We start from the raw sequence: 121,896 nt of genomic DNA on the forward strand, positions 1-121,896 counted from the left end.
ATTGTGTTTTGCGGTTGCGTACTCTTTTCCAGCCCTGGAGCCTCTAAAAGAGGGGGACCCGATGTGAAATGTGCTCTGCGTAGCTTCGTTAACATCCTGAAGAGAAATGTGTTAAATGATGGCATTATGTTGAATCCTCGGTGACGCAAGAAGTCGAGACATGCTTGCGCGCGTCTTCATATTTGAATACACGTATTTTGCTGGTATGGGCGAGTAAAAGTGAAATAAGCTTTTGCTGGAAAAGTAGCTACCCCTCTAAAATCTTCTGTATCATCCCTTATCAGAAGAAGCGTTGTTGTAGCAGTATTAGATGGATTTTATTAAGATCAGTTTAATTACATGGCCGTATTTTATTATTTCGAATGCGATCAATGACAGGATTGCCTGGAGGATTCGGCAAGTCGAGATTTTTTTGGAAAATTTTTCACCGAATTTTTTCTGAGAACTAATTGAAGCTACTGTTGGGAAAAATTCTCTGAAAACTGCGTTATGAATCTTATTAATTAGTGAAAATTCGCTCCTCTAGTTAGGAGGATTCATGAGACAGTTTGCAACTATCACAGTAAAGATGCGAAACACCTCTTTTAATCCGAAATCAATAGACTCAGATCGGTTTACTCGTCACGATTTCCACTCGTAGTGAAATGAAAACACGCAGAATGAAATAAGGACGAAATTATTTAACAGAATTACGCTTCACAACGGCACGTATCAATCAAGGTAGTTATGGTAGACTCGCCCCGAGATTTCGGAGCTGGACATAAGTAATTCGATTCCGAATGGTTTCGCCGAATTTTCTTTCTTCTCGTTCTGGCGAAAGATTTACATCTAAACATCAACTACCATCTTCGTTGCTATCGTTACTCTTGGTGAAATCTGCCAGCGAAGGTAGGAGTGGCGCTGAGCCCGGATCAGGTTGTCTGTTGAGGATTGTAGTATCTAGTATTCGCACGTCATTATGAATGCAGCTGACCGCTAATGTAGAAATATTTTGGCATGCTTCTGCTGAGATCTGAACTCACAGCCAAAATTCAAAAAATAATGTTGTGGATTGAATTCCTCGAGTAGATAGCTATTTTGCATGTATTCGCACCTACAAGTGGAGAGATTCTAATGTTGGAAGTTTCGGCGAACGCGACCTTTTGTGCCTGCGAGTCTTGCGTATTTTGTGCTACCATTTCGCAGTCTTGTGGAATTAGCGCCGAGGCGCGTCATGTGAGGAGAACACCGGTTCTGGTGTCACGTGCACTGTTGTAACCAACGAGCTTCACTCAGGCAGAATCCCAGAAAATGGAATTTTTTCAAAAAAAAAAAGTGGTACTAGGAGAACACTGTCATCCGTAGACGGAGCGCTGAGATTAGAAGAAAAGCTTCGATAATAATCCATGCAACAGTAAGACTGTGGTTAAGACACATCCACAGTTCCAAGGAACTAGACTCTCTCGACTCCCGTTCGTCTTCACATGCTCAACGTTCCGCTACGAATATTTGCTTGTATACGCCGCGATCACAGCGGCAAGCGCAACACTTCAACATCGCCCGAGCGGCAGTGGTTCATTTTTCATTTTCCGCGCTCGCTACAAGCTGTATCCTTGGTTTTTTCGTGACCTTGTCGATAGACGCACCGTCAAGCTTTACAACGCATGCGAATACGTTTGTCATGCGTACATCTAACGCATGACACCAGCTGATCTGATTGACACGGCGACTACTTGTCGATTACGAAAACCAGCTGGACGAGTAGCGCTGAGAGGGCGTGAAACGAAGAGACGCAGCGCACGAACAAAGACGGAGGAGAACAAGGGCAGCAGCCACAACAAGAAAATGCGCGCCATCTGCCGAAACTTCCGCCGGCCGGTTCGTCGTGCAGTAAGGTTTGTTGTAAAGCCTTTTGGGCGATTTCAGGCAGACGCATTCAGCCGTTAGCCGAAAACTGCGGCTCACGATGATTTACAGTTATCTCTGAACTGTTGCTCTACGAGGAAGGCGTCAAATAAGCACGCTGCGTGCATGCTTTGCCCCTGGAAGGTTTCTGGTATGGGGAAATAAAAAAGGAGGCTAAACACCAAATTTTTGCTAGTACATTAGTCTTGTTTATTTTGCTGATCTTTTGTTGTTGCTGTGAAGGGTAGACGATTCCCAATAAAGGATTAAGTTTTCTCTTCGAAGTCCTGAAACCAGTAGGACCCTCCACCTTGAAATTTCCTCTCATATTTCATTCCAGAATTTTTTTAAATCTAAATAATTCATTTTGTTCTCGTCTACAGACTGGTTGGAATTTGCCCCTGGTACATACTTATTCAGGATCGGGTGAAGACATCCGAGGGAGTATTTAGGAGAAATTGCTTCACATTCATATAAAGCAAAGAAAGAAAGAGCTAGAACTGGAACCTTTTCATAATCGGCGATTGCTACTCTGCTCAACTTTTTTAGATGCGCTTTACAGTATACTAATGTAAGGCAAATATCTTGTAAGGCTAAATCGGAGCTAAATGTTAAAAGGAACAATTTTACACAGGCGTTTCTTCAGGTGAACCGGAATTCCGTTTGACTTTCAAGGAGTTTGATTTGTGAAACACTGTAGGTAATTGTTGTTTATCGTCTTACGATAGTCGATTTTTGTTTCATATGAAGAATTTTCGTCAAAAAAATCAGCCGATTTGCTTGTTCTAATGTAAGAATGTGTTGCTTAGCATTTCCAAATAGTTTTTTACATTACCATACGTACATTACATTACCATTATCCTTCACTTACGTTCTGAAATTTGCTCGGATTTGTGGATTTTGTAAATGTAATTGGCTAGTGCTATTTTTCACTTTACTTCTTTTCATTCCCATTTCTTAGATTGAAGGATGAGGAATAAAGTGTTTGATCACTTCCTTCTCGGATATGCGAGAATGCTCGAATTCATTTCAAAATCGTGAATTCTCGGATAATTTTCTGAAGTTCCTGACTTTGCTCCTGTACATAGACCTACTTAAGTAGTGACTCCGTGAGGTCCTTTGTCCACTGTTGTAGCATGCGTTAGATTTTTGGGAGAAAGGCGAGTTAATCCGTTATTTGAAGAGATTCACGTCGACGATGTTATGACTTTCCATAATTTCTTATCTGGGCACACGTCATCCGTCATCAGCTGGCGGAATCATTGTTGTGTCGACGCCAAACGTCCCGTCCCCAAAGTGTGAAACCCATTTCTGGCCAGCAGCAAGTATTAAGCTGTTTCGGCAACTTTGTAACCTTGAACGAACAAAGGGCAAACGTTGAAAACCTCTCCATAGCGCCATATTGTCATATGACTAGAAAGAAATGCGATAAAATCAAGGTTAACATTTAAAAAATAAAATTTGCGCAAGTAGAATAAAAATAAGAAAACCGTGGAACCGTTTTCGAACCGCTTCTTCCTAGTAGATCAAATTATGTTGAAAAAAGGAGGAAGGATTTAGTCAACATGCTAACTTAGTTTCGCATTTGCTAAGATTTGTTCAAGTACATATTTCCTGCGAGAATACCATAGGTGTGCGTACTAATATTTACCAGTATTTGTATTTGACTTGAATATTTAATAAAAATTCTTTGAGTATTCTGCAAGATAGTTTTTCATTGCTTACGTTTTCACGCTCACGTTTTTCTGTTCGTCTTCGACTTTTTTTTTGAACGGTAATTTTACGACTAATGTCGATTTATGGCATTTACATCTGTATTTGTATTTACATTTGTACCGAAATCTTAGTGGTATTTCCGTTTTTTGCTGATTATGTATTACATTTATATATTCCTACCATTATATTGTTAGTTTATAAGGCATCCCAGAATAACCGGAACTTCCACTTATCTTGTTGGTTGCGACATAGGAAGTAGTTATTAATTGTTGCAGCATGTGACTTACATGTGACTTACACAAAATAACGCGTCCTTTCAAAAGGATGTAAATGGTCGCATGGAATTTCTGCGTGGAAGGTTCCATCCAGAATAACTGAATGTCCCTATCGTTTATCTCGATCAGTCGCCTAAGTATTGGGTCGCTTTCCTTCCGGGTTTCCACTCCAAGCTTTGCTCTCGCAGCGGATTCGTAATGATCTCCCGTTCGCCTTCAGTCTCTCATATGGAGTCGCTGGCGCTGTCAAGCGAAGCGCACTCTTTTGACTGGACGCACACGGAGTAATTTTTCACTCGTTCATAATGGTGCGTAGTGATGACGGCTTTTTGAGGACTATCTGTCCATAAACGGCGCTTTTTCGGATTAATTCCAGCTGGATATATTACGAGCGAGCCCAGCTCCTTTTTCTCCCGTCATTTGCTTTCTGGAGACTAAAATCTGGAAGGGCTGGCGCTAAGATTCGAATCAGGGGTAATTTGTCGTCATGTATGTATAGATGGTGCACTGTTCCACCTGTAAGTACAGTGATTCTTAATATTTTCTTCACACATACTCATATTCCTATATTCATTTGTTTACATTCGATTCATATATTCACATGCATCAGTGGGGAAGTCGTTCAAATGTGTTCGCTTGCTTCCAAACGCATCAATTGCCATTTCTTGAGACAACTTTTCTTTTTTTTTTGTTTTAGTCATTTTTTTTTGCTTTACTTGATTTTTTTTACGTAACATATGAATAGCAGTATTATTATTCATCACTTTTATTATTTTCATCATTCATTGCAAAGATATAATCTTCTACGAAATGAAGAAAACAACACCAAAAGCTTATGGATGACCGAGGGAGTGGGGAGATAAGGCGTGATTTTAATGACACTATAGGTGTTCTCACGAGTCCTCTTCACTCTCGTTCCTGATCTCGTAAGGACTAGAAGCCCTTAGGTTCTGTAGTAAAGCCGGTGGATACATTATTTCTCGATTACACTTCTTAGCAAGGACTTCCTATGTTGTCACCTAAATTTTTCTCTAAAACGTTCCAAAACACTCCATTGAAATATCCGTGATAATCGTATTTTTTAGTTCGCGTTCCCAGAGTTTTGCCATTAACTTTTTGGCTTTCACTGACTTGTCCAACAACAAAGGAACACACGTCTGCACTAGCTACAAATTTCCTTTTCTTACTCCCTCTTTTGTCTTTGTTTCGTAGGTTGTGTTTCTGTCATGTCGTACAATTCCCTGGTTGCAAACGTGCGGCCAAGTGCACGGAGGTTCCGGAACTCGTCTATCACCGAACAAGTTTTCATTCTCATTCCATTACATTTTCAGACATTCAGTTCGATGTCGTTTTCCTTTTTCTGCTTTTTCCACTTGGCTTGTTTCAGCATTCTTTCCGAAGTTCGTTTGATGAACGGAATAAGTTCAGTTGCTCAAGAACAAGTTATTGCACTCGATACTGCATTCGGGCTACATTTTCTACGATAAAATTTACCGATTGAATGTATAACGTCATCATCGAAACATAGTTATTTCTACGATTTATTCTGTAAGATTCTGAAATACGGCGATGTGGTCGCCTCCATGAGAGCTTGGAAAGTTAGGACATTTGCAAAGTATTCTTTCAACCTAATCGGGAACAGTTAATTATCTTGTAAATGACAATATCCATAATTAAGATCCTACAGAGTCTAATTAGCTGTGTTTGGATGAAATTACTTGTGTTTGGATAAATTTTTGGTAGAATTACACCCTTAATTACCCCCAATTAGGGTTATAATTATTTTATTTGCAGATAACAATTTATTCTTTACTATTCTCGTCGTTGTTGCTCACTTCGTGAATTTTTCTCTGCCATCCTGCCACTAATTATTTACCATTTAAATTTCGCGCGCTACATAATTCATTTTTCATTCATTTTTCATTTTCTTCCATTTTTTTTAAATGATGAAATTTCAATCTGATCTTGCAGAGAGGCTTAAAACGCTTTTTTGTAGAATGACGAGAAGAACAGAGAGGAGTTAAAATTCCGCTTTTTTCCATGCTACGACGAATTTTAGAGGATTCGCATTCGCGACCATCAGAAAATTTCTTTTTACATTCCCTATCATAGTATTTGATTGCCAATGAACATAGCTCTGGGAAAGCAATCATGGAAGCAATGAGGTGTACGGAAGTCTGCTTGAATTTTTTCTCTTCAGGACTACTGGTGAAAGCTCTTTTTTTTTGTTGGTCTCCTCATGTCTTGTCGTAACGTTCAAAAATTTTTTCAAATACGAATATACGAAATAAGCATTTTCCTACATCCAGTCTTCTTCTTTTTTGGAATAGAATGAAAAATTGTCTCCAGTTCTTCATAGGTTATAGATTATGGAGCGGTAGGTTAAGCCTTTTTAGAACGTTTGATACTAGTACAGGGTTCCTATAGATAAAGAATGGCCAGAAATTCCGCGCCAAGCCCGACAATTTGGCAAGAGCTTCCCATCTATCCTATCGTCCTTTGCAGCACTTTTAGTACTTGCTTGTTTGTAGCCAATCGAATCCATAGCTTCTTGCGGGGGCTGGTTTGGATAATGTTCATCTGTACGTAATCACGTCAAACGTCGAACGACACTGCGCAGAATTTCCGACTGATCCGAGAAGTTTTTCTTCAACATTTCAGTAATTTCAGCATTTTTACGATACAGGAAGTTTCTCGTTCTCTTTCCTTGTCTGCATGACCAGAATTGACTTTCCGGGCAGACAACAGGCATGCTGCTTTCTGCCCGTAGTGTCGATACCGAAGCGCACCTGTTCTCCTTTTCAAGGCACCTGCCGCAGGTTTTTGTCGTCTTTGGAACGCACTTTTGAGGCTCGCGCCTATGAGTTCAGCGGCGCTTTCTTGCACTTGCGTTTTTTGCGCGTACGACACTCAGCCTTTTCCAGCTACGCTCCGTCGTTGATCGTCGATCGGTTCTACCCAAGGAGGAACCGTTCGTACGCTGCCGCGCACCACCATCACGTGGTGTGCTCGTCCGGTTCCAGGCGGCGTTTCAGTGCAGTGTTTGCCCCTCCTTGGAACTTTCTCCGCTTTCCGACGTAACAAGCTCAGTCTTACGCATCATTGCCCTGATTCCCGTAATACTGTTGCTGTTGCTCGTTACTGTCGCCACACCAACGCCACTAATTTCGAGAGAATTCGCCAGAGCACGGGCTGTGAACTTTCCTCTTCTTTCAGCGCTCGAAAACCTTCTCGACCTTCGCTTCCTTTCCTTTTTTTGTTGCACTCTACCATTTTCTCTGATTTTTTTTGCTACATCGACCTTGCAAGGAAAAATTCTACGATAACTGCGTTGGCAGATCTAGGACGAGGAAACTCCAACCTATCACGATTTCTTCAAAAAAGTCTTTTGGCTGCGTGATGCGTTTTTAGAACGACGGTGAACAAATTCTTTGTGGGATTTTCTTCCCTATGCTTCGATTCTGGTCATTGTTTTGCGAAAAACAACAGTGTTTCGAATTAAAACATCGGGAATTGACACATGTGGCGATGTTGATTGCGTCATTGGCTCCCGTTTGAAGAATATCGCTTGAAATCGTTGAGATCAGCGTCTTAGTGCTTATTCTAAGCCTCACAGAGAGGATTATAGCACACGGGCGCCACTGATTGCAGCCCTTGAACAGAAATCAAAAAGTAAGCTTTTCAACAGGTCTATGGTACCTTATGAAGTAAGACTAAACGAAGCGGAGGACTTGCATTCGAAGAATGTTTTCCTTTATCTTTCCCTTCCCCTTATTTGTTTATTCTTTTTCCTTTTTTTAGGCCCTCTTCCTCTTGTCTGGATTCACATTTCTTTATAAAAATAATACATCTTCATGGCAGTTTGCATCTCCGTTGTTTGTCGATTCGAACGCGAATTGGAGAAGAATAAAACATCGATCTCACCATCTCTGAGATCCTGAAAAGTGTTGCTTGAAATTCATTCTCACACGGGTTTAGCGCAGTGGTAGAACGACATCGCTGCGACTGCAGGTAGGTGGTTCGAATTTGTGCTAAGCCAACAAGACTTCCCTTGCCCCATTGTCGACAAATTGGTGCCAGTTGTCTGCTGTGAGAATGAAAACACTGACTTCACCTGAAACGGCCAAGAGTTGACGTCGAACACGGCGTATCCTAGAGAGATTGATCATGTCAGGAAATTTACCGGTAATCCTTTCCTGTTCCCGTTTCCGGCGGGGGGGGGGGGGGGCGGAGGGGATGGATTAGATTCTGATTGCAAAGCGGGTGGTGATATTCTCAGACTGATTACCATTCAATTAATCAGCTATTTTTTCTTCTAATGTCGATTATTGCTTTACCGCTTCTGTTACTATTCCTCTACTGCCATTTGTAAGAGCTGTTTTAAGTCTGATCTCCCATCTATGCTTTCTGAAGCGGATTGGAGAGAACTCGAATCACATTCTTACTGACCAAGTGACAGCAACTAATCTGCCAGAAATCCACATTTGCATTTGAAAGGTGTTTAGGTTCGTCATTAACTCATTTCCTTCTAAATGTCAGGATTAAGTGGGTGCGTATGCACATCTATCCATGAGTAAAAGTGCTGAATTTTAGGGAGACATGATTGCATCGATGAAAACACAAATTTCACCACGCATTGTGCAATAATAACGTTGTTCTCGAAACCTACACGTGGTTTTGTTGGATGGTTTTATGTGGATGGTAATGGGATTGATATTGTGGATATTTTCGCTCCGATGATTTATGAGCTCTCGCACGTATGTATGTATAGTACTGTCAGAACGACAGAGACGATACACGGTGCAGTTGCGCAAGCGGCTGCGCTTGAAGCGGCGCGGTTGAGCAGGCGGCTGGGATCGAAGTGGGATCGCGGACTGCAGCGAAGAATGGTGCTAGCAGGGGTCTCCCTCGCTTCTAACCGCCAAACCCCGACGCATCGCTTCGAGCGCATCCGTTTACACAACTACAGCATGCTTCATTTCTTTTTGACCCTACTGCATGTAATCTACTAAGATATTTAAAATACCGAAAATGAAAAGAAAAATTCATCGATGAGAGCAGAAGTCATCAGTACTCATTGCCCTACAGCATTAGCTAACGTTTCTGGTAAATTGTGTCGACAATTTAGAACAACTATACTTAGTAATACTTAATTGTATACTTAGTAAAACAGAAGTAAAGTAGGTACGTGGTAGACTTCAGTACCCATCATGCATCGCCGTACTGGCACAACTGTTAGCCATTTATTCCCACACTTCTTCGTGGTTGAGCATGTGCAAGAGATGCTGCTATCCCTGTCGGAGGCCTTGTGCTGCGCATAGCGAATCCTTTAAACCTGCTGGTTTCCGAAAAACACTTCACTGATGCTTTGCTTCTGTTAAGGTGATGATTCTTTGAAAGCAAGAGAAATTGTGCGACGTACATTAAAAGGGCGTAGCCTTCCCTCCTGAATTTCTTTTTCTTCTGCTTTCATTATGATAGGATAGCGTTTTTGTCCTGCAGGAGTTCTGCTCTGCCACTCTCGCACCTCACAACTCTACAGCATCCGCTACTCAGCCGCAAAGCCGTACATTTGCGGAATTATCCGTGACAATCTTGGAATTTATTATCGAAGAAGAACGTGAATGAGCAGACCTTCAAAATTTGAAGAATTGCCGATTGCACTGATTATCTCGAATTGATACATTTCGTGTATTTGATTGCGCACAGTCGGTCTCGCTAATCGTGTTCAACCGAGTGAGCGCGACGCGACTGCCGCGACTCACGTCCTTTCTCTGCTTGACACGAGGTACATTTTCATTCTGCCCTGACCCAATCTAAGAAACGTTGCGCTCACTCGGCTAAACACTCGTAGCCCTTACTACACTCGATTTGACAGTAGATTGTTTGGAAAAGTCTCATTCAATGGAGCAGTTTCTCGCTTACTCCTTTCCCTCTTTCAAATCCTGTTTTTTTTTCTCGTCCTCTTCCGTCGTGAGGACACGATTTGCCGAAGACTTCTCTTGGCTGTTACAGGTATGCGACCTCGGCGGCATTCAGTGGATAGTGAGACATCAAGTGATTCGTGGTCTGTAATACAGGTACAGTGCTGTTGTTTTTCACGTTCTTTTATTGTTCGATTTTTTTTTGTATTGAGAACCTTCTAAGCGTCTTGGCACTTGGTGGTTCGAGACGAAAGAAAACAACAGAGCTCGTAGTAGCTGTACCTTCTCAAATGATCTCTAACAAGAAGTTGCTTGGACAGTCTCGCTTGGGATGGAAAGGAACGATTTTCTCTGGAGCATCTGTTCCACCACAAACTTGAAGAAAATCCATCACCTTAATTTTTAGGATGGATCTATTCTTGGATCTATTTTTAGGATCTATCTATTCTGTGGATCTATTCTTGGTTATGTGAACTACACATCGAAATATTCCCAGAGAATTTGTGATTAAAAGAAGTTGTACTTGGCTGTGGCTATCTAGTCATCCTATAAATCTTTAAAAATTGAATATGTCCGGGGAATAGAGGACAACCGCTGTTTATCATGTTTTGATCTACTTTAAATAATTCTTTGAAGTGCGCTCAAAACATTATTTTTGTTACTGACGATTCATCTCTTACCATTATTGTGCTTGTGGTCACACTTTTGTCTTGCGCCTTCATTCTGATCAGGAACGCCTCGTCTCGTCTTCGTGACCGTTCAGCGAATTGTCGCAACTGTCGCAACTTTTTGCTAATTCATCATTGCTAACACCACTCAATTTCGCCTCTATTTATTAAACGGATTCTTTTGCAGAAGAACGTGGAGCATCGTGAGCACTCGGGTGACGAAATCGAGTTTGAGCCGTCGGATTCCGAAGAGTGGGACAGCGACAAGGTATTATTTGCAAATGTTGCTGTGAAAAGCCTCCTCATTGTTGGGACCGACATGAACTGGTTCATAGGGCATGGAACGGATGTTTTCAACTCTTTCTCTTGATGTTGCTCCAGAAGCGATACGGCGGTAGAAATTGCTCGCAACAGATCTTTATGGAGACATTTCGTATTTTTTCAGTATCACAGATCTCTGACCTTACAATTGGGTCAAATCAACCTGAAAATAGGTGCATTACCGTGCAAAATCGTATCCGGCATTTACAGTCAGCTGCTGAGGAAAAACCACCAAACAACTGAACAAATATTGATGCATTGTATTGGGAGTAGCGTGATAGAAGCAGTGAAGGTAATGAAATGGAGAACAGATCACTCAAAACACACCTAAAAGTTTTGATCCTATCGAAAGAAAATGATCACGAATACTAAAAAGGATAAAAGGATAAAGTGTCTGGCGTTAATCAATCCGCCTGGGACGCCACCACGTTCACTTCAATTCAGAATCGTTTGAGGTTCACGAACGTGTAACTGGCCTATACAATGACTTGCGGTGGCTAACCGATGTGCCAAGTCAGTGTTTTTATCCTCCCAGACAAGTCTGGTGCCAATTTATCTACCCCTGAGGGATTAAAGGCTTGGTGAGCACTAGGGCGGATTCGAACCTCCGATCGATCTTGCAGGAAACGGAACCTCTAATCGCTACACTACAGCCGTCATCTCATCACTACGTCCATCACAAATATTGTTACAGCAAAGTTTAAAGTTTGTTTTTTAGTTTGTTACAGCGTTTTCGACTCGACTGAAATAGGAATAGCATTAGTGTAAAATATGCTGCGCGAAATATGTGGCTGAATAATGACGTTCGCAGTGAATTACAGCAAAGTGTTTTTCAGTACAATTTTGCAGTGTTCTAGAGACAAATTTCACCTAAATATCTTCCTACGAAATGTGTTATTCCTATTTTCCGTAGTTTTTTGGGAATCAAGCGTGAAAAGTGGTAAATTCTTCTTCTTATTTTTGCATTTTTTCACGCGACTTTAGAGAGGAGCACCACACTTACTACAGTACTTTATTATTGCTTCATACTACAGTATTATATTTACTGACAGCGGCAAAAAAAAAATTGCACTCTAGGGTTTCCCTTGATGTTCTAAAAAGGCAGCGGCAGTTTGTTAATTGCACTACCGTCGTGGAACGAGGAAAAGTGTGAAAATTCGAGATTTTTGGTCGCGCAACGAAATGTCTGTGACTTCGAACAAAGTCCAGTAACTCAGCTAATACATCTCCCTTTTTTTACTTTTTCCACATTTCCTTTCGTTCTCTCAAGAATTAGTTGAGAAATAGCTAGGAAATTTGGTAAAAATTCCTAACGGTTGCCGAAGTAACTCCAAAAATTACCAAATGGCCTCAAAGAACGACAATTTAGTTATTTCTCGGCCCGAACCTTTCTCTAAAATATGCAGCTCTTATTTGGTTACCCTGAGAGGTTTTTTTTTTAAATGTCAAGTTAGAAATGTTTATTTCAACTTGCAAAAATCAGCATGTACGGCACTTATTTCAAAGCAGGGCCAGTGTTTGTCGCTAAAACGATTTCCAAGTCGTGATCAGCGCTATAAATTAAATTTAATTAATCTGTTCATTTCAGTTGTTGTTTTTTTAATCTTGTTTTACTAAGGGGTCATTTTGGGAGGATCGTGTCCCGCTTGACCCTGGTCCCACTGCTTCACTTCGAACGCAGCAGCTTTCGTAATAGCACCGCGCTTCAGGTCTTTTTGACCTGACTGTACTAAATTTCCCCATCCTGACTACGATCATGGATACCGTTCTCGTTTTAGTCGAGAATAACTCGATACCCATCTTTGTTTGTGTTTGTGGATTTCTTTTTTTTGCAGGAGACAGATGACAGCGAAAAGAGTGACGATGAGCATGGTGACTCACTAGAGGAGTTCGATGAGTCCTGTGCCACAGATGACGATGGTGGTGATTGTGAAGTCAGTTCCTCATTGCCTTACAGTTCTTGATTTGTCGAACCCGAAGAGTGAGGAAACGCTATAGTTTCAGAATCTGAAGCACCGATTGTTTGGTTTCAGATTGTTAATGAAGACGAAGCCATGGAGGGGAGCGGCTGTCGCTACTACATACCGTCGGAGAAGATTTGCAGGTCGCTGGATTTACTTGGTTAGTTGGCTCCTGCTATTTTTTCGTCATAATAATCTTTGTCAGGATCGAAGGGTCAGAATCTCATATGTTAGAAGACTATGAAAATGCATAGGTTGTGAATCATTTTTTGTCTTTCGTTTTTCGTGTGCTCGATCGGTTATCACCTTACGCGATAGCCGGTGCGTAGTCTAGTCGTAGAGATCATCTTATTTGATTTTCATCGAAAGTTCGCATATAATTTATCCGTTCGTCGCTGTCTAATAGTTCTCGAGTCAGGAGTCTCATCAGAACAACCTATCCGAATGTGCCCAGATTCATCGTCCTACAGACTCAAGTCTGCGTACTCAAGGAACAACATAGCTGGTTCTCACCCTATGTGATATCGGACGCTAATGCAGCAGGCCACTTCCCGGTCGTGTCTTCTATAGTAGAGCGAATGAGCAGGGACATCCTTCTGTAGCTACATTAGAAGCGTAGACAAAGTGTTCATGTTTTCAACATCTTTCATCCAGTTCCTAGTAAAGTCCTCATTGCGGCATATTCAAGGTCGTAAGCACATAAACAACCACCCATACAGCCTTTTTTGAGTGGACCTCCATGGCGAGCGGCCATGATAGATTCCCCATGGAGCTCTCGAGGAGTCCTTTTCTTTACATGTCAGTTCGGTGACTTTGAACAACGTGCATCACATGCTACCACAATGTTTTGCTCAATTCCCCAATTCAATCAGTGAAATACATTTCCGGCTCATTCGCAAATCGCTACACACGGATGCAGGACGCGTTGAGAAGAGGTGCCTTTTTGATACAGTTTGATGATCCACTCAAACGAAATCATTTCTGGGAAATGGTTGTGTCGCTGGTTCGACACTTGTCCCCCAAGAAGTCGCAAATCCCGTTCTACGTTACAAAGCCTCTTTCTTCGACTCTGCTCCTGGTTGGGACATTTTCAGGCCTGGTAGCGGCAGCTAAAGAGTTATACATTTGCTCTGCCTCTGCATTTGCAAAACAAGTCATGCTGTTGCTTCAAGGTTTTTTGCTGTATACCTGAAACAGTTAACGAACAAATCAAACTCTTTCCTAGTCCGACCTCCTGTCTGCGTAAGTATGCGTTGACAGAATTACCATTTTTTTTACCTCTCCGACCTGCTATATCTATTTCCGCTTGACAGGAAGGGTCTAACGTGGTGATGGAACACGATCCTCTCGAATACGACCCCTCTTCTTCTACTTCTTCTTCTCCTCCTCCTCCTTCTCCAACGTTCTTGCGACAGCTCTCGGTTGCTGCCAATTCAATATATTGGAAATTCCGTGTGTTTCGAGAAAGTAAAATCGAAAATTAGCTGAGGAAAAAATGGTAAATGTGAAATTCGGTAGTTGGCACAAGCGAATGAACTTAAAGTAGTAGGAGAAGCAAACTTGCTGAAATGTTGTTGAAATACTCGTATTAAAATATTCCCATTTTTATTCTATTATAATTATAGAAGAAGGACAAAAAAACAAAGAAAAAATCAACATTTTGTTCCTATCTCGCTATCGCGATCTCCCGGACCTAAAAATGTGCCCAGAATCAGAGCTTTTTGGTCAATAACCCCATTAAACCCGCTTTTACACTGCCGGTCACTCCGTACAATTGAATTTTTCACCTTTTAGAAGTGGTTTCAAGTTTCTAAGTGTTTTGCAAAAATTTTGGGTGTCGAACCTGCATCGTCCCATTGTCAACACATTGTGCATTGTCAAAGGGAAATGTTGATGCAAGTACTTTTTGCTTCTTCATTGATTTGAGTGCTATCTGGCTACATCCGGCTTACAACTTTCTATTATAGCTCAAATTTTTAGTTCAGAGTGCAATAACGTGGACTACGGGGCTTCTCTTCCTAGAAACCTTGTTAAGGAAGCAAATAATTTCTGTTCAAGGTGAGAATGACTGCTTCCAGATGCGGAATGCTGTTCGAACTTCGACGAAGTGATACGATTTGTATTTCCATCGAAGAGAGATGCAACTCGGGCTGTCGCGCTCATCTTCTTCGTTGCATCCACAGCACTTCTTTTGGCGAGGAGCCCGCGTCTAGCCGAGATCGACGAAGATCACTCGACTGAGGTGTGTATCATTCTGAATTTCCTTTTTCTTCTTTCTTTTTTCCGGCTTTTTCAAACCTACGTTTCTCTTCTGCAGGTTTTTGCTTCCGGTCTGCAGAGCCGGGAGGACCTCGGGCGAGATTTTGCTCCGTTGCTTCGCCGTCGACGTCGCTCTAATTTCTCTGAAACGGTATTTTGAGGGTCAATGAAGACAACCACGTGATATGATTGTGTTTCTGAATGTTTCAGTGTAACCGCTGGCAGGTGTCTGTTTGGTCAGCAACTCCGTCATGGAGCACGGCGGAACCAGCAACAGTCCCTGCCACGTTACTTCCTGCTATTTTCAATTCTTCGCCAACAGTAGAGGTGAATTCATTCGGTGAACATGGGGTAGGCGATAGAAACCTGCAGAGTTGCCCCGACCCCCAACCAACGTCCTCTCTTGAAATACTGAAATTCACTTTGTAGAATTAAATCTTTGTAATCTCTGTTTCCATCTTCCTCCACCGTTTTTCAACTATTAGTTACTTTTTTTATTTCAAGATTGCAGTTGATGTGATCTTAGAAATACTGCACAGTCGTGTCCACGTATTTTTTCTTCAAAAAAGTGCAAAAGTGTTAAAAAGCTGGGAAAGGGATCTCTGAAGAAACCCGTCGACCCCATCTGGCTATCGATCGGTCGTCATATCGACTGAGGGGCGGGCTATGGCCCATCTCCGTAATGCGTCACACCGGTACAACATACGTACGACGCGTGTCCGTCTAAGCATTGTTGCACCATAAATCACAGTTTTTGGTCCGAGATATACATCATTTTTTAAATTCTGCTATTCAGTTCTGCTTGTTGCCAACAGTAAAAAAAGTCAATTAACAATAACTTCTGATCTTTGAACACTGATTTTATTCTCCAACGATTTTGCCCAACACTTTCCTTTGCTAGCTTTTTCTTCGCATTCCGTGTTCTGCCCATATTCTCTATTTCCTTATCATTCGAAACAGATATTTCGCTCTCAAATACATCACGGGGCGGAAATTTAGTCCCCAAGACCATAACTCCAGCACATATAAAAGTCCTACAAAATTTAACGTACAGTGTTTCACAGATTAGTGTGACGGTCCGTGACATGCTGATCATTCCTCTGATTGCAGATCAATGAAGACGGATTCTTTTCACGTCCTACAATGAGGGTTTCCGCGATCTCCATTTCTCACTATGCTAAGGTAAGATAACCAAACTCCTTTGGATTTGTTGGGAATGGGATGCACATGCTCTCAATTCTACATCTAAAACAGTCTGCAAAGAAGAGCTCGTGGCTATCAAGATTATTTGAATGTTAAAGGCAGCATGCCACGAATCTGGGCTGGTACGGATTTCAGGTGGAGCATCCGTCGTAGATTATGGAGACCGAGGTGGTCCCGCTCATTTCTCCGTGCATCACTGCCAACAGCCGCCTCCAGAATGCTGTTTTTTACGACACCTTCTATGGCAGCGCGCCACCCTTGCACGCGTAGCGTCCCTTGTTGCCTATCGGGGGAGTCCGAATTGATTTTCGACGAATCGCAGGGCGGAGGCGGCGCAAGGGGTGGAGCGTTGTAATAGATGGCGTCGTCGGAGTGGAACTACCCCCGTCTCTATAATCTACGACCCCGTATACGAATACTCCACCTGAAATCCGCACCACCTCGGATTCGTGGTACGCTGTCTTTGAACGGCAAACTGTCTTTGAGTCTTGCGGGAAAGCTTTCGACGTCAGTTCAAGATTGTGGAGGGTTTAGTGAACGATAATGTTCTATATGAAAGGAAACCGCTGCACGTCAGTGTGCTGATATTCCTACATAAATCTGATAGCAATTTATCTGCTCTCGAGTAAGGAAAGGCTTTGTGGATCTTTACAGTTGCCGAACTACCAGGCGTTGTAGTGACGACGTTTGCCACTACGCTACATTCTCACGTTTCAAGTTCCGGAAAGGGCTGCCTCCTTCAAATATATGTTGGAAAAGATAGTTTTTGTCGTTTTTCACTCTGCGAAGATTCAAGGTTCCGAAGCGAAGACGACTGTACGCCCACCATCTCTTCTCATCTCTCCGGCCGCACAGCAACACCAAGACAGCAGAACCCATCTATTTGGATTGGACTTTCTCGGATTTTGGGACTAGCTCATGCCTGAGTGCTTGTAGCATCGAGCGGTAGAGATGGAGATTTCACCTCGGGCATCTGAGTGAAGGCAGTGTGGGTGGTAGAACACCCGTCTGTAATCGTTGCGTCTAGAAATAGAAGTGTAAACTCGTCAGAATCACCCACCTGCTAATGGAAAAGATGGAATAATTGTGGAGGAAGAAACTCGTTTTCGGTATTCGTAACCGTTTGCACTTTTCACGATTCAGAGAAACACGATTCACGTATGTGTCAACTTACCTACGGTATGATTCATGATTTACGACGTTTCCTAATGTTTGACGCATGCCAGACCGGTGTGTTTGAGATTGCCGTGATTGGCTTCCAGTCTTATCTTCACGCTAAGACTTCAATGTGTTCCGAATTTTATCCCATAGGCGTTCAGGATAATCCTTAAGAAGTTTCTTCAAAAAAAAATCTTCTAGGCATTTCATAAGTGTAGTATTTTCCTCACGTGCGCCTATGTTATCTTATCTTTTTTCTGGAACATATCGAACAGAATGAAGGAAGATGTATTCCAAAAAATCCTAGCAACCTATCCATATAATCTTCCCACTTCTATCTCGTGCTGAGCGCCTACCTCAGAGAATTCGCCTTTCAAATCGGTTTTCCTGGAAGAAAATTGAGAACTCCGCCGTTGGGTAGGAGTTCTGCTGTTTCCAGGGATCGATGAGACCGTGAAAAACTTCTTCATTGCCTCGTCGACTCACGAGTGTTTGTAATAGAGAATGCACGTAGCACGTACGCATGCACGCCCTTATCGTTTCTATTCTCGTGGAAATATCACCACTATATCTCTGATTTCATGAGTTGTAGGATCTCTGTGAAAAGTTGTGGATTTCATTGGAAAGTAGGATCATTGTTATTGACTCGTTTAAAGTAACTTAATTCATAACTCATTATATTTTGCTGTTAATAGCCTTCGTTGCTTGGATTTCTCCCACTATTCCTTCATAGAGCAATGATTCGTGGGGTTATTAAAGCCTAAAACTGCATAGTAATAAACCGATTTGTGATGATCACTGGGTGAACAACGGTGCCCTTGATGGAGATTAGTCTCATCCTTCTTGGTGAGCCTCGAGCGTGTTAGATAAATGTTAGACACTTGATAAACTTATGAATAAGAAACGTTAGGAATCTGCAGCTCATACGGCGCTCTCCCGGCTGACCTTCCGTGTTTGATGTAATTCCTAATACGAGAGAGACCCAAATCCCAAAGAAAAAAAGCTGAATCATAAGATGGCTAGGAGTGCAACACAAGGAATTGTGCGAAGTTAGAGAACTTCTTCTTTCGACTATTCTTGTCACAGAATCAGGAATTTATTGAAGTGTGTTTTCCTAGAGCTGAATGAACGAATGTCACTTTCCGTTCGACCATAAGCGAAAATGCTCCGCCCGTCCTCAAAAACGTTATGTTTCAGCCTCGAAACGTGTGTCGGCAGGAGGACGTTCGTCGTCGACGACCAACGGCTGCGTTCGCTTCGATTTCCGACGAGGTAACGTTTTCTGCTCCTTCTCTGCTGCTGGGCGAGGCGATTGCAAGAGGCTGCAAGTTCGTGCTGCGTCTAGGATAAATCGATAACGGTTTTTTGCATTGCGGCTTCGCATCCCCTCCACTGATGATTCAAACAAAAAGATGTACTCTATGCAATCGCGATGAGCGCCGCTATTCCTTCTGTTCTGTCCTCATTTTAACTTCCATGTCAGATCAACGCTAACTCATGGATCGCCGCGCCGTATCTGCTCGCCGCTCCGATATCGATCTCTCGGATGGCTAAGGTAAGTCAGCGTTTTGGATTCGATGCGTCGGGCTGTTCCCTCCTTTTCCGCTCAGCAAACCTTTCCAGCAGCGGCGCGACGTCTGCAACCAGCAAGTGAGGCGTGAAAAAGCGTCGCCTTCGCCAAGGACTGGTCGCGCGCAGAAGGTAGGACACTTTTCTCCTTCGGTAACCCTACTACAATTAGATCAACTGTGCACGCAGTTACTGTAATATCGACTTCATCAACTTTCGAGCAATATTAACTCTAAGAATGAGGATCTAAGAATTTTCTGCAAAGACCATTCCACGCTTTTTCACTCGATAAATTCGGGATTATAAACCACCCGCTTAGCCAGTTAATTTCATTGAAATCTGCTGAAGGAAATCGTTTTCCTAAGACCCCGGAAATCTCGGAAAAGTCATTAATCAACTGTTTTTAGTGGTTCTCTCTTCTGGCCATGCATTTCGAATGCGCTACCCACTTCATGTGTGCTGACGCTTAATGTCCTCCCACTGGCAGCCCCCGCTTGCTTCCGGTTTTCTGTCATAAGCTATTTCCGGTGCTCGTCTCGGAGGCCAATGGGAAGTGTTCAGAGCTTGACTCTTTCACCGAGTTCTGTTGCTGCTGTAATGGAAGAAGAAAACGAACAAGGGGCTCCACTCGTGCAAATGCACGCCGCACCGACACATAAAATCACGAAAAGTGACAAGTGACAGACATATCACACACATCGTCCACATCACCGGCGTGTGTGCTCGCCTGCGTGTCTGCTCCTCTTGCATGAGTTTGGTCAGAATGACTAAGCGTCGTAACAAGTCACTGTTTTTGCAGGAGAAAACGATTGTGCGGAGTGGTCCGGGTGTCACGGTGAAGCGATCCTGTGGAAATAAAAGCGGCATGCTGCGCCAGCCAACCATCTCACACAAGGAGGCTGGCCAAGTTACGTTCTCGTGCGCTACTACTCGGATGTTTTCTTTTTTGCCGCCAGCAGCGCGTCATCGCTAACGGAGTTTCATCATTTTCGTCCGAACTAATAAAGAAACAGCAGAGCTATACATGCGCACTGATCGATTCAGCCTAGGCGGTGCAAATGCGGTATGGCCACGAGGTTTTTCGTCAAAACTCTGACTATGAGCTCAATTGAGCGATCATCTCACTTGAAAACTACAGCAGGATCAGCTGATTTTCTGCGTTATTGCTGGATTGTTATTGTAAACTCCGTTGTCCTCGATGAAAGAACGCAGGAGCGACGAAACAAATGGAAGAACAACAGATGTGCTGCGCGCAGCTACAAGAAATGTCTCGACGCAGAAACATCTGCGTCGAGACGGTTGCGCAGCATAACAGACAACATTTCATGCTGTTCTGTTCGACATTAACTTGGTTGAATGATTTGATGACTTCAGCCTATCCACCGTGTGGCTGAAACAACCAGGAATCAGTTGAGAGGGATCGTTCTCAGCGGTACTATTGACTGCAAGAGTTACGTCATGAGTTACGAATAACCATATCTCTTAATTTTCATTTTCTGAAATCCTTGCGTAGTTTGTCCTTACTCCTATTCCTAATTAAAGGCATCACCCCACGAATCTGGGGTGGTGCGGGTTTCAGGTGGGTTGTGCCTCTACGGAGTTGTAGATTATGGGGAGGAAGGTGACTTCGTCCATTTCTTCTTAATCGCCGCAAAAAAAAAACGGCTCGGAAGATACGGCGCGTGTTTTAAGCTGGCGCGCTCCAATCGAACTCGTTGTGAAAAATAGTGCGCCAGAACGCCCGAAGCCGTATCTTCCGGGCTGTTTTTTTACGGAAATTAGGGAGAAATGGGCGGAATCGCCCGCTTTCCATAACCCACTTGAGATGCGCACCACCCCAGATTCGTGTGGTGATGCCTTAAATCCATGAATGGAGTAAATAAGTAGTACAGCAATAGAAATATAAAGTAAAAAAAGACAAAGTCACTGGCGTATCAATTGACTTGGGATACACCAACGTCTTTTACTGCAATCCGAAATCGTTGAGGTTTTGGATCGCGTGTTGGCCTGTACAATGACTTGCGGGGGCCAGCAGATGATCAATTCGGTGTTTTTATCCTCCCAGACAAGTCTAGTACCAATTGAACACCGGATGGATGAAAGGCTTGGTTTGCACTAGGGCGGTTTCGAACCCTCGGCTACAACGGACCTCTAACCGACTGTGCAACACCCGCCCCGCAATAAAAGTATACCGTTGTCAAATCTGAGAAATTTCCCCAATTATCTCTATTCTCATGAAATATCTAGGATGCATTTTCTTGTTTCACTATTCAGCTAAGAAAAACCACATTCTCGTGGCAGCATCTATAGAGTGTGTACAAAAGTAGATTTATAATTCTTACTACAGATAAGTGACTTTATTGCGTGAAAACAAGAATAACATAAAGTAAGAAGTGTCCGGCGTTAATCAATTCGCTTGGGATGCGCCTACACGTCCGACTTCAATTCGAAATCGTTTGAGGTATTCGAACACGTGGGCGGCTTATATAATGATTTGCGAAGGCCGAATACTGCCACGCCTATCCTTCCCAAACAAGTCTGGTGCTAGCTTATCGACCTTTGAGGGCTGAACGACTTCGTTCGCCTACCACGGTTTCGAACCATCGTCGGTGCAGTCGCAGCCGAACCTCTTACCACTGCACTATACTCGTCGAAGAATGACATACGTATCACAATTATGTGCTTCTGCCCCTTAAATGCTCAAATTGCCGAATTATACTTTCTTTTTCTTTTTGCTTTGCATATCTATCTTGCGCACGTTTTGAAAACAAATCAAATCGCGAGTTTTAAACAAGTTTATTTTTTTTAAAGTAGCTTTAAGTAAATTGCTAAAAAATGTAGTGTTGGCGTTGTTGAAATAAAGAGGTATCCGTTGCCATTTCAGCCAGTCTTTTCTTTTCAAGCACAGCAGCAATTTGAACACAAAGAGCGGTCATTCAAATGGCTTTGTTCTCGAAGTCACTCTTCTCGTTTCAAATTTTTTAGATCCATAAGCATCCAACGAATGCGAGGGGATTGCTATGAACTTGATTTTATTGCCTCGCTACTTTGTTAAAAGCCGTTGTGCTCTCACAAACAGCCAGTGAATGCAGTTTTAGAACAGTCCTATGATTTTCTTCCCTGTTCTTTGACTCAAAAATATTAGCATCGGCTTATCTTTCACATCACTGGTGCTACTAAACCTCATTCAACCTCCAATCGTTAACAAATTCTAGGAAATTCATTCTTTGAAACTCCAAGATCCACTGAAAATGCTTACCGGACGACGTCTACCTAGAATCGCATACAAGAAGGCGCCATGCGTCGCTTACAAAGGTAATCCTCGAATTTTGTTGGTGAACTTCACAAATCATGCATGTGATTCGTCATATCCATAAATCGAGTGTAGGAGAGAATTTCTCTTGTGGACAGAGGCACCGACGACCTCTATGGATCTAGCTTGACATGGAATGAAGGGATTATGGCGTAATTGAATGAATCCACGTCAATGTCTGGTTGTAGTACGGTGCTCAACGATTTCAATAAGCCTCTGGGTGCAAACTTTGCGTCTTACTTTTACCAGCTGAGATTATCCATTGTTTTCAGCCTTTCTTCGAACTGTAAACACAAATTTAGAGTTCTTTTCAAGCGCGAGACGCATTACTTCATCTGGTAGCCAGCTTAGTAAGGAAATATGCGAGATTGACCCGATGGCAATTCAAATTCCTTGCAAATCATTGTAAAGCATAAATCATTGCTTGAAAAACTCGTAGTTATGCGTCATTACCCAGATGATTCACCGGAATGTTCGCGAAACTTGTCTTATTATAGAAATCACAATACGAGTAAATTTTGGGAATCCCGCGGATCTATAGTCCATCCTTCTCCGGATCCCGGCACGTATTTCTTGGATCTTCCGTGTCTCCTTGTACAATGAGGTAATGAGAAGAATGTTTGGATCTCCGACACATTTCTCCTCTCTCTCTTTCGCTTCCTCTGGTTGGAAGTTCCACCTCGATGCCCGAAATGTTTTTTTTTATTCCCGAATTGGCTGCTTGGAAATTAAGTCATTGGTCAAGTGAAGGCTACATTACCAGATCCTGCCCAAATCTACCAGATATATTTTAGAGCAGAAAATTTTCTTCTCGTGTCCTTCCACGCATGATTTACTATTTCAGATCTTGGAACTCACAAAACTCTCTCCGGAAAGCTCAAGAAATTAAATCTATTGAATACGTAGCTTTCTCGATTGGCTTGAGCTGTAACCAAGATTGGTACGGATCTTTATCCATTGAAATCTAGTAGATTCGGGATTTGAAATGTATTGAATATCTCAAAAAAACCACTGTACTAGTAACTTCTCTTTATACAAGAAGCACCCCGATTGGCTCACAGCGCAACCGACCTGGTCAACTCAGAGCCGATACCCTGAGAAGTGGAGCAAAATTGTCCAGATTTGTGTTTTTCGCTGCTTAACGTTGATTTGTTCTGCGATACGATAGTAACATTTCCTTGAGCTTCCTCTGCTTTTGTACTGTCAGTTGCTCGAAATCGTGCTGGATCCACCAAGACTTTCATTCTTCCGAGTCAATAAAGTGGTAACAGACGTGTTGGAGAGGACAAGAACCACTGCATCGATTTACCGGATAGTTCCCATAAATCATTATATAGGTCGGGCGCTCGTACATAAACCACAAAGGATTGGGGATTTGCGTTGGCGCGGTCCCGAAAGGATTGGTCAACGCCGGGACTTTATCCTTTATAATTTATCACCTTTGTGATCACCTCTGAATGTTCTTACATTTACGTTTTTCTTGCACCTTCCGCACACAACGCTAGTGACCCTATGCAGAAGTGGTGGATTCGAAACACAAGGAAGTTGCTAATGTAGAACGAGAGAAGGGACCGGACATAGATACATAAGACATAGATAAGGGACCGGATTGGTCGTTAAACGTTTCGCACTTTCAAGACTACAGGAGTAGGATTGCAGAGGCAGAGGCTGTGATACCACGAAGTATTCATATCTTATAATCTCCTAAGCATTCAGCTGTGATCGCAGGATGAGTTCCAGATATAATTATTTTAGCACAAGATCAAGACTTAATTTCTCCCGGCATGTTTTTTCTTTATTCAGATCTTAAGTCCGTCCCCAATCGTCGTCCACCCAAACGCCCATTTTCTTCCAAGAAACTGATGCATGGTCCATGTTATTCTGTCTCTCCACCATGTATCGATAAAAATGCAACCACGAAGCGCTACAAAGGTTGGTTCAATAAGAATTGCAGATGATTGACAAAAGATAGATCAGCGACAAAAGTCCTCTTCAGCTAACATAAATCTTTCTGTCAGCTTGTCAGCGGTTTCCGTATTTGCACAAATGTCAGCCTTTAATCGAGCACTAGAACGAGCGAGCTGCTCGAGTGTTAGCTAGCGTATACATGACAGATGTCCTGAGAAATGGAATAGTCGAGCGAGTTTTTGAGCGCTTTACCTTCGCGAGCATGGTTGTGATAAATGAGCTGCAGCCTGCCATAAGAACCAGCTAGAACTTTCTCAAGTGCTCAGACTCCTTTATGGGCTTTGTATTTTTGGTCCAACTCCAACTGCTCCAATCCTCGGAAGTAGAGCAACGTACACCCTGACGTGGATTTTTTAAACAATGTTTGGAATTGATGGCAAATCTAGGAGATTTCCAAAAGGTTCTTCCAAAAACCACTTAGGATCTCCTATCAGTTAGATTTAAATAGCATTAATTCAAAAGATTTTGCTTCCCAGTCATTACTGCATTATACAAGGAATGAAGAAAAAGGTTTTTCTAATGTAACCCGAAAAAAATGTTTAGGTTGGATCTTCAAATTTTTCCCATCTCTGATATATTGGCGATAATCGTTATACATTGTAAAAGTGGTCAAAATTATGCCAAGTAATGGTTTCTTCTTCTTTTCCGTTCAAGATCACATAGTTGTCTTTTTGATCCATCTGAGTTCCTAAGGGAATTAACTAAAACTACTTGACATCTCCTTGCGTGCTCTTTTTTTCCTTTTTTTAAACTAGGACTAACTGTAGTCGCACCAGTCGCATTCAATAGTCATTCATCCAAGAGAATTTGCCTTTATTGACATCGTCAAAGCTATCACACTTATATATTTTTGATTTAAACTGCACGCTTCACTGTGTATGAAACAAAAAGTAAATAAAAGAGCATCAGTCTCAAACGGTCCTCACACGGGAAAATGGGATTGTCATCAGTCGGTGGTTACTGTCAATCGAAGTTATGGTAGCAGGCCACAAAGTTGAATTGTAGAACGATTTTCCAACTTCTATTTTTCAGGCGTTAAAGCAGTTCTGACTCGTTCAACGAACAGACAACTGGCCACATACAAAAAACGCCCACCAATGCCATCCTTGCCTCGTTTACACCGACCCTGTGTGGACAATAAAGACGTGGTGAAGTGCTGGAAAACACTCGACCAACGGCTCGAACTCCAACCGAACTACCGCAGCACAAAGAAGCACCTCGATTGGTTCACACGACGTGGTCAAATCAGAGCCGATAATCGGCGACTTTAAGCAAAACTGTCCATATTTACAATTTTTTAGCGCTTAAATTTAATTTTATCCTGCGGAATCACCATATACCCTCAAAGGAAGATTTTAAACCGTGGGACAATCGTAGATTCCACCGCTAGATTCGTAGCTATGCCTCCGTTTATTTGACTATTGTTGCCTTTCCGGTGATAACAAGCCAGGCACGATCTGGTTCGGGACGCTCCTTCTAGTGCACGGCATAAATCTGCTACCTTTACTGACTCATATCCCTTTTTCTTACTACTAAAGGCTGTAGTTCTTATTCGGTGAAAAGCGAAATTTACGCGGAAAAGCTGCTCGCGTTTCTGTGCAGCGAGTGCCGAACCAGACTGTGCGGCTGTATGATTTGTGTGTTGCCCTTGGTCCTAGACTACTTTGTGTACATACATCAGTAGATTCCCGCTAGAGACCCTAGTTCAATTGTGGCGTTCAGCATTTCGGTGAGCCGAGTGCCGTGCTCCGCTCGCTACGATAAAGAAAAACTGTACTCTTGCTTAGCATAATATCCAGTTCCTTGTGAGCTTCGCAGCTGAACGTGCGTGACTTTGTGACCTACTTCTGCTTTCTGTGAGGCCTAAGCCCAGCGGCAAGCGCTCTCCCATCTCTCTCACCTCCAAACCCTAAAGCCTCTGCGCCCCTCGGAGGGGAATAGAACCGCCAATGCCTCCTTGTCACCTACCTTCACATCATAGCATCACTCCTCGGTTCATCCATGCTTACCTACTGTACATTTCCTGCCTTCTACCAGCATAAGTACTCCGTTCTCGCGCGATGACTTATACCTTGTTACTCGTTGCTTTCAAATACCTCCAGTTCCACGCCCCGCATTGACCAGCGAGAGCAAAGTATAATCAATGTCAGAAATCCGTCATTCTTGTCATTACACAACAATAAATGCTTACCACGACAGCAGCTCCACATTTTAACGCAGAAAACTGACCGAATACATTGCTCGACAGATTGCGGCCTTGCTCTTCACGTGCGCACGTGCTGTCGCTTTAAACACACACAAAATGCATTATTGGTCGAAGTCGAAGCAGAGGTCCAGATTCTGCCAACACCGCTGACAGAGTTTCGCTTTCTAACAAAAGTGACTTCAGTGGGAAAGTGATGAATAACTGCTTGAAAGTAGAATCCGAGGAGATCTTCGACGTTGAGTTCTTTTCGATAGTAGGAAGGTTTTAGCAAATAATTAGCAAGCAAGTGTTCCAACGAAACCAGAAAACGCTCTACAAATTCACGAATCCGAGGCGTCAGATGAAATGGCCAGGGATTTTTTTTCAAGCATCGATACTCTTTACACTCGTAGAATCGACAAGATGGATCCTCGAAGGATGGATTCCATTAGTCGTACGAGTGTAAAGAGTTTACTGAGTAATTTTAACGCATCTCCAACTTAAAAGGTTTCAGTCAATCCTCAGTGAAAATAGTTGTCTCGTCGGGCAAACAGGCTTCCAGTGCTTCTAAAGCATCCGATTCCTGTATTTTTGGTTGGCGTTTTGCGTTTCTGCCGTGATGCTTGCGAATTCAATTCCGATCCTTACGTACTTATGGGAAGAACCCAAGATAGGAATCACTCCCGAATGATGCGTTTGGTTTGTGGTCGAACCTGTTTCAGACTTTGATGATATCTTTAACTGTACGCTAAGGCTTCAGCACAACCATTGCTTTGGAATGACATTTCAAGAAAGAAAGAAGCTAACTGCGAGCTATGTTAACGCTAGCGGTAATCGTCCTTGTGGGAAAAATAACACAGTTGCATTGCAGAGTTTTGTAATGGTTTATATCTTAGATGATGGCCAGAGATCATCGAAAACTGGTAAGGATGTAGAAAGCGTGGATTGTTCAGTCGGGTGGAAGCAATGCGTTTGCCACAACGTATGCTCCTTCTTCTTACTCTGAAGTAACTCTGTTTTACGCAAGCTGTGCCCATGCGAACGTTGCGAGAGCTCCAGGATACGGTATCACGTGGGTGAAAGGGAGACGTCAGCTGAACTTACGAACATTATGGTACACACTCGAGCGAACGATATCTGGGAACTCGGTCCAAGAATAGAAGTTGTGCATCGTGACAAATTTCACCCTTTGTTTTTTTAAGACAAACAAAAGCAAATCAGGGCAGTCCGGTCAAAACGTTCTGATTTAAATTTTAGCATCTTGAGCTATGAAGCGACGAGCTGCATCTCAACAGCTTGTTGATAACAAGCGTGTTTATATCATGGCACAGTTAATGTCAGGCTTTCAGCCCCACAGTGAGTTGGGCGAGTGTCTCATCGCTCAGACATTTGTGGATCGGTCGGATCCCTAGTGGAATACAGCACAGAGAAAGAGAATTTATGTCCTAAATGGATGCCCCTTAGAATAAATCTCCCCTGTTTCTGAGTCAATGCTTTGTTCCAAGCTCAGAAGTTGCGACCTGAAGATCCTGTACATTTGTTCTGAAGAAAAGTAAATAAATTTATTAAACCGCTGTTTTAACAATGCAAGTTTTGAAAGCAATGGTACACCCCGTAGAAGTAAACAATTAGATCAATATCGGTAGCACCAGATATTCAAAATTGAAAGTTGTGGCTTGGAAATGCGTTAACTGTACAGATTACCAGTCAAACTATGGTGAGGAGAAATGAGATGAAAAGAAAAGGCAAAAATACAAAAAAGCATAGCCATGACAAATAGATATAATTATTTTGTCCATCGACGTCAAATTTAAGAACATCGTTACAACGAAACCTGCTAAAGCTACTAATATTAGTGGATTATGTGTTAAAGTAATGTTTTTTCTTCACGGTAAACAGACGTCGACTGCCAGTCTGGGCTCGAATAATGCTCACACGACGCTCCTTTGCACTCTCGCAGGTGCCGAAGTCGTTCGCTCAACTTCTCCAGAGTACTCATATCCAAGGAGTAGACGATATTGTGCAGCTTAAGAATCACAAATCCGAAGTAGTTTCTCGAAATGACTCACGTAAAGATGAGCATAAAATAAGCTGTGGGAGCAAAAAAAAAAGATCCACATTTTCGGGGTGATGGCTTTCAGAGATATAGTCGGATCATAAGGACCCTCAAGCACCATGCAATGTCATAAGTGGTTGAACTCGAAGTGACACAGTGGAACTAGTGGTTAGAATTTTAGAGGAATTCACGCTCACCTCAACTCATCGCTACTCGCCGAGTGAAGCTACCAATGGCCCCACCTCGATCCCGCTATCCCCACGCAGCTGATTAAGCCACTGCACCTTCAAGTCGCATTCTTTACGCATTCTTATCTAAAATCCAAAGGGTCGAAGAATGCCTCATTGCCGACACTTCTGTTTCAGAGGGTAGCTTTTCACAGCACATTTTTTTGTATTTCGTACCCATGGATTCTTAGTGGTGTTGTTATCGACCACACAATAATTATGCCGGAGTGCAGAGATTAAAAAGATTCCACCTCGATCCCAGTTTCTAGCTCCGCCGCACTACTTGAAGTGCCGCCGCCCACGCAACTGTTGCACCTATCTTGAGGTAGTTTTGACCCCACTGTACTATACCACTTCTCGCTAGTTCTGTCTCACGTACGTTTGAACCCCTCTCATTTTGTGGAAGGAAGGAGATCGAAGTGAAAAAAGTGTTGTTCTTGTCAAAAAAGTCTTTTTTTAATATTGCCAATTAGTGCCCCTACCAGGAATGTGAGAGCTTTATTCTCTGTTCTATAACATGATAACAGCACAAAGACGGAATGGATATGAGATACACAAAGACTGTGCGATGAAAGCCTCTGAAACAAAAGTATCGGCAAAGAGGGAATTTTTGAACGCTTTGGATTCTGGTGAGAAATACGTAAGAAAGGTGAAGTTGCGTAATTGGATGCGCTCGAAGCGGTGCAGTGGAGTCAGCGAGTAGGATCGAAGTGGGACCATCGCCATCTTCACTCATCTCCGCAATCTGAATGAAACTAGCGGAAGTACCGCCACTCGACCTCACGATCACGACTGCCGCATCCACCGCGCCGCTTCAACCACAGCCGGTCACGCAAATCTACTGAGCTTCAGGCGTTTTTGACCCGACTACAGCACTTAGACCTGTGCACGTGGCCTCACCGCAATGTTTCATTTATGGTTCAATAGCTATCGTCGATGATCGAACACAACAATGCGTATTCCTTCGTATAATTGACATCGACAAAGACTTGCTATGAGCGGGAGCACATCCGATGTCAGTACCTTGAAAGATTATCGAAACACTATCCTGTGGCATTTGACAGTCCGGTCGCGAGATCATATGAATCAAACCTATCTATAATTGAGCCTCTGAGAACAACAAAAGCAGCAGAACGCCGGGCACACAAGTTTGATTCCACCCACAGAGGCGCGCTAGTAGAAGAGTAGGCCGAGGCTCCAAAACAGTAGGATCTTCTCGCTATTAGCAGTGTCTTCTCAGGACACCCTCTCTTCACAATAATCGTCATATAATAGCCGCCGGCTGTGCTCGCTCGGGCGAGCGCGCTGCGTCTACTACAACGGACACACACTCGTTCTACCCTCCGCACTACCTCAATCGCAAACACATCCTGTTCGCTTAGTGGACACTCTCGACTCTTCCTACTTTTGCATCCCGCGAGAATTGTGGGGCTCTGTGCCTAGCAAACGAGAAATCCTCCAGAAGGATAAAGGAGCAACTCGAATAAAAACGTTTCCTATGAATCTGAAATCGGGAGATGCTGTTACGCTCACGAACCTGATAAGGATCATCGTTTAGGTCGTAGAAGCTGACAAACTCTGTCACGAACTCACAGTACAGGAAGTTCTCGAACTCGTTGATTGTACGAAGACACCAATAGGTGTTACTGAAAAAAGAGTCTTTGAGAGGATAATGCACGTCGCGGCGAGGTATTAGCTATAGTCAGCGGTGAATGTGTTAAAATGGATGGACGCGACGCCTCCGGTGCATCGAGCGCTCTCCCTCTCCTTGATCTAGGTCCCTCTTTCTCCGTCGTGCTCCAATTTAAAGCGTATCGCGCTCACCCGGGAGAACACATTCAAGTCCTACTGCAAAGTTTGCAGCTTTTTTAAAAGGAAACCAACTTGTTCGAGTTCTGACAGAAGCAAAACTGTCCATATTGATCCGGCCACAACGGAGGTGTTTTCCAATGGTCGATACTATGCAGGAAACAATTCATTTGTTGAACAGAACACGCTGCTCGTTCAGGGTTTGTGGAATTGCTGAGAAACCCACTAGAAAATAAGAGAACTGCGCAGGATCGAACTGCCTAAATCTTACCCTTTGTCCTTCTTCTTGCGATGTGCATCGGGTAAGTCGCTAGCGCGGACACTGAATTCCTCGAGCTTCCTCAAAAAAAAAAGAACTGAGTATTTTGTTCCCAAATAATGAAGAAAAAGCAGAATTGAAGGATTGGCTCACAAAGGATGTAAGCTGTTACCACGACATGAGCACACATTACGACGTTGACGCGACATCTAAAAACATCTGTATCAAGGATGTTAGTTCCAGGAATTCTCTTGAATAGTTCCAGGATTTTAAGTGATATTCGCTGGGTTGAAATGCGCCAACTCAGGGGCAGAATACCACGAAATTTACGTAGTTGAGATCTTTCCACGAAAGCACAGAGCTAAGGGTGTGGATGCAGGGGCCCTTCTGATCGTCCAGAAAAATGGGAAATGACCTTCTTGTTCAAGTTTTGCTACGAGTCACCTTATAACACCCCTGTCCTCGCGCCGGTCCCGTCGGCAATCTCATTACGTACGCGGTCAGTACGTTACACGGTGCCTAGCGGGGAAATTCGAGCACGAAGTCCGTTTTCGTCTTTCGTGACGGCTAAGGTTAATTGAGCGTGATCTCTCTCATACTCCTGGTCAGGACCTCTATCTTTTTGTGGGGAGATCCCAACACCGTCAATTTCGTGGTGTGTTGCTTGCAAAGGAGATGCCGGAGTCGTACCGGGGCAGCAAAGTATCCTTGATACCAATCTTTGCTTCGTACTACGTTGTATTCATGAACGGTCCGCAAAAACTCGTCAATCGCATCCGAATCGCTTTCCTCCACACCTGGAAAAAAACCGATGGTTCTGAATTCCCAGCCATCATTTTCTAGAACACATAATCTCCTTACTAGGATTTGGTGCATGTCTTTTCTGTCTTTTCTCATTACCACAAGGACAGTGTCGACTTCTTTTGTCGCGACATTTCAGAATCCTCCAGCGATCGTCAGTCGATCGATAACATGTCCACTGCTGCAGTAGAATTACTTGATTATAGGATAATGAGAAATAAAATGCCTAGTAATGACCCCAGAGGGATGGAAAGCTTAGTTGGTATGAGTGCAAAATAGAACTGTCGACAGAGCAGCGGCAGTGGGGATCAGTTACCATTAGGCTACGCCTACCATTAAAATTATTTCGACAATAAAGTAATATTGGGGCTCTGGAGACTTCTCCACATATTTCCTAACTAATCTGAGTGCGTAATTATATTCTATTCTACGGGAAACATGTTCGAAAGATACAGTGAGGTAAATTCAATAGTTGACTACAAGATCCTTAATTTTTTACCTCGGAAAAGAAGGAATCTCCTGTACCGCAGCAATCAATCCTTCAGTTCCATTACCTGTGTTCCGCTGCAAGGACGTTGCCATTCTGGTTTGCTGCAAGCCTCGTTCAAACGCATCTCCTTCCCGTATCGCTCTTTCTGGTTCAACCATCGATCGCGGATTTTTCGTAGTTTCGGCATTTTGCTGGAACCAACAAAGTAAGCTCAAACATATCCCTTCTACCTATTATCTTGTTTCGTCAAAACAACCAACTTGGACTTACCCTCTTTCTATCAGAACAGTATCCCTCCACGGAGCGTGCTGTTTCGCTTTTTCTGCTTCTAAACATTAACAAAAAAAAAATAGTGTGCACACTTTTCATCCCTAAACGGGGTCAGTGGTGCTAAAAACAGTCACTTCGCAAGATTAATGTGTCAGCAGTCACAAGTCTTCTCTAAAGGTATCACACCACAAAATTGACGATGTTAGGATTTCTCCACGAAATGATAATGTTACGGATGTAGATACGAGTATGAGCTGTTCGCGCTCAATTCCTCCTATTTCTTTTCCTCAATTCCTCCTATTCCTCCAAGATTCTGTACGAATCTTCCTACGAGCCACATTATAACACCCGTTCTGTACGCGCGTCGATTTCCTCAGCAGCCTGTTCATTGGTTTCACTCGAATAGTTCGCTGGAGAAACCTAATCGATAATCGACCGCTGGCTCGCAGACGCGGTTCGCGCACAGGGTTGGCGCGTTGCAGGTTGTTTCTGGGAAAACTCGTACAGGAAGGCCGGTACAGGAAGCCCGTTTTCCATGGTTTTACAGGTTGATAGGAGGGAATTGAACGTCAACACTTCCATACTCATTCTCTACACCTCTAACTGTACATTTTCCTGGGGAGATTCCAATATCACCAATTTTGTGGTGTGAAACCTTCGCTAGAACAGAACCTCCGCACGGTTGTGATGGAGTAGATCAAAAACACTCTCTCAAAAGCAAGATCCCTCCATGAATACGAAAAAGTAGTTTTTTTTACGGCAGTTCCTTCACTTATGATATAGTTACCACGTAAATCCATAGATCACCCAGAGGAAAATGGGGCAAGTATAACTGAATAAGTAAAGGGAGAGGAAAGTGGGTAAATCCTGCTAGAATTCCACTCGTACCACATACTTCCTTGCGAAACGGCTTTCTTCATAGCGATAAGATCCAGCAGGTTGCGCCCATCCATGTGAGCGGGGACGGCAGCACCTGCGATAGCAAGGAATGTCGGCGCTAGGTCCACATTCAGAACTGGCTCCCGGATACTGAAAGTTCACTACTCAGAAAATGTGTTGACGAATCTTAGGTTTCTGAAATACCTAAAATTTTTCATCACGCCAGGTCCTCGAACAAAAAATGGTACACGGATGTCGAATTCATACGGCATATTTTTGCCTTTGATAAGACCAAATTGGCCTAGATGATATCCGTGGTCGGACGTGTAGAACGCATATGTGGAGGAAAGACAGTTGTGGTCTCGAAGAGTGGAAAAAACCTGGAAACCCAAATGAAGGATAAAAGGATAAAGTTTCTAGCGTTAATCAACTCGCTTGGGATGTCCCCCTACAAAATCCAAATAAATATGTGTGAAATATGCACAGCTATACGATGAGAACATAGAATATACTAGGAAAAAAACAAGATAACCATTTTGGTATAAATTCTAAATTTGAATGAGTATTCTGAACCATCAAAATTCTTCATTGTATGTGGACGCACGGTGAATATGTATACGTAGGGGCAATGAATTGTGGAACACCAGAGAGAATACTACCCTTCCCTACATTATTTATCCCAAGAAAGAGTGGATATGGATTGAAATTGGAGTAGTGTATTTCATATTTTAAATTGCGGATGAATTTAACGATGAATTTTACAAACATTTAGTAAAGGGAAAAAGAAGAGAGAGACTATTTTTAATCATGTAGCAGTGCATGACCACATCGTTGAAAACCTTTCTGAAATGTGTTTTAAATTTAGTGAACTTTTATTATTTACTGTTTGTATTTTTGATAAATTGTGACTTTTAATACTTGACACTTTTAAATTACTTTAGGATTTCGTCTCATGAAAATGGATATACTTCATTTGGTAGTCCTATCAATAAAAAACGAAAGATGTTCAGCGTTTATCAATCTCTTTATTTGGGTTGCGTGAGCGTTTTTGACTTCAATTCAGAACCGAGTAGAAGTTTATGACCGCGTACGCTACGAATCTTATGAGACACGGAGCCTGAACGACATTTCAAATAAGTGTTCTTATTTTTGCAGGTAGATGTGATTCCAATTTATTGTCTAAAAATGGAAAAACGGTTTGATTTCTCGTGGGCAGTGTCGAGCCGTAGACCATCAAGACATAGTGGTGATCTTCGAGGGTCGATTTTATCTGACTACTAAACAGGATCCTAAAGTAATTTAAAGTAAACAGGAGTATTTCGTCAAAGTTGTTATTACCATACTCAAGCTAACCACTATATACTATAAGTTTCCTCTGAATTGGCTTCGTTGGGAGCAGCTCATGGTATCGGAGCATCGATCTCGATGGCGAATATTAAGCTTCAAACTTTCAAGCTAAATGTAGGGGTCGATGTTTGTGCTCCTTCAGCGCAACTCCAGCCTCAAATATCCAAAAATCAGACTGTGCTAGACACGTCTATCAATATTTTCACGACTTTTCTATTTTAAAAATATGATTCAGTAATATCAGAACCATAATTATTACACTTAAGTTTGGTCCTGAATTTATGAGCAAAACATTGAAATATTCTTGACAATTTTTTTTCACATCAAGAATTTTGGAAAGCTTCTCATGGGAATTACATTGGTATCTTGAGTATATAAATAAATAAATAAATAAATAAATAAATAAACAGATTAACTACTACGAAGCGTTCTGGAGGAACAGATCTCATAAGACCTTCACTTTTAGATGAACTGTTTACCAGCTATGAGAAGTCCTGCGTCAGCTCCCTTTGGCAAAAAAATACGAGCAGAATTTTTTGTTTTTTATTGACTTATTGTTTTTTTTTTTGACTCAGTCAAAATATGCACTCCTTTTTGAAGTGTACCATTGGTGTATGCGAATAAATAAATAAACAGAGAGGTTTTCACACACCTACTGAACACCACGTATCACTTTCGAACAAGGTGACGTGCGTACCTGGTGTACTCCTTCGTCCACACTTTGCAGCGTCTGCAAGCGACGTCGATGCAGTAAATCAGTGAACGCCACATGTACAGGCTCCATCTTTCCCGTTCGCTGAAGAAGCCATTGTTTGTCTGGATTCGGAGCGTAGTTCCACGATTCTGTTCTGAAAGCATTCACCTTGCAGAAATATTGGAGTAGATTACGTCGCATCCATATCACCTGTGTGAATCAATGTCCTCAAACAAATCGGCATACTGCGGTGCAGGATCCTCGGGCCCGTGTGGTGCTGGATAACTTATTACAACGAGAAACGGCGTTTCGCTATGATTCAGGATATGATCCTCAATGAATTTCACTGAATAATTCGTCACAAGATCTGTGAAATAGTCCTGAAATATTACGGAACTTCATCACAGAGCTGGCAAAAGACAAAAATCTACTGTAACCTTCTGGTAGTCTGCTCCATATTTGACACGGTTTCCATTGAAATTAATTGTGTAATTATAAAATTTGCTGTTCTTCACTAATCCCATCCAGTAATCCCATCCTGGAGGAACGTAGTCGCTGTAAACACTTTTGATCAAAATCTCAGGGAGATTACCCTTGCAAAGCCAAATTGACGTGATCTACTAAGAGAATCGCTAATCCTAGTGAATTCTGCGTCCTGTACAAGATCAATATCACTCCTAAATATATTGGTTTAAAAAATAACACAAATTTTCACTACACAAAAATCAGATAGATAATCAGAAAAGTCTGGCATGTGCAAGGATTCTGTGAATACTAGAAGGACCTCGCGCTTAATCAAGAGCCATTTCGAATTCATTTTCCTCTTGCGTCGCTTTTGACAGACTAGTAACGCTGCCATTTACTCCGTCGATACAGTAGGGTCAAAACGACAAGAAACCCGTACGCAATTGCGTACGCGGCTTCTCTCGAGGCGTTTTGGTGGAGCATAGCGGCTGGGAGCGTGGTGAAACCCCTGCTGGCGCCACCCAGCAATTTGCGATGATCCCATGTCGGTTCCAACTGCTGCCTCCACCTCACCTTTTCGAGCGCGTACGCGAATGTACCGTGCTTCATGTCGTTTTGACTATATGAGATAGTTGGGGAATCCCGATCAAGTTGTAACCCAAGAAGAATCAGTATAACGCTTAGGACTATCACGAAACGAGTGAATTTGAAGTCAGTTATTGCCATGAACTGGCTTGAATTTGTGGTCTCTATTACTTTTACTTTTCGCGCATACGAAGAGACCTCACTCTTACAGTCGGATCAAAACGACCTGAAGACCGGGGCAGTAGCGTGAGCGGCTCCGGCGCGATGGACCTAGCGGTTGGGATCGAAGTGGGACCTCTCTAGCTTCGATCGGATCGCAGCTATGACTGGTGCTAACGAAGGACCGCACCGATTCCAATTATACCGCTTCGAGCTCAGCCGCCTACGGAACTGCGCCAAGCTTCAAGTCGTTTTGATCCGAGCATATACCTCAACTGACACTGCTGTCATCCGAAGGCTGCAAAATGTCATTGTAACGGAACAACAGTTTTACCAGAAGTAATTTAACAAAAAAGTGTGATTAATTAGTGTCAGGAGTGATATGCAAGCAATTTTGATATGAGCAATCAATATGATCACCATCCTCTTCTCAAAGAATTCTCCTCCTTCTAGAACGGAGCACTCTTCTATTTCATTGTTTTCGTAATGAGAGTTTCCAGATAAATATTGCGAGAGTTTCACTAAATCAACCGTCATAGGCAACCCTAAGATGTTTTCCTCAAAATAAATCAGATCTGTTATCGATTTTTAGATTACTTCGACACAGAAGCTCTATACTGATCACAAAATGTGAGTGAGACCACATCACAAAAACGGACAATTTCCAGTTTTGTAGGCTGAATGCAAGATTAGTTTTGATAAATCTTTAAAGACAGCATACCACGAATCTGGGGTGGTACGGATTTCAGGTGAAGTATCTGTATACGGGGTCGTAGATTATGGAGACCGGGGTGGCTCCGCTCATCTCTCCCTGAACCACTGCAAGCAGCCTGCTGTTTTGTACGATGTCTTCTATTGCAGCGCGCCACCCTTGCACGCGTAGCGTCCCTTTCTGCCTATCGGGGCAATCCGAATTAATTTTCGACGAATCGCAGGGCGGAGGTGACGCAAGGGGTGGAGCGTTGCAATAGATGGCGTCGTACAAAAGAGCAAAAGGCGGCTCTTTGCAGTGATTCAGGGAGAGATGAGCGGAACTACCCCCGTCTCCATAATCTACGACCCCGTACACAGATACTTCACCTGAAATCCCCACCACCTCAAATTTGTGGTACGCTGCCTTTAAGCTGCAACTGGTATTAAAGTCTTCTGTATTTAAATAGAAGATTATTCAGGTTTGTCATCGTATGGAAAGTAGGAACTGAGACTGTTTATAAATACTGACCCTTCGTACTCGTTCAAATATTTTCCCAAATAAGCGGTTCGGTATCCAGCTTCCTTCATGTAAACTCCGATGCTGCGATATTCGTGGATTTTCCTGAAATGATCATACTCAAAAAAAGAACCCAGCTCCTATGAAAGATCTGGAGCTACTCGTTGAGAAATCGTTTTAGAAAATTTTTACGGTGACCTCTGAACCGCTACGTTTATGATGAAGCAATATGTGTCTCATGTTTTGAAGCTTGAATTAGATTTTAATAGATTCTTCTCGCTTCCCAATAAATTATGCCATATTTTTACTAGTGAGTTGAATTTGGTGATCTGCTGCTGGAGAAAATCCAAGAGAATCCAAAAAAAAACATTTAGCCTAACGCTGTCTTTGATATGCCAGTAAAAAAGAAAGCGTTAAAACCACTCTCACCGCCAGTCTTCGCCGGAGCAGTTGTGGTTGTTGGTATGAACGTTGTGATTGTGTACGTACATGCCAGTGAGAATACTTGATCTGCTCGGGCAGCAAATCGGCGTTGAAACAAAGCTGAAACATAGTACTTGACAGTTAGAAGAAGAAAAGTAAACGTGGACATCTCCTTCAGAGTTAGGCATTCAGCTCTTTAATGTATATTTACTGTAGTCTAGTTAAAGCGACCTGAAACTCAGCTGCAGTTGCGTGCGCTCGGAGCGAAGCGATAAGCAAGCGGCTTGGGACCATCATTAGCTTCATTCGGACAGCTGTGATGAGTGGAACTGGCGAAGGTCCCATCTAAATTCCAACCGCTAGTCCCAACGCGTTGCTTCAAGCGCAGCTGTTTACGGAACTGCACAAAGCTTCAGGTCGTTTTCGCCCGACAATCCGATACCTCAATCTGCCACCACTTTTCCCTAGCATAGATAGATTATTTTGATTTCTTAATTATTCTAGAGTTTTACGTCGCTGTAGAAAAACGTCATCTGTTCTAACGTCATAGTCAGAACAGAGCATTAAACACATTTAAAAAAAAACTTTGTGATCTCCAGCCAATCCCATGTACGCTCCTTACGAACATTTCAAGTGCAGCTATCAACAGCTATCAGCTACAGTACCTGCTTCTCAGGGATTTTGTCCTGTCAAATATACATAAACGATTATTTCATTTTACTTAGTGTCTGAGGACACCATATATTCGATGAATTCACAGGAAAACCTACCCGCTTTTGAACTCGGTACCCTTTTCCTTCATCAGCTTCAACACTTTCGGCATGAAATTCATTGAGCCTAGCTCGATGTCTTGATCGTCGGTGATTATCAGAATGACATTCCTTCGCCTACAATACAAAAATTATACTGTTTGAGGGTAGCTTCTGGATGGGTATTGATTTCTTTTTTGCCAGTAGGCTGCCTTGAAGCTGGAGAAGAAGTCAATTTTGCTAATATTTACTTTTGTACGAGTTGGAAGCCCAACCTTCTCTTCATTTTAGGATGAATCTTCAAAGTAATTCTCAAATATTGCATGAACCCATTATCTCTATAAGCAAAGCCGGCGAAAAATGTTCAACCGCAAGAACGCTACGCTTCTGCCGCAACCCACACTCTTTCTCCGTTTTGATTCATACTTTCCCTTTTCCCTATTTTGCCCCAATCAATGCCGTGTTGCGCTCACCCGGATGAACGTATTTGGCATCGAGTAAATGCGATTCAAGGTTTCCGCAATTGTTGTTGTGACTGTATAGCAGGACAAAAGCGACTTGAAGCACGGTGCAGTTGCGTAAGCGTCTGCGCTCGGAGCGTAGCGGTTCGGATCGAGGGAGAACCCTTGCTAGCACCATTTTTTGCTGCAGTTCGTGTTGGTCCGACATCGGTTTCAACCGCTGTCTCCACTGCACTGCTTCGAGTGCAGCCGCATACGCAACTGTCCGGGCTTCATGTCGTTATGACCTGATGATAACTAGACCTATATATGCTGTTTCATGTTGATTGAAGTATAGATGGGAAAGAACATCAGGCGGTAGTAAACTCACGTCTCTGCAAAACTGCAAGTGAGTATGGCGAAGATCACTGCGTACGCCAAGCACATTCTCTGTTTTGGCATGGTTCAGTGCTGCGACGTAGGCTGAAAACAGTCGTTCAGTGTGCAGCAGCAGGTCTTCTACCTGGAAACTTTTTTTTTGCAAAAAGAAAAAAAATTGAAACATAGGTTAGAAAAAGCGAGGCAACATAACCTTAAGCCGTGAGGACTGTATACCGAAAAGCTGCACTCGATAATTCTGTTTCTCTATTGCACTCTCCTGTTTTGTTTTGTTTTTAATTTTCTCACCCATTAATCATGCACTTCCTGTGGATGATCAATGAATCTTTTTTTCAATTTCCGTGGACACACAGGCTCTTTTTCGCTACGTGCCACGACTTGGATTGGGGTGGGCACTGGTCCGCTATCTGCATATCAAAAGAATGACCTGATGATTCCTCAGAACCCCTTTAAAAAATTGAATGTAATGTGCATGACTAAGACCACTTCGCAGTCATAGTCGTATCAAAAATCTTTTTCGTCAACATCGACCCATCCTCTTATCAGTCCTCGGTCTACTGATTTGAGGAAGGTGGCAGTGCCCGCCTCCGTCTAGAGTGCAGAGCGTCTTGCTGACTTGACTCGTTTGAGAGGGACCGTTGTTGCACTGATTGGCTGGCTGTGCTGGGTTCTTTAAAAAAGACAGAAGATGATTACTGCGACACGAGGCGCGCGATAAACAAGATATGGTAAAGTCAAAACGACATGAAGCACGGTGCAGTTGCGTAAGCGGTTGCACACGAAGCGATGCGGTGAAGCGCAGCGGTTAGGATCGAGAGAGGACCCCTGCTACCACTGCCTCATTGCTGCAGTTTGCGATGGTCCCAGCGGCGGTTACGTGCAAAGCAGTACTCTTCCAATCGCTTCTAGTCCTCTATAAATGGTCGAAAAGGCGTATCCCTCCAAAGCTATTAGTGTTTCACTTCGAATCCCCGCGCGGATGCTGCCGCGCAGATGCTGTACTGTACATTGGTCGATAACACTATGAAACGCAGCACAAAAGTCGAGAATTTTTGACCGAACTGGACCAAAGGTGACTTCACGCTTTCCGGGACTTAAGGAATGCAGTGGAAACATCCTTGGAGTTCATCCTTACTTTATGATTAGGTCTGCGTTCAACGAAGTATAATTTCAAAATTGGCATCACATAGCACTAGGAGGAGGACAAAGGGTTAGTGCCCAAACGGTTCTTGACACCTCAACTAAGGATTGGTTTTTCCATACATTTGAGAAGTAGATGCCCACTAATGCGCCCCGTTGAAGAAAAGTCATTTTAAAAGAACGGAAAATTTGAGGGCACCTCTATGTCAGCGCATCTTTTTTTTTGCCCAAAGTTCGATGTTTGCGCCAATTCCCTCGAGATTGCGCCAATTCCCTCGAGACATCAAATTTTGAAAGTTTAAATTTCTAGCGAACAATCACCAATATTCTGCTCCAATTTTGCGAGTGTCTAAATGGATTTCATGTCTTTCTATAGCCTACGCGTTAAGATCACGCGTCTGCCAGAGTTATTCCTGAAAAATTAATTGCTCCAATGTGAACAGCGACGCAAACGCACCGCAATCACATCTCTAACATTTTTCTTTTCTACAATGTGCTTGTTTCTACAATGTGCTACAAAAAATATCACGAGAAGGATTGTTTGCTTCGGCTTGGGCTTTTGTTAGTCGATTTATTGGTCATAGGTTATGCGAATCATTTCCCATGCTGTAGCTATGCGTATTGTTTGTAGTTAGCGTTTCAAGACTCGCGTTCTGTCGTGCACTTAGTTGGTCTTGAATCCGAGGAGAATTCATCTTATCTGATCCTGCCAATGAACTTTTTCATGCGTACGTTGTAAAGTTCATTGCAATTGGGGGTTTGATGCGGATCCAACGGAAGGCTATGAACTGCTCTGTTACTAGAGATTTTCATCAGTTATCGTTAGTATTCGTAGTCGATTAAGTCTCTTGAGAAAAGCCACTAATTGTCGCTTTAAAGATTGTATGATCATCGCTGTGTCGTATTTGCGGTGAGAAAGAAAAAGAAATCACTTAGCAGCAAGAAGCATTGGAACAGATCATTCCACCACCTTCATCGGCAATTCCTCTTCGCTTTACCTTGGAATGACCTTAAGTACTGTTAAAGCCTATTATTACTACTCGCCCTTATGTTCACGCGAAAGATGACAGTATATTTTACGGAGTAGTGGACTTCCTCCTGCTGCAGCTATCGAGGCCCAAAATGCTCCAAAGAAATTTAGAAAGAAATATTGCAACAAGTCTGAGAGCATGAAGGTATGATATAATCCAATCAGAATTCCCGAATATCCGATCATGATTGCAATTGTTTTCGCGTAAACTTGAGAATTTGCATATTCAGGAGAAAAATGAAGTGAATAGGAAGACTATCAACAGTTGAATGACAGGAAATTTTCTCGAGGAAAGCAGGGAACGGGAAACGACTGATTTCAGTCTCACTCAGTTTAATGCGGACGTGTGCACTCACTGAGAACTTGTGGTGCTCGAACCTCCTCTGTCGCACGCGACGTCGCGTTGTCGCATTCGGTTTTTAGACAGGTAGCTTCTTAGTTCAAATCGTATGCGTTTCTTCTTTCATTATGGCACATGCTGTGTTTTGACGTATTTATTTATTTATTTGTTTGATTATTCGAATACAGTAATGGTACAATCAGAAAGAAAGAACGTTATATTATGTTCAAGTCAAAACAAAATCTAATTAATACTAATACATATTATACTAATTCAGTGCTGTCGATACATATCCTATTGGAAAGTATCAGGAATATAAATTTATGTAGATAAGCGTTTATGCGTTGCGTTTTTGTTCAGCGTTTTTCATTGTTCTATAGGGTGCAAATTATGTGTATTTCCTAGATATGTATAGGTTTCGAGTCAAATAAGTAATTACTCCCCGTTTCCGAAATTTCTGGAAACAGCAAACTTTAACGAAAGGATAGTTGATGAGGAATTAAAATAGTTAAGAAATGGAATGCCCGCAAAAGTTTCTCTTCTAAATTACTGTTTTGAATTTGCTACCTTATGTCATTTTTATGGAGTAGAAGAACACAGTGGAAGGCTATTCAGCAGGGGACGTTTTTAAATTTCGTGATACTAATGTCATAGCTATCGTATTTTTCTTGGGTGGCGTTTTTGCCTATTTTTGCCTCTCTTCTTGCCTTAGTTGTCTTTGTTTAGATGTGTTATTTGCAGTTCAGCAAAGAAAAATGCACTGTAGCAGATCCACGAGGCGAAACCTCGTACCTCTATCTTGTTTCCCATTAAATGAGCTTTTAAAGCTCTCAATTCTGGTTGCTTCTTATGCCATGGTGTTTGTGGTTTTAAATTCAAAACTATGGGAATCTGCCACCGCTTTCTACTCTTTCCCGCTCCTCGTGGAGTAGTACAGTTCTCTCCAAATCTGCTCCACTATACCTTTTCTGTCGTTACTAGAGTAGTCGTTGTTCATGATACAGCCGGCAGTGAATATGTTCAATAAGGTTGGCGCGACGCGTCCGCCCCAGCGCACTTTTTTGAGCTTGGAGCGCGCTCGCTCTGGGCTGTTCCATTCGAGTGGGCATCGTGTTCTCCAGCTTGAACACATCTGGTTATCCGACTACATTCGGGAAGCTCGTGACGGTATAAAAAGGTGCGTGTCGATCTTCGTATGACTACGGTGTATCTAAGCCTGATGTGAACTTTTCTAATTCTTTAAATATTTTTCTTTAAATCTTTTCTTTAAAGATATTTTTTTAAATCATGACCATTAAATCTCATGAATTGTTTCAAACAAATCTGTTACTTCTCCATAAATCCCCATGGACTGACTCTAACTTTACAGAAGGTTGCAACGTTACATTATACATAGAGTTTTGGTGGTGTTATAACATACTATAGCTAGTTTCCAGAGAAATGGTTTTCATACTTTTATGCGCATGAATTTCCTTTTTGTTCTCACTCCATGTTGGGGCCCTATTGAAAGGAGCGAAACCAACTTACGCAAAAGTGTTTCGCGTGTTTTCCATGCTTTCAGTGAAATTACTCACTAGATATTACTTCGTTTGAATGTTCTTGAACGTGTTGATTTGAACTATCAAAGGTGCTTATTTCATAGAATCAACGGGACTAAGTGTAATCGACTGTTTTGCGATTGTAGCAGGAACTATTGGTTTGATTGCTGGAGAAATGTGAACTTTTATTTCAGCAGGATCTTGTATGCTATCTCTTTTTTTTCATTTTAAAGCGGCTCTTCCAATTCTCTCCTGCGAGAACATACCTGTTGAAGGTTACTGCAAGACTGTCTGGATCATCTTTTTATTGTCGATTTTGCCACCTTTTATTATGCCTCCCTTTACAAAGATGAAGGCCAGTTGATCCAAACATTGCAGTAGATCATTTTGAATAGGAGGTATTGCCTCCTCCTGTAGTCAGGTCAGAATGGCTTGAACACTGATGCAGTTGCATAAGCGGCTGCGCTCGAAGTAGCCCTGCGTAACTGGCGCTTCGCGATCGAAGCAAGACCCTGCCCTGCTGTATCGGATTCCAGAGACGAATGAGGGCCCTTTTCACTGATAGCCGCTGGGTCTATCGTGAAATTTCGAGCGCTGCCGCGCACGCAATTGTCCAATGGTTCAGGTCGGTCTGAACTGGGTGCATTCCTTGTCCTTATTTTTGTTACACTGGCGATCATCTCACGTTTTTTTTTGTATTGTATTCGTTTAATATAAAATGTAGTCCTTTTTTCAGAAGGGTAAGATGCGTACCAAAATAGACAATAGGATAAGAACACTTATAGAGAATGGTGTTGCCAAGGGTCACCGAAGCATGTTTGCCGTCGTCGGAGACAAAGGACGAGACCAAGTATGTATGTTTTATTAGACGGGTTCCGCTTTTGATTCTGAATTTTGATATTAAAATATTGTCGTAAGAAATCATTAGGTATCTGCTACTTCTTACCTTTTTTGCAGAAAATGTAGTTGGGCGGTACTCAACCGCGCTCCTATTTCTCTAGGCTCTATCTTCTTTCTTTTCTCTTAGCTTTACCCTACATGTCATAGATCATTTAAGATTAATGCTTAATAATGTTTAGGTTTTAGGGCCCCGACTAACTTGGTTATTTACTTCCAGAAGTTAGCGCGCGTTTGAGTCCCACCTCCACCATTTGTTTATGTCAGGGATGTGTCGTGCACACATGTTCAACATCTCTCTTTGCTTTTTACATAGTCTTTTTTCATACTTCAACTTTTATTCTTCAGATTGCAGTACTCCACCACATTTTATCAAAAGCTGCAGTAGCCGCTAGACCTACTGTGTTGTGGTGCTATAAAAAGGAATTGGGGTACAGTTCGAATAAAAAGAAAAGAATCCGTCAAATACATATGAAGTCATCAGTTAGCACCATATCGGTTCGTCCTTATTCTTGTAAATTACACTTTGGTCTGAGTTTCTGTATTTTTCCGTGACACGGTAAAATATCATGCTTTCTTCTCAGTTGAGAATGTTTTATGTGGACGTTGTTGACCTGGTCAGTTTAGGAAGGTGATCCATTCGAAGTTTTCGTATCAACTACAAAAATTCGCTATTGTTACTACAATGAAACGCATAACATCCTTGGAAACACATATGGAATGCTTGTACTTCAGGTATTTCAAGTGATCTTGCTAGCATAGCTTCGAGTTTAAGTACCGTGTCTAAGGATTTCGAAGCACTGACTCCAAACTTATTGGCTCGAACTATTGAAACTATAGAGGGCGGAGGCATCGTCGTGCTGTTATTGAAGACCGTCAATTCTCTGCGACAACTCTACACAATAGCTATGGTATACAAGCTAACTTTTACGATACCATCTTCGTGTTGAACCTTTTTTTGATACTTGTATCCGCCTTCAGGATGTGCACAACCGTTACCGTACGGAGTCCCATACCCAAATTGTGGCTCGATTCAACGAACGTTTCATTCTTTCACTTGCCAGTTGTAAAGGCATAGCTGTAGTTGATGATCACCTGCATGTACTACCTATATCCAGTCACATCTCTTCCTTGGAACCAGTTCAGCCGTCGACCAAGGTGTTTCATGTTTCTCTTAGCGTTTTTTATTTCATATATGTGGGCTATTTGTAGGGCTCTCTGTCGCCGTCAGAAACGGTGCTGAAAGCGCTCAAGGAAAGTATGAAGGACACGAAACCTATCGGACCACTTCTTAACAAGTGTCGAACTGCATGTCAGGGAAAAGCACTTCTCAGGTTCGAGACGTGCTAATTTGGAGTTTATAAAAAGAAATGTACAGGATTACCATTACTCTTTTCGGTTATTGAGTACTTGCTTAGACTGCTTGACGTTATTACTGACAAAGACTTGAACGTCACTTGCTCAATAACCGCTGCAAGAGGACGAGGAAAGTCTGCTTCCCTGGGTGAGGTTTTTCTTGTTGCATGTGAATGGAAATTAGCATAGATCTGGAACTGGAATTTTCTTTTCTATTTTTTGCAAATCTGCCATTATGGTCATGTTCTCATTCACGCCCCACTTTTAGCACAAGCACTTTTAGCACAAGCCACCGGCGGCGGCCATATATTTATAAAATAAAATTCGGGTTTTCCACTTGTAGTGAGAAGTAAAAGTGCTCTGAAGATATGTGTCCATTCAATGCTTTCACGACTCAAATTTGACTGACCCGAACACCCACTCTTCAACTTTTCCACCCGCTCTCTATGTGAATCTTCTTTCTCGAAATTTTGATAAATTAATCTGGGTAACTGATTCTCTTTGCATTCTACAAACCACATCTTTGATCTGTTCTAGGTCTTGCCTTAGCTGGAGCTGTTGCTTTTGGATATTCCAACATTTTCGTCACATCTCCTTCACCTGAGAATTTGAAAACTTTGTTTGAATTTGTTGTTAAAGGATTCGATACTCTAGGTTACCAGGTAAGTGTTCTTCTAACTTTTTGTGTTTTTTCTTGGCTATAGATTTGAAAAATTATTGTTAGGAACACATCGATTATGAGCTAATTCAATCAACTAACCCTGAATTTCAAAAAGCCCTTGTCCGTGTCAATGTTTTCAGAGAACATCGGCAAACTATCCAAGTAAGTGCTTTTCAGAATGTATGAGTATAACAAGTCTACTATTTCTAGTTTTTCTTAGTACATCCATCCTTCGGATGCTGGGAAATTGGGCCAAGCAGAGCTAGTCGTTGTGGATGAGGCGGCTGCAATTCCTCTTCCCTTAGTAAAAGAGCTGATTTTTGGTATGTACAAAGAAATAAGTTGAATTCAGCTCAAAGTTCAAAGTCCAGCTTTTACATTGAAGGAACGTACATCGTATTTCTTTCTTCAACTATCAATGGTTATGAAGGGACGGGGAGAAGTTTATCGTTAAAGTTGCTACAACAGCTTCGTCAGCAATCTGCCGGTAGCGCCAAAGGAGAAAAGCTAGCTTCAAGCAAAGGTAGAACTTTCTATTTTTTCTGAGCCATCGTTACTAACATCTTCTACAGGCAGAAAATTGCATGAACTTACTATGGAGGAAAGTATACGGTACAAGCCTGGCGACGAGGTTGGTGGACCTGCAATCTAGTCGTTTGTGTTGCTGAATAGCTTCAGGAGCTCACAGTCTTTTTTTAGATTGAACAATGGCTTAATCGTCTTCTATGTCTGAATGCGGCCAACATAAATACAAAGCTTACCTGTGGCACACCACCTCCAAGCGAATGCGAACTGTGGGTTTTTCATCCTGTTTTTAGAAAATTGTCAGTTATTTATTTGATGCGCATAGAAACCTAAAGCTTATTTCCACATTATTAGCCATCTTTTCTGCGGATGAAAATGTATCGGAAGTTTTTGAAGATGAAATTTCGTACAATTGCATAGGTAACTTGCTATGAATGCTTTCTTTACCAAATACATATCCTCACAATCATTAGCGCTTTAAAAAATCACTGGTTTTATTTATTTTTCCATCCTTCATAGCACTCCCCAGTCTCCGTTTTAAATTTGAGTTGGGTTGAAACCTGGACAGAATCACATTTTCATTACTGAGTTTGTTCGTAAAATATACTCGGGAATTCTACAAGTAAATACATTCTCTTTTTTGTACTTCTCCACTAAGTGAATCCACTCTTCTTGGTAACGCTTCTTATCAGTAGTTCATCGTACTTTTTTTGATCTTGTCTATTCAGCTTGTCTGTTCTCTTTAAGAACTTTCAAGTGTGTTTTTGTTTCGAAAATATGACTAATATCTTGCATATACATAGCGTTTTTTTTTCATGAGAGGGACTTTGCCGTGACATATAGAGTCTTCCCAACTCGTTCAGATCTTGTTATTCAGGTATTTTGTGAATCGAGACACCTTATTCTCGTTCCATAAGGCATCGGAATCCTTCTTGCAACAAATCATGGCGATCTATGTAGCGGCGCATTACAAGAACTCACCCAATGATCTGCAGGTAATATCCCTCACTTTTCGTTATTTTTTAAAACCCTTAAGAACTGCCAGTTTCTTCTTTAGATGCTTAGCGATGCTCCTGCTCATCATCTTTTTGCCTTGATGTCACCGGTCAAAGAAGATCAGTCGTCAGTACCAGAGGTTTGTCCTATTCGTCAGCTTCTCAGGATTTTTGACGCTCAAATGCGTGTTCAGGTGTTGGCTTTGGCACAGGTTTGCTTGGAAGGTAACCTCTCGGAGGAGACTGTCAGCGGTGCTGTGGGTACTGGAAAACGTGCTGCGGGAGACTTGCTACCGTGGACTATATCACAACAATTCATGGTCACTTTACTCAACGGCTTCATTTTTTTTCTCGCGTCATTTACTTTGAAGCTTTAGGACCGAGATTTCCCGACGTTGTGCGGTGGTAGAGTTGTTCGAATTGCAGTTCATCCCGATTTTCAATCAATGGGGTACGGCACTAGAACGATTGAATTACTGGAGGAGTATTATCTAGGCCATGTGCCTTCCATTGAAGAAAATGTGAAGGAAACAGTCAAGACAATAAAAGTGAGTTCCAAGAACATCACCTCAAGAACATAAAAGTCATTACAAGTGCCTTGTAATGACTTTTATGTTCTTGAGGCGATCGCATTGTGAACGTATCATTCATTTCATCATTGACATTTTATTCGTTAAGAGTTCAAGACATCTCAGTACAGGTGACTGTTCTTTTTCTTTTTTTTCTTCTCCTCCTTTGAAACAGTGATACCTTTCACTTCAAGAGCATTTCAAGAAGGAAACTTGCTTTGGAATTCCGTTGAGAGCATCACTGTAATGCAGCTGACGTCAAAATTTAGGATGGAAATACGGTTGCGCTGCTTGAAGAACAAGTGGCTCCTCGAGCCGATTTGCCACCATTACTTATGCGGCTCAGTGAAAGGAAAGCTGAACGACTCGACTACTTAGGTGAATTTTTGGAAAGGATTTATTTTGTAGTGGTAAACCGCCATTCTTCAACTTTTTAGGAGTGTCTTTTGGTCTTACACTTGATTTGCTGAAGTTTTGGAAGAAGAGTGGATTCGTCCCGGTGTATTTACGCCAAACACCTAGTCCCCTCACCGGCGAATACACCTGCGCCATGCTAAAACGACTTCACGGTAAGCTTCAGATGCCAGAAATGTGTTATTTTGGCTTTTGTAAAATCTGAGACTTTCATAGCAAACATTGATAATACTGCCTTCAATGTTATCTTACCCATTGTAAAAACTGCTTGTTTCGGATTTTCTATGGCGACTGATCTTTTTTTGGGGTATTGGAAACACTTAATTTTTGGCCATAGAACGTTATTCAGGTGATGAAGCAGATCCATCGCCGTCCTGGTTAGCAGCCTACTTCCGGGAATTTCGTAAGCGCCTGATCTCTCTGTTGTCGTTCGAGTTCAAGAAGCTCCCCATTAACCTTGGTTTGTCTTTGCTACAAACTCGAAACAAAGAAGTTATTACGGTGCTCCAAACCGATCGCAAAGGTGAATATGTTGGTCTCACACCTGCACGTGTTTTTGATCCTACGAAGGTTTTGTTTTAGTTATAAATCGCGAGCAGTTGTCGATGTTCCTTTCGAATGTTGATCTCAAGAGATTATCGGAATTCGCACGTAATCTGGTTGATCATCATATGATAACGGATCTGTTGCCTACTATTTCAAAACTCTATTTCGAAGAACGCTTGAAGCAGGAGGCGAGTTGGTTCTTTCTTCACTACAACCCTTGGGAAGCGGCTTAGATGCTCGTAATTTGCCATTATTCAATATGTCCTTCAGTCGCAAAAATTAACGTGGTAGAGACTGTACTTATTTTCGCATCGAAAGTGATTCACATTCTAGAGCCATACTTCTGTTCAGGGATCTGTTTGTGCATACTCCTTAACTTAACACTCTCCAGAATGCGATTAAAAACAGAAAATCACATAAGTGGATCATCTGAGAGATAGTGTTTCTGTGAGAGATAGTGTTTCTGAATCATTTAAATATATTATTTGTCGAATAATTGCGTATGCTATTGGGCGGACGAACAAGTTCTTTTTGGATATTCAACGTTTTATTCAATTTTTTTTTTGTTAGGTAGCCGTAAATACTTGTAAACAGTAAGTAATAGAAATAGTGCTAAGTGGTGTTAATTGCAAGGTTCATTTATGCAAAATATTATTTTTATTTTTAGAACGTTGTCTACGTTTTTCTCCTATTAATTTGCTTTTTTTTTCGTCGTTTTTTACCATGTGTTTTATACAGGCGACGGCAAGATTCGGTTATTTTTAAGCTTACACAGAAGGTATTTGGTATTTGAAGTATTTGGAGAAATTTTGAAATTTAAGTATTTGAAAGTAAATACTAGCATCTGAACTGTCCGCTGACCAGTTGTCATCCTCCTCGAGAAAAAAGAACGTTTGCAGCTAAAATTGAACAATACCAGTCTCCCACATATATCTAAGAAAAGAAACTGTTAGAAGTTCCTCTTGTGAGAATCTTCTTGTGAGAAATCCGGTTTTTATGGATTTGTCTAATTCATGAGCCGAATAGATATATACCTCCATCTTCGGAAATGGTTTGGATTCTTTTCGAAATCTTTTTTTTTTCGTTGATTAGAAACAAATGTGAGGCCCTTCGTGCATGCGTTATATGTGTATATTCAAAGTTTGTTTGAAGGTGAAATTGCCAACAGCTCAAGCTGCTGTGCTACTAGGTTTGGGATTACAACACAAAAGTGCCGAAACAGTTCAAGAAGAGCTGGATCTTCCTCAAAGTCAAGTGAGCTCAACACTTTCACTCATTAAAAAATTGTACGCAAAAATTATTGCCGGGTACAGGTGCTCGCTTTTCATTCGAAGACGATCCGGAAACTATCAGACGAATTTGATGCAATGTGCATGGATTCGCTTCGTGAGCTTATTCCTGACAAATCTCGTGACATTGATAAGGACGAACAGTCGGCCGTTCTTTCTCGTTTAAAACCTCTTGCCGAAAGCCTAGAGGTATTTTCAAGCGCATCCATTCTCTCGTTTTTTTCCCAGTCTTTAGAGTTTAAGATCAATCTTTTCTTGAAGGATGAGCTAAATAAAGCTGCAGACGAAATCAGGGAGAGGCAGCTACGGGACAAGAAAGCCCTTCTGGAAGAAATAGACAGTGATTTGCCGCAGTATGCCATTAATGTGGACACGAAAACCTTGGCCAGAGTGAATAAAGTTTTCCGATTTTCTAAAAATATGGAGAATTCCAATACTTCCATACTGCTTTCATTTCATTTAGGCCAGTGATGTTAAGATGGTTTACAGCCGGCCCCTGGGAAAAGGGAAGAGGTAGTGGAATATGTCATCGCCTTTAGATTTTCCTAAAGTTCATAATTTAGGGATGCAAAAGAAAACAATGGAACTGGAGGAAAGAAAAAATCATTCAAGAAAAAAAAGTTAGTTTGACAAGAGGCTAAAATACATTGGAATAATTCACTCATTTTTGTAAAATTGTACCTACGATAGGATACTTTCGTATTTCACATTCGTGTCCTTTGTTGATATTTTGTTATGCTGTTGTTGTTGCTGTTGAGCTTGTTAAAATAAATTTATAAATATTTATGTCAATATGTTGAGCTGCGGAAAGAGAATCACGGACACGTATTCATCACATTTGATCCAGTCGTGCGGGTCAAGCCGTTGTTCTTGACGCCTTAGTCCCAGCGGCTGGTGATTACATCACTCCTGTACATAGTTAGCAGGGAAGAGCGCAATCTTGTCTCCTAGTTTTCCTTGCCACCAACCGGAATCATCTGAAACAAACATGAACAGATATGGTATGGTATTCTGATCCAGAGAATTTAGCATGGTAATGGGTACGCACGTTTCTGCATTAGTTCAATCTCGTCACCGGCTGAGAAAGATAGTTCATCCGTATCCTGCGCATCGTAATCGTATAAAGCTTTGACAATGGGGTACAGCCGTGGTTTAGCCGGTGGTTTAGGCTTATTAGGTCGAGGAGCGGGTCGAACGTCAGCCTGAAAATTAACGTTAGGCGTCCAGTACACGGTCATTCTATAAGAAGTGATCTTAGAACCCTTTTTTTGTGGAACCCGAAGAAGAAGCCAACACAGTTGCAACAAAACATAAAAATTGCGAAGTTTTATGGAAACTAAGGTGAATTAAGGAAATACTTCCGATCAGTAAGAATTCTTGTTCCTGAAACTCCAGATGCACACAATAGTAAACATAAAGCGAAAAAATAAAAGAAAGCTATAACAGCGATTAAGTTCGCTAGAAAATACTTATTCATACTCGGACTTAATTTGTCGAACATCCGTGTGTTCAGTGAACGTCATACCCTCATAGGTTCGATTTCTCGAATAACGTGAATGTGAAAGATATTAGTAGGCCATTCTAACGCTTCGAAGAATTCAAGCATGCAAAAGGTCGAAAATATTCTATCATTTTTTCGAATACCAATGTATACTACGAACGCACGTAAGTCATCATATGGTGTTTAGTAGCAGGAGATGAAATAAATGGACGAGATGTCACTAAAACACGTATAATAATATTTTCCTTTACTTTATGAATCACTTACTGCTCGTGGTTCAGCACGACCTTGAACTAAAGCTGTTGGTACTCCGCCATACCGGGTGGGATTATCTAAAAATATCCCGAGTGATACCAGCTTATGGAGAATTGGCTTCACTATTCTTACTTGCTGAACTGACGCTTGTTGTCGTGGACTGATTCCAGGACGAATTCGACGACGATTTCTCACCGGTTGAGATCTGACTGACACCGCTTTGACCTGAAGGTCGTCTGTCCACGATCGATGTGGGAAGCTGAAATTATAAGAAGTTGCAGAAAGTTGGTTTTAAGCTTGTACGGATTTCATTGAGGATAAGTGGATCTAGTGATCATTGGAAGGGACGATAACTTTGGTTCACCTCGTTTGTCATTCCGTGGTTGTTGCTCAACTCCTGTCCACCATGCAGAGGAGGGGCAGGTCGATGAGGCGTTTTCCGCGTTGAAGTCCTCAGTTTATCCACTCTTCGCTGATAGCCCGTTGTAGGACGGGCCATTGCTGGTCCTAAATGGTACACCATCACATCACAAGTTAAACCAACATTCACCAAGTAGGATACGCCTGAAATGCGATCTAAAATCTCACTCTCGTGACCTCTCTGTTGTCCTTGGAGTCACCCGACAAAACTCATCATTTTCATTGACCAAGGGAGAATTACATAAATCTACTGGACTCTTTGGACTCCAGTAGCGGAAGCTTTATTTGATGAGCAAAAGAGGTGCAATACAGTGAGCAGAACTACGTAATCACTCAATTTCCACAACACTTATATTCGGTGTCTTCATTTGTTCAACCAGGCAATGCGCCACCGATTGGAACAGATCAAGGAGAAAAAAAAGCATGCGTGAAGCGGAAAAGAAGATTCCGCTGCGGCAAAAGTGTCGTGGACACCCGAATGAACGCATCTAACTACGAATGTAATTTGCGATTTAATTCCTACTCAGATGTTACTCACGTGTAGTGTTTGGAAGACCTTGTCCAATAGTGACATGAAGCACTTTTCCGTTCGGTTTAAGCTCAGCTCGTTGGCCGACGCCGGCTAGGTGGAAGGTGATTTGTCGTGTACCGCCTCCAAACCTTGTTTTCTTCAGTGTTATCGTGTGCGTTTGGAGGAACTCCAGCTGTAGGATCCCACCACGGGTTCGTTCTTTGAAGTGTTTGCTGCAATACAGGAGCAGAACTAGGCCCTCTGATCGATAGAATTCGTCCCAACTTCTAACCTACCTTAGTGCTGTGATCAGTTCGGTTTTGAAAGGAGTCTCCAGCAGGGAGCTATAGTTCTCGCGAACGTTTATCACAAGGAAGTCATCTTGATAGGGAGATAGCCCCACGGAAAGAATATGGGCGATGTCAATTTGCCTGGAATTTCACAGTCATTTCAGGACAGGATGGAACATCAGGGACACGACCTTAGGAGCTAAGCAGCCACTTTGCGGTTTTCACCAACGGTAAATGATTCCGCTTGTATCGGGCGCAAAAAAAAAAACCCATAACCACTCCAATGATTTAGCAGTTTCCACTACGACAAAAATGAAGCATTCGATGACACTCACACATACGGCTTTGTTAATCCACAAAAAATATGGAAGAATTTTTTCTAACCCTCAGAAAAGGGGAAAGTCGCTCCTATTACCCTCATTTACGGAACCACTGTCGCACGTACCTTTTGATCACTTCGACCAATTGGCCCTTGTTGACCTTCTCTTTGGATTTTTCTCGGCCAATCAGAGTGAGGTGTTTGGCTGTTAGAAGGAGATCGAGTTTAGACGGCTAGAACAGAAAATGTACAAGATTTGCTTTAGAAGCACATAGCATTCATTGCTGTCCCATCACCTTAAATCGCCGGTCGTATTTGGTTACCGTATGAGCAAAATCCACGCGCTCCCGTTTCCCAACAAGACTCTGAATATACATGCGGTTAGGAGGACATGCCTCGCTGAATTACGAATTCGATACATCGACCATATGAAAAAATCGCCATACTTGTAAAACTGGATGGTATTCTAGACCGATATAGTCGCCAACAAAGTTCCGGTTCAACGAATATCGTCGTCGTTCTTTTTTGCCGAAGAATAAATCTGAAGCTTGTTCCTGAAAATATAACGTGAACATATTAAGAAGTGGATAAGGATCAGGGAGTATATCATCCGTATCAATTGCAAAAGATTTCTAATGCACAACCAGTAATCATTATCTTCGCAGTTGTAAGTGGCGACGATAAGACAGGCACTCCGGTATGTTTTTCTGAGGATGACTAAAGGGTGATTAAATTAGTTCACATATATTCGTGATATTTCCCCGCTTTTCCAAATGCACAAGAACTGAGAGATCATATTTTGAACAACCGTGTGAAAATTGTTGGCGCTGCTTGTGTCCAACCGAGTGGGTGCAACGTCGCAGCGCACCCTCTTCATCGACTTGACACACACTCCCTCTTCTCTCTGCTCCCCCCTAATCGAAGTTGCATCGCAGTAATTCTGTCGATTAAACACATTCGGTGCCGACTATAAGACTAATTTTTTTTGTCTCTACCGCCTTTAACATGTTCTCAGAGCTAAAATACCACATTTAGTATTTATAAGTTAATAGTTCCGGCATCGGTCAACTACTAACTAATGAATTGCCGTCTACTCAAAAATGATCTATCTAAACAAAAAAAAGATGTTTGAAAAGAAAAAGGAAAGAGATGAAGAAGACACTAACTTTCTGCTTAGTATGATGCTTCCTAGCGTTAAATTGTCGCCAGGCCTTCTGGATCTTTCGCGCAAATCCATCGTACTTCTTCTCGCGGACCTCTTCCAATAAGAACAACTAAAATGGAAACTACAGTAGGGTTATCCAGAAAAAGAAATGAAACAAATAAAAATATAAATGCGCTGCAATGTAGCAGCGCTATGGAATTGACTTTTGTAAAAAAAAAGACATTGTTTTGCACTGTTCCATTCAAGGAGAAAATTTGACCTCTTAAGCTCTACATGACTATAGTTAGTGTTTTTGTATGTAGACGGTTCAATGCATTGATTGACAGGTTGATCGCTTAAAGGCAGCATACCACGAATCTGACGTGGTGAAGAAATCCGTGGAAAAGCGAGAAAATCTAAAGTTAGGGTTGTAGATTGCGGTATTAGAGCCGGTCCCGCTCATCTTTCCCTGCTCATCGTGGCGTGGAAGGCTAAGTCTTTTAAAACGGTCAATTCTCAACTGCAATGCACCACCCTTGTGCACGCGCCACAGCCAAGTACGATCGGTCGAAGATTAATCATGTTTTCGCGCCAACCTATTCAAGTAAAATCAATGAATAGGTTGCTGAAGGGACTAAAAAACATACATAGAGGAGCGTTCTAACGTGCCTCGTAATAATCAAAGTGGTTCCCACGCCGCTTCTTACGACGATCAGTGAGAAATGAGCAGAACCACCACTGATCCCGCAATCTACAAACCCATCTGCAGCTTTTCCCGCGGAATCCCTGACCACGTCAGATTCGTGGTATGTTGCCTATAAAGACAACTACGCAAGAATTAACGCAATGAGCCATCTCAGTAAGAGAGACGAAGCATGAAAAATGTCTAATAGACTCAATACTAGGCTGGCCTTGCACCATTTTTGACTTCCTTCACGTCTATATGACGGAACGACAGAAAAAAAAGAAAGCCTGTTCCAAAAACCTCTCGCATAAAACTGTGTTAATGAAATTCAAGAAAAGGATGCACTTACCGACTCTGGATTTTTAATGAAAATCTTGCTTGTCCCCATCTGAAATTGGTCCGGATCCATGTTCACGCTTCGACAAATGATCTAAAAAGCTCTATTCAGCATGAGTGGTGCTTCCCGTAAAATTCCATTTGATTCGTCGATAAAGGAAACCCGTAGAAGGTGAGCCACAATTATCGGAATGATTCAATCTACCTATGTAGTGTTATTTAACTACAATTCGAAGTAGCATGAACACGAAATAAGAGGAGGACCAATCAACATCTATTTCAGCTTTGGATTAGCAAGAAGCCTTCTGAGTACAGTGTCAGCTACAGAAACGGAGATAGCGAAATAATTACGATGAAAGTGTTCGAGTTAGATCTTGCACTTATCGGAAATGAAGGGTTTATCTTCCATAAAATGTTTGGTACCGTATTTTGCAATATCGAAGAAAATGTGGGGGGAAGGGGTGGGAGCACTAGGTCTTAAGGCCCCAATTTATTTAGTTATTCACATCCAGAAATAAAGACACCTCTGAGTGCACAAAATCTACCCACAAATTCTACAGAATTTATTAATGTATTTGAACAAACCTGACAACCCTGCCGTGGGTCTCCTCTGTAGCTAGGCCAGGTCTCCTGTGTGAGTATCGCGTACCTCCACAGAAATTTCTCAAACGATCGACGGTATGCGAACCCTGCACGTCTGACACGTATGTTCTCCCGTAATCCAAGATATTCCACTTGATGTCGAACCCTGAAGGTTCGTACAAATGTTCGCACAATGGCGAAGAAAAGAAACGCAATTCGGCTATTTAGCAACGGTTGTGAATTTCAACAAATACCTCTGGTCGTCCCAATCTCCGGGTTTTTTCGTCTCATTTGGTTTGATACATCGAACGTAGTGCGGTGTACATTTCATAAGAGACTCAACAAGAGCATTCGCTTGATTCTTAACGGAAAGGCGTTAGAAAACTAGAAGCACTTAAAAGCATGGATGTTTTGGCTACGTCAAAAAAGTTGGCAAACTATGAGAAAAGAGAAGGTTCTGACCATGACAGTACTTACTCGAATTTTCGTGGATGCTGTCGTCGGCCGTTTTCCAGTTGTGGCATTTGCGTTCTCCGGAAAAAGTGAGCGGAGAAATGCGCTGAAATGAGGCACCTACTTGTCGGGAACTTCATTGGAAGTCAAGTTAGACATACTAATATGGTGCTACTCAATCCTACTTCGAAATCTTCAATTTCTCTAAAACTAGGAACAGAACTAAGATGTACCCTAATACTGAAGAGAAAACTAACTTAGAGCTTTGCTGCATTAGAAGGATGAGATCTGGATAAAGCACATCACGATTACGGTCGCAAAAACCATCAACATCATAGACCACCTGAAGAAGGGGGTAAAAACAAACTTCCGCAAGGTAAACCAAACTTTCCAAGTGAATACGACAACATATTAGCTTACGTTGGAGTGAAATTCCACTTTTAGTCGAAGAAAAACTGGCGAAAGAAATTATAGAAAGCAAACTGTTAAGTTTCTCTCACAACGCTAGGGAATGAAAAGGTCCTAAGAGGAAAAACAACTTACATCGCCAGCATAGTGTTTCACAAGAAAACACTGAGCACCAGGCTGATAGTGCGGATGTTGCGAGAAGGTCTTGTTCAGATGGCTCAGCAACTGGGCATCTACTCCTTCGGACTGTCCATGATTCTGCGCGCAAACGTCGTCCAAAATGCACATTATTCCTGAAATTCTCCGCAAATAGGTGAAATGTGTTGATCAAACTTAAATTCATTTTGGAAACCGCCAGGCTACCTGGAGGCCGTTTCGCTTCGATTAAATCGCAGACGACTTTGTTGTTGAAGTAATCGATCTCTTGCCATCGAATCTGCTCACGGACGTATTCTTCCTGTTCCGCTTTTAGTGTCAACTCAATGAAAATCTGCTGTAGTTTCTCATTGACGAAGTTTATGCTGAACATCTGCATTTACGGTGCGTACTCAGCGCAAATACAGGAGTGGGAACATACCAGAACTGCTCAAACCCATTGTGATCGAATATCTCGAACCCGTAAATGTCAAGAATCCCGATCGAAAGACCCGTATCGACACCATCGGCGACTTGTATCGCTCTATTCACCGAATCCACTAGAATTCAGGAGATAATGGAAGCGATGAGGTGCCGTTTTTCTTATTGAGACTCTAACCTAGATAGTCGAACACTCGAGCGTGAATCGCTTTTGTCCACGCATCCCTTGTGTAGTTCGCCTGCTCAACATTCAATGTCACATCGATCGTCTCAGTTTTATTGCCCCACCTAAAGTAAAACATCAGGAAGTAAAATTCAAGGGTCATAAAAAAAAGTCTTGAAAGAAAGAAAGCTCAACAAAAACTACTGAAGAATAAATGGAGACGAATTGGTTGAGTTTACTAAGCAGAAATTCACTTCAAATAAAAGAAAATTGTAGAACTTGAACATTGAAATAATTCCCCTCGCAGCAGACGTCAAATGTGTTCAACCGTTGAGCAATGAGGATTTGAATGAGGTAAGGCAGAGGAAGAAGAGTGTATGGGTGTATGTGGGGCAGAGAAGAAATGCGGATTATGGCAGACGCGTCGCGCACGCCAGTTTGAACACATTTTGCGTTGACTATAGCCGACACACTCTCTGTTAATTGACCATACGGGAGAGGTCGGGTACAAAAACGCACCTGCTTTCCATCTTACGCGCTGTGAGCTTCTGTTGAATGGCCTCTGGCGGAAGTCCAAGCAAGAAAGCAGGGAATTGCAACACTAAAACAACACTGTGAGTCTTTGAATTCCAAAGTTTGTGTTTAGAATTTCAGCTATTTTTGAGACTTTCGGTGACGCATTCTCTAGTCTCAAAACATGCGAATGTGCACATGCATGAAATGCCGTACGAGATACGAAGAACAACGAGTGGTATAGTTTTTAATAAAGCGCCTGTCCGAACCGCATTTGTGGCTCTCTCTTCAAACAACTTTTTCCGAGGGAGTTAGTTTTTTTTGTTACAAATGCTTCATTAAACACAGATCTGGCTAATCTGTTGCAAAGAGAACTCCAGAACCGATTCTTCGCTGTAGCAAACAAATTCCTTACTGTCTACATTGTCGACGGCAGCAAAGTTGTTCTCTTCCATAAAAGAAATATTTCCGATATGGAGAACGGCAGAAACGAGTTTCAGGATTTCAAGCTGTGTTTCGTCGTTGATTCCCACCACGTTCATCGCATGCTGGAACGATCCATATTAAAATGTTCCAAGAGAAACTTTACCCTTAGATTCCAACGAAACTTCTACACCTTTTTTTGATGGAAAACTTGTATGTTGAAAGTTTAGAAACAGTTATTCTGAGAAGAGATACATCTTTTCCAGAATAAGTGAGACGTAATTCAGAAGGAATCTTTCCATCTACTGAGGAGGGAGTCCAAGTAAGCTCAACATCGTTCAAAGCTCGATCTGTGAGCATCAACGTAGGAGCTCTAGAGCTGCTACGAGTTAGTACTGGTAACTTAGGAAGTCCTAACCTGAAGTATCTTTCAGAGCACTTCGGGTTAGGACTGCGTCACATCCGTTTGGAGTTCTGGAATTGTCTTGAACTTTCAAAAAAATGTATGAGTTTCTGATCGATGTTGAGCTACAGACGCCTTGAAAGATCGCCTCGCATTTTGTCGCCTACATTTTCCATCCAATAAAGCAGAAATACACGTTCTTTCTTTGCAGCACTCTTTGGATTGACTATTATTATTCCGCAGGATTATTTGAACGAGTTGTGTCAAAAAATGGAAAAAGTAGACGACAATGGTTTCATTTCCATTGTATTTATCCACTTACGGACAAGTAAATTGAATACGGCTCAGGTGCAGCCTATAGAGTGGGTGGGGAAGCGCTGCGTGTACAGTAATGGATCGCGGGTATCCGCAACTGCAGCCGAATACAGTAATAAATGGCACCACATTGTACGCAGCTGTTTATGCGACGCTGCGATACAAATCAGAACGATTCGGGTGGACCATAGATCTGTGTTTTATTCCTTTAATGAATATTAGAACTCACAAGTGTACTCTGGAATTCCTTAGCGTCGTCCGTATCTGCAGCTTTGTAGACGCCGCTGTGGTTCAGGTAGTTATAGTAATCTAGTGCTCCAATTCCAAGAGTTGCTGCAAGAAAAAAACTTCTTGAACGGCTGAGCGCCTCTTCAGTGTGGATGCTTCATCAAAACAGCCATGTTATGTGAAACGCACAACTCACATCGTATATTCTTCCCAGCTCCTGCGCATAGTTGATAGAAAATGTGGAAATTACGATCACCGCGGTTCTGTTGTACGACTCTTGACTTCTCCAGGAGGAAATTAGTCACCTGTGAAAAAAGATTAGGACAGATGAACGCATACAATTAAACAATTTCGGCGTCTTCGGCCATTTTCAGATATTTCCCAGTGTAAACTCTCACTTTGCCTCCAATCGGCTCGCCTCCTCGGCCGAAACTGATCTGCACGTATTTCCCAAATCGAGACGAATTCCAGTTCCGCACAGTGGCACTATTCCCAAACGCCTCCAGAAGGGGATTCGATTGTAGAATGACGTCTTTGACGTGCTGAATTTTTATATTATGGTCAATTCATGCCTTCTTTTTTTTCGTTTTCGAATCAAATCTAGATGGTTATATTAACTGTAGTGAATGTACTTTTGTTGACCATTCCACTCAAACAGATCGTTCGGGGAACTTTCGATGTCTGATTTTCTTCTCCCTAGCAGCTCGTTTGCAAATACCACAGTGAAAACGCAAAACACAACCTACTAAAAAAATACGAAGTATACTGAGCATCTGAGGAATCAGTTTACACAGTGAAGCAACTCTTTACACCTAGACGTGTGAAAACATTTATGAGAATTTCGCCAATCCCATTAGTGTAAATAGTTCAGAAGATGCGTCAGATGCATTGATTTGTTGGGCATTTTTCATGTTTTCGATGTCGTAAGAATCACCACTTTGAGCACACTTTTTGGAATGAACCCAAACGTCGAAAATCTCTCTGTACGCTACGTTTATCAGCAGCTTCTTTCTGTGTTTTGAAAGAGAAGGTATAGTTCGAACCACCTGATGGATTTTTAGAGATTTTTTTAGAAATAAATTATGCGAACCGAACGAACCTGCACTTTTGGCCCCCCTCCTGAGATGCGCGAGATGTAGCTCATGATGTATTTAGCGGCTACAGTTTTACCGGCACCACTTTCACCACTAATGATTACACATTGTGATTCGTTGTCGATGAGCATGTTTCTGAATTTAAGGATGATCACATAGAACGGAGTAATCCACTCTGCAAAAACCAACAAAATGTATTTTTGAGCGCAGTTACCCACTTTATTGGATAAAAAAAAAACGGAGTGGAACAAAGAGGAAGATAAAAGGGATATATAGAAGAAATTATTGCAGAGTCAATTCTTTGAGCTGCAATGTCTTCTAAGGCTGAGCATATATAGTCAGAGCCAAGTGCGTTGCACCAGGTGAGCGCGACGCATGCCGCAACGCGCGCTGCCGTCATCCGGTTGGAAATATCTAGCGTTCGCAGTAGAAACGCTGTACCTGTACATGTTATCGGCCAGTGCATAGATATGTGGTGGGTTCTCGTACTGCGCAGCTCCCTGATACTGATCCATGTCCTTTTCGGTAAAGTACGGCATTTGTTTGAATGGATTCACAGAGATTAGCACTGGACCAATGTATGTCTGCAAATTACTAATTTTATTGAGGAAATCACAAGATGAGCCCCACTGATAGTAAAAAATTAGACATAGGCGGATTGGTAAAAAAAAAGAAATTGTAGTGTAGAAAAGATTGTCGTTTACCAGGATGACCTACGCTATGAACATAATGTGCTTGAGAGTGGGAGTTAACTGTCTGATGGTCTAAGAGGAGTTAGAATGAGCATAGTATTCCAGATGCAAACAACTATTCAAATGAATAGAATTCTAAGTAACACACCTCAAAAATGAAGCTAAAGGAGAGTTTTTACAGATAGAAATTTGAAAGCAGCAATAACTAACATTTTTCCGTTCGCTGTCGAACATTTGGCTTATGGAGAGATCAATTATGTAGCAAAGTAGATCTTTGCAGTGATTTCGAAAGCTAGCATTCCGAGCATTTTTGAAGTGTATGCAGACTGAATCGTGGTCACTTCTCTTTCGAAAACTTCCACGTTTTCCGCTGCCTTGGTTCGTAGCACAAACTTCGGGGTTCTAGCCTTTGAACAACACAAGCTATGGCCTGTGTTGTTCAAAGGCGATTTCTTTTTTGTCCACAGATTTATTCTGAATTATTGGGGAATTTGTGGAGAATCCACGGCTTATCCGAAGGATTTCACTTAGAATGGTAGAACCAATGAAAAAGACTAATCTCCTGTTAGGCAACTGCCAATCTTGACTGCTGCTCAAACAATCAGTCGGAAAAGTTCCAGTTAGTTCTTTGTAGCGAAAAGCTCAGTAAAAGTGGTCAGAGACCGTAAAAATGAGGAACGAACTCACAAAGATACTATTGCCGTGCAGTCGCTTCTTGAGATTGTCAGCGATGGCCTGCTCGGTGAGTTTGCTGAGCAGCACCATGTCTTCGACGCCAACATGCTGTACGTTCACGTTCGACTGCCAGTGGAACGCCTGAATTAATAAGTTGTGCGTTTTGTTTCAAAACCTCATCTTTCTGTGAAACTCTTAATAGGAAAATGCCTTCGTGAGCACTGCGATGGCTGCCACTAATAATTCTTAAGAAGACTCAAGAGCCAGTGTCTAGTGAGCCCCGGCGAATAAATCGGCCTGTGTTGGATTCAGTGCTATCCAGTAAAAGTTCATGTGAAATAATCCTGAGCTATGTACTTTTGAATCCAAACCGTTCTAATGCGAGTCGGGAGTTATTTGTTTATAAAACGAACCGTATGCCCTGGCAAATCAGATGGTCGCAATTATGCAGCGGAGTCAAAGAGGAGCTGGTAATTCCCATAATGTAGAAATCATCCCAAGATTGGCCGTTTTTAAACGCGAAAAGCTCATCAAACGAAAACTGCTCTCCGTTTACCCCGGAAACCTCAGTGAGCATTGGCGTGGTCCACCTAACGCTAAAATCGGTCCTGTGAAGAATATGCGGTATCTGTACTGCTTACGATGGATCTGCGACAGATGTCTGCGCTGTGGGAGCGTCCCGCAGCTTCAACTGCTGTGAGCTCGCTGCTAGCAATGCCACAATGTTTCGCTTGCAGATCAAAATCATTTCGTCGGATTGTACGCAGCCCATTACGTAATATTGCACATTAAACCAAGACGTTTCGATTTGATTGTAGAATCGAAAGAATAGTCGGATTTTAATCTGATAATATCTAGTACAAAATACAAAAACTGGGACGGTCGAAGAAACCTTACATCTTCGCGCGGGGGTCCCGTAAGGACACAAAAACAAACATATAATAAGGCAAAAAGCATAAGATAATGTGAAATTCTCGAATATTTATTATGATCTTTCCCAGATCAACTGTAAACTCCCCAGCCTTTCGCGTTTTTCTGGAAACAGGAACTGACGCAGAGATGTGATGACAACGAAAAACCATCGAAGAAATAACCAATCCTAGAGACAGGTCCCCACTAAGGGGTTTCTGGGCCCCATATGCCTCAACTTTCTTCGCACTAGGAGAACAGCTTTGATCTCGAAGCATCTTGTTCAAAGTCAGTCTATTTCAAATGAAAAATTATGTTTAATGATTTGAAAGCAAAATTTGCGACTTCCTGTGGAATAATCCCATAAAATTTCGGAAGGATTCCGTTTTAGGTCTGTTGTTGATTTCGTCTCTAATTTTCTTCTCTATACATATATACGCGTATCTTGGGTAAGGTACAATTACTGTTATCCGTACCGAGGACCTATTATCGTCCGGAGAAATTTCTTTGGTCTGTAAGTTTCAGAGAAAGAAAGAAAACTGCCTCCAAGGAAAGAAAAGTGAATTGTTAATAGTTTTGAATTGAATAAATCCCCATAATTGAGCTAAATCTTCACCATCCTTCATCTGGACTGGTTTCAGTGGAAGATCAACGTAACCAGTCGAACAAATTGAGAACCAATCCTAAACCAACAGTTGATTGACGTTGAAATTCAGCGGTGGAAAGAAAAAGCGAGGCTATTTGAACGATGTGACGAAGATTTTGCAGTTCGTAATACTATATAAGCCATGGATGGAAATAGAGAGGTAAAAAGAGAAGAAATACAAAGAGACAAGAATTCCAGGATTTGATGAAAAGAGGAGCGATTTCTGAGACGGCCGATGAACAACTTCATGCGACTGCCTAATAACATCGGGTGCGATTGAAAAAGAAATACACAAAGTTCTGTGGAAACGCTCGAAAGCTGGATATGTACTTAGTTTCCACATCGTCCAGTTTAATTGTAGAAGAAGATGTAAGAATAAGTAGCAAAACACGATTCGAAACTACTCTACGTAGCCGAAAGCGGCTTAGGACACTTCAAAAACTAGTATTTACTACTTGTAGAGAAAACAGAGCACCACAAGACGAACAACATCGCATGAATATAGATCCACAAAAAAGAGAAGGGATGGATTTGCTGGGGAATGACAGGCTCAACGAGAAACCTGAGAAGGGAGTTCTTAGTTTTTGTCAGGGTTTTTCTGATAAAGCCAATGCATATATCCAGGAAATTGTAGACCCCTCTCCGTCCCGTTTGCGCAAAAAAAAAAACACAAAAAAAGAAATGTGTAGTGGATTTGGTGGGACCAACAGAAAAATAAATATGATGTAATTTTCACGAAATAATAGTATTGGCAGATATAATGAAAAAAACAACATTGCATTTCTTGTGTACAAAATTACAATGTGGAAGCATAAAATACATACATATCCATAGAAAATAAGGAGAGGAATAAAACCGTGATGATTTTTGTAGTGAACAGTGCAATAAAGAATGAGACGTTCAGAAAAAAAGTATAGGAAAAGACTCAGGAAATTCGGTGGAAATGAAATTCCTATTCTGATATGACCTACACAAAGAATCACCGCAAATTTATTTTCCAGACATTTTACCATGGAAATGATTTATGCAGAATTGCTTTGATCAAAATGCTGCTTAGGATAACAAAATAAGATTTTTGATTTATTTTGCATGTTATGCGAAATAAAAAGTAAAATAATGGCTTGCCGCCTATTTATTAAGTTTTCGTTTTAGTTTGGGTAAGAAGATACACTCAAGACCAATTTCGAACAGCTTTTTGCGCTGTATGCCGTTTCTGGAGATGAATTTTAAAAGGAAATTGCAAAAAATTTTAAAGAGGACTCTGTATTTTCGAAAGCAGCTCAATGAGAACCTTCAAGGTTTTTCAAGGTAGTATTTCCTTTTTTCTTTTTAAATAGTCATCGCTTAGAGAATTTTAAAAAAGCGACTGCGGCATCAGCGAACATACCGCCTTTATGACGAAGTTTGTGCGCACTATTGTAGAACTAAACAGGCAGAAAAAAAAGAAGGGAAGAACAGTAATATTCGGATACATAAATATAATATATAAATAAAAATATGATATATATTATTATCTTTAAAAAAAGTAGAAGTTCAAAAAGAAAGCGTGTCGCGAAGCCGACGATCTTGGGATCTCTGTGGGTGTAAATTACAATTATGGGCATAATCCCACTCAGCTGCACCTAATCGTCCTGAAGAACAGCCTGGGAAGCGGCGTTTGTTCGTATGTGGTATGTAAAAATGCTCCACCCTCGTGCACGCGCCGCATCCACCAGCGAGCGGCCGGAGACCAATGAGGTCTCCTCGGCGACATATTCAAGTGAAACCAATGAATATTTAGACTGCTGAGCGAACCGAACCGGTAGAAAGGTATCGCGTCCAGACCTCTGCAGAAGCTAAGGTAGTTCACACAGAACGATCAATTGGAATTAAGCAGGGCGACACTCCCTACCGTAATCCAATTAATCTACATCCCGAACCTCATATTTGTCCACAGAGGTACCAACATCGTCAGTTTCGTGATACACTGCCAATGGTTGCAATGTTTTTCAATGTTGTTTGGTTTTCAAAATTAAATGATTATAAAGGATAAAGAATGCAGTTTTCGGCGTCAATCAATCCGCTTGGGATCCGCCCCCACGTTCTCTTCAATTCAGAATCGTTTGAAGTTTACGAACGTGTAACTGGCCTATACAATGACTTGCGGGGGCTAGCCAATGTGTCAGGTCAGTGTTTTTATCCTCCCAAACAAGTCTGGTACCAATTTTTCGACCCCGGAGGGATGAAAGGCTTGCTGAGCACTAGGGCGGATTCGAACCTCCGATCGTGCAGGAAGAGGAACCTCTAACCGCTACACTACACCCACCCCTAAATGATTAGTCAAATGATTATAACTGCTTATAATCAATGTTTTCGTAAACTGTTATTTTTGTGATCAATTTGCATCGCATTTCTTACAAAGCACAATACATCTCGAAAACTTTTCCTCCTCTTTAAGAAAAGTGTCCTAAACTTTCCCAGTCGTTTTTCTTTTCTTTTCCATCTCATCTTCTCTTTCTCTGTCGGGAAACCTGTTCACACTAACTGACTAAACACAACTCACGACACGACCTCTTTTACGCTAAAATTTCGGACTGCACCGAATTCTATCCGTTTTTACCTTGGAACACATCTGAACTATAGTTCAGGAACAGTTTCTTCAAAATCCATTCTCGATGTTTCTTCGCTGATTGCGTCTCTTAACGTTTTTTCAAGCTAATTTCATGGGATCAGTAGTTTCTTCCAAAGGCGATGAAAACAAATAGTTCCTACTTATTGAGGAATATAGTCAATATATACGGACACTGGCGGCTTCTCTAACATCATCAGATTTTTGTTATTTTTCCAAACTGTAGAGCGCTGTAGACACTCCACTGTGACAAATCGGTTCAAAAACCAGTTACGGACTCGAATGGTTCATTCCCAACTATGCGCTGCAGTTAACATTCGATAGCATACATTTCGCTTCTCGTTCCTACCGTACCTCTTCCTTGCACGCCATTAGTCACCGGAAGGTGTATTGTGCATGCGTATTATTCATAGGGATTCTTTTGAGTAATTCGTACAGCCATTATTTATGAGGACGAGACCAGCGGGGTATTAAAGTCCAACCGGAGACGGCTGTTAGTACCTGTTCCTAATGGAATAACGATGAAAGGAGTGGATGTACGACGAGATTATGAATCTCCGACATGGATTTTGAATAATGGCTGACAGGGCAACGTCTCTCTTCACCGTCGAGCATGAGTTGTACAGCCGAAAACCGGAAAATGAGAGTGTCCTTCACCGCAGTTGACCGAAAACTGTTCACTTGAAGGCAGCATACAACGAAATTGACAGAGAAATTGATTTGGGTAAGATAGTGCTAGGCGTGCAGACTAGTAGTATGAGCACATTCACACTCAATTCCAACTAATCGTCCTGAAAAAATGCGTGGGAAACGACCTTCCTGTACGAATTTTCCTACAAGACATCTTATAACGCTCCATCCTCGTGCACGCGCCGAATCGCTCAGCTGCTCATTCTTTCGTTCTACTTAAATCCACTGCCAAAGAAACCTCTTTGACTATCGTCCTCTCGCTCGCGGACATGGCAAGTGTTCTCGGATGACGCGTCATAAGGTGCATCGTAGGAATACTCGAGCACTAAAGCTCTTTCACACGCTGTTTTTTTTTCAGAATTACTACGGGATTTGAGCGTAGTCACGCTCATACTCGTGATCTACAAGCCTAACCCTAGCTTTTGCTGAAGAGATCTCTGGGTCGTCAATTTCCTGGCACGTTCGTAAATGGTTCAAATGTACACAGAGATGAAACGAGCACATACGCAAATCTTCGTAATTTACAGTAGACGGCTCATTGAACGGAAAAAGAACGGAAGGCAGAGAAATCACGTATAAGTGAACTATTTACTCAACGTTTGCAGTTACGTAAAGAGGCTGGTCCTGCGACTTGCGGAACGCACACTGACGCCATGAAACGAGCGATAACGTGTGCGACGATAATGTGCATATGTTTCGAGAGGCGTACATCAGCCATGAATCAATGCGTATTTCATAAAAAGTTGTGGAAAATGATGATATCCAAGTTTTATAACAGTTAGCATCACTTTTACGCTAAAGGGGTTCCCAACAAATAATACCGCGTGGAGATTTGTCTGCTTGAATATCCACAAAGAATTTTTGTAATTTTAAAGAAAAAAATTGCAAGTCTGAAAATCATTGAGAATAAGTGTTTTTGCAGGTTTTTTATTTTTGTGACCAAGTTTTATCCCCTGTTCTTCGTGACACAATACATGTCGAAAACTTCCTCCTGGGAGAAGTGTTCGAAGCTCTCTCAGTCGTTTTTCTTTTTCTTTTCGTCTTGAAAAAAACCAGGATAAAATTGCCTTTACACATTCGTGTAGTGGGTTTCCAGGTCATTAGTCTGCTATGGAGACATAGAAATTATTTCTTCAAATCTAGAATGCTATAATCTAATGATCTGATGCTCCTATAATAATAATATAATAATATGTCTGATGTATGTATATCTGGAATAATGGTCCAGATCCACATCAACAACCAAGAGAATAAATAAAAGCAACAGGAAACAATAATTATAATAAGATTTGCAAAGGAAACTCGCTCAAAAACAGAATGAGATGGACGAAAGCAATGTTTTGACTCATGACAAGGAAGTTTTTCTCCGGATGAGTGAGTCACTCGTCACCAAAACGAAAAAAAGGTTCGTAAGGGAACCGCCCTCAGCTGCTCTTTAAATTACAGCGCAGTAAGTGCAACGAGCAATCTAGAATGTGTTAGGAAGAGATAAGGAAGCACCACCTTGTAAGTAAGGTGAGCTTCAAATAATGAGACAATAAATCCCAATAACAAATACTTGAATAAATTCACGGAACAAGCAGCGTAATCCACTAAATGAGTTTCAGGAGTGTAGCTGCTCAAGCCCAATTGTCACTAACCAAATCGACCGGATTGCTGAATACCATAACTTTTTCCTTTTTTTCCTAAAGTTCTTAAATTATGTTCAGTGGATTTATTCAGATATTTTCATTGGGTAACAGAAAGAGTCGGATGCTAAGCATTCAAAAACGAATTTCGAGAATATTTTCCACTTGAAATAATGGGAACTTGATAATATGATTTTTTCAAGAAAGAAATCAGGAATCTTTCTTCTGATTTCTTTCCAAAGAAATCGGGAACTTTAAGAAGATAATAGCAACAAAAAAGGATTGTAGTGGCAGAGGAAAGTTTTCTGATTTAAAACAGAAACTGTCTCGTTAACCCAGAAAGAGACCAAAATATTAATGGGATTGAGAATGGGAGCGTCTATGAGGTAGTCCACGTGTACTTCGCAGCTTTTTGACTATCTAGGCTATTTTCGAAAAGCTCAGAACTTAATTAACCAACCACGAATAAATAATTAAGTATGGATATCACTGAGCCCAAAACGCTGGTACAAAAATAAATCTACAAAAATTAAGTAGCAACGCTGCTTGTATAACAACACGACATTTATTCTTCTCAGCAAAAAAGTGACTAACCTCAATAGAGGCTGAATCATCCTGATCTTACAAACCTGCGCGAATCTCTTAGATATTGTTTTTTTTTAACATTTCTCGTAAACTAGAACTAAAGTACAGCTGAACAGAAAAGATGAGGGAAACGCTAGAGGATGTTCAATGGGTTTACTTATCCGAATTTAGTTTCAAGAAAAAAAAGACCTGTATGCTCAGTAAGTGAAGACAAACAGAAAGAGACAGATAAGAATCTGTAACGGTGATAAGGTGGATGGAGGAAAGATTTTCAAGATAAGCAACCAAGCGAGAAATCCATAAAATGCTTTGGAAATCGTGAAAACTCGGGAATCGCTAGCAGAATACGAGGAGTTGAGCAGAAGTGACTGAACATTCATTGCAGTCCACGCCTTCCTCATGGACCTGTTTTGCAAGACGTCATAAAGAGATTCTTCATACAGCAAGTAAGCGTAAGAAGCGGAAACGCAACGATCTTCAACATAAACCAAAAAATAACGAGATGGAAGATGCGCGAAAGAGATTTAGTCATCAAAACCGTTCAAATCCTAGCCCGAGACGCTTGTCACAGCTACTTTATGCACCGCAAAAAGAAAAATGATTAGAGCATTAAAGGAACATAAGGGAAATTAAAATAAACAACTTTCCGAGACGGAATAGTCACAAAATGAGGGAGAATGATCAACGTAATTTAATTTCTTCCTAACTTTATTAACGTTATCCTGCCTTTTTCTGATTCTTTTTCTTTCTTTCTTTTTACAGATATTTCTTCTGCCGCTAAATATAACTGCTGGTAAATTAATAGCTAGCTGTTTTCTTTTTCTCTCATTTTCTTTCCTTTTTTCTACTTATTTTCCTTATGTTTGATTGATACTGTCAGCGAGAATTGAATAGAAGTATAAGTGCGATAAGGAAGAGCAGGACCCTCCTCAGGTGAAGTGGTCTGCTCATGGGGTGTAGCCAAAGTGACGGGCCAACCATCCAGAAGTGAAGGGGTCGAAGCACCAACTCCGATTATCGCATGTATGAATAGAAGGTGTCTTTCAGATCATTTTCAGTTTGATATAAGTATTCAGTTTTATTATTCTATTTATTTATTATTATTTCATTTTCTATTTATTTTATTCAGTTTATAAACATTCAAACAGAAAGAGGAAGTGTTCGAGCAAGAAACTATGAGCAACTCACGAAGAGGAAGTTATTTTTAAAGCAAAAAAAATCTCCTAGAAGTTCTTGTCGATAGTCAGTGTGGAGCAAGAGCCAAGTTTGTTAACAGTCCCTGACTAACGTCTAACGGCTAACGTTTCGGCGTTGTCGCTTTCTCGCCTGGAGCTCGGAAAGTCAGAACATTTGCAACATATCCTTTCAAATGTCTCGTCCAGAACAAGTCATCATCTCCCAAGATCCACACCTCTTGCTTCGCATTGACTACCGATAAGTTGCAGTCATTATGACAGCATTCACGGAACTTTCACGGTTTCTAGAAGGTTTCTAGAAGTATACATATTTACTTAACCATACGGAGATTCACTGCGTCAAAAGAATTTCAATCACGAAAATGCCGAGTTGGCGGCGATGATGGCGCAGGGATTCGGCGACGTGTCATTTCAGCTTATCTGTCGCACTCAAAGCAAATTGCTGATGTCAACAATTGACAAAAATATGACAAGAAGACGAAAAAGTCTGGAACGAAATAACTACTCTAAGAATAACCCTGGCCCTCGAATGAAACACTTTCCTAATGACCAAATATGACTCCCAGACAATTCCAGCTTATAAAAGCATTAAGGAAGTTTCCCCGTGGACTTCTGAAACATGAGAGGAATAAACCTAAGGATCGAACGTGGTTGTCATACGAGCAGGCAACATATTCGTGGAAAAAGGGACGATTTACGCTGGGAGCTGTGCACACTCGTATGTTCTGCTGCATGTTCGAGAGTATTCTACCGAATAACCGCGAAGCACCTTCGACTGGGGCGGGAGAAAAGGAAATTAGATCGAAGCAGAAAAGGAACGCGCATTGCAGCAGAGGCGTCGCGCTCATCCAGTTGAACACAACCGTAGAAAATGTGTCAGTGCAATGTGCTTGCTTCAAAAAGAAATCAGCCAAAAGAAATTTTAAAGAAAATCATGCACATTTCAAATTTAATCATCTTTTGTTAGAGTGTTTTGATGTTTCTTGTGGACGTAGACACTACAGTAAGAGGTAGAAGTCGTAGAACGAATGAATGCTTTTCAAGTATGAGAATAGTATCACAGAGAGTGAGTACGTCGACAACAAAACAGTCAGACAGAAAAGACTATAACATATCTAAAAGTTTGATTAGTATGAAGAAAATTAAGAAAAAAAAAACGAAATATAACAAACTATTAGGGCCTTAATAACGAATTAAGAGGGTGATTATTCTCTTTACAGAATCAGCTGGTAGCTTTCGATGCTATCAGTTGATTCTGCTAAGAGAAAAATCACTTTTTCTGTGGGTCATCAAACGAAAGGTGTCGATTTCCACCATCGTTTATGTCATTGGAGCATAAGTATTTGATTAAAATAATTCTTTGCCGGTTTAGGTTTTCAAAAGTAGTAGGGAAAAAAACCTGTGCCACTTTCAGGATAGGTTGGTGATTCTAGCTTAGTTATTAACAATTTCGCGATGCTTATGGGGAAGGAAGTGGCCGAACAGCGCGGCACAGACTTTTGGTTTCGTCCAACGGCGGGCACACGGCTGCGTTAGCGCTAACAGCATCGACCGACAAGAAATTCAGCGTATTCTCCGCGATTGGGTGTCGAACGAGCGATCTTTGGTCAAGAAGTGCAAAAAACTCTTCGCGAACAAAATATAGAGAGAAAAAAGAGAATCGATTCAACTCACTGCCATATATCGAAAAGAGGAAAGGGTTGGGAATCTCTAACAAGGGCATAAAAAATCACATATAAAATTCAATACGCCGTCCCTTCATTTCAATACAGCATTCATCGATTAAAAGGAAACAAATCTTTTCTAACATCACAAAAATTGCTTTGAAAACAAATTACAAATTCACAAAGTTCACTTTGTTCAATTATGTTTTATTGTCTGCGTTTATTTACTTTGTTTTCGGCAATTTAAAAGGGCAAATATCCTATATAAAATCTAAAAAATGAGAGAGAAAATTAAACAAAGGAGGAAAATCTGCAGTAGAAGCACTGCACCGTCCCTCTGTTTCTATAGAGCATTCCTCGAATCCGAGTAAACAACGGTGAAGAGTAGAGTTCACAGAGTTGTTAACAAAAAAAAAACAACAAAAAATGTCAAAAAATAAAAGGAAGTGTGATGATAACAAGGTGGAAGAGATGTGGTTTCAGCGGCAAAATCATTCGAAAACAACGGATGAGTCATTGATGGCCCGCGTCCTGTAACTATTACTTCCGCCAAAACAGTTGTTCGATCAACGAAAGCAGCGGAATTCTTCAACACCTCATTTGTCCAGCAGAAATGGTTAGAAAAAGAATTTTCTGACACATAGAAGGTAAAATTACAGTTTTACAAAAATTTCATTTATGGAAATCGAGGTTGCTTGGAGATGACCATCGAGCTGTTGAAAAATCATATAAATCACATCGCGAATTCACACCGAAATCTCCACATCTCAGAAAATCCCCGATTTTTCTGGGAAATCTGTGCACAGGACGTAATCATATAACGATGACCATAGATTTATAATGTTCTCTGGGTGTCCGACAAGCGTTCGTACAAACATTGCATCCAATCTAGTAACGAGCGCATAGGATTAACGGATCATGCACATTACAGTGGCAGAGGTCAGTCGCAGGAGTTCCCAGGGTTAGTTAAGACTTCCGCGGATGGCAAATAAAACTGGGAATTGATTACACTCCAAAACAATTTTTCAGAGCATTTTTTTTTTGCCCCTACAAAAAATGTTTTTTTTTGTTCGAGATTTTATCCCTTATTTCGTATATATTTTTCATATTTATTTTATATATTTTATCCCTTATTTTATTCTATATTGTCACTAAGCGTACTGCATTTTCTAGAAATATTCTCTTCTAATCTCAGCCTTGAAATAAGCAGATATAAGCATCTTATCCTTCTCAACACTTTAACAAGCAGCGTAATAATAATAGAAAAGAAGCATGATGCAGTTGTAGTAATAAGTTGTGGTGATAACATGAAGTCGTAGCAGTAATAAAATTTATGCGAATGTGTTATAAATACAGAAGAGAACCTGAACTTGATGAATTAAATCCAAGACATATAGAGAAGACCATATAAGGGATGATGAGAACGATGAACTACGGATTTCTGGAAACCTTCCAAAATGAACGCACGAAGAATTGGACCGTATTAGCGGTTGTTATGTTGACCTGGTCGTGTGTCATCTTTTCCTCCGCTGACAACAAGCCAAGGAGTACAGTACGGTCCTGGATCCTTATTTTTGCTAGTTTAAAAAAAGTTGAATCAACAACAAAAACTGAGATGTGCAAGAGGATCCTCAATGAGTGGAAAGACTCATTTTGGTAAAAGGTCGAATTGGGAAAAGGTCAAAATCCCTGACCGAAAGGGCGGAACCATACGTAAAAAGAAGTATCAGTCTCACAGGATTCTCGAAATGCGGAAACGAGTTGGCCAACTGCCAAGCAGACGCATTTCCGATTCGGAAGGTGGATCGGTGACGTCCGACGAGTGGGCCCCGCCCCACCCGGCACGCTGACTCATCCGATGCATGACGATCGATAAAACCGTTCCACATAGCCACGAACTTCGCTGCAGGTGGGCTCGGCAGGTGGTCCGTGCAGTCGCGGACCGGAAAGTGGCCGCATTCAGCTGCGAGAGCAAGCCCGACCGCATGGCTCTACGGAGGGTTCTCGACCAGGGCTGAATCCGAGAGTTCCATTCAGAAGTTTAGTGGACGTTAAGGCCCAAGTGCTAAGGACTGTGCCCAGCTGGCTACAACTCAGCGGCTGTGCAGCTGAATCCGCCGATGTCAACTGACCGGAGCAAGCAGTCCTGGGCTATCCGAAAATCTTATGAAAAAGAGGCTTTTGTGGCTAGTCTGCGTGGCTCAGTTCGTGGCTAAAAAAGCATTTCATTCGACTGTCATCCGCCAGCGTCGTGATCCTATGAATCCTCGTACACATCGTATCGCGGAAAACATAATGGATTGCAATCGGAAACGAAATCAGATCATAGAACAGATCGATAGTTGTCTGATCTTGATCAACTTTATAGTTTTACTATAAACTGCAAAGTTCTACTACTATTGGTTTTACAAAAAAAAAAATCGATTCTTGGGAAGAATATATGTACTCTCAGGACAATACACGAACATTAATAGAGTCTAGCACCAAGAAAAAAGGTAAAGTAGTATCGGTAGTAATACTACCAATACTATTTTACCTTTTTCTACTATACTAATGTTGGTAGTAGAGCCATACTGAAGGGTTTTTCGAGCATCAAAATATTACAGGTCTGGATTCCTACATTGCGAATTTGGAGAAGGGCAAACATCACTCCTTAGTTCCTCTGTGAGGACGAAACCTGTCTTGGATCAGTTATGCGAGGTAAAATACGAATTATTTTTAGTCTTCTGAACCGTGTATGTCTGCAAAACTTAGATGTGGGTGAGATTAGGAGTATTTTGAGGTTAGCAAACGAACTCTTTGAAGAATGAAGATGAGATTTTCGGCGTGGTTATCATATTGGACGCTACCTGCACCTAAAGTACACAAAATTCTCTTATCGAAGAATATATTATGGAGAAGCGTCTAACATGTGACTCATCAATGTCACAGTTTGTTCAGCGAAAAGAAAAATTCTTAGACACGAAAGAATCAGGGCATATATGTACTACAAATTATGCCTTTCGTTCGATTCGTTTCGATCGCGTCAATTTCTGATCTATTCAGCGATTTGATAGTTTTTCAAATAATGCTATAAATACTAGTTTGATGGACTTGTCGCAATTATGCTCTATGTAAAAAAAGCCCTCTTTGTTCGATGGTTATTCTACGGTAAAGTAAAGTTAGATTGTGGTTCTTCATCCGCCTTCTCGATGACTGCCAGTTTGCGCATCGTAATCCAGCTCCTCGGACCCAGAGCGACAACTCCGGCACGATCTACCGGTTGTAGACCGCCACTAATCCAGGACGGAGAACAGGAAATCTCGTCCTAATGACTTTGTTTGCATGGTTTATTTCTTCTTCGATTGTTGCAACTGCCCGAAAAGACGATACCGAAGGAGGAAATACATATTCAATCGAAATTTATGACAGGTTTATAAAGGACGCGGATCCCAGCATAAAGAAAAGAATTTAGGCCTGAACTATGCTTAGTGTTTTCGCAACCTATAGTGGGTCCTGAGGTCGTTTTTCTTAAACAAAGAAAATTAACTATCTTTGGAATTATTTTCCTTAAGAAAGGAACTTCAAAACAACGATCTCTTCCGCGCATATCTCCACGAGGAAGCAGAAAATTATTTGGAGAAAAGATAATTTTCAGAAATAAGAAAGAAGGTCATCCGGTGGTGTCTCTTTTCTCCATAACTATCTACGATTACTTTTCCATGAGTCTCCTCACCGAGGACGCTAATTTGTGTTCTCTTCGGGACCCTCAGTCCCCAGCAAATGTTGGTTAGACGCATCGAGCAGCGAAAAAATTCCAAAGAAATAAATTTAGCATCGTGTTAAATATAGCAATAAAAAAATGGCAATTAGAAAGGGATGGAATGAGCGGAGCGGCTGCTCTAAGCTAATAAGAGTTATCAGTCAACCATGAGATACACAAAATCAATGGATGAGAACGAAACTTTGTTCCTTCCGCAGAAATGTTCTGAATCATTGCTTGCTGTTCTCAGCGCAGTGACAGCAATCACAGGAACGATCGTTGGTCGTTATTCGTCACTTCTAGGAGAAGGGACCAGACGAGCGATCACGCAGTCCACACATGTAGGGTGTTGAGGTGGGAAGCCGAGTTCCGAGTCCTAGACATCTACAGTAATCATGGCTAACTAAACGCTTTAATAAACTCCGGGCCGTTCGGCTTAGATGAGGCCAACCTTTTTTCAACGTCCAAGGGCGCTAGGGATATAGCAGTGAACATGAGAAATTTTGTAGTTTCGTATGATTCAAACGAAAACATTGATAGACGAATTCATAATTCGAGGATCGTACCATTTTAAATTTGCATAATTTTTCAACTTAAGAGATATACCGTATTTTTGCAACTTTCGTGAACGCCATTCACAAACGCGCAACATATAGTCGGAGCCAAAAATTTTCACAGAACGAGCGCGACGCATGCGCCGCAACTCTCTCGCACTCTTTCATTGACTTTCTTGAGCTGTATTCAGGATTAGTATTGATCTTTATTAAGAGTTGAAGAGATAATATGAGTGCATTATAAACGAACTAGTGCCGCATCAAGACCTCTTCGGGCTTTGATCCACAGGGTGGGCCGATTGGTCCCTCAGAAAACGGTCTTCTGATTAATAGTTGTGCGTGCGGTGCCTGCTACGTTACCATTCCCATCAATTGAGGTTACCCGATGTTTTGTTCATTAGAAAAGGATAAAGTCTCTGGGGAATTAATCCACTTGGGATGCGCCAACGCGTTTTACTGGAACTCGTAATCGTTGAGGTTTTGGAACGCGTGTTGGCCTATACAATGACTTGCGGGGGCTAGGCGATGTGTCAACTCAGTGTTTTCATCCTCCCGGACAAGTCTGATACAGATTTATCGACGCCGGAGGGATGAAGGACTTGGTTTGGCTTGGTTTGCACCAGGGTGGTTTCGAACCCTCGACCGTGTGATCACAACGGACCTCTAACCGACTGCGCCACACCCACCCGTTCTGTTCATTAAATATGCAAACTTTCTGCAGGATTATGAAGCGTTTGAGGGGACAAATCACTCGGACCATGGCTTTGACTTTTCCGCGTTCAGACGAAGGCTAAAACGCCAAGACTTGAGCTGATAATAAAAAATCAGTACCGATTCTAGCTAAAACTCAAAGCAAATCAACGAACACTAAAATTCAAAATGTGAAGATTCAGTGACAGTAGAAAATGGGCACTCTTACACTGCTTCCTCACTCTCACCACTCCTATCAACGGCGCATCGCTATCTTTCGCTGGATCACATCCGGCGCGTTCAATAGAATATTCAAGTTTATATACCGTCCACTGAATAATTCAGCAAGATTTCAGAAAAACAAGTCACACACACCTTCCTCATTGACGGCAGTGCAAGAGTTCTTTGTTGACATTGAATGAAGGGTTTGAGGTTGAAAAACTAATGGTTCTATTTTAAACGGTGACTTTAAGGATGAAATGTGAGGAAATGAAGGGGTCGAGAAGAGCATGATCTACAAAGCACATCGATAGACCATTCCGAGGGTGGTTAGTGCCGGGTGCTCATATTATTTATAATTCTTCAACTCACATATGTAACTGATATAAACCCCACGAATCCGAGGTGGTGCAGATTTCAGGTGAAGTATTCGTATACAGGATGGGAGACTACGGAGAGGGGGGTGATTCCGTCCATTTCTTCCTAATTGCCGTAAAAAACGGCCGGGAAGATACGGCTTCATTCGTTTTGGCGCACCATTTTGTACAAGAGGTTCGATTGGAGCGCGCCAGTCTTGTGCGGCGCCGCATCTTCCGGGCCGTTTTTTACGGCAATTAGCAAGAAATGGACGGAATCACCTCCCTCTCCGTAGTCTCCCATCCCGTATACGAGTACTTCACCTGAAATCTGCACCACCTCAGATTCGTGGGGTGATGCCTATAAATAATTATTCAAAGCTGTTATGCAATTTTCCAACGAATTATATTGAAACACTAATTACGGTACAAACTAATCGGCCATTTGCGGCGACTTTCGGCATCCGCTGACAACAGTTCCTGTAAAGAACTATGCATGGCGAAGGATAGGCCCCCATAATGGTTGATCTGCTGGGATCTGGAAGCGGATGTGTTTGATACAGGAGAAGAATTGTTATCGCGTACCGCCACACCATTAATCGTTATCGTTTTACTACGATATCAATCGGGACGTGAGATTCTAGTGAACGATTTTTTTTTTGCAATTTTCCAATTCGATGAAAGATAAAAAAAAAATGATGGAAAGATGAGGAGAGAATCGATGAATGAGGTAGCCAAAGGATGAGAAGATTCTTCGAACGGATGTACGTCTATGCACAGCTTGTGTATCTTGTGTACACACTGCTTCGTTGGCAAACATTCGTCAGCTCTAGGCGAGACAATCCCCTAGCTAAATAAATCAGGAACTTTTAGACCGCTAGAAAAGACCAGAAAATTTCTCCAGTGATGGACTGGTGATGGATGACAAAAAAAGTCTTTTTCTTCTCTCTTCTCCTTTTCGCATAACAAAAAAAGACTTTCTCTCAATGTTGTCGAAACACTTCTGCGCATAGTAGGCTCAAAACGACATGAAGCGCGGCGGAGTTACGTAAGCGGACGGCGTAAGCGCGCTCAAAGCGGCGCGATGGACCGTAACGGTTGGGATCGAGGAGAGACCCATGGTAGCGCCGTTCATCATTGCAGTTTGCGAGGGTCCCACGTTGATTCCTGCTTCATCGCGCCGCTTCGAGCGCAGCCGCTTACGCAACTGCTTCACGTCATTTTGCCGCGACTATAACTTATGTGGGAAGATTGAGAAGAGAGACTTGAACATCCAAAGCACAAGATTTCTGGATTTTTCTTTGTGGAGTTTTGTGCATTATTACGGCAAAATTTTAGGAAACCATTTCTTTCGAAGTTTCGAGATTCTTCACGACAACGGGCATTTTTTCGATGTAACAATATCATTTCATTAACAGTATTTGAAATTTGAAAACCAGTCACAATATTGTGTGAAGACTTACGATTGACGAGATTGATGACAAAATAGCCAAGGTTAGCAAAAAACGTCTGGATGAAGCTCGAGGAAATTAGAAGTTGACTCTTACTTCTTTATCCATTACAACTCCAACGATTGTTTCGTGGTAGGTGACTGTTGGGAACAAGAATGAAACCAGGTACAAAAATAAACGAAGCCTGTTTCAACGCTGACGGTGCAGTCCACTCAAAACGACTCTCCTCGTGGTGCAATTGTAATGTTACGTAAGTAGCTGCGTTCGTCCGATAGTATATATGTGATTGCCACCCTACCGCTGTAGCTCAAACTCCTATCCCATGGGCAACGTCGGGAGTGGGTCCCATCGCGTAGATTTCTACTGTAGATCCGCAGACGGACAGAGACTGCGAATTTTTGGCAGTGTGTATCCACACTCGGTCTTTTTTTTTTGGTTCTTCATTTGAAGAAAAAACTGCCTTCTTTAAGTTGTAGATGAATTTCCTTTTTTCGGTCTGACAAATCTTTCTGGAGTAAAATGTGCCTGGGGGCTCTCAGTGACGCCCTTATTTCTGGAAGCAAATAACTAAATCAGTTGGGGCCTTAAGACCTAAGTATTAATTTTAGAGGATCCATGATATGTAAGCTAAAGTTACTAAGAGAAAAAAGTATATTAAAGCATCCATAGCAAGGGGCGAAGCTGACTGTCGTCCCATTCCCCAACCACACTTTCCCCTTTTATTGTAGTACTACAACTACAATCAAGCTGGAGTTGTTTGGAACTCGCAAAAATAAAAAAACAAATTTGAGGAAGCGTCGAAGATCGAAGGATGGGTATGATATCGCTCTATGGATCTAGCGTACTGAGCTTCATGGGCACTGCAGATTCATGCTAGCAAGCTAAGCAAATAATTCGCGCCGGTCAATACTAAGTGATGAATTAGTGACTTTTTATTAAACTGAGGACAAAAGAGAGCGTATGCTGGTGTCGCCATCCTGCGTTTACAATTCAGCAGCATTCTCCTTTTTTGCATTTTGTCCATGATTTGGGGAAAGTTTTCAGATAGCAACTAGAGTTCTTGCTCAGCAGGAATTGAAGCAAGAAAATTGAGTGTGTTCAATCTGGGCTCTGTTTGAGTCCCGAATGGGGAAACAGGTGAATTACTGAAATGTTGTAGTTGAGTTTTCTAATTTTTTTGCAGCTCTTCTCCGGTAGCCAATAGCTCCGGACTTTCATTAGGTGTTTCGAGTCCCGAGAAGTTACCAATTTGAAATTTGCCCATAAATAAACAACTTCGTAATTTGTAAACTCAGAGTGTTGACATTGGAATCAGTCCCTGGATATTCCAAACTAACGTCATCAACCAGAACTGTAGCATATATAGTGCTAGGCAAAAATTTGACTAATTAATCGACGGACGCTATGGCTTCGAAAGATAAAATTTAATCTCACATTCCTCAGCGAGGCAACGCCATTCCCATTTATATGATCCCGCGGTCGTTCCTTTTAATTTCCAGAGGTCATGCTGATCCAAATGTTGAGAGTCGCAATTGGACCTCCGAACACAGGGCGTCAAACAGTGTCTCGTGACAGCGCCATCACGTCGCTGTCTTTGCTTATATAAAGCACATCAGACGACAGCCTTTTGTAATCTGCGAAGCTTCTCGGGAGCTTCGCGGAGTAAGACAACGTGCCCCACCACTTTTGTTCTTCTCTGGTCGTGCCTGCAGCATGCTACAGGTTCATTAGCGTGCTTTTACCCCCGGAAAAGACATACACCATCCTTAATCATCACAATAATATCAACATCAATAGTATTTGCAAGATGTTGTTATCAAGATTTTTGTCTTCTTGTGCCTCAGATCTTTTCCATATTATTTCTTTAATACGTTCTGAATTAAGATTTATTTATCTATGAGCAGAAAATTTTAAAACTAACAGTAAAAGCGATTCGTAGAAATGAGGATGTAGTTTCCGGTCTTCTTAGGGCGTATACTTTTTATTTTATTTTATTTTTTGTTTCGGACAAGACACGGTTTCCTTTTTTGGTATATCATTAGTTTATGTAAATATATGAAAAAAATAAATAAAGCGGTGCTATTCAAAGCGTCCACTGTTTTTTTTTCCGAACTGCTCGCTTCGTTCGTTACAAGCAATTTCTTTTGAGGGAAATACCTGCCGTTCAACACTTCGGAAAAACGTGATCATTTTGTATTCAGCCGGAAGAAAATCTATTCAACATGCTAAAATCGAAGCAGTCGATCCCTCCTGGATCTCATCGCAGGCAATGTCATGAAAAACCCTCTACGCCTTAGTTGAAACTAAGCACCCAACGATACGTATCCAAAATAGTGACTACTAAAAATTTAGAGGTATTTAAAATAAATGCACATCTTTTGCATGCATGCTGGAGCACGTACGGGACATCCCTGGGATATTTAAGTGCTGGATTTGGATGTGCTCCCTTTTAGGACCTTAGTTTGTGCAGACTAAACATCTGAGGTTCCTCACATCTTTTTCGTACTGTCCAGTTTCATTTTTAAAAAAGTAACGAAAAAAAAAGACTGTTTGTCAGTCTTCCTTCACATTCACAATTAACACATTTTTAGTGCCTCTCAATACTCACGATTAGCTCTGTTTTAGAGAATTTTACCGAATAACTGCTCATAATTTTACTAGCGGTAATAGCTTTTTGCTCACCTCTATCAAGTAATTTCATTTCATTTTTTTGGCGATTCTTCTCACTGATCTAATTTGACTCTGCATTTTCGCAGTTTAAGTTACATGTGTTTTTGAATACCCTTTTGGGGAAATGAAGCAACATTCATCACGCAGCGTTCACCTCTCCTCCCCGAATCAGATTTGAATATGCTGCTGAATTTGTGAGCATTACAGATCAGTGCTCGATCTTCAAGACATCGTCATGCTATGTTTGCAGTGCGCAGTTTTACTGGTTTTAACACCTTTCAGCGGTAAGTGTACTTCTCGCAGTAGTAGAGTTGAATTTTCGCGTCCCACCATCTTTTCAGTCCTGAGTCTTCAGTCGTTTCAGTTGCTCAGTTTCACCGAAATCGGCTCTCTGTTATCCAACCTGGATTTGTTCGCAGTCGGACTTTTTCCCGCCACAACGCTAACGGTAAGTTCAGGCTTAGTTTTGAAACCTTAGTGCTGCGCTGCCAATGTCACTCATTTTCTATCCGGGAAATGATATTTATCGTATAGTTTTACCTCTGCTCATAAGCCTGGCAGATACCGAATGCATTCAGTTCGATGTTAGCGACGACTCTGCCGCTACTTGCGTTTTTTTCCCTACGCTGACCACAAACTCCATTTTCGTTCTGTCCTCTTTCTTTAAAGACAACACATCACGAAACTAACGAAGCTGGATCTCTCCACGGATATATGGATGGAAGGGTGTAGTCTGGGAATACAAGCCTGATTGTGCTTAATTTCGCTCAGTAATCTTGAAGAAGGAGAGTGAAGCAGCCTTGTGATCTCGTCTTCCTAACGAAGCAACTTATTACGTGAAGGAACGAGCACAACTCCATCGTCGTCCTTTGTCCGCAATGCAGCACAAATAATACAAATAAGTAGCGAAAGCTCTCTTATTTGCACGATTGTAGATACGCTGCCGATTGCCGTCCTTCTATTCCCGTAATAAGTTGCATCGTTGGGAAGACGGGATTCTGCAAGGGTGTTTCGAACGTCTTATTTGGATTACTAGGGAGACTTGGGAGAGCGTGATCAAACTCATACCCGTGAGAAATACCTTCATCTCCATCCCTTCGTAGGAGAACCCAACATCGTCAACTTCGCGATACGCTGTCCCTAATCGGAGACGCATAGTGATAGCTCGGTTGAACTCACTGGACGTGGACTATATGTATAGCCCGAACACTACTAAATATATAAAAAAGCAGAACGTATTTGTGTTCACAAACGCAACGCATTGCAATAAATTGAGGTGGTGGACGTGACCGAGCCGTAGCACCGTTACTGGATTCCTCGCGAGCTTTGCCCTGTTGTCAGGATGAATCAGGAGGTGCCGTGTGCAGATCAATGAAAGCGAATGATCCTGAGGGATTCCTTAAAAAGTAGGTTGCAACAACCACTATTCTATCTTCCTTTCTGTTTCGATATCCGCAGCTCTCGGATATTTTTCTAATTCATGGCTGAATATGTGATACGAAGTGTTCATGCCACTTCTTATAAGCAGAATAAGGGCAAGGAATAAGTGATGAAAAATGGTGCAAAGATATTTGATTACATCTTCGTTCCTCTTACCAGTTCCAACTTACAAATGTAATGAAAGTTCACGGAATCTAATGAAGCCAACTGATTTGAAAGTCTCTCAAACTTCTCAAACTTCAAAGTTCTGCAATTCAGAACGGAATTCTCAAAATTGTGATTTCATATCATCTGATGAGGGAGTTTATATTGCGCATACGTATACCCGTGCATATATCTCCAGCGATTCTGAATTGAACTGATGTGGTGCACTGATCTATCACAAACAGATCGAAATATGTGAGGAAATAAAGGATCTTATCCGTTGATTTCATCCTGATGACGCCGAAGCGGTTAAGCTCACTCAAACTCATGCCATCACGTAGAAACTGGAAATATCCAGATGTGGATACTTTGTTTGTTTTTTGTCTCACCATTGCTTTTTCGCCTCATTACAAAATTTCTATATTTGACATAAGCTCATAAATTTTCAAAGTCCTCGAACCGATTAAATTCCTATTTGGTAACGAAAAGTACTCAGCAGTTTCGCCTATTCCAAAAAAAAACTTGATATATGATCTTGAGGTGCAATACGGAGCCCGACTTCTCGCTTGTGATTTGCTGCAAAGCTTGCAACGACGTTACGGTCAATTACAAGGAACGTGGAGCATTGTGAGTGGAATTTTTCCCCTTTTTTGTTTTTGAGTGGAATTTTTTTTTGAATTAAAGTAATTAACCAGAAGTACCAATGCGATCTATCTTCAATTATAACACTTCCAACCTTGTGCTCCACCGAAGCAATCTTCAATTTCACCTACCGCTCAATGATTCAGATTCTTCAACTCACAGAACGACAACACCCAGTGTTTCGATCGCATGAGCTCGAACTACTGCAGTAGATTTCAGTCAAATACAGACACATGGAGTGCTAAAAGGTGTCTTTTGTGGTGATTTCTATACGATGACCCGGAGTAGGAGTTTTGTTCAGGTGGTCCTGCAACTCACAACATTTTCGGCTAGGCTTCCGAGTGTGCAGACAAAGCTGCGGCTTCTGCACGATGGATTGGAGGAACTCTCCAAATCCTTTGAAATGCACATAATTGATAAAATTGAAATTAGAACGGCTTGCACATCTGATTTCCCTTCATTTAGGGGAAAAGCAAAAAGTGTGAGTTTCTCCTTAACTAGTGCCACTAATGTGCTAACTAAAGGCAGGGAGCAGTGACGAGAATTTTTCAGCTTGTTTTTTTCATTACTAGTAAAAGTTTAGAACGTAGTTCTCAAGAATAGCAGCGAACGTACGAAACGTCTCCCGCAAATCCAAAAAACAGAGGAGATTGCGAACTATTGAATCGTGCAACCTCTGGTAGTACTGGGGGAATGTATTCGGCATAACTTACTCCAGAATGTACGAAAAGACGAAGATGTTGGGTAGGATGACTATTGACGACAAAATAGGCCTTGCAACACATCGACACATGCAATATCAGTCAAATCATAGCTCAAAAAATGTGTGAGCTTCTGATGAAGATTGGTAAACTACTGCTACGGAGCTCCCCCATAAAAACCGCCAGCATCCATTCTGCGCGCATGCGTGCTAACTGCTCATGTTTTATTGTGTGATAATGGAGAAGACATGATTTTTATAGTGTTTTAAGACAGTGGAAGTGCGAAAAGGTGGTCCTGTGTTGGATGAGGATATTCCTCGTCTTTTTTTTCCGATATCTGACCGTTTGATGTGCAAAATGATATCGATCGACACTACGGGGAAATTTAATGGAGGTCAAGTCATTGCTTCAGTGTTCTTCAGCTGATAACCCACTAACTCCTGAAATCCGTTCAGGGAGTGCGGAAGCAACACTTATATAAAATAGGCTCATAGTGATTCCTGTGAACGCACGGGGTCACTTCTTGTGGTTTATTGTGTGTTGTAACGGAAAAGAAAACAAGCAGAAGTACAATTCCTACTTTGCTTCAAGAAATTAAAATGAAAGTGCGAGAATAAAATCTGACGTGAAATGGAGATATTCACACGTGCGTCCGTGATCGTTGAACATTTAATGTACAAAACAGTGCCATCGTCACATCGGAGAAATGAAGCGGACGTTAAGGAATTGCGAATGGGCATCCAAACGATAACCCAACAACCACGGATCACCGGCGACCCTGCGACGGGGGAGGTCTTATCACAATCGCTCTCGTGGTGATTCGTATGCGTACATGGTTGCCATTCGTGTTTTGCAGCGCGATAAAGTAAAAGATGAAAGATGTAATTCCTATGCTAAAAATATGAAACTGTGAGAAGGAAATTTTTTGTGAAAACAAAATATTAATCGTGTTTGTTCGTGACCGTTGAACGCTTGATGCAACCATAGCAAAACATAACCTCCATTCACAACGGTAAAAGCAGCGAAAGTCAGATGGAGGCGATCCCGAAACATTAGCAGTTGTAAAGGATGCTAACAACCTTGGCCCAACCTACCTTCACATTGATAATCGACAAGCTGCAATCGTTTTCCAAGATTCAAGGAGGGTGGACCTTTAACGCAGTTAGATGATTGTTAATGGGAGTTGTTCAAATGATAACCCATTAAATCTGGATCTCGCTTTGAAGGTGCCGAAGGAACACATGCAAGGATGCAAAATTCATAGTGACTTGCATGGTTACTGTTTATGATTTATTGTGTTCTTGACGGGAACCGCAACTTCTATCGTATCAAGAAATTAACACAAGTATGAAGAGAAAATGCACAGGAATTGTTATTTCACATGGGGTCTCGCTCATTTTGTACAAGAGGTTCGATTGGAGCGCGCCAGTCTTGTGCGGCGCCGCATCTTCCGGGCCGTTTTTTCGGAAATCAGAAATCGGATTCTCTCCAAATCTAAAACAAAAAAAAAAGAGTTAACTATAAATGTTACCAGAGTGGTTAGAAGCCACTGCAAAATGAAGCTTTTGAGAACAGTTTTCTTGGTTTTACTGTTACGAAAGATGCCAATCAAATGGAAAATTACTTCATTAGGACTACATAGTACTATTACTAGAAATTTCGCGCATACTCTAGAAAGAATTTATTTGCACTTCGAGATTGAGTGGCAGATCTCGATTTCGGGTAACGGTTCAAACTAGTCATGCTCATGGCTAGTATTTGTGACTCCTCCAGTTCTCATCTTTGCGCATTTTTATGGCTGTTTTAATCAATTACGAACAATTGTCTTTTCATGCCACTAGAATGAGCAGAACTTGTATTTTTCGATAGGCTTTCTTGAAATATTCTCAAATATTGTTCTAAGAGTATGGAAATGTGTGGAGAATATTTGCTGGAGAATGGAGTTTCGTTTCATTACGTGCGTTTGTTCCATTTAATGCGCAAAGCAGCATCCATTGCCACATTCAAAAAAAATACAGTAGAGTTTAGGCGATTCTTAATGGGGGGTCCTCCTAATGATAACCCACTAACTTCGGACCCAGAGCGAGACCGTGGCGAAGCCGCACTCACAAAAGAAGTCTTCGTAGCGATTTGCATGCGTGCGTGGTAACTGCTTGTGTTTTGCTGTATCGTAAAACGAAGCGTGCAATTCCTATGTTATTTTAAGAATATGGAACTAGGAGAAAAAAAATAGCGTAAAGTCGAAATGTTTCGAGCGTTTGTCTGTTTTTTTTTTCTTTTGGCCGTTTTATCCGGGGAATGGTATTCGTTATCACATCGGAGAGAAGCAGTGGAGAAAACTCACTTCCGACCTGCGTTTGAGGTTCGGGAAGCAACATCCTTGATACCTAACTTCACGTCGATTTGTACCTGCACGTGCAAACAGCTCGTGTTTGTTTCGCGTGTTATAACTGGAGATGATTCATTCGGTCTGCTGTTTTAAAAGCAGTATACCACGAATCTGGGGTGGTACGGATTTCAGATGGAGTATCCGTATACGGAGTCGTAGATTACGGAGACCGGGATGGTTCCGCTCATCTCTCCCTAAATCACTGCAAACAGCCGCCTCCAGAATGCTGTTTTGTACGATGCCTTCTACTACAGCGCGCCGCAGCGTCCCTTACTGCTTATCGGGGCAGTGCGAATTGATTTTCGACGAATCGCAGGGCGCACGCAGCGCAAGGGGTGGAACGTTGCAATAGATGGTGTCGTACAAAACAGCATGCTGGAGGCAGTTGTTTACGGTGATGTCAGGGAGAGATGAGCAGAACCACCCCCGTCTCCGTAAAGCTACGACCCCACACACGGATACTCTACCTGACCACCACCCCAGATTCGTGGTATGCTGCCCTTAATAAGATTGCGAGAAAACTCCGTTCCTACTTCCACTGACAGCATCTTGTACTATTTTATTTTGACTATTCGCTATTTTGAGATACAAGCACGTCGTCTGTCACGTTCCATTCCTTTGCGGTTTATCGTATCGCATAAACGGTCAACCGCGCAGTTCACAGAGGTATAAGCAGTTTGTGGGATTTGTTTTTTTTTTTCAACTGATTCTTTCATTCACTCCAGAATTCATTTCCAAAATATTACCCACAGTAGAGGTTTTTACCATAATCCAACTGATTTCTCTTCCTTCTTAAATGCTGTTGCGCAGCAGACGACTGAAGAAAAAAACAGTGTTTCTTTCGAAAAGGGAACTACGTTATAAATTCCTCTATTTTTCCTTCTCCAGTCTCCACATTAAGAAACGGTGACGAGTGCAAGAATGTTCATGTCATCGTACATAATATACAAAACAGAGTTGGTAAAATGTGGCTACTATAAGCTGTTGCGGAACTTCGGCTAATAGGTACTTATGGACAACGGCTATGATGTGAAAAAAAACTTGCAAAAATGTTCTACAAGGTTCAAAAGAGAACTAATGAAATGAGAATAAATAAATAAATAAATAAATTTGACAGCTCTAAGTATCACATTCAGTATTACGGAAGACACTCGTAAATACACGATCTTGGAAGAATTGCAGAGCACTTACGCTATATACAGGGCAATTCACAAATAAAGGAGCACTCGGACACTGACTGAATTACGGCAAGTGATCGAAAGAGGATAAAATTATGAGTTAGAATGAAATTCTCGGTGAAGCTCTACTAAGATTGGGCGGTAGTTTTGATAGGAGCAATTCCTAGCGATAGCCACTATTACTATCCAGTTCGTTCAATTGGAGGCGGTTGAGAATGAAGTGGAGGTGGGCTGAACATGCCTTCGGTGAGATAGCCAGCAACTCCGGTTGTTGTCCCTGAACAGATAATTTTAGAAAAAAACAAAAGTAGAACTATGCAGCTGTGAAAGCGTTTTCACAATTCACAATTGAATCATTTTTCTAATAATAATTACTAAGAAAAGTGTTTCAACTCTGGTAAAATCTTTGCCCAAGATCCAAGTGTAGTTTCAAATTCAAATAAAACAACTGGCATAATCTAATAAAATCACTGCGCTCTCTACTCAGTTTCGAGATAGTACCGCGATTAAAAACTATGATTTTTCAGAAGGGACACTCTGTCAATCAAAATGTCTTCTTTAAGCGTTCTTTAGGAGTTTGCGTAATAAACGATGGTCTCATAAATCAGGAACTATCAACATACATTGATATTTCCATACAACTGAAATTTCCCAGAATCTGTTGGCATTGAATAGCACCTATTCACATCGAACTTAGTCCCTTACTTTATTAGATCAGCTATGAGCACCTAAATGACTTACGAATCGAACATAGAGAGAAAACACTCAGTGATAGGTGTTTTAACAAATTCCAAATTTATTCTTTCAGAACCTGGAAACTGTTTGTTCACTACAACGGACTCTGCCTCACACATTACGAAAAGCGTTCCCTGTCCTATGCTTTGATCACACATCGTCATTGTCGGTGATTTGTATCACTGATCAATGGAAAAACGTAGATTGCACCAGTAGAAATGAATAACGAGGAAAAAGGAAAAGGGTAGGAAACCTCGGGATTCCCTAGAAACCTATCTACAATTGAGAAACTATATCAATTTGGGTTAACCGCCCAGGATACCGTTCCTGCTAGGTATCCACTTAGGTAGTGGACCATATAAAAGGCATCTATTTGAACGCGATATAAGCTAGACTATATAGTAGTCGATTTCTATGAAATAGTCAGCCAAGGCTGGTAGCAGTTTGCGAAGATTTTCATCGACTAGGTAGACTTAACAAACTTCGACATACCAATAAGTCATCACACTACATCCAACATACCAGTAATAGCCTGTGTCCTAGGAGCGGGCAGGAAAAGATCGTGCCGTTGATCTCTGTATTGAGCCCATATGGGGGATCGATTCAAAATATCCGAGATCTTCTCTCCGACCTGAAGATCCAAACACGCACTCTTCAAGGCGTCCACAATTTCGGCGCGGGCTGCTGGGGAATTTGCAACACCTAAGAAAAAAAAACACGAAGCCAATTTTTTTCAACGAAATAATGCTTAAGAGCTAATGGAGCAGTACTTTTTTTACCTGGCAAATCACTTTGAAGCACTTCAAGAAGATAATCAACCATCCCTGTAGATAACATTTGCTCCGCAAGATTTCCGTTGTTCTTCCGCATCAAACATTTCAATGCGTGTGCAGACTCATACATCAAGGCTGCAAAATGTATTTCGATTTTGCAGTAGAAATCACCTATGTTTCTAAATTGCTGAAAGAAAAGAGCCACTTAAAACTTACTTGGCTGATTTTTCATCGAGGTCATGATTCCTTCAATGCAGTTGATCCGCGAAAGTGCATCGGCACAATACTAAAAGGTCTATTTTAAAACTGCATACCTCAAAACCAATGAAACTGAAGAAGTAAAAGTGGATGTAATGGTAATTTTTCTTTACCACTACGAAAACGAAACTCGAAAGTACTGCTTCTAGCATCTCTTAAACTAGCAGTAGTAGTCGTCACTTATAATTGTGAATCTAAATATCCCTAACAAAGATTATTTTAGTCGAATATAATCGTTTAAGCTTCCAAAACAGTTCGTATTTGCGTGGGGTGACTCTGGGAATTGAACTGCGATGCTCACTGAAGGTACGCCCTCGGTCAGGATTTCCTCAGCTGAAAAAGATTGCGACGTCTCCTACATTTCCCACTTCTCTGGAATCGAAAGTTAAGAGTGAACCACGGCTAAGACTCCCTAACGCCTTGAAAAAAGACATAGCAAGAACTCGCCATGGCGAGGCTGCTTAGCAGAGAAGATCTACTTGCTACTCTAGCACACATGTAGCCCCACTCCACTGCACACTGGGTTCTGCCGTCTCAGACGTCAGACGGTATGGCTACCAGTGACGGTGAGGTGCGATCAAATCTCAGGTTGCTTAAGCTTTCTTTGATTCTAGAACAAGAGGACATGAGCACGACTCGCCATGAAAGACTTTCACAGACTTTACTCTTACAACTAGAGAACAGTCTCCAAAAGCGTCAACCTACATGCTCTTCTCAGACCGCAACAAATTCCACGTGGTCGCTCCGAAAAACGTCAGATGGTCATGCGAGAGCTGACGGCGGTACACTCGTCAACCTTCTCACGAGATCTTGTCATCTTTTCTAGCATTTCTTTGCGTGAGCCCTCTACGCCAAAAATCCATAAGCAGCATCATCTTTATATGAGAACCAATCGGAAACGAACAACGACGAGAAGACCTCCGACAAACTCATCGTCGGAGACTTCAATGAACCACGAAAGGCCACAGTAGGGGAATACAGGATCCAAAGATTTGAATTAATGCACTGGATTGGAAACAGCAATCGAATCCCCAGGATGTCTGCCAGTCACCTTTTTCAAGGAAATTCTCTTTTCATGGAGAAAGATCATCGTCGAACATGGAAATCTTCAAACAGTACGACTATTGTGGAGATTGACGACATAGCAACCGGAGGTGATTTATGAGTCATGCCTAGGTATACAATGATTGTATGTTCAAGGACTCATTGCCCCAAGGCTATTGGCACATCCAAGGGGAACCAGACGTGGACTACGACCGACTCCTCAGAGGATTATGGGACTATGCTGGTCGTGCTTTGAAGCCGAGCACGACCAACTTGTACCAAGCTTTGGAAGTCTCCAAGTAATTATTTGAAATAAAAAGGACCCTGAGACTTCATACGGCTGCATCACATTGAGCGTTTTTGGGAAACCCAAAAGGGAAAAAACATTAAAAAAAAAAATTTTAAAAAAAAAAAAAAAAAAAAAAAAAAAAAAAAAAAAAAAAAAAAAAAAAAAAAAAAAAAAAAAAGAACCTTTGCGAATATACTATTCCACAAACAGCTTTGGTGAACAAAGACGGAATCAGCAGTTTTTAAGAATGACCACAAAGAGTTTCTACTCAAACCTTTTAGGCTGGTCAACTCATTCGTCAAGACCTTTGCTGGTAGAGCTCCATCCTGAATTATTTCTTGGAAGTACGTGTTGCGATCAGGAGCATGAAAACGGCCACTCTTCGAGTTGTTGGCCTTTGACTGCAATTCTAACTGCGCACGTCACGTCCTTTTCTCAGAAGGAAAAGATCTCAGATCAGAGGAAGATCTTGTTAATTGTGTTCATAGGAAAGGTGACCGAGAAGACCTTCTAAACCACCGTCCAGCACCTTTGCTGATGGTCCTGAAAGATGTGTTCACGACCTTAAAAACAAGCTAGATTCCGTCAGAATTGTAGTTGCATAGACCACATCCAAATCGTGTCGAGGGTCAGAGATTTGCCTCTTAACGTAAACTTCATCGACCTTTGAGAAGAACACAAAGCGCCACTCTCAGCGCTGTCAAGCAAAGTCTGGATGTGTCGTATATAAGGATTGACAACTAACCAATTGCTGTAATCTTTGCATCACTATGATACAGCCCTACCGCATACCTTTCACAATTCCCATCAGAAAAGTTGTATGATAAGGTGCTACTAAAACGGAGCTGTTCACGGCTGCACTACGTCGATGACGAACGCGTAGTGCGGAGACAGGAATACAATTTCAAGGATACCAGGTAGACGTACGATGAAATCGCAACTTCATGTACCTTAAACGCTTCATGAATATGGGGACAACTTGAGAGGAAAAATTGAGTAAAAGGATGGCAACAGCGTTGGCAGCATTCGCACCCGTCAAAAAAGCTACAGACAAATTGATGGACCAAGAGCTTTGCACCCATCTGTCAAACTAGACAGTTCTTCCAGCGCTCTATTACGCAGAGAAGACATGGCAGACACCCCCACAACACTTAAGAAGCTACTTATTTCTCACACAGCGCTTTAGAGATGTCTTCTTAAAGGCATCATCCCACGAATTTGACGTGGTATGGATTTCCGATGAAGAAACTCTATACGAGGTCGTAGATTGCGCGATCAGGGTGGCTTCGCTCATCTTTCCCTAACCGCAGTAAAAAAGGCGTGAAAACTCAGTTTTTCACGACGATTTCAGTTGCAACGCTCCTCACTTATTCACGCGCTGCATCGCGCAGCAGTCGAAAGCCAGTGAGTTCTCCTCGACTGCCTATTCAAGTGAAACCTACGAGTAGGTTTCGCTTACTGAGAAGATCAGGGCGTATACATAGAGGAGCGTTCTAACATTCCTCGTAGAAAATAAAGCAGTTTCCTCGCCGTTTTTAGGACGAGGGAGAGGTGAATGGAACCACTCTGATCCCGTAATCTACAACTCCACCTCTATCTTTTCCCCCGGATTCCCTCCAAATTCGTGGTACACCGCCTTTAAGCTTTAAGCTTAGCAGATGCACACGATACCTAGGCGACATTCGCAGCTCCACTTCAGTAAAGCCAAGCAAGGCAGACCAGTCAAATTATTAAAGAAAATCGACTGTAGATAAGACTAACAGAACGTTGTAGTAGATCCCAAGAGATGCTAAACATACTCAAGGGAGACAGCCAACGAGATAGGCTCATCTATTCACTGCATGGGGGTAGCGGCTGAAAGTTCAACTAGTTATGGCTCAAGGACTTCGTGAACGTCACAAAATTCGAGGACAGCAAAAAATATAAAAGGGGGGTAGGCATAAATGCAAATGCAAAACACCACTTCGTGATTATAAATCCTCAGCACTCAAATGACCTAGTGAAAAGAAGAAAAAGTAACATACATGATTCTCAGCGAGTTGCTGAAGAATAAGAATTGCAGATCGCGACGTCTGTGGATCCCTTGCCGACATCGCTTTGCTAAACTGCGGTAGGTAACCTTGTGCCGGCATCTGGAATTAAAGTATAAATTTGAGTAGTAACACGTTTCCTTTCACAGTTGCTGGACAGTGATGCAACAGACAGTTGGCGGCATCATTCCAAAATTATTCAGGACTTTTTCTCTTTTTTTTTTGTTTCTTCAACAAAAATGGTAGACTAGAAAAAAGCAGTAAGTTTTCATTGCTTAAGAATTAATGCAATCAATAAACAAAACCAACGATGTATCACGAAAATGACGTAGTGTGGAAACCTGATAGAAAACGTAGAAGAGCTAACATAGAGTTCGTGGTATATGAATCGCTCAATTTCCCCTAATCGTCCTAAACAATAACGTGGCAAACTTCGTTCATTCTTATGAGGTAAGTTGGAACATGCCATCTCTGTGCAAGCGCAGCATCCAAGAGCAGTCGATGATCAATAAGGTCTCCGGCAATCGGTTCCCACGCCTTTTTTCGGACTATTAGGGTGTTCGGAAAGTATCTGCCGAAATACGGCGAAATTTCAAAACAACACAAATTTTTAACAATATTTTATTACTCGACGAAATAATCCCCATTAACATCGACAACCTTCTTCCAACGTCTCGCAAGATCACGGTATCCTTTGGCGTAGAACTCCGGCGACTTGGAGGCAAAGAAAGCCCGAAGGTCATTTTCGAGGTGGTTGCGATCATCGTAGCGCTTTTCTTCCAGGTGATGCTGAAGCGATCGGAAGAGGTGGTAATCGCTCGGAGCCAGGTCCGGGTTGTACGGTGGGTGCGGTAGAACTTCCCATCTGAGCTGCAGAATTTTCTGGGAAGTCTTCTTCATGATGTGAGGGCACGCGTTATCGTGCAGCAGGCGAACATTGTCGAGCTTCGGGTGCACCTTGCGGATCTTGTCGGCCAGTCTTTGCAGTTGAGCGCAGTAGACCTCGGCAGTAACTGTCGTGTTGTCCGGCAGCAGTTCCAACCGGTAGATTCCATGAACTCTCCACCAGGCGCTCAGCATGACCTTCTCATGGATTTCACCTTTCACAAAAGAATCCGGCATTTCATCGCCAGCGCACCACGCACGTTTGTGGGTGTGGTTGACGTAGAGGACCCATTTTTCATCTCCAGTAACAATAGTGTCCAGTCAGTCGAATCTGCGGCATGTGGGAACCACTGACAGAGCTTTCTCACCATTCCGAGAGATCGCAGTCCATTGCTCACGGTGGACAGCGAACAGCCAAGACTGGCAGCAAAGTACCGCACACCTTCATATGGCTCATCTTCGAGTTTCTTGTTTTCGGCTTTGAAGCGCTGAAACCAGGCGCGCACAGAAGGGACTCCAGTGCCGAATACTTGACTTAAGCTTCGATGGGCTTTAGCAGTGGGGTGGCCAGATTCGAACTCGTAAAGGAGTACGTGTCGAATATGGGTGGAACGTCCGGTCATTATTGGATGAAATAGGCAAGGAAGAGGGAGCCAGATACGCTATGTGTACACAAGCGGTAGTGTCCTTATATAATATATTCAAAACGGGAACTTCCAGAACATCTCAAAAAATCTGCGCTACTGCGGAATTTTCGGCAGATACTTTCCGAACACCTTAATATTAGGGGCGTTTGAGTGGGGCTATGTTCATGTTCGTGATTGCACACGAAACTCTCCCTTTCATCACGTTATGAGATTACGTAAATTCCATGTTATGCTGCCTTTAACCAGGAACGTCCTACTAACCTGATCAGCAGTACTTGGGAAATTCCGCAGCAATTCAATGAAAGCAGTGGTCACAAGAGTGAGATCACTGCTTGGTTTGTGCATTAGTTCAAGAACTCTGAAAAAAAAATCCGACACTTAGTGAAACAGAAGTCATGGCGATGAACTTCAAGAACGTTGTGGGGCTGTTCCATCGAACCATGCCTGAAATAATGGCTATAGCTGCCCACTTTTCGATGAGTTCCGTCGCAAACTGCCGCGGATGTCGGACAGCCCATGCTGGGTTTGCCACATATAATCGTACGAATACTCCACCAACAACCAGTTCGCCAGTAACAGAATCTGCATAAGCACAAGAGTCGTCGGAAAGAGAGCCCTTAATAATGAATATAGCGAAATAGTATCTATATAATGACATCCTCAAACATACGGTGTCCCATTTCTGGTCGGGATTGTTCGACTGAGCTAGGTGCAGCTCATCTGCTCCGCGCTCAATGATGTTTCGCACTTTAGCACGTGTTCCCTCGTTCCAAATCAGTTCTGGATTCTCGTTGGTAGAGTCGAACATGGTGATACTTAAACGATCAACATTAAATATCCTAGAAGCTCCTTGACCTCCTTGAATTACCTAACTCTCAACCAACTAACAGATGATAGATGCAAATGGAAATGGTAACTAATACGAATTGGAAATAGAAGTAAAGATAGTAATTACGGTGGAATAAAAATAAACAAAGAAGGGATACGAAAACACAAAAATCGCTGATTGAGACAATTCACTTAGCAGACCTGAATGAGGATCGAGATTACATCGACGAAATCCAAAAAGCTAATGAGAAAGGAATATACTTTAAGCTGACATTGATTCATCAAGGCTATTTATAATCCATTAATTGTTCAAGTGACATTACGGCCAGTTTTTTTTTCAATGGAATGAGCAACGGGTTGAGAGAAATATGCCTAGAAGGATATCCAAAGGATAAACTCACGCAGTATTTGGAGAATCTCGCAGAGCATCAGCAAATATAGGTGGAAGGAATTTCGTTATGAAACGAGTCCATCGAGGTCCAGTCAGCTTGTCTATCTAAAATTACACCTCTTCAAAACCTCCGACTAAATTTTATGAAAAAATACTTACAGCACCTAGACGAAAGATGATTAAAAGAAAGGTTATAACGACTTTGGTGGAATTTCGGAGAGTAAAATTTCAAATAACCAATAAGACCTACTAGGTTTTATCCAGAAAAAAGACACCGACGTTCACTACATTCACTTCAGTCAACGTAAACAAAATCAGAAGATCGATTGTACGCTACAACTGCTTATTAGCGCAAGTGTAGTCATGCAGTCAGTGTAGACAGCATACCCGGCCTTGCTTTGAGATCATCACTTCGCACAAAGTTCGCACGAAACTCTCTCATTCTTGAACGTAACATTTGGACATAAAGGAGAAATAAGGTGGACACTTTCGAAGCAATCGAGCCGTTACTGACCTATGCAGTGCTTACCTGATCTATGATCAACAAACTAAACAATTCCAGTGAGTTGCAATTCAAGAGCTGGGAGATTAACCAGTAGTAACTAAGAGTACTAACCTGGAGTTTAGTGAGCAATTCAGCAGCTTGTAATCTCTCGCCTGGATCACCCTCAGTTGAACAGAAAACAGATAATATGTACAATAATCCACCTGAAAAATTTATCACCTTGTTATACCCTGATGATTGGACACAACGATATTTGTCCTGTGAAAAATGGATGATAATCGTTGAGTATTCAGGAATAAAACCTCTCATCAAAGTAGTAGACTACGATGAGGGAACGAGATCCGTAAGTTTCCTTCCCCACAGTTTCGTTCGGAGGGTGGGATGCTTTAGCTACCAAACACAGACCTTTCTCATTTCAGAGTAAGATTTTTTCCAAGAAGACAGAAAGAGAGAAGAAGGTGGAACTACTAACCATATTCCAGCATCTCCTTCACTATTTGTCCATTTGACGACAACGCAATAAGTATGTTTAGAACAAGGGAAAGAGCTGAAATCAGATAGCTAGGGCGTTTTATTTTGTCTTATCAGGTTTGCTCAAAAGATATTCAAATGGCAGAAAGTTTTTTTCCTGATCCAGGTAAGAATGATAGGTAATTCTCCACCTTCTTTTCTACTCCGCATCAACAAAAACAATGAAGAACAAGCACGCATATTCGACAGATCTTGAACACATTCCTTGTTTGCGGCGGCTAGCGAGAGCAGCTAAAACGAGTAGAAAATCAGCAGGTAACATGAACATAGCCACAAAGTGCAGACTCTTCGCTCAACAATCGGTTTTGTGAGACAATAAAACTGGTTGTAACCGCTTAGACATGGATGCCTTCTGAAGCTAAGCGCGTGCTTTATCCAAAGAAGAAAACAATTATTATGGTCCTGTTTTTTAGATTAAGAGTCTCAGAATCATGACAGCCTCTTTGCAGAGCGGATATGTTGACTTTGGTACCGCACTCGGCAAACGGCTAACCTGAGGCTAATTTTATCTTGAGGAAGAGAATTGCATCAGTAAAGAACTCTAAATAGGAATACGGGTTATCTACACTGCAATAGTATCGGTCGGCGTTGTTTTTGGCGCGTAACTGGGTTCTAATCAACGAAAGATTCCAAAATTCTTGTCACCAGACTTATCGAGGATGAATCGCTCGTCGCTTAGCGTTGCTTCTCAGTGGGATTGGGTGCGTTTAGTATTTCAAGCAACACAACCATACGAAAGTCTCTCTCCTTTTTTGCATGTCACGCTACGTATCCGGAGAACTAGTTTCTTTTTGTTGTGTTTCATAACCATGAGTTCCACGCAACAGAAGTTTGACACGTAATCGAAATTAAGAAGGGAACGAAGGGTCAAACTTACTTTGAGTGTGGCCATTTGTATTTTCGGATATAATCGTGCACGAAGATAAGCAACAATAAGATGAAAATGACCAATCAACAAAATTTCCACTCCTGAAAACGAACAAGTTTCCGCATAGAGAAATTCTGGGGAGAGAAAACAAAGGAATAGCAGAAGCAGGAACGAAATTGAGTCCAGATGAACTATGCGAAGAAAGAAGAACAAAAATTATGAAACGAATCGAAATTAGGTAAAGAAGCCCATCGGAATCACAATGATAAACTCACTCTTGTCCTCGATTATCATGTGCGCTATAATTTCTGGATTACATATAGTCACGTGAAAAGTACACTTCAACTAACACTACAGCAAGTCACTACGATCAGCACAGTCAGTTCATTTTGAAGATATCTTCAGTGCAGAACAAAGCATTTATAATCAGTGCCGGCTGTGTTCAACAGTGAGGGCGCGGCCCATATTCTGTCTCTGCCTGATGAACACTCACTTTTCCCTCTAATGCTCAGATAGTGCATAGTGCTCATTCGGTTAGATACATTCGACACGTACAGTGTACACTAAGTTTACTGAGTACTAAGCAGACATCAAAAATGCCGTGCTTGTCTGCTCCCGGATTTCGTCAAATTTCGTTCGAAAAACTTAGATGTTTGGATGAACAGCATTACAGGATATATATGTCCGAGAATGATGTTATATAAGGCGAAAATTTTAAAACAATCATACTTGTCTTTAAAGCAACAACCTTCATTCACCTTCTAGATAGTTCTTCACTCTTTTCACCTTCTCAGCCATGTAAGGCCCACATTTATTTTGCCGTTACCCCTTTATCATTCAACGGAATCAAAAAGAACCTCGAGTATAGTTCAGAGAGAAAAAGAAAACGCTCACCCGGATTCGCAGATACTAAGTTCGCTAGAGCTTCAGCGCACATTGTGACTTTCTCGTCTGCAGACATTTTATTAGCATTCGATGAAGACCAGTCAATATCAATCAAATTCCCATTGGTTGGTTTTTTCAACTGTCCCGTTAACTCGCCAGCATAACGCCCCATGTAATCCAGCAAGTCCATTGCGACTTTCTTGGGCTCCTCAATTTAGGATAGATAGAAAAACCGTATACTAAGCATCTAAGTAAACAAGAACCGTATACAATTGTATAGTGCAAACTAGATTACTACCTTACCAGTAGCGGAAAAGTGGGTTGCTCGTTGTAGATGCGCACAAAGATATCACCCACAACTAACTCTTTGGCATGAATTGATAACTGGAATTCAGCACCGAACAGTTCACTCTGAAAAGAGTATTATCTGAAGTGAAATTGTGAAATGTAGAACCACCGGTTGAAATTGATTGCATACCGTTTGCTCTCTCGACGTTCGATGTCGTTCCACAAACTCTAACAGTTCCGCACGAGTACCATTATCCCAAATCAGGTATGGGTTTTCAGTATTGCTGTTCAGCGTTTTGAGAACCTGAAACTAGGGAGTTAATGCGTTGGAGTGAAATGACTCACATAAACCACGTGCCAAGAATTGCTAACCGGAAAAAGATTAGCGTGAATCGAGAAATCATCTCTAATATACTGTTAAAATATGCAACTTACATACCATTCAAATCAACTCCTTCCCCTCACTTAAGTATGAGTATATTATATATATTATATATATATATATATATATATATATATACGTATATATGCACAACGACGCACTGACAAATTCCTCGGAAAACTAGGACGAAAAATCCTTGGAGAATCCGCGCTGCTAGTTGACATTACTCAATCGCGCAATTCGACCAAAAATTCTGTCACTCATTTTTTCTAAGCGACAGATTGAAACTTGCACATCAAGTCCTTAGCAAAGCTAAAGAAAATTAATATAAAACTCTAGTATTCAAACTTCAATCTCCTATGAATAAAGTCGAAATAAAGTCTCTCAAGGGAACTCTTGAGTACACAAGAATATAAAGACTGAACATACCGCATCATTGCTTTCGGTACGCATGCAGCGGCATACATAAGAGGTCAACAACGCTCGTAAACTGTTCTGCACGCCATCATTTTCGGGTGTTCCCTCCCTTGAAAAAACTTACAATAACCATAATTACAACAATATAAAAATTGCCTAGTACCTGAAACCAGCCAGACATGCCAGTGCCTCACATGATATCCTCGCCAATCGGTTCGCCAATGCTTGCTTGTTGGACTCCTCGCTGTGTGAGACTCCTCAACACAAAAATTTGCTGATGAAAACACAAATAAACCATTAGAGATACAACTAAAGGAGAAAACAGTACCTCCTTCGTCCAAGGTATAGTCGTAGTGGAACAGATGTGGGACAAGTTGCCAGAGAACCCCTGACTGGAACAACTGCGTCTGCAGAAGCGTATCGACAGCCATTGAGCATATACACTGCGCAGCAGCCGCTGATAGTCGGGGAAGATCCTATAAATTTCCACTTAACTTCTTTTCAAACACTTCTTAACTCGATTCTCACAAAAGGTTTGCGAAACTTCACAAAAACAATCCTAGATAGTTGAAAATTCGAAAGCAACCTGAAATTGCAGCAGACGGCATATGTTCCCAAACAACGAAGGCATTTCAGCGATTCGTTGACAGCATGCTTCGAAGCTGGAAGCCGTTGCAAAACAGTTGCAGATGTGTTCGCAGACCTTGAATATCGACAATAAAAGTGCAATGGAAATTTTTATAACGGCATTTGTTTTACCTGAACTGCCATATCTGTTGGTAAAGAGCTCTCGGTAATTACAGGCACACATCGATCGAACGCAGTTTGTAAGGCCTGAAATAGGGATTTCTCCTGACTTCTTCTACGTATGACATATTTGTTTCTAATAGATCGAGGAAAAGTCTGAACTTCTAACTAATTCGTTGTTTCACTCCACCTCAAGTCCCTGTTCCCTTCGCAGTTGCTCAGCATTCAGCGCGCTGCTCATGAGCGTGTAATTTGCCAACTCTACTGCTGCCCTAAGCAGAGCACCACCTCCCTCTTGGAATAACGACGAGTTCTTCGCTTCTAGGTCTATCGTGCGAATCAACTGTCCATAACCGGCATATTTGTATTCGGATAGTTCTGAAAAGTTACATTTTCAAGACGCGAGTAAAACTACTATCCAAGCAAGTGAAGCATATTATACCTTGACTATGACGGCTGTAAATAATGCTTTGAGCCTGGAGGAATAGAACTATACGGTGTGCATCAGGCATCGAGGACCGACCAGCATCACTTGAAAGCAACTCATACGCAGTATTGATCTTTTCGAACATTTCACGACCTTCGGGGTTTTTGTCCGGATGATAGCGCGCTGCCAACTTGAAATACGCTCGACGTATAACTGCGGGGTCCTGCCATCTGCAATATTTCAAATTCCAATCTTGAAATATAGTAGCAAGATCAAATTGCACAGGTAAAGTAAAATATTCAGGAATTTCGCCAAAAAAAACATGTCGTCAGCATTTTCAGCTGGAAAATACAAAAATTCCTACCAAACTACGACACTAGTACTTTCTATTTACATCCTATGTTTTGTTGAACCAATAAGAGAAATCGCGTTTCATTTATTTCTAAATAAAATATTTCTAAAAATAGAAGAAAAAATCTCGCAAAAAGCCATCATTCTCTCATTTAACTGTAATCTTTTACCATTGCCAATTTAATTTAATCGATCGAACTAAAGTTTGAAGTTTTTAAGTCAAAAGTATAAATGGTAATGGCCTATATTTCTGTGAAGCACTGAAAATGTTAGTGTGATGTAAGGTATCTAATACTGCTACGTATACCGCTCAAAAAAATCCTGGTCTAACTAGGAAAGAAGAGCATCAGGCTGCAACCGGATCTTTATTTAATCGGATCTAAAGAAGAAAGGGTAGAAATAAGTGTGAGCGCAGGCTCAATGTACCCACCCTTCTTCCATAGTGTTCAAACCAAGAGTTTCACGTGCTTGCTCAATGGACATCACTGGCGGTTTCTTCTCTAACTCTTCAAACCACGCAGAGAGACATGCTCTCAGGAACGGGATCTTAAAAAGTAAGTAGGCTGCAAATTCCATATTCAATATCCCCACAAGTGGCCACAATTATCAGCTATGTGAGCTAGCCAGTGGAGTCTGTGGATAGCTGTGCTTTTCGACGTTATTTAAGTTTATAGATTCGAAATAGGTGACAATGATTACATTGCAGATGGTTTACTATAAGGTATCCGCAAATTTTGATTTACACCACATCTTCAACTAACACTGGATTACACTGTCACCTTAATTACTCACTGATTGACACTGCACCTATGTACCCACATTAGTAGAGGTTTAATTTTCTTAACAGTCAGCACGTTATTCTAGCTATTATCATCATATTTGTTATTTTTGGAATACTTTTTCTCATTTCCAAACTCACTCTTGTCTATTTTTCACATAACCCACCATGCATTACACGCTTGGAATATATTTTAAAAAATCAACTATAAATTTAACGCTGACCGGATCCCTAATAACCCAATCAGGAAAACGCTGTCTGTCACATAGATGTCGTAGGTAGTAGACATAGCAGAACAACTCATTTTGCAGCTCTGGATAGTCGATTAACGGTATGGGACAGTATTGGTACAGGGCCTGCAACATGAAAATGCTGTGCGTAGCTGAAGAAGTCCAAACGAACTCTTACCTTCACATTTGATGTAAGCCGATTGGAAAAGTCCGATACGTGCACAGCTATCCTCTCGATGAGATGACGCCTGTAGTTTTATTCTAGCATTCACTCATAAACAAAATCATCCACTATGGCTCGTGATCAGAAAGATCCAAAAATCTCATGCAATCGATTAAAAAGTGGGAATAGCCAAACCTCATTTGAGTACTCCAGATGATCTCCGGATTATCGAATTCACCCAAGAAGACTTCGGCATATTTATCAGGTCCATATTCCTCCAGATAAAAAATGGCAGCAGCCGGTAGCAGAGGGGAAAGCACGGAGTGTGAGGCACCTTCCAGTCCCGGCTGCAAACTTGCAATGAAGTTGCAAGAAGAAAATGAAGATGTAAAACTCACCAGTGCTGATCGGAACGCCTGCTTTTTATGCGTATAGTGCAGAAATCTAGCTATTGGCAGGACGTTTGATCCATTGTACATTAGAATGAAGAAGAAAACACCAGATAAATACAGACGAGGAAGGAAAGGATTGTCCTAAAAGCAAAGCTCGGGCTGAAACAATAGATTATCTCCGAAAATTTTCAGGAAATATATATACCTGCATTACTAAATGCACCAAAGTAGCGACACGTTGGACAATACTGGGATCATAAGTGAGCAAAAGTTGCACAATTTGATACAACAATACAGGTTCAGTTAGATTTTTCTTGACCTGAGGCATCGGTCGCACAATGCTGTTGTTCTCATCTCTACAATTAAAAAAAAGACTTCAACACGAGAGAATAGTGTTTTGTAGATATGAAAAGCACATATGATAACTGCATACAAACAATACGCTCAAATTTCCAAAAATTACTATTGCTGATATGAGCGTAGCAAACTCATTCCATTCAAAAACATTCTTTAATCAAACAGAAAAGAAGAGATAAAAAGCGAGCTTCACTAACTAGTAGTAAAGTAAAGCGAACCTACCTCGAAGGGAAGAATTCGCACATCTGTATCATTATGTCCAGGCACAATGAGCACAACTGTGTAAAGTTGTAAAGCGGAACTCCACCCTTTAAACAAGTGAACGATAGTAACAAAGATAAAATTACCCGAAGAATTAAACTGAAGTCAAGAATGATACACCTGTTGCCCAAGGCACACAGTCCATCGAAACTGAGGAACCTTGCTGAGAGGTTCCCACTTTTCCATACCAGCCGCCCATACGGCAGTTTTCTCGAATATGGTCTTGTCTGCATATAAGGTTTTCATCTGTAATACCATTTAATACAACATAAATATATTCGGCGTGTTCATGGGACCTAATACAAATTTGAAGTTAACTTGCAAACGCAACTATTTAAATTTTATCATTTTACACAGCGCCACGTACGCACCTTTTCAAACGAAAGCGGTCCAATTTTGTCTTTGTTGTTATCATGGGACGCATAATACCATTCTGCAGAACTGCCCTCACTGATCTGTTCAGAACTCGCTTCAATTACATTAGACTAAAAAAGATTCTACAATAAATGAATATCAAGATCAATGTCTTATTCGTTGACGAGCCTGATTCTGGATTTTTGCTCTCTGCACATGAAGATGAGCGAGTGCGGCCAGGTCCACCAGAATGGGCAGCAATTGAGAATTGATCAGTTCTCGCACATTATCCTTATTTAATGCTAGTTTAGATATGAGCAGAATCTGAAATAAAAGTGATATTATTTGGCATTAATGCACAATATATTCACTTACGTAGTGATCCCTCTCTGCAGCGTTAGTGCACTTTACGAGCATGCTAACAAAATGTCGAGAGTCCTCGAATGGCCCTATGGTCATATGGTGACGACCGTAGGTCACAGCCATAGCTTTAAGACAGAGGCATCGCATCTCACACTTTGCCGACAAAAGAAATCGATGGTAGACATTGTTGAAAAATTCAGTCCTGAAAAGAAACTAGCTCGCAACTGTTTACCGTAGCTGTTAGCTCCATCTTACGGATTATGGATAGGAGTGGCGGTTTCATCCGCTTCTTGAAGCAGCAGGCGGAGGTAATAGTCACCTATTTTGACCTCGTCTTGCAACGACGAATAGCGAATCTGGAGAGCCATTCACAAGATACAAAAGCATATAACTTAAAACCAAGGAGTGATAGAGCAACACAGTTGATTCTATCGAAGTGGCTAATATACAGCATATAGAGTAAGATCCTAACCTGAAATTCTGTGTGGTTCCATGAAATAGGCGTGTCGGCAGCTGCTTGCTCTTTTTCGTTCTGAAGAGCACGAAGTTCCCCTTCGATTGAAAGTCTGAAGTGCTACTCTGGGTCCTATAGGATGAAATGCAAAGAGAACAAAAACCCCTTTACGCCTTTCGCGGCAGAGATATTTTCTTTGGGAGCCACTACCACAAAAGAAGAAGTACGGTGCAAATTTCTCTTTCTGTACTTCTCAAAACCAAAACTTCTAATGACATTGGAAACACTGAAGGGAGCCGATTCCTCCCCTCTTTCTGACTTACTCTTACGAAAAAAAAGAGGAAAAACCAAACCACATGACAACTGTTCACTACTACAAAGAAAAGCGTAATGCATTCGCAGTCAAGAACACCTAAAGCAAATATGGGTATGTTACGTTGCTGATAACACCCTGCTACCATTCAACTTGCCTTAGATAAGCCTGACAAGCCTCACTAATTCACCTATACTCAATTTTCAGTTCTCTCAAACTCAAACAAGTTAAAGAACACTGGCTTTTTTCCTATTTCATATGTGTACAACAAAACAGTTAATCGGATAATTACATATTATGAACCATTACATTGTCACTAGCACTATTATTACTGTAACTATTTGGCGTGAAACTAACCGGAACTCCTCCCTCGTTTTCTCATTCCACAGAAGATCTGCTTGTGAATGATCTCGCCCGAACTGGTAGGCAAAAAGCTTCCAATTCACGGAGTTTCGAACACGCTGGCGTCGCTTTCTCAGCACGACAGGTCGCTGCTTCGGTTTCTCCTAAAACAAAATAAACATATGTACGTTCGATGAAAAAATATTGGTGATATTTGGGATCACAATGTAAGTGAAGAACATTTTCTTCTCTACATAGCTTTAAAAGAAGAACCGGACAGATCAAACAGATGAAATGAATAGGGAAGGAAAGTTACGACAGTTCAGATGATTGCAGGGAAAAGTCTACGTTTATGCACGTTTATCCATCAATGTTTTTTTAGAACTTACTCACGTTGGTACTTAATTTGATTTAATTATATACTTTCCGGTTCGGATAATTAGTTTTATTCATACCATGAAAATGTGGTATACAATAGAATACACCTCTAAGGTGATGTGAGTAAGAGCAGTGCCCTCTGCAAACGCACACCATCAGTAAACCACTTCTTCGTCTTTATTCGCCTTCGTAACCTTTTTGTTTCCAACCCCAATTTTTAGAAGGGAGATCGGAATAAGATAAAAAGGTCGAGTCATTGAATAACTCCACTGCATTATTAAAATTTCAAGCAGTTCGAAATCGTTTCTCAAAATCATAGGAAAAAACTCCGTCCACCGACCGACTTACGTCTTGTTTGCGTGGTAGAAAGCTCAGTTTTTGTTCCAGGTCCCAGTGTTGAATGAATCGTTCAAGTCCAGCCTCTGCAGTGACTCTTAACGAGAACAATTAAGAAACAAGAATTGTGAACAATATGAACAATAAAAAAGTGCACAAATCATAATTTCAATAAAAAAATAGTAAAGGAACAAATGCACCGTAAGGAACCTGAGATTCTCAAGTTTTTCTTTAAGAGCGCTCTGTCGCAGTTCATTTGTTGCTGCTTCCAAATTGTTCCGAGGAATTAGCAAGTCTGCCTCACTTACAGGAACCTTCGCAGTGGAATCAAGAAAGTCTAGTAAACCACGCGGCTAAATAACAAAATAATTTAAAAAAAAATCCAAAAAAAAAAACTCCAAAGCTGAATACTCCAACAGTTGAACAAAATCGCACAGGAAACCGAGAACACTTACAAGACAACGGCTTAAGAGATCCGTCGCAGCTTTGTTATCAGCAATCCAAAGACCAATTAGATGACCACTCAGTTGTTTGTTAGTAAGAACCTATACAAATATGAGGGTTTTTCTTTTAACAGGTTTACGACACGAACGTGAAAATGAAGAAAAGATGGTTGGAAATACCGTAAGATCTTTTCCTGTGTTCAGCAAAGCTAGCCGCAGATGTGTCAAGAAGGCGCCCTCTGTAAGCGCTAGCATCTGCATGGCTTTTGACGTCTCCACATCAGACTCTTCAATTATGGCACGCATCACCATTCCTGCTCCTAAGATAGTAGGAGATTACCATCATGTTGTTGTTGGATTGTTTAAGACGAATTTCTACATTGGCGAAACTTATGCATGAAATACTTATTTCGATCAACATAGCTACAACTAGCGCGGAGTACAGATAAGTCGTTGAACAATTGAGAAAAAGAATGGTAGAATCACGAAAGAACAATACCTTTGATAATCGTCATGCTCGGACACTGGAAGAGACGATAAAAACTTTGACCACGTGATGCGACGAGTCGCAGTATTTGATCAAACTGTTCACCACCTGTAGTTTCACTGTACGGTGCGCATACGGCATAAGTGAGGAAATCAAGCATCGATGCAATCACAAGCCAACCGGTACCGCGCTCCTAAAAAATAAGTTTCTTCTCTTAACTCAATGGAAATATATGTGGTATTGAATTGTTGGAAAAAGTTTCCCTTTTAGGGTATAGGGTGCAGGACTCTAGAAAAGAACAGAATGCAAGTCATGTAATATTTACAGAAGATGGAGTACAGTAAAGTTCACTGGAAAGAACAGATAAATGTGGATTTTAACAACTTGCCACATGGTTCACGATTAGATCCAGTAGGTGTTCCACAAACTTCGAACTGCTGAGAAGACTTTGTTTATTTAGTTGTTCCGTCCGCAGTTCATACTGATTGTGCATTGGATGCATCAAGGCACACAGTGCTTCAACAGTTGCGTGATCAATGGCCTCATTCTTATACGACAGGATTCGAATCACCAAGGTACCTAGTTTCTCCCGGATCCTGAGATTGGTATTATATAACAGTTAAAAACTTGATTTAGAAAAAAAAATTCAAGTGAGATATTAGAAGTGAAAATACAGGTTTTACCCAGGAACTTCGGTGAAAGCTTGGAAGCCACTTTTTGATGCAAACAACCTTCGTAGACATTGCAACTGGGCTTCGCACTTGTACACATAGTTAGGATCATCCTAAAATCAATTCCGAAACAACGCAACGTAAGGAATTATACCACTATTCCAGACCTTCTCATAACATTCTCCAAGAACCGCATCCAGCGCAGCAACAATAACTTTCCCTTTGTTCTCAGTAAAGAACCCTTCTTGAGACACCGAATACGTCAATCCCGTATAGGGGATATTCGCGTTGAATCTTCGGATGAGATCGGCGCGTTTCAAACCAGCTGGAAATATTGTCATAATTCGTTCAACTCAAATAATAAGAAGTAATAGGCACATTGCACAACAAATTCTAAAGCAACGAGCATTCGTTCAAAATCCTTATTATAGGCAGCACGGCTTTTCGCACATTGAAGCAAGATCTGCACAGTTTTTAGGAAGTGATTTCTAGAGATTCCAAAATGTTGAAAAGCACAACGTGAAAGCAGAGAAAGTAATATCGAAAAAAAGAAGATTCACGGGAAGTCAATAAAGAGAAATGTTAAATATGATCAATGAAACTTTCCAAATTGTGCAGAGCGTCGTTTTCGTCGTTTTTCCACCTCTCCTTTAGGACTTTATAGTCATCTTTGAAAAAAAAAACCTCCTTAATTAACAAAAACAAAATGTGGTTACCTTTGAATATTCTAAGATTCATCACACAAGAAACAAGATAGTTCATCTGAACCAAAGATTCAGCATTGACATTCACTAACTTAATATCAGAAGTTGACAGTTGAAATTTTTAGTGTTGAAAATGTAAACGGTAGAGAAGTCACAACTCTCTCTTTCTCGAATTATACGCATTAAAAAGGCAACTGCTAACCAATAACTAAATTTATACATGAAAAACAGAGGAAAATCTGAACCAACAAGAAGATCCAAATTGACGCTTATTGTTTTGGTGAGCTGCATATTAACTCGAGAAAATGTTCACAATTGAGCACTAGAACCTCCCAATAGGGAAAAAGCGAAATATCTCAATGAAACAACTCACGAGGAGGTGCAATAACGTGTCGCATGCATTGCGATTCACCATCTTCATCCAGTAGCTGACCATGTGGCAATAATCGTAGGTGTTGATCAAATCGGTAGCTGGTAACATACACCTATGTATAGCTGTTGATAGCAACTTTTAGGCAAGAGTAATGTGAGATGTAAGCTCTACCAATTCATTCCCAGCAGCGCGAGCACCATCAATAAGTGATGCAATTATGAGATCTCTGAAGACAAATCGCGTTAAAACAGTTAACAACAAATTAAGGAGCATGGGATTAAGTGTTAAGACAAAAATGACAAGAACTAATAATTAAAATTATAAAGATCTGAGAAGAGATCCTGGTTACTGACAAAGTAAAGAAATAGTGAGTGGTGAACATAAAAGTATGAAAGAAGGCACCTTTCAGCAGCTGAGTACACTCTACCCTCAGTGTTCATGTATTCAACAACAAACTGCTGAGGGTCTTTCTCTAACCGAACTAGGCAAACGATCTGTAATTGAGTCCAGTTATGATAACGTTTAACAGAAGGAGGTAGCGCAATAAAACAAGCAAAATCAGAAACGTTCTCACTTGTTCTAACGGTGTGGCGCAAACTACGGCATAAGTTGCAGGATCACGTTCAACAAGGCATGTCTCAGTTAGACAAAGCAATCGACGAACGGAAGGTTCATGGCGACGGCTGTACTTTTGTACTACGAACTCAACATATGAAGTAATTTGGTCATCTCGACTACAAAAACTGGTGTCAGAAACAAATAAGTTCAAACAGAATAAAAACCAGAATTCGGCATCAAACATAAACTCTTGCCAGGAACCGAATAACCTACCTGCAAAGTCCGAGCCTAGTTCGCGCAAATTCTTCCAAGGTAGCTGCTTCTTTTGTGACAGGAACAATAATGCCCAAATTATCAGCAGCTATACGTCGCACATCTTTCAGGAAATCATCAGTTTTCGTAGAAGCGAACAGATGCTACAATAAAATGTCATCTGAACTGAAATGTCACAAACCACTGCATTATAAACTCTTATCTAGCCAGAAAAAAAAATAATCAGAGCTACATTCAAAACAACTAGCAGGAAAAACGCACCCTGCGAAGATGATCACCAACGTCAATTATGAAGCCTCCTGGACAATCTGATACCTAAAAACAAATGATACAACTGTCGAAGTTGAAAAATTTTCGGATAGATTTGGGGAATGTTACACATTAGCTTCATTCAGTGATATCCCCTACATTCCGCCTGAGTAACAAAAGGATCAAAAAGAGCGAAAAAAAAGCAAAGAGATACGTTTTTAAGGTCAATTAGGTCAATTATAAAAGATCCGAATGTAAAGACTCCTGGGGACGGAGATATACAATGAAGCATTTACAAAGGGGATAAAAGACAAACAAAAATCAGAATATTCCAGAAGCCTACCTTGAGAATTTTGCGAATCCTGCGGTAGGGATAAGACTGAATTACGACTCCACGACTATCAACTTGTTCGATAGAAGCGGCGTTAGCTCTCAACACAACTGGGATTCGTCTGTCTGCCCAACTATGTTTGTATGCATTAACAGCCTAAAAATAAGCTCAATCATGAAAAAAAAGAAAAATGTAAAAAAACATGCCAGAATATCTTCTCATTTGGGCTTACAAGAAAACGAAACTGAACAGGAAGCAAGAACTATTTTTTTGAAATAGAGAACGTGAAAATGAACACACCAGGGAAAAACGAATTTCATTCAGGAAACAGAATGACCAGCAAACGGAAACGAAGGGCAAATTAAGTCGGTAGAAACTAACGGTTGGGTCCGAGTATCGCTCCGCAAACTTAGTGTTAAAATGAAGGCAGTCGGTCAGAATCTGCGCCGTAAAATCAGACGAGAATCTCATAGTGTCCTGTAAAATTAAGTCACAATGCGATCCATGATTTTCGTTTGCATTTTCAGACTTCATCTCCTGATGAAACTGAAATGCTCAAAAAGAGGAGAAAAGTGAAAGCCAAACGAGCACCTTCTTTCCCCTATGCCTGACATAAATGACGAACTCATCCTGCTTGCTGTCGCCTGTCGCATTCTTTGGTGACGGCTTGATTGCAATAAAATCTTCGTACTGCCACTGCGAAAGAAAGAAAAGCTAAGAATTCTTCGCAAAACCGCAAACGAACTAACCTGATTTGTGATCTCCAGAGTTTGAGGATTATAGGTGGTTATAGCTAGAGTGCCAATGGAAAATATTCGCTTGTATCTAAATGATTAAGGAAATAATAAGTAACTAAAAGAAGGAGAACAGTTTACAGTCAACGAACGAATTATAAGAACGAGATGGAGTTTCGACCACACAAATGAGTGGAAAAAAAAACGGGACAAAAACAAATATCGAATCCAAATGGGTAAAAAATTGAAACAACTAGATACCATCGACACGTAAAGTACATCACAAAAAAGATAAACAAAAAGGATAAGATATCATCTACTTACTTCCCCTTCCACGAGTGTTTGGTAACCAAGTAGCATACGACATCCCGATTGTTCGCACAAAATTGTGCCATATTAAAACGAGGAGACACCCTCGCTAAACGCGTCCACCAGCCTGAAAACCGTTCGATTACGCAAAAGTTCGCACCATTGCCACCGTCCGCTATATTTTCATCCGATGAATCGAGCAGTGAGTCATCGCTGTCCGTGCGAAGTACAAGAATAATGAGAAAGTTCTTGCCGTAAACCGTACATGCCAGCGCGCCAGCATAGCGGGCAGCGGGCGCAGCGCAATGCAACGGGGCGCGCTCAACACCGTGGCTGAGCGCCTCCTAACTTCAGTTCATATTTCTGGAGGAAGGAAAATGTAGATGGACCGAAAATCGTAGTAGTCCACAAGTTTGGTTGTGTATTTGTATTTCTGGCTTTACTAACGCAGCTGTTCGTGATATTTCATCCGATTTGTTCCCTATATGACTCTCCTAGCTCTCGTCACAAATCGGGAAAATCGATTAGACGGCACCGGTTTTGTTTTGATTGATATTTTTCGCAACAATTTTCATTAAGCTCAACCCCTTTCAAAGGTACAACGGTAAAATTCAGTCGAAACGAAGGAAATACGATGCGACTACGTAGGCGGTTGCTCTCTGAGTGACGCTATAGTCGGGACAAAACGACATGGGACACGGTACAATTGCGCAAGCAGCGCGGTGGAGCTGGCGGTTGGAATCGAATTTGGGACCGTCGTGAGCTGAGCGATGAGTGGTGCTAGCGAGAGTCCTTCTTCCTAGTTTCTGGAACATTTAGCATGTGGAAAACCCGCATTTACCTAAAGCCCAAAGAACTTTGACGACAATTTCCACCTCTCCTGTAATATTCGTGAAGAATGAGTAACGGAAGAGTATGTAGTGAGTGTATGGAATAGCAACGAATGAATTGATTTTGTGCAAGCTCTCGCAGAAGATCGAGAAGCTTAAACAGAGCTATGTTCAAGGATGGCAAAGCTCGGCGAAGATGCGAGTAATCGCGTCAGGCGGTGACATCATCCACCCGATTAAGTCAAGTAAGTCAAGAGCAGAACAGAGGTCGGCAATTGTCCACGAGAAAGCACCCAACGCCTTCAGAAAAGAAAAAGGGACGTTTTTTCTCGAGAACCTTTGAGTGATGCTTAGTGAAATCGTTCGGTACTAAACTAGCACTAAACTAAAGAACTCGAGTATGTACCAAAAGCGTAGGAACATGGGGCAAGTGAGGAAATATATATCGTAACAGCCTGGATACTTCGTGAGCTTTTCACTTGGGCAATGCGGAGGGAAGCATGAGGGTATCAAGTAGACAAACAAAAAAAGTAGCAGACTATTAGCACTCTCCTGGTTGAACAGTATAGACCTCCACCGTGATGTTGCGAACACTTCTGTGTTCATACAAACTCAATAGCGGTTCAACCAAATGAACACAAGTTCGCCAAGAATAAAGGATGAAAAGGATAAAGAGCCTACCTTTAACCGATCTGTTCATGATGCGCCAACGCGTCCGACTCCAATTCAGAATCGTTCGAGGTTTATGAACACATACATAACAGTTGAAAAGTGCGACTTTCAATGAACCTCGGTATAGTTGAATGTAGTATCGAGTTTGATAAGCTGTACACGAGGTTGTTAAATAAATTTATTGGCTAATGTTTCGGCTATATCGCCTTCTTCAGAGCCTGAAAAGGGTGGGGATTCAATCTACAATTTAAACGACCAACCTCTCCACAACTAAACTGATAAACTCCACGCCTACTTTCAATCACCAATTTAGCGACTACACTAAATGCTCACCTTTAAGGTTGTGGAGAGGTTGGTCGTTTAAATTGTAGATTGAATCCCCATCCTTTTCAGGCTCTGAAGAAGGCGATATAGCCGATATAACGTTAGCCAATAAATTTATTTAACAACCTCGTGTACAGCTTATCAAACTCGATACTATATAACATATGCGTCCTGTACATTTATGTACCTCCGCTGGTTAACCGATGTATCAAACCACTATTTCCTCGTCCCAGACAACTTTAGAACCTTTTTCTCGGCCAGAGAAGAACGGTAGCGGTTTGATGCCATAGAATGTGCGGGCGCAGCCGAACCTCTTACCACTATACCCACTCAATGGCGTGCAGGGCTGGGTAATCACTTGGTTGCAACAAAAAGCGAACTCGATGTTATCACACAAATTCAGGATGACCACAAGAGCGTTCTGACAGAAGATTTTAAAAATATGAAAAAAGTAGCATTATTGTTGTAGTTAATTGTGTAGTCGCGACCTCTTGCCAAATGCGTTATATCTGCCTCTTTTTTACTCGTTGAGAATATTCTTCCTGAATAAGCCTGTAGATTTAATCGTCATATTGTCACCACATTCTAAGATATTATGGCTCCCTTCCTGAATGGAACAAGAGCTGTTAGCTGCGTTCCATCAAGAATGGATGTGAGAGGAAAAAAGGAGAAATATGCATAGTGAAGTTTCTTATTTTGCTACCCAGCAATCTTATTGTGTGGCCTTTTAGACTATTCTGCTGGAGATTTCTGTTACGTCCCAACGTTCTGTCATTCATTTTGTACCAATCATGGGAAAAAATTAGGAAACTATTGTCAAGCCTTCTGTGCTGCATGTAGCTTGATTTGATAAACCGGCTCTCTTATCAAGCTGGTTTCTATGTAAGGTTAAGTGAAAGAAAGCTGTTTGAAAAGTCAAAAATGGTATACTTGCAAATCATTGTCAGTTACTCCGAACTTACATTTGAAGTCTAATACGACGATCGTTTCCCGGATAACACACTGACTCTTAAAACAATGGCAGTCAGGTGTAGTCTGGTCGAAACGACACTAAGCTCGGTGCAGTTGCGTAAGCTGCTACACCCCAAACGATGGAGCGTAGCGGTTAAGAACTAGGGGATCCTTGCACCTTCCACCGCTGCAGTTCGCGATGGTTCCAGGCCCAATCAACGAGCTCCATGTCGCTTCGACCCGACTATAAGGGGCATATTTTTAGCCGTGAATGCGTTAGTTTTATTAGTTTAGTTAGCTAGTTCTTAGTTTTATTTAATTTTATTCAGTAGACTTTATTGGACTACACATATGTAGAGATCGAACAAGATACGGCGGTAATACTTTCAAGAAATCTTATACATCAAATGAACACGTTCTTTCATTTCGGCATAGAATATACAACAAGAAATTAGTCGTTCCTCGCCTGAGTCCTCAGCATCACGAAAATCTTCTCCTTGATCCAGTCTTTGTTATGCGGAACGTATTGACAAGTATCCTGCAGAAAAACCCATTCGGTACTCATGAAGACACATAGAACGCAGACACGATCTTGTGATAAGAACAAACTGTATTGAGGATGAGGCAGCTGAGATCGGAGAGTTTATCTATGAATTCATACAAGTGAGACACATCATAAGTGATGCTCGCCATTGAAGGATTCTGCTTCTTCAGGAACTCTTCGTAAATCTTGCAAATACCTGAAGACAAACATTAACATCTTCTCCCTGAACTGATTCTCAAATTGAATGAATGTGAACAGCAAGAGTCTAGAATAATCCATTTGGATTGGAACAGACGCGTAAAACATGGAATTTCAATGAGTAGAAAGCTAAAAGAAAAGCAAGAATCAGAAATATTCACCTTCAAGACAATCGGTTGTAGATTCGTAATCTGACCACGTGCGAGAGTCAGCCCTAACAGTGGGCTGAATAAGCAGAATAGTATGCACCATTTTGTGGCGTTTCGGCGACTCTGAAACATAATACACGCTTTTAAATCTCACTTTAGCGCCAAGAGTAGAGCATGGGAATCACAGCGTCGGAACCTTCCAAAAGAATTCTGCAGTTGTTGAAGCCGAGCAGAACTACCAACAAATAAGAAACTTGAAAGTAATGTGAACATACATGTTGTTCGATTAAAATGCTCAGGATTAGAATAAAAGCGAAGTACAGTCTTAAATAGAGTTGCTTTACATGGTAAATCGTGACGACATGTGCATAGGGAGGAAACGAAGATTTGGCATACTAACGTAATCCGATCACACTAAGGAACAGAGGATTTTAACGCTAGTTCTGTACCAGATCTCGATGAAACTTCATGAAGTAAAGTCATAAAAGTAAGGACAGAGGTCAAAAAATAAAAAAAGTGAACAAAATCGCCCATCAATTTCATTGGTGTTAACGACATGATTTCAAAGTTATTCTGAGTTTTTGAAAATCAGTTTCGAATATATCGCTTCCGAAATCTGCACTGTCATGCCATGATCAACAGAGACGTAGAGAGATGATAGATATAGGCGGGTCAAAACGAGATGGAGCACGGTGCAATTGTGTCAGCGGCTGCGCTCATAGGTGGAGATGGTGATAAGAATCGACGTGAGACCATCGCGAACTACAGCGATGGATGGTGCAAGTAAGTATCCCCTGGATCCTAACTGCTACGTTCCATCGCGCCGCTTCGACCGCAACCGCTTGCGCAACTGCACCTTGTTTCATGTCGTTTTGACCCTACTACAGCTCTATTCGCGCAATTATTCATGTAATGGAGATCCAAAATGCTGCAGTATTACAAAAAGCTGAACTTTATCGATATTGTTAAGCCATATTGAGCCAAACTTTACATGTTTAGCAGTGATTGCTAAAATACACACAAAAATTTCTCTATATTTGATAGTGATACATATATTTAGTACAATAATAAGAAAATAAGTCATTTGACGATGCTCTTATACAGGAAGAGTATGTTAATGAGAAAAGCGCGCCCAAAAATGCTTCAATCGCATGATTTAAAAGAGAACTGTGGACACTGTGAAGAAAACTGAGCTCATATCCTCCTGCATTCCGTCACTGTTATTATTTCAACAACAACGACTACAAAGAAGACATTTTTCCAAAAGCACTATAACGTCCAATAACAATGAACTTACTGGATCTCGGCTTTTGCGATTTCACTCCAAGAAGAGGCATAGCGGAAGATGAGAGCACGAATGAGTGTCTCTGTTTTCGCCGCAGCCACGCCTTCTCGAAGTACCGGCACTTGCTAACAGCATTTAAAACGAGCTCACCACGCTGAACGTTCCGTCAACATTTAGCTAGCAATCAGTCACAACCGGATTCTCCTGGTTATCACACACTGCTACAATTCTATTTCGACAACGATTTTTCTCTTCTTTTTTCTAAAACAACTAGCCTACAAAGATTATATACTATCCTTGCATATCCAATAACGTAAACATTCTTTGAAGTAGTTCCATGAGGTCAAATGAATTGGTAAGCAAGTGAAAAGACCACAGTGCAATATCGCGTGAGCAGTGACGTACGAGGCGAGGCGGTTCCGAAGGGCCGAGAATCGTTGCGAGCTCATCATCACAGAAGCGTGATACGCTTTCAATAACAGAGCAGAGTTAAGCAAGTCCCCAGAAACAATTCCACAATTATGGGAATCCTTACTTGATTAAGGTTCCGACGTTAACATTTCCCGAGTGCCACCATATATCACGCGATCGCAACACACGCAAATAACTTCTTCAACTGGGACACGTTGCGAAGAAAAGTTATCTAATCGTACTCCAAATGATTCGGAAAAACAAAGATTCGCCTTAAGTTGAGCTTGTTTCAGTAGCACTCGAAAAGTCTAGTACACGAATATTGTAGACTTTATCACTTAAGTACATTTAAAACCACGACTAACTCAGATATTCAATACTTAGTTATTTCTGACGTAATTCCGATACCTGGAAAAAAAAACTGAGATAGAATATATAGTGCATTTGCATTATACTATTGATGTATGCGCTGGTTGTTGACTTGTGACAAATATTTCGACTTTAAAAACGACATCATTTCAGCTATTATTCAACCAGTGGTACTCCAATCATGGCTCAAACTTTAATTTCCATTTTGCTAATCATTGCCTCGGGAACAGTTACACAAAACACGATTCGCAGCTAATTGCGTTGATGAGTTATAATCATTAGTAATCTTAATTCCGTCATGAACTGCTCGCGTGAGTTAGTAGTTTGTAGCCGACAAGTTGATCTGGTTGAAGTTATAGGTCCAGCTAGATCAACTTCTTCGCTACAAATCCACTCGTAGATCCTAATATCATTCCACAAGATTCCACAAGTACAGTTCTTCCGTTTACAACAAATCCACGCATCATTAGGCATTGTCAACGGCGCGTAAAGAGGTCCCAGCACATAAATTGTACGAAGGCACGTAAATTTTGAAGTACGGCAATCTTTTCATGTGTATGACTTCTTTCACATAACTTCCCATGATCAGTTTTGATGAATTATCACATCAAATTAATAACTAACAAATTAACTAAAGTTTAGTACTTAATTGTACCAGAACATTATACGCAGCCCCGTCTTTCATTTACGCGTTGAACAAAACTAATGCGCTGGTTCGCTATCAGTAACTTTACTGAGAAAGTGTATCCAGTTGGGTGAAAGCTGAACCTGATCTGAAGTCTAGCGTACTGGCGTAAGCAGATGTGATCGAAGTGAGATTCTCGCTAGCTCGGAATGAATGGTCCCATCACACCAAACTTCGAGCGCTACTGCTCACAGAGTTGCACCTGGTTAGTGGTAGAATGTTCTTGGGGGAAGGGGCACTTAGTGGCACCCTTATTTCCGAAGATAAATAACTAAATAATTAATTAATGGGCCCTAAGACCTAAGCACTAGTCTTAAAGGATCTATGAGATGTAAGCTAAAGTTACTAAGAGAAAAAAGTAAGAAAGAGCGTCCGGAAATAAGGCCGCCACTGAGTGCCCCCCTCCAACTACATTTTCTCACCGCTTTGATGTAGATATCTCCATCTCCTTGATTTTATAATGTTCCTTTTAGTTATTTTGCATCGATTTTCGTGTCAGCATCTTCCAAGGCATCGGCAGGGTACTTTACATCTCATTAAGCGCATTTACGGGAAAGAACCTCCAAACCTATTATCGAGTTTGATAAGCTGTACAGCTGTAGGTTGTTAAACAAATTTATTGGCTAACGTTTCGGCTATATCGCCTTCTTCAAAGCCTGAAAAGGGCGATATTCAATCCAATTCAAACGACCAACCTCTCCACAACTAAACTGATAGACTCCACGCCTACTTTCAATCACAAATTTAGCGACTACACTGAATGTTCACCTTATATCGGAGACGCCTAGCATGGACCGCTGACTGATCGATCACGAGGGCGAATGGTTCGAATGTCATATTAGGATCGGACAAACCATTCGAGGTATGGCGCGAGTTCCCGCGTTATCGACAGATATTCACCCTTGCGGTTCATTTTAGGGTTTTTGGCTTGGATCCAAAATGCCTCCAGCGATTTTCGAGCCAACGTTTTAGTTTCGTGCGCTAAGATTTGGACCCTAATTCAAAATCGGCTCCGTCGTGTTTTTGTGTTCTATGGGCACCTAAAGGTGTCCATTTCGTAACCTATTCTTGCCGCTCACGTGCTCTTTGATGCGGCATACAGCGGTCTGCCGTTTCACCGATATACTCGTCGCCACAGTTCGTGCAAGAAATCAGGTAGATTACCCCGGATCTCAAGCAGTCTCCTGATCTACCTGTGGGACAAATAATACAGTTCGGTGTTGTACAGATGGTATCGTATAAACGATTCCGAACTAAAATAGCTCCGTTTCGGTCGTTGAAATACCACCGAACAATTTGAAACGTCAATTAGTTCGGAATCGTTTATACGATACCATCTGTACAACACCGAACTGTATTATTTGTCCCACACCTACAGCTGTACAGCTTATCAAACTCGATACTACATTCAACTATGCCGAGGTTCATTGAAAGTCGAACTTTTCAACCTCCAAACCGTTCCCTCGCATAACGCGCGAAATTTATTCTCCAAATTTATGAGAGCAAAGTAGTTATCGTACCGCTGAAAATGATATGTATATGAGAGACAACGCGATAGGGGGAAATTGTGCGTGAGAATCAAGACTACGCTCCTTCTATTTCGTCGTTGTTCATCGATCCTGAGTCCTCAGCGATCGATGAACAATGGGAAGTACTATACCTGATGAAACCTCACTTCAGAATCTCATCGCAAAACCAATCAAAACCCACTTGGAATCCTCAGAAAAAAGAAAACTTGGAAGTACCGATTTGGAACTAATGTAAGCTATAAAAACAATGATGGGCTATTAATAAAACAAGCAAGAACAAATGCACTATCAAAGCGAGAAGTGACAAGAAAGAAACCTACGGATGGAGAATTTCCTGGAGGTTTTTTTTAGAGCAGGCAGTAGCTTCCGATCCAAAAGCACTAGTCCAACATAAAATCCCAGCACGAGCGAAACTTGACACGGATGAGTTCATAGCGAAAGAGATTCAGAATTCAAACGAAATCATCAATCGCGCGTGAATCAACAATGGGGCGCAAATTTCGCTTTGCTGTGAAAGTGTCATGCAATCGCCGTTGCCTGGAATTCTGCACTATCTTTTTACTGACAAAGTTTCCTTTCAAAATTAAGCCTTCGGCGCTTTTCTGTCAGTGTCGCTAAGGAAAAAAAAGTCAAGAACGAATGCAACGGTCCTTCCGCAGTTGCTCCCCGATGTTTTCTTGCTAATCATTCGTCTTGTGGACAGCAATCTTTCTTGTTTCTCTTTTCTCCTCTTCTACGCCTGACGAACTTGACGCAAAGCTGCAAATTTCTGATGCAGATTTTTTTGTTGCTTCCTTAAGATGTTCATAGTTCGTTGCCTATAAACTGAATTTGGTTCTGCGTAGAATATAGCTGATTCGTTTCAATATATACATTCAAGTCCATTCGAAACGAAATGAAGCTCGGTGCAGTTACTTGGGCGGCTGCGTTCGAAGCCGAGCGGTGGAGCCAGCGGTTGGAATCGAGATGGGACCATGGCGGACTGCAGCAGCGAGTGGTGCTAGCAAGAGTCCCCACTGGATGCTAACCGCTACGCTCCACCGCGTCGCTTCGTGCTCAGCAGCCTAAGTAACAGCACCGAGCTTCGTTTCGACCCGAGTATACGATGGATCACCACAGAGGGAAGGGGGAGTGTGTATCGAGCAGAGAAAGAGAGGACGTAGTGGTGCCGTCCAGCAATTTGTATGAGTGGGTAAAACTGAGAGACACCGTAACTAGTTAGTTGTAGTATATGAACACCATAAGTTTTATTTCTATTTTACGATGCATCAGGACTTTTGATATTTGTGGCGAACAGATAGCAAGCGATTAAAAGGAAATCCTGTTGCTCGACTGGATCGCGACTTAGTCATTTATAGTCGGGTCAAAACATGACATGAAGCACGGACATTTGCGCAAGCGGCTGCGCTCGAAGCGAAGCGGTGGAGCGTAGCGGTTAGGATCGTGTAAGGATCCTCGCTGCCGCCAACCACCTCTGCAGTTCGCCATGGTCCCACCTCGATTCCAACCGCTGTCTCCACCGCACCGCTTCCGAGCGCGGCCGCTTACGCAACGGTCCGTGCTTCATGTCGTTTTGACCCAACTATATGTTGCGTGGATGTTATTTCTGCGATACTATGAATCAAAATTATCGCTGCACACAATGAAGTCATGGATTCCGCATTATCTGTGCAGAAACGTTAGTGTAAGACAAGAATGTTCACAAAAAGTCGTTTTGCAGAAATAGGCAGGCAGTAAGCAACAGAGCCTTGTTGAGAATCA

The 121,896-nt window shown here is 41.6% G+C and overlaps 7 protein-coding genes across 15 annotated transcripts; 3 read left to right on the forward strand and 4 right to left on the reverse strand.

Annotated features, from left to right (window-relative positions):
- Positions 1-1,677: 1,677 nt before the first annotated feature.
- On the forward strand, positions 1,678-25,490 carry RB195_006473 (uncharacterized protein; the record flags this gene model as incomplete). 2 transcript variants are annotated; one of them, XM_064179568.1, is made up of 16 exons in its annotated part: positions 1,678-1,857; positions 9,378-9,495; positions 9,891-9,955; positions 10,655-10,735; positions 12,624-12,722; positions 12,822-12,909; positions 14,828-14,991; positions 15,067-15,159; positions 15,219-15,335; positions 16,119-16,190; positions 18,567-18,641; positions 18,853-18,924; positions 18,993-19,070; positions 22,154-22,253; positions 24,055-24,183; positions 25,252-25,490. In XM_064179568.1, 16 exons carry the CDS (start codon positions 1,678-1,680, stop codon positions 25,488-25,490), a joined length of 1,770 nt encoding a protein of 589 aa, XP_064036512.1. The 2 variants fall into 2 exon arrangements, with proteins under 2 accessions (XP_064036512.1, XP_064036513.1); XM_064179567.1 differs by lacking the exons at positions 1,678-1,857; positions 9,378-9,495 and having other exon boundaries at positions 9,893-9,955.
- A 2,781-nt stretch (positions 25,491-28,271) lies between these two features.
- On the reverse strand, positions 28,272-39,729 carry RB195_006474 (uncharacterized protein; the record flags this gene model as incomplete). 2 transcript variants are annotated; one of them, XM_064179569.1, is made up of 18 exons in its annotated part: positions 28,272-28,430; positions 30,225-30,333; positions 30,572-30,709; positions 30,768-30,836; positions 30,909-30,964; positions 31,446-31,552; positions 31,617-31,737; positions 32,111-32,237; positions 32,317-32,374; positions 33,212-33,345; positions 33,400-33,575; positions 35,240-35,390; positions 35,447-35,616; positions 35,674-35,791; positions 37,668-37,760; positions 38,085-38,198; positions 38,849-38,965; positions 39,659-39,729. In XM_064179569.1, the coding sequence occupies 18 exons, from the start codon at positions 39,727-39,729 to the stop codon at positions 28,272-28,274; spliced, it is 2,088 nt and encodes a 695-aa protein (XP_064036514.1). The 2 variants fall into 2 exon arrangements, with proteins under 2 accessions (XP_064036514.1, XP_064036515.1); XM_064179570.1 differs by having other exon boundaries at positions 39,659-39,714.
- A 1,961-nt stretch (positions 39,730-41,690) lies between these two features.
- RB195_006475 (uncharacterized protein) lies at positions 41,691-51,596 on the forward strand (the record flags this gene model as incomplete). 2 transcript variants are annotated; one of them, XM_064179572.1, is made up of 28 exons in its annotated part: positions 41,691-41,716; positions 42,260-42,263; positions 44,451-44,564; positions 44,960-45,109; positions 45,239-45,346; positions 45,400-45,522; positions 45,593-45,769; positions 45,824-45,945; positions 46,030-46,115; positions 46,505-46,629; positions 46,692-46,790; positions 46,849-46,951; positions 47,014-47,151; positions 47,201-47,259; positions 47,328-47,422; positions 48,031-48,148; positions 48,211-48,288; positions 48,343-48,468; positions 48,526-48,696; positions 48,987-49,095; positions 49,155-49,286; positions 49,481-49,654; positions 49,714-49,865; positions 50,830-50,931; positions 50,991-51,155; positions 51,228-51,356; positions 51,430-51,479; positions 51,530-51,596. In XM_064179572.1, the coding sequence occupies 28 exons, from the start codon at positions 41,691-41,693 to the stop codon at positions 51,594-51,596; spliced, it is 3,102 nt and encodes a 1,033-aa protein (XP_064036516.1). The 2 variants fall into 2 exon arrangements, with proteins under 2 accessions (XP_064036516.1, XP_064036517.1); XM_064179571.1 differs by lacking the exons at positions 41,691-41,716; positions 42,260-42,263 and having other exon boundaries at positions 44,460-44,564.
- Positions 51,597-51,869: 273 nt separating this feature from the next.
- Positions 51,870-78,743, reverse strand: RB195_006476 (uncharacterized protein; the record flags this gene model as incomplete). Of its 3 annotated transcripts, XM_064179575.1 has the most annotated exons (29): positions 51,870-51,943; positions 52,015-52,168; positions 52,735-52,799; positions 52,855-52,981; positions 53,087-53,229; positions 53,681-53,886; positions 53,950-54,084; positions 54,389-54,495; positions 54,559-54,627; positions 54,709-54,816; positions 55,429-55,536; positions 56,441-56,521; positions 57,013-57,175; positions 57,264-57,370; positions 57,487-57,568; positions 57,720-57,805; positions 58,006-58,163; positions 58,234-58,391; positions 58,448-58,565; positions 58,625-58,734; positions 59,129-59,210; positions 59,538-59,670; positions 60,493-60,596; positions 60,688-60,796; positions 60,890-61,033; positions 61,591-61,720; positions 62,027-62,169; positions 62,965-63,093; positions 64,478-64,480. In XM_064179575.1, 29 exons carry the CDS (start codon positions 64,478-64,480, stop codon positions 51,870-51,872), a joined length of 3,336 nt encoding a protein of 1,111 aa, XP_064036518.1. The 3 variants fall into 3 exon arrangements, with proteins under 3 accessions (XP_064036518.1, XP_064036519.1, XP_064036520.1); XM_064179573.1 differs by lacking the exons at positions 61,591-61,720; positions 62,027-62,169; positions 62,965-63,093; positions 64,478-64,480 and adding an exon at positions 61,110-61,136; XM_064179574.1 differs by lacking the exons at positions 51,870-51,943; positions 52,015-52,168; positions 52,735-52,799; ... (21 more) ...; positions 60,890-61,033; positions 64,478-64,480 and adding exons at positions 61,234-61,236; positions 78,113-78,196; positions 78,621-78,743.
- RB195_006477 (uncharacterized protein) lies at positions 74,513-85,199 on the forward strand (the record flags this gene model as incomplete). 2 transcript variants are annotated; one of them, XM_064179576.1, is made up of 10 exons in its annotated part: positions 74,513-74,686; positions 74,788-74,878; positions 74,949-75,068; positions 75,548-75,578; positions 82,768-82,844; positions 82,925-83,008; positions 83,837-83,966; positions 84,685-84,771; positions 84,933-85,034; positions 85,088-85,199. In XM_064179576.1, 10 exons carry the CDS (start codon positions 74,513-74,515, stop codon positions 85,197-85,199), a joined length of 1,008 nt encoding a protein of 335 aa, XP_064036521.1. The 2 variants fall into 2 exon arrangements, with proteins under 2 accessions (XP_064036521.1, XP_013304162.2); XM_013448708.2 differs by lacking the exons at positions 74,513-74,686; positions 74,788-74,878; positions 74,949-75,068; positions 75,548-75,578 and adding an exon at positions 80,046-80,140.
- A 4,037-nt stretch (positions 85,200-89,236) lies between these two features.
- RB195_006478 (uncharacterized protein) lies at positions 89,237-112,274 on the reverse strand (the record flags this gene model as incomplete). 2 transcript variants are annotated; one of them, XM_064179577.1, is made up of 57 exons in its annotated part: positions 89,237-89,331; positions 90,312-90,491; positions 90,569-90,697; positions 90,779-90,848; positions 94,178-94,285; positions 95,977-96,073; positions 96,186-96,331; positions 96,386-96,530; positions 96,945-97,039; positions 97,551-97,642; positions 97,912-97,986; positions 98,102-98,201; positions 98,848-98,939; positions 99,114-99,137; positions 99,733-99,931; positions 100,027-100,134; positions 100,202-100,315; positions 100,823-100,919; positions 100,974-101,067; positions 101,139-101,286; positions 101,397-101,513; positions 101,570-101,644; positions 101,748-101,935; positions 102,000-102,214; positions 102,766-102,881; positions 103,338-103,469; positions 103,522-103,591; positions 103,702-103,853; positions 103,905-104,039; positions 104,104-104,254; positions 104,478-104,563; positions 104,637-104,762; positions 104,888-105,001; positions 105,060-105,194; positions 105,246-105,435; positions 105,489-105,589; positions 105,706-105,799; positions 106,358-106,506; positions 107,069-107,153; positions 107,267-107,409; positions 107,512-107,601; positions 107,680-107,819; positions 107,999-108,179; positions 108,375-108,582; positions 108,670-108,770; positions 108,825-108,982; positions 109,735-109,846; positions 109,906-109,960; positions 110,137-110,228; positions 110,309-110,468; positions 110,566-110,708; positions 110,827-110,880; positions 111,158-111,301; positions 111,527-111,622; positions 111,737-111,841; positions 111,895-111,970; positions 112,204-112,274. In XM_064179577.1, 57 exons carry the CDS (start codon positions 112,272-112,274, stop codon positions 89,237-89,239), a joined length of 6,768 nt encoding a protein of 2,255 aa, XP_064036523.1. The 2 variants fall into 2 exon arrangements, with proteins under 2 accessions (XP_064036523.1, XP_064036522.1); XM_064179578.1 differs by lacking the exon at positions 99,114-99,137.
- Positions 112,275-112,297: 23 nt separating this feature from the next.
- Positions 112,298-121,111, reverse strand: RB195_006479 (uncharacterized protein; the record flags this gene model as incomplete). 2 transcript variants are annotated; one of them, XM_064179580.1, is made up of 6 exons in its annotated part: positions 112,298-112,315; positions 115,432-115,503; positions 115,575-115,705; positions 115,869-115,979; positions 120,456-120,548; positions 121,051-121,111. In XM_064179580.1, 6 exons carry the CDS (start codon positions 121,109-121,111, stop codon positions 112,298-112,300), a joined length of 486 nt encoding a protein of 161 aa, XP_064036524.1. The 2 variants fall into 2 exon arrangements, with proteins under 2 accessions (XP_064036524.1, XP_064036525.1); XM_064179579.1 differs by lacking the exons at positions 112,298-112,315; positions 120,456-120,548; positions 121,051-121,111 and adding an exon at positions 117,154-117,193 and having other exon boundaries at positions 115,417-115,503.
- Positions 121,112-121,896: the final 785 nt, after the last annotated feature.

This window comes from Necator americanus, chromosome I, assembly GCF_031761385.1.
Source record: "Necator americanus strain Aroian chromosome I, whole genome shotgun sequence".
In the NCBI taxonomy this organism is placed as follows: domain Eukaryota; kingdom Metazoa; phylum Nematoda; class Chromadorea; order Rhabditida; family Ancylostomatidae; genus Necator; species Necator americanus.